The sequence below is a fragment of the Channa argus genome, chromosome 1 (assembly GCF_033026475.1).
Source record: "Channa argus isolate prfri chromosome 1, Channa argus male v1.0, whole genome shotgun sequence".
Taxonomy (NCBI): Eukaryota; Metazoa; Chordata; class Actinopteri; order Anabantiformes; family Channidae; genus Channa; species Channa argus.
In genome coordinates, this window is record NC_090197.1 from 720,740 (window position 1) to 859,363 (window position 138,624).

Sequence of the window (138,624 nt, forward strand, 5' to 3'; positions counted from 1 at the left end):
CCCAGTCAGTGGTGAACGGGGCTCCATTGGCCATCAGGTTCCTGACCTCATCGTCCTGACCTTTCCGAGCTGCCTCCAGCAGGCGCTTTCCCAGGTCCACCAACGACATCTGACACACACACACACACACACACACACACACACACACACACACACACACGAGTTACACAGGTGAGTCTATAATGAAACCATGGTAAGTCTATTTATTTCTAAACACATTTTAAACAGAAATACTGCACAACATTGAAAATTATAGTAGATATAAAGCACAATGCATCAAGCCAACAAACAACAAAGATGAAGGCTCAAATGTCTTTTGTACACAACTACAAATGTGTTCAGTTTACTATAACATTTGGTGTAACAGGCATGTTTCTCTACTTCCTTGTAGTAACTGCAGCTCTACATGTTCTTATAGCAAAAAAAAATCCTTCATTTGACATAAAGTTGTCAAACCATCATCAATGTAAAATAAGAGTTCATAGTATATAAATCACGCAGATCCAAATCACCCACAACATGACTCTATAGTAAACAGCAACCCCACAAACACACACATTAGAAATCGGTTAAACCACGTTGGACTGGGATGAGTGTAAAGTTGCATCTTGTACTGGAAACGATGGGGAAGGTTGTCGCAGCTGGTCAGATAGCGTATCACTCTGTCCGATAATGGAACCCAGAGCTTGTTATTGCGAAACCGCAAAGAAAGACGAGGATTTTCTAGCCGCGGCCGAGGAGCCATTTTACGCGCCTTCGCGGACAGTAAAGAATCCGCCATGTGCCACGTACCCCCCGGTCTGTCCTCTCGATGCTGTTATTTACCACCACCACACCCGTTATAAACATTCTGCACCAGCACATTTACAGTAACACCGACAGGAAACCGTTTGATATTAACTTGTCGGTTTTCCGGGGGAAGTCAGACAGAAATTTCCTATTTTACACACGGAGAAAAAACTACTTCCACATCCGGTTAACTAGCTTCTTGAAAGCGCGCACCGTCAGACTGTTATCGCAGATTAGTTCGGTGTAAGGTTTTACTTCTTCTGGGCTGTTTTTATCAGCCTTTAACGATTAAGGGAGAAGAATAGCGTTTTACCCACTCGGAGGACGACGGAGCGGCCACTTACCGTGTCCAGGTTAGTTAGGAGCGAGCCGGAGAGCTCTTCTCTGCTAAAGTTAGCACGCGAGCTCGGCTACACGCCACAAACCGCTCGGTGTGTGGACGGTCTGTGCGTTAAAAACCCGCCTGTGGTGAGTAAGGACAGCTTAATAATGACCACACTTTCATTCACAAGGCGTAAAACGTGAACATTAGGCTCCGCTGCAGCTTGCCGGGCTCCTTCGGCCTTGTTTACCGCAGCAAGTTAAGGAGAGGCGGTGGGGACCCGCCCGGATGTTATGACTCGAGCCTTCACAGTAACAGCACATGTCGATAAAATAGGTGGAGCAAACGGCTCTGAAAATTGAAATATTTGTTTCATCATTAACATACTGCGCAATACATTAATTATAATAATGACTCCAGTTTAATAGTGGATTTGTACTGAATATGGACCAATCGGTTCTAACGTATTAGGTCAGTGTGTATTTTAAGTTGAAAGTCCCGACAGGATGTGTGGTCTTCGTGGTGTGCAACTTGCCACTGGTGTTTACCAGCTAGCACAGTTAGCTGTTAGCCTGGCAGCATGCAGCCTGTCCCCGAGTCACAACAGAGCGGCTTTTACCTTCTTCTCCCGTAGGTTCCCGCCACTAAAGGCTCCTGATGTAACCACGGTTCTGACGGGTGTTCACCTGCCGGGAGAGGTCTTTAAAAATCTTATTTTTGTGTTTTATCAGGAACAAATATGGCTGCCTCGCGACACCGGAGGTGGAAGCCAGAGTGAGCGTTAACCTCCCTGTGGGCGGGCATTGTGAGAACCGCGGGTAGCCGATCTCAGGTCGGTGTGAGCAGTGGAGTCTCGGCCTATGGGAGTTGATAATGGAGAGAATAGCTGACATCAGATCAGCGGTCCATTCAACAGAGCCGTCACCTCACGACACTGAACACCAGGCCGAGGGTTTCATTAGGAACAGTCAGCACCGCAGGAGAAGACGGGGTCTAAGAGTAAAGCCACAGGACCACCTGTACCGGTGACTCCTCTGACGAAAGGAATTCGCTTGGATTTATCCTCCAATGCAGCACTTTTATAGGTGAGTCAGCATTAAATAAGTTTTTATTGTCTCAGAGCTAACTGACCTATGGGGGGAAAAAAGCTGCGGTCAGGACAGTTTCCAGAGTAAAGCTGTGATATTTAAACATCACATTACTCTGTCCTGTGAGGCCTGATCCATATTAGATAAAATATCACTAGATTATTCTTACAGATTAAGTCTGCACAGTTGATCTGTTTATGGTTTAACCTCCATGCGCCTGACATTTTCTGTGTCATTTACAACTTAAAAACTTAAACCGTTAATGTTTATTTCATGTTATAGCAGTTGAAGACACTGTCATAAGAAGTGTTCAGGTTCGAGTTAATAGTAGTGTTTGATGTCACAAATCTGTGAGCTAGAGACCATTTGAATCAAGTTGAACAGCAAACTAACTGGCTGCACTGTGGTTGATCAAGACTTGGAGATCGGACCGCAGTCCATCAGAACTGGTGGACTGGTGAAGACCTGAATGTGGTGTTCTTTATGACACAGCTTTAACATATTTTACCTTTACAGGTTGTGTCAGGAGACAGATCGATGTTCAGGTCTACAGACCCTGGCCAACAGGATCCTGTCGCCTGTGGTTCCAAATGTTGTGGAGAAAACCACACACTCACACAAACCCCCATGACATCTGGGCTGTAAGAGCCAGACACCTGCATGGTTCAGTTCTTCTGAAATTGGTGGTTTTTCATAGTTGTACTTTATGGTAAAGTTAGAAAATGTGATGTTTGTCCAGTTGTGAGACAGTTTTTATTTTATTTTTTTTCCCTCTTTTGGTACTTTTCCACACAAAAGTTGGCACCTGCATCTCATGAAATGTAAACGCTTTTCTCATAGGACTTTGTTTTGATGTTTTCTCTTTGACTTAGATTTGTATTGCCTTGTACCTCACTTGTAAGTCCCTTTTGGATAAAAGTGTCATCTAAATGTAAATGTGTTGGATCATTGATCAGCTTTAATAAATAAATTGATCTTTCAGAAACGGGAAACACTTTTCTCTTACGACAGAAACTTTATTCACAGACAATAAACAAAAAATGTGCTCACAGAAGATTCAGGAACCAAGTTTGATTGCTGAAATCTACAATCTTCATTCTCTACAACGGCTGAACTGCAGGTTCATTTGTCGATAAACACAAGTTTTGCATGTGACAGAATTTATATGATCAGCTCCTTTTCGTTGATACCAGGAAACCACAGAGCCAATAGAATAAAGTGCCATGTTTTTAATTCAGACTAGTCCAGTTTCATGTTAAATATTTCTATGTGATCAAGTTTGAGTGAAAACATGACGATTTTAGATCAGAAAGTACATTTTATTTGGTGGCAGGTCCACATGAGAAATAAATACTGTACATGAAATGTGTCCTGAACATGGTCTCACTAATTTTCCTCCTGTCACATGATCAGGTTAGCAGACGTTTGGCTTTTTTAAATGTATTTAATAAATACAGAAATAAGCAGGTTCTGTTTCTGAAGCAGCTCAGGAGAAAAACAAAGGCACAAACAATAAGTTATCACAGGAGTTTAAATCAATAATCTGACACAAAGGATCTGGTACCATCCAGCAGACTGGAAACCATTATAATAAAATCCTGCTCAGACCAGATTCTGAACAGTTAAATCTGAACCAGGATCAGTTTCTGGCTAATCATCCTATGGGACTGTTTTATTGTGAAAAGTACAGACTTTTATTTTGGTGACTTCTTGCAACAAAAACCTGTTACTGTGGAGACAAACGCCCCTGTGTCTGACAGGTTGAGCTTTGTTTAACTTCAGGATGAGTTTTAAATCGGTTTGGTTTCAGATGTAAAGATATGAATCTGATTTAACCAATAAACTTACTCTTCAGGAAGAGGAAAGAAAATGTTCATCAGTGTTGTGTCAGACGTCAAGGCTCAAAATGTTCAATAAATTTATAAAAGAGTGAAAACTCCCACCAATCGTTTCAAAATATTAAACCAAAATAAAAACCATTAAATGATCAAATAGATTTACCATAAAAACATTAGTCCTGATTAAATTTGATGATGTAAAAGGGTCAACAAAGACCTGCAGAGGCTGATCTGGGCTCAGGTGATGATGGATTCAAAGCAGCAGGTTGAGGTCAGCCAGCAGAGCGTCCACATCAGCTATTGGAGCTCTCCAGTAGTTAAAGGAGGAGAACTCAGAGAGCTCATCCTGTAGAAAGGGGACAGACAAGGTTACAGGAGTCCAACCTTACACTAACCAGTTAAGACACTGTTTCCAGAAAAGCTGGGATGCTGTGCAAAATGTAAATAATGCAGTGATTTACAAACAGATCAAATGTTGAAACTGAGAAAAATAGGTTATTTGCTCATCTTGAATTTGAAGTTGTTTTAAAACGGAGTTGGACAGGATATTTGATGGAGCGTTTAACAGTATTGAGGTCGACTAGCGACAGGCCAACATCACGATCGGGTATGAATAGGATACCAGAGAAGCCGAATGTCAGAGGAGAGAATCTGGGTGAGGTCCATCAGTCTTGGAAGCAGGGAATACATATAAATATATAAACTCAAACCTTCACTGAGAGTTGTTAAAAGAAGAGGCTCTGTCTCAATTTTTCTGAAAGTGTTTCTGGCCTCAAATTTAAAATGAGCAAAGGTTTTTCGCACAAGGATATTTCTCAGTCCGAGCATCTGAATCATCAAAACAGCTCTGACCTCCTTGTCCCGACTCCTCAGTTTGGGAGTCGTGTCTTTTCCTGACTGACTGTCCATCAAACCCAGGTCCACCAGCTCGGACAGGTCAAGGGCCGGGATCGGCTGCCTCCAGAACATAAAGGAGTCGTACTGGCTGCTGGATTTCTCCATCATTGTCAGTCTGAATCAAAAACAGACAGAGTTTAGTCCGAGCTGATCTGCTCCTCAGGAGAGTCTCTCCATGTGTCCTGGAGAGACATGCTGTTAAATTGGTCATTTTCTCTATGGAGTCAAGTTGTTTTTACATGATCTTGGTGACCCGACAGCACAGCGTCAGGTTATTTTTAACCTGGTTCTGATTTTATTATTAGTCTCTGCTGCTTCACTGACAGGTTTTCTTTGGCTCGGTCTGTTCTGTGTAAACATCCCGAGCCAAAGAAAACCTGTCAGATTTCAAAATAAAAGGACATTTTATGATGTCACAGTTTATGATGTTACTTTGTATTACAGTTTTCCCACAGAGCTGCTGTTAAAATCTGAAACCTAAATTCAGTTTTCACACAGTATTTAGTCGACACGGTGAGTGAGGTTCAGGGTCGGGCGTGGTCCTCCATCACATCACTATTATATTTCTGTCTGTGATGCGGAGTCTAAAACAGAAACTGGGTCATCTCGCCTCCACACTGAAATAAAACCTCCACCTCACTGACTAAGCACATTCAGACTCTGATGACTTGAACTGTCACCAAACCCCCTTCAGATTTTCCTTGATTCTACGTTTGGCTGCTTTTATTCTGATGTATTGACCCTGAGCCGGTGGACTGATTCTCAGCAGCTGATCGTAGAAAAATCCGCACATTTTAAGGACGACAAACGACAGTGATGTGGATTAAGACACGCCTCCGTTATCTTTGCTTCACCTCTTATTGATTAGAGCTTTGATCCAGACAATAATCAGCCTGGATTTGAGGCGTTGGCCCGGCGTTCAGCCTCAGAAGAAGGCGATGAAAAACTTAATAAAAACAGGTTTAGACGATATATTTCTGAATCTATCAGAGAAATTTACATGACATTTTCAGATTTTCGCGTTCAGTTTTGTTGACCATCATTTTTAAACATTGAATATGCAGCAGGCTCCACCACCACCAGCGTTTACACAGAAAACACACAAATGTCTGAGATTAAACAGAGAAATAATGAGCAAAAGGAGATTTCACCTGTTTGTTTCCGGTGTGAAAATAAAAGTCCTTTCTGGTATTTTTTCTGTCTTTCTCCACTCGGTTTTTGCCGAAGACGCTTCAGACGCTGGCTCTCTGCTGCTGCAGGTTAAATGAGCTCTGCGCCTGCGTCAAGCTCACCTGAATACACACGGACACTTCTGGTTGCTGATTTCAAAATAAAAACCGACCGGATGTTTGTTTTCTAAAAATTTAGTTCAGTGGGGGATTTTATTAAAAACACATAATTACAGAGGGAAGACACTAGCAATAACTTGTACAATTAAATGTTTATTCATTATTTTTATTATATTTAACAAACAGTAGAAATATTGATGATCAAAGTGATGAAATCAGATGAATAAATTTTATTGTGAGTTTAAAGATCGATTTAATTAATACAAGTATATATGGAAATCACCTGTCATGAGCACTTCACCATGTAAAGAACCTATATATAAACTCATCTAATAACAATAATATTATATGTATAAATCCGGATCTTTCTCTTTGAGAAAGGCGCCTATAAATAAAATCTATTATTGTTAATGATGTAGCACATTTAGAAAAATTATCAATGTGTCACAATTTTTCCCATCACTGTCACTATGTGAGGTGCAGATAATCTTATTATATAAAAAGTAAAAACAAGTATTAAATATTTAACATCACCATCAATTACCATTATCGTGTTTTGTCTTTTTAACCGGTGCATTATTTGGTCAAACTCCTTTTATCATCACATCATCAAAATCAGGTTTGTCCTTCCTTTTTGTTTGTCCTAGTTAATGAACATTTAGCTCCAGCTAATTACCATCCAGCTGCAGACTTTCTGTGAGGAGTTCGCATGTTCTCTCTGTGCTTGAGTGGGTTTCCTCCTATTTCCTTCCACAATCCAAAAACATGCATGTTAGGTTCATTTTGCCTGTGAGGGTAAATGTGATTGTGAATGTTTGTCTGTGTATGTCTCTCAGTGGCCCATAAACTCAAAACACAAAGTGTCCATAAACTCCTCAGGTTAATTATAACATTAGAATGACACATGGTCGCAGTGTCAGTGCAGAGTCCAGAGTTCAAAATGTTACGTTAAAAAGCTGAGAGCACACAGGTGAGGTCAATAAATTACACAGAGCCACTGAGGAAAGAGTAAAGATGAGAAACCCAGGATACAGAGGTTCAGTGAATGTGGTGTTGAAGTTGTCGAGGTGGATCAGTTTGTCAGAGGAAACTCTGTAGAAGGACAGAGAGCCAGGAGGACAGTTAACATACACTGCTACTCTGTTAGAGACAGAGGACGAGGAGGAGGGTATCAGTGTATGGTATTGTACCGCACATACTAACGACCACCATCAGAGCACCTCAGACACCACAACCGATCGTTCCATCCAAGTAAACAGCCTCTGTAACTCACTGATACAGAAACGTCTTCACCCCATTCAACCTCCCAGTAACAGCGACCAGTCAGAACATTTCTAAACAGCAGCTGGTAAAAACTGCTGAATCTGTCTGGATGATCAGGATATGGTTGATCCTCCTCCACATGTTTCACCTTCCTGTTGTTGTCAGACAGTTGTACGTGTTTGTTTACTGTGTTTGGGTCTAGTTCCAGTTCACAGGCATCTGATGGAGAGAACAAGACACAAACAGCTGCAGTTTATCATCTGCTGATTTATCAGCAACTTTACTGACAATGACTGAATACAAACCCCATTTCTACAACTACAATTCCGAAAATGTTGGGACGATGTCAGACACATAAAAACAGAATGCAATGATTTGCAAATCCCATCAACCCATAGTTTATTCACAATAGAACATAAACAACATATCAGATGGTAAAACTGAGACATTTTAACATTTCATGGAAGAAAATTTGCTAATTGTTAATTTGTCAGCAACACATCTCAAAAAAGTTGTAACAGGGGCGACAAAAGGCTGGAAAAGTAATTGCTGATAACTAAGTAGGGTAATTGCCAACAGGTCAGTAACATGACTGGGTATAAAAGGAGAATTTCTGAGCGGCAGAGCCTCTGACCACCCCGGCCACCCATCTGTATCTAAAAATTGTGGAACGATTTCAGAAAAATGTTCCTTAACGTAAAATGGCGAAGACTTTGAAGATCTCACCATCGATAGTATATAATATCAAAAGATTCAGAAAATCAGGAGGAATCTGTGTGCAAGGGATGAGGCCGAATGTCAAAACTGGATGTGTGTGATCTTCAGGACCTCAGGTAGCACTGCATTACAAACAGGCCTGATTCTCTACTGGACATCACTGCATGGGCTCAGGAACACTGTAGTACACATCTGGAGAGGAACCATCAATGGTGAAAAGTACATAGAGGTTTTAGAGCAACATATGCTCCTGTCCAGACAATGTCTCTTTCAGGGAAAGCCTTGCAAATTTCAGCAAGACAATGCTAAACCACATACTGCATCCATCACAACAGCAGAACTTCACAGGAGAAGGGTCCGGGTGCTGAACGGGCCTGACTGCAGTCCAGACCTTTCCCCAATAAAAACCATTTGGCGCATCATAAAATAAAAAATCTGGCAACAAAGTCTGAGGACCGTTGAGCAGTTAAAATCCTGCATCAGAAAAATATGGGACAACATTCAATTCTTTTCAATTCAACTTTATTTATATAGCATCAATTCAAAACAAAGTCATCTCAAGCCACTTTACAGAATAAAGTCAAGACTATAAAGATGTATAGAGAGAACCCAACAATTCCACCTTGAAGGCAACAGTGGAGTGGAACAACTCCATTTAACGGAAGAAACCTCCAGCAGAACCAGACTCAGGGTCTGCGACCATCTGCCTTGACCGTTTGGGGTGAGTGGAAAGTGGAGAGAGAAAAGAAAAGAGCAGCAAAAGCAACAACAAAACATTGGGCAGGTTGGTAGGACCAGTAGCTACACACTGGAAGACACACAGCTTCAAAGCTGGGGACACCTGCAGAAAGGGACAGAGAGAGGGAGACAGAGAAGGACAAAGAGAACTACGGGAGAAAACTCACAGAGTTAATGTCATACAGTGGTGACATTTGATTGGGGTGAGAGGAGAGGAGAGAGGGAGAAGAGCTCAGTGCATTGGGGGGTGGGTCCCCCAGCAGTCTAAGCCTATGGCAGCATAACTATAACTAAGTATAAGCTTTATTAAAGAGGAAGGTTTTGAGCCTAGACCTAAAAGTACAGAGGGTGTCTGCTTCCTGAATCTGAACTGGGAGCTGGTTCCACAGGAGAGGAGGTTGATAGCTAAAGGCTCTACCTCCCATTCTACCTTTAGACATTCTGGTAACCACAAGTAGGCCTGCATTGTGAGATCCAAGTGGTCTACTGGGATGATATGGTGCTATGAAGTCTTCTAAATATGATGGATCCTGACCGTTCAGAGCTTTATTTGTAGCAAACCATGATGGGAGCTAACTGTGGGAGGCGGCTAAGCTAAGGGTGAGCTAATGCTAACAAACTTAGCTAAACTAAGCAGCTAGCTTCGGTGCTAGTGGGCTAGCATGGCAACGAACTTTCCAAAATCGCAGGCGGAAGAGAGAGCACTTGTGTCCCGTACACCACAGGACCCCAAATGTCTCGAGCTGGTGTGTGTCTCGATGTCTCAAACTCGAGTTTTATTTTTCAAAAATACACAGAACAGGGGCTGGACACTTTCCCCCAGCCAACACATACACCATGTATAAGAGAACAAGCACAAAAATGTCGGAACACACCTAACAACATTGATCCTAACACAAATCATGCAAATTAAACACTTTAAACACACAGAACTATTTACATGGCTTTTACCCATAATTCCCGGGGCTCACTGTGCCAGCCCCTACACTAATGTACCAATGGAGAGAAGCTAGTGAAGGTGAAATATGATCTCTCTTGCTAGTTCCAGTCAGCACTCTTGCTGCAGCATTTTGGATTAATTGCAGGCTCTTTAGGGAGTTACTGGGGCATCCTGAAAGTAGGGAATTACAGTAGTCCAACCTAGAAGTAACAAATGCATGGACCAGTTTTTCGGCATCACTTTAAGACAGTATGCTCCTAATTTTGGCAATGTTCCGTAGGTGGAAGAAGGCTGTTCTAGAGATTTGTTTTATATGTGAGTTAAAGGACAGATCCTGATCAAAAATAACTCCAAGGTTCCTTGCAGTAGTACTGGAGGCCAGACTTATGCCATCTAGAGTAACAATATGGTTGGACATCATATCTCTGAGATTTTTGGGCCCAAATACTATGACTTCAGTTTTGTCTGAGTTTAAAAGTAAAAAATTGTGGGACATCCAGGCCTTTATGTCTTGTAGGCATGCTTGAAGCTTTATTAACTGATTATTTTCATCTGGTTCCATAGATAAATATAGCTGGGTATCATCAGCATAACAGTGGAAATTTATGGAGTGTTTTCTAATAATGTTGCCTAAAGGAGACATATATAAAGTAAAAAGTATTGGTCCTAACACAGAGCCTTGTGGAACTCCATAGCTAACCTTTGTGTGCATGGAGGATTCATCATTAACATGAATAAATTGAAATCTATCAAATAGATAAGATTTAAACCATCCTAGTGCAGTTCCTTTAATCCCAATTTGCCAATTATTAAACACTGTTGATTAATACAGATGACCATAAGTAAATAAATTTAACAACTGTTTAAAAATAACTTTGCATTCCAAATATAACAAATTACATTAAAATTAGATTGAGCAGAGAAAAGGTGTAACTTCACAGATGTGTCCACATAAAAGAAGAAGTACTGCTCGCAAACAAGCAGTAAGTACAAGTGAGAGCACCCACTCTGGAGCCACTGGAGGAGCACATTATGTCAGATAAGACCCCATTATCTGTCACTCTAAAAAATCTAAAATCTATCCCGCAAGAATATTGTTTAATTTAAAATGTTCTACAATCCTGTAGATTAAGATGTGTGGTTGAATTGTATTAAAAGCAGATTGTATCAGGTTTTCAAATATTTTAATAATAATGGAAGTCAGAGCAACCAGTCTAAAACCATACGAGGCTCTGAATGAATATGAATAGATTTAGTGACTGGGACAATAATAGTGGCCTTCCAAACCCTTGGGATGTGCTGAGCTTGTAGACATCTGGGCAGACTGTGGTGCAATGATGTAGAGCGGTTGTCCACCAATCTCGCAGTTGTTGGTCCAATCCCAAGCTCCTTCAGTCACCTGTTGAAGTGTCCTTGAGCAAGACACTGAACCCCAACTTAGTTGCTCCTGGTGAGCGTTAGCCAGCTGCATAGCAGCTCCCCCATTGGTGTGTGTGTGTGTGTGTGTGTGTGTGATTATGAGTGTGAATGGGTGAATAAGAAGTATAAGTGACAGTGATAAATATAAGTGCAGACAGTTTACCATTTAAAATATAGTAAAAAACTAGACTTAATTCTTTTGCTAAAGTCTATGACTTTTACTGAACTTTATGCAGTAAAAAGCTTTTTCAACATCCTTCTCTTTTACAAAGAAATGCTGATTGTCACACAATTTAATTTCTGTATTTCTTATATAAAACAATTACAAGCATTAGCGAAGTCAATGTTCGAGCTCAAGCCATTTAAAATGACATTATTGCAATCTTATTTGTGCTTGAGGCCAGCAATAGTTTTCAAGCTGGACCAAGCCGAACCAAGGCTGTTAGAAGCCATTTTGTTCTCTAGGACGGCTCTATAGTTCAGTTTTCCTTTTAAAATCTCAACTTTGAGCTCTTCGGTAGGTGCGTTTAATTCCAATATGTCTGCTTGTTGGAATGCTAATTTCTTTTTCAGAATAAAAAACTTAACAGATTTAGAGATCCATGGCTTATTGCTGGGATAAATCTTAACCCTCTTACTGGGTACAAGCATATCTTAGCAGAAATTTGCATAAGAACAAACTAAACCAGTTAATTCATCGAGGTCCTCACCGGAACTCTTAACCATTTTCCACGGCGTCATTTGTTCTGACTTTTACCTCCTTTGTGTGGAATTTCTTTCTCTTTAACACACTTTTATAAGTGGGCAGGAGATACACACAATTATGATCTGCAGAGCCCTGGACAAGGGGAGGAAGGGAGTTAAAAACATCTTCAATGGACCCATAACACCAGTCCAGAGTCTTGCCCTGTCTGGTTGGACATGACACATACTAGTAAAAGGTTGTTAGGGTCTTTTTTTAAAAAGAAACATGATTAAAATCACCTAGTATAAAATTATGACCCTCCAGTGATATGGAGTGAAGTTTCTGTATGATACAGAAGATACTAAGAAGACAAACTACAGATGATATCTTACAAGATATTATAAGATACAGATCTTGTGTTTATGACTTAGGGAGCTCATAAATATGAAAAATTCAGAACCCGTCTTAGGATAAACAGGTTTTTAAGATGTCTTCAGTATCACAGTAATTCAGTGACAGTTTTCAATACTTCCAAATATCTAGAGTAAAACAGAAATTTGTTAATAAATCACTAAGTGGCTAGTTAGCTTTCCACAAGTAAAGTCTTTTAAAGTTTAATGTGGCATTTCTAAAACACCGTTTAAAAAATAAAATAAAAAAACTGTAAATTCATATTTAAGATTTTACCAGTAAGTCTTTAAATCACCTAATCAATTTGTCAAATAGTGACAAATTAATAACCAAAAATAATTAATAACACAGATAACTCACTGATTTGCTTGTATCAATGAAGGAAACTTGAAAAGGGGTGTAGTAAAAGGAGGTCTCTTTTTTTCTTTAGTGAAAGCAGTGTGCCACCATAATACTGATCTGGCTACTAACCATCAGAAGTGACTTAGCTAAGGCTAAAAGCCCAAAGCAATCGTGCTCTGTAAGGTTAGCTGACCATAGTAACCGTGCACCACTACGCATTGACGTTCTCATGTACCCTCTGGCCTAAATGCAATGTCGCACTTCAGCTCGCACCGTGATGCAAACGCTGCCTCTGTCCTAAAAGAGGACCAATGTTGACCTACTTTCTGCTGTGATTCTAAAGTAGCCACGACGTTTGGTTCTGTCTGGGTAAAGATTCGCATGGAAAACAGCTCTGCAGCACAACAGGGACAATGTAAAAGTAAAAAGTGACTTCTGTAAACGGAAAGTAACACTGTTGTACTGGTTTATATTAACAAACAACCTGATGTTTTTCAGCACAGAAAAATCTCAAAGCTTGACTGACTTTATTGTTTTGGTGATAAGACAAAACATGGACATTTGTGCTCTGAACATTTTTCCTGTACAACACTTTGAATTAAATGGTGGATTTGGTTCAGTCAAGCTGGACTTTGAACATATTCCTGAAAGTCTTGGATGAAGTAGGATCAGTTTTTATTAATGTGTTTCCATATTTCACTCTGTCCTGCCGACGTCCAGCCGCTGTTGATGAGAGAATAAGTGTTGTAGTTCTCAGCACTAAAAGGGCAGATGTTGGACAATAACTCAAGGACATTTGAGCAGTAACACTGACACACTGTTTTGACACACTGATAATTAAGTGTTTTGGTTACTGGGTACAGTAACGTCTTTATTTCAGTATTTAGTGTTCAAGTATTGATAGGTACTACTACTACAACTACTGTGAGACTGTCCCAATATTTATGAGATGTTTAAGTCATAAATATAACATCAGAATCTCATAATAAGAAGAGAGAGAGCCTGGGACATAATTGAGAAAATAATTGAGATGAACGGGGATCAGAGGAAGAAGGGGAGCAACAGAAAATGAGTCCAGGACAGGGATCATGACACCCAGCCCGTTTTTCACCTTTCTTTATTGTGAAACCATGTAGTAACATTACTTCTTTTCAGTTTTGTTACAAATGTGCTTCATGCATCATTTCATGTTGCTGTTCATTTCCGATGCCTCATACGTAGGCAGCTTTCTGTCATTTAACCTCACTGATAGAAATGTAGTGAGCATAATTGCACGAAAACTGATCCTGTTCATAGAAGAGGACTGATTGCAGGTCTGTGTCCCTGATAAGCTGACAACTGGGACAGTGAACGGTCCCACCACATTCTGCGTGTTTTAACATACATCAAAAAAAATAAATTAATTAAAAAAAATATCCGATATGAAAAGAACCTGACCTCCTGTCAGTGCTGGACAACCCTATTGCTATTGCTTTTTTAAAGAAGTGTTAGCTAAAGATTTGCACTTTGTATTGAGTGTAGATTTTTATTCAATTTATTTATATCAAACATTTAATGAGTTTTAACATGAAACTAATTTTTTTTAAGCTTTTATTGGATTCCAGTGGGTTTTGAGCTTTTATTTTACTTCTACCTTTGCAAATATGACCAGTAAACTTTGTGGGTACTTGTCCATGTTTCTGTTTTTAATTGTTCCCGGTATTTGTCTGGTGCCTCAAATGTCTGTGTCCTATGGTTTGTCTTCTTCTACTGCAAAACAAATCTACCCATGGGTATGAATTAAGTAACCTAAGCAATAACCCCTCCCACCCACTGCACGCTGTGCTGGCTGGACAGGGAAGCAGGTTCAGTTAAGAGCAAGACTGTTATCATCATTTCTTACATCATCCTACCATCACTGCTCCTCCATTCACTGCAGACCTGCTCACTGTTAACCTATTATCTCACATTTTCTTTGTCCTAATTGACGGATGCTGTGGTTCTTTTCTTTCTTTTGAGCAGAGAGTAGCTGTAACAAGCCAAAACAACTTCTACTGGGGTTAATTAGGTACTTCACACACACAGGCAGGAAGATGCAGTAATTAGTTTTAATAAACATGATATTAGAAACTACAAATGATAAACCAGCATAAAGTACTTCACAATTTGGCATGGAATTGTGTATCACGCTGATTTAAGTCTATTAAAGCAGAATAATCAAAAATAAGAAAGGTAGCTTTAAGATATTGTGAGACCGCATCTTGAATTTGTCTGAGTAAGTTGAGCCACTAACTTAGCTTTGAGAGAACTACACCAAAGCATTGCTGTTATCAAGATGTCTGCTTTCGTAAGTGTTTCTATTGGTTTTATTCAAAATTTAGTGCGGGGTGAGAAGATCCAGCTGTGGTTCAGTTTTGTCTTCTGGCCGCTCTATTTTTTTTCGTTTTGTCTTTTCTTTTTCACATAGGATGTTTACTAAAGCTATGGCTTTGGACAGTCAATAGAAAAGAAGAAGGTCTTAGGTTGTCTGAGAGTTTTAATAATGAAATGGCACAGAGAACCAGCTGTAGTCCAAAATGAACACTAACAGGAAGCTAAGAATTCCTGGGCTTGGCAAATTAAAAGTGTTTTCAGAATTTTGAGCAGCACTGAATTAATAAGGGGGTATATGTGTCTGTTTGACCCTGGTGTCTGTCTCACACCTACACTCTACACAGAGACACTGAGGACCCAGACCCGATCCAGAACCCAGGGTACAGAGGTTCAGTAAATGTGATGTTGAAGGTGTGGAGGTGGATCAGTTTGTCAGAGGAGACTCTGTAGAAGGACAGAAAGCCAGCAGGACAGTCCACATACACTGCTACTCTGTGAGAGACAGAGGACGAGGAGATGGACATTATTTTCTTATTATGCCAGGCAGAATAACCACCATCAGAGCACTCCAAATTCCAGGACTGATCATTCCTCCCAAACAAAATGTCAGCACTGGGTTCTTTTCTGCTTATTCTTCTGCAACTCAGTGATAAGCGAACTCCTCCTCTCCACTCGACCTCCCAGTAACAGCGACCAATGAGCCCATTTCTACAGAACAGCTGAGGGCACACAAATCTGTCTGGATGATCAGGATATGACTGATCCTCTTTCACATGTGTCACCTTCCTGTTGTTGTCAGACAGTTGTAGTTTTCTGTTTACTGTGTTTGGGTCCAGTTCCAGTTCACAGGCATCTGATGGAGAAAACAAGACACAAACAGCTGCAGTTTATCAACTGTTGATTTATTAGCAACTTTACTGACAATGACTGAAAGTAAATCATTCCAACTTCCATTTCATCTTCAACTGTGAAGAATGTTTGACTCACTTTCAAATGAGCCTCATTTCCACTGCGACAGTGAGACACAAATGGATGGAGACACAGCCTTTAATCATCAGTTTGCACAACCTAATGCAATTGAGTTTGATTGATGTTTTTTCTAGTACATACATTTAGAAAAAACTGCATAGCAGTGGTAGAACATACATGTGAGTGGATAATGGAAACTAGGGATGTAGTATACATGGAAAAAAGAAAAAAAAACAAGAACTGAGCCCTGCAGCACACGAGTAGAGAGGCTATGCCTCTGCCAGGATACCTTGAAAATCATTTGTATATGAAAGACCAAAGCCAGGCCAGAGCTGATCCAGAGATGCCCGACTCAGAGAATGTGGACAAGAGGATCTGATGTTTCAGTGTCAAAGGCTGCAGATAGATTGAATAGGATAGATCTGTGACTTTTGCAGCCCGCAAGGATGCCACAATCATCAGGAGTTTCTGTTCATTTGCAGTTTCTGTGGAGTGACCCCTCTCAAAGCCAGTTGTTAAGGCAGTATGATTTTGGAGGCAGAACTCTACTTATTTACTATCCGTATCTATTTAGTGCCTAACCTTCCCTGATATTTTTGTTTTTAACGCTAACAGAACCAGTTATTGCCCTGGATATATATATATATATATATTTATATATTCTGGTCCTGAAACCCTTCATGAATTCCCTGGCTTTGATGTCTGACTGAAGTAATTTGCTCCGGTTAATCAACGATTATCAGGTATTAAAAGAGATAATCTGGTGCTCTTACAATAAGGACAAATTACTGATTGCATGTTTGCTGTTAACAGGCATAGTTCGATACCAGCTTCCCTTTTTGTTCAGTGGAACACCACGAGAATGTATTTATGTAGTTAATTTTGTAATCTGATTAATTTGTATTTGACTTCTTTGAGGTTACACTAACTTTGCTGCATTCCTATTTTTTATTATAATTGGTGAATATGTTGTAAATAAAATTGTTGTATCCAGTAGGAGTTTTTTTTTTTTTTTTAGAAAAAACAAATAAATCAAACACACTCACACTTCCTCAGTCCAGGTTTCAGTCTCTGTGGTCCACCATGATCCACCCTGGAGGAAGAGACAAAGTCAGAATCAGCTTCATCCACCTTCACTCATCTCCACCATTAAACATGAACCAGAGTTCCTTAGTTAGTCACAGACACAGATAAACAGTGTGAGATCTGCTGCTGTCTGTCCATCTGTCCATACCTGAGAGTGTCCAGTCTCCAGTGGGGATCCTCCAGTCCAGCAGCCAGCAGCTTCACTCCTGCGTCACCTGGATGATTGTAGCTCAGGTCCAGCTCTCTCAGATGGGAGGGGTTGGAGCTCAGAGCTGAGGCCAGAGAAGCACAGGCTTCCTCTGTGATCAGACAACCTGACAGACTAAACACACATGTTTCCATCACTTCAAAGGAAAATACACTGAATTACATTTATTTCGTGAAGACTCATCATAATCAGAAACCCGAATGAAAGACCCACATGTGAGCTAAACAAGAGGCAAAAGAATCATACCGGGACCATTGTACAGGAGATAAACTCAAACTAGACAAACTAGATTATCAGGTATCAGGATTTAGCTGGTTCATATATTAAAAGCTGGGGCTATATTGTTTAGGTAGTCATAAACTGATTGCAATAACTTGTACCCCTTTTTGGTGCTAGGTTCTGTATTAGGTGCTTGTGTTCGGTTGATGCTAGAGTGGGTTCAAGTTGTGAACCCTCCATGAACCATTTTCTTTTCCAGAGCCATTGTAGAGACACATCATTGTGTCATTGTACATGTTGCAGCTTCCCCAGCAATGCTAACTCTAAGTACAACAAGCCCTACAACATCTTTATGAATGTTCTTCCTGGGTTTGTGAGCCTACAGTGCCATTGAAACATGAGGGCCAAATGCATTTGTGTGGCATTAGCACTTGCACTAGTGGCTGGTGCAATGACATTACTGTCTGTGCAGCATTCTCCAGACCTGGAGGCCTTCATTATTAACTGCAAATCTTTTACTCGCCCCGTAAGTTCTCTTCATTCGTTCTCAGTGTTTGCATCCCGCTGCAGGGTAATGTGCATGAAGCACAGTGTGCACTGGCTGACGAGATACTGTGTGTGGAACAGGCAAACCCGGACGCCTTGGTTATTGTCCTAGGAAATTTTAACAAAGGTAATCTCTCCCACGAACTCCCCAAATGTACTAGACCACTGCTACACCAACATCGAGCATTAACATCAACACTGGGCCAGTCTGACCACATCTTGGTGCACTTGATTCCAACATAGCAGAAATTAAAACCTCTGCAAACCTGCTGTGAAGACGTCAAAGAAGCAGACCAGTGAGGCTGTGGGGGATCTTAAGGAGTGTTTGGACTGTACGATCTGGTATGTTTTTAGGTCTGTCACTAACAGTCTCAGTGAGTACACGGACACTGTGACGTTCACAGCTAATCTCAGATGGTTGAGGTCAGAGAAAGAGGCTGCGCTCAGAAGTGAGGACAAAGACAAATACAAAGAGGCTAAGTACAGTTTTAGCAAAAAGGTGAGTAAAGTTAAATCAGCGCATTGTCTAAGAATGGCACAGCAATTCTCAGCCAATGACTCTACCTCTGTCTAGAAAGGGCTTAAGCAATTACCAACTACAAGCCTAGAGCCCCCCACTCTGTGAACGACCTGCCAACAGCCTGAATGAGTTTTACTGCCCCTTTGAAAGACAATTGGACTGACCAATGGTGCTAAACAAGCAAAGAGTTGGTGCTACTCTGGAACCAGTTTTCCTGGCTGAGAGATGATTCTTTCTGTTAAACATTAATGAAGTGGTTTGAAAGTCAGCACTCAATCTGAACCAGCCTTGGAGAAACAAAAAGTGGTGCTGGATTCCCCCAAAGGTTTGATTCTTGGACTGCTGCTCTGTGACACTCTATGACAATCACCAAAATGCTATTGACTGAATGCCATTAAATTTCTTTCATTTAAAAATAGAGATGACAAAAAAATCATAGTTTTTAGCAAATAAAATAAAAGTATAAAAGTTACTGCTCAGCCCGATTACAGAACTATCAAGACAAAAACACAACTTATAGGTCCTGGTGATGTTAAAGAATGAGTCAGATCTACATTTTCCCAGCTACATCAAGACCATATCCAAATCAGGCTCCACATCCCTTTACATTCTTGACAGTCATGTCAATCTCATGACAGAGATGCACATGGAACTGCAACTTGACTGCTTCATTAATGGAACTGCAATACAGTAATTGTAGTTTATCACTTAAAACAATTACCCAGAGTGAGAGAGCTCATGAACAAGCATTAGATAAATTAATTTATGCCTTCATCTTGAGGAATGTGGAATCTTGTAACAGACTCCTAATCCCAAAAAGAACATTAGAACATTCAGAACCCTGCTGCCAGAGTTCTAACAAGAACCCGAGAAAATGACATCACTTCACTTCTGATCTTTACCCTGGCTACCTGTTACATACAGAATAGATTTTAAAGTAATACTCATAGTTTACAAATCACTCAGGGATCAAAGTACATTTCTGATCTCCTTAAAGAATACAAACTTACCAGGGCTTTAAGCTTTTTAAAAAGCAGTCAGCTGGTAGAACCTCGACTCCAAGCAGAGTTAATCTGCTTTAACTATTATGCTGCTCACAGATGGAACCAACTTCCTGTTGATGTTAAATGTGCCCCAGTTCTAGTCATTTTCAAAGCTGCATTGAAAGCTCAGTAGTTTTCCTTTGCCTAAAGCTGCTTTATCAAGAAAGTAATGCAACCATTACAGTGGAGTCTTGTGAAGTAGATCCCTAAAGTATAAATGTATTCCTCAGTTGATGTATTTCAACCATACAATTAATTTCAACTATACTAATTTTAATTGTGTCTGTTACAACACAATTTTTAGTCTAGCTGAATTTCTAGCTGAAGAGCTACATTCAACCTATGTTTGACACAAACATTCAAATATTTAAAACCTAAAATATACTGATGATCTCATGAGTGTGGTTAGAAAGAGTCTATCCCTTACCTGAGAGTTTCCAGTCTACAGTGTATTTGCTTCAGTCCAGCAGACAGCAGCTTCACTCCGGAATCCTGCAGGTTGTTGTTGCTCAAGTCCAACTTTCTCAGACTAGAGGACTGGGAGTTGAGAACTGAGCACAGAACTTCAATGCTTCTCCCTGATAGTTTACAACCACTCAGCCTAAATATGAATTAAAGTAAGTCAGTTTACAGTTCAATAAAAACATGTTTAGACAAAAGAACCAAAAAAACTTGGGCAAACATTTACAGATATTTGGAAACTGACCTGAGGGTTTCCAATTTACAATGTGAAGTGGCCATTCCAGCAGAAAGCAGCTTTACTCCTGAATCCTGCAGGTCATTGTTACTCAGATCCAAATCATTCAAATTACAGGATTGAAGGCTGAGAACTGAAGACAGAGCTTCACAGCTTCTCTCTAAGAGATTACAGCCAAACAACCTGAAAAATAAACAAACAAAACAAAATAAACTAATTACTATTATTACTAAGTACATCTCAGTCAGGGTCTTGGGCAGCTCTTTAAAACCCAAACTTAATTTGGGTTGTTACTTGTGCACATACAGAGCTTTGTTGGAGGCTTTGACCACTGGCAGCAGCCTCAAAAGAGCCTCCTCTGAAGCTGAATATTTCTTCAGATCAAACACGTCCAGATCTTTTTCTGATGACAGTAAGATGAAGACCAGAGCTGACCACTGAGCAGGAGACAGTTCATTTGTGGAGAGACTTCCTGATCCCAGGGACTGTTGGATCTCCTCCACTAGAGAACCATCATTCAGTTCATTCAGACAGTGGAACAGGTTGATGCTTTTCTCTGCAGACAGATTCTTACTGATCTTCTTCTTGATGTACTGGACTGTTTCCTGATTGGTCTGTGATCTATTTCCTGTCTGCGTCAGCAGGCCTCGTAAGAGAGTCTGATTTGTCTTTAGTGAAAGACCAAGGAGGAAGCGGAGTAACAAGTCCAGGTGTCCATTTGGACTTTGTAAGGCCTTGTCCACAGCAGTCTGGTAGAGAAGGTTTAGATCAGGTCCAAATACTTCAAACCAACAGGTTGTTGATTGTTGTTCTGACAGCAGATTGACTCCAGAGTTTATAAATGCCTGATGGACATGAAGAGCAGCCAGAAACTCCTGAACACTCAGATGGACAAAGCAGAACACCTTGTCCTGGTACAGTCCTCTATCTTCTTTAAAGATCTGTGTGAACACTCCTGAGTACACTGAGGCTGCTCTGATATCGATGCCACACTCTGTCAGGTCTGATTCATAGAAGATCAGGTTTCCTTTCTGCAGCTGCTCAAAAGCCAGTTTTCCCAGAGACTTAATCATCTTCCTGCTCTTTTTATTCCAGTGTGGATCTGTCTCAGCTCCTCCATCATACTTGATGTTTTTCAGTTTGGAATGAACCACCAAATTGATGTACATTTCAGTCAGGGTCTTGGGCAGCTCTTCTCCCTCTCTGGTTTTCAACACATCCTCCAGAACTGTAGCAGTGATCCAGCAGAAGACTGGGATGTGGCACATGATGTGGAGGCTTCGTGAGGTCTTGATGTGGGAGATGATTCTGCTGGCCTGCTCCTCATCTCTGAATCTCTTCCTGAAGTACTCCTCCTTCTGTGGGTCAGTGAACCCTCTGACCTCTGTCACCATGTCAACACACTCAGGAGGGATCTGATTGGCTGCTGCAGGTCGTGTGGTTATCCAGAGGCGAGCAGAGGGAAGCAGGTTCCCCCTGATGAGGTTTGTCAGCAGCACATCCACTGAGGTGGACTCTGTAACATCAGTCAGGATCTCATTGTTGTAAAAGTCCAGAGGAAGTCGACACTCATCCAGACCATCAAAGATGAACACAACCTGGACCTCTTCAAACCTGCAGATTCCCTCTTCTTTGGTTTCAGGAAAGAAGTGATGAACAAGTTCCACCAAGCTGAACTTTTTCTCTTTCAGCACATTCAGCTCTCTGAAAGTCAAAGGAAATGTGAACTGTATGTCCTGGTTGGCTTTGTCTTCGGCCCAGTCCAGAGTGAACTTCTGTGTTAAGACTGTTTTCCCAATGCCAGCCACTCCCTTTGTCATCACTCTTCTGTTTGGTTCATCTCTTCCAGGTGAGGCTTTAAAGATGTTTTCATGTCTGATTGTTGTTTCTGGTCTGACTGGTTTCCTGGATGCTGTTTCAATCTGTCTGACCTCATGTTCATCATTGACCTCTCCAGTCCCTCCCTCTGTGATGTAGAGCTCTGTGTAGATCTGATTCAGAAGGGTTGGGTTTCCTGCTTTAGCGATCCCCTCAAACACACACTGGAACTTCTTCTTCAGGTTAGACTTGAGTTCACTTCCACACACTGCAGCATCAATTCCTGAATGAACAAAGAAGAAATGAAATCAGCGATTGGATCCTTCAGAAAATCAGAGAATCTAAACATTTAAGTGTCTGTAGAGTTTTTCTTCCTCCATCAGTTTTATCATCAGTGGAGGACAAACAGCCTCTGATCTGATACAGATGTGTGCATCATATTTACAGCAGAGTTTGGAAATGGAAACCTCTCTCCTGCTGTTTCCATTTCCTCTTTCCATCATGTTAAATCTGTTCAAATCCTCTTACTGCTCTGCAGACAGTCAGCCAGCTCCTCCTGCTTCATTCTCCTCAGGAAGTTCACTGTGATCTTCACAAATGACTCTCTGCTGCTCCTCCTCTGCTCTTCATCCTCCTCATCCTCCCTCTGACTCTCTGAGCATTTTGGGTAATCTGGTCTCAGGACCCTCTGGATCTCCTTCAGCTGGTTCTTCACAAAAGTGACAATGTTGTCCTCCAGCAGCTGGAACAGAATGAGAAGTGAAAATTTCATTGAAACTGGTAGAAGACAACATGTGATTCATCTGTGAGTCTGAAGACCTGCTGGTCTGAACACAGCAGCATGGACTCTGTTAGGACCTGAATGGTTGTTGAACATACAGTCTGGGTTTTATGTAGTTCATAGTCAAAGTGTGATTGGACATGTACAGACCGTAAATATGGAGTCCAGGTCTGGTTGATGCTGCTGGGCAAACTGATCACTGTGAACCTCTGAGCTCTGCTTCTCAACTCTGGGGATAAATAAAGTTCATATTTCATCAGTGAAGAAATTTGGTCTGTCCTATTAGTACCAGAAAGGAATCTTCTTGCATTTTGGAGTAGCTGAAAGCAGGAGAGAGATGACTAGTCCTAGAGAAAGAGAATTGCAGTACTCATGACATGAGGTATCAAATGCATGCAGGACTGTCTCTAGCTCTCTTGGAAGAAGAATAGTTTAATTTTTGCAACAGATTTAATGTGTTTAAGCCCAGAGACACAAAATCTAAACTTAGAAGGAACATGTCAGGACTGAACCTTTGCCTGACTATTGTTTGTGTGTGTTTTAGGAGGAAATATAGCGGTGTATCATCTGCATACTATAGCAATAGAAAGAGATGTGGCTTTTGAAAAGCAGAGCGCTGTAGGATCATGCAGTAACAAAAGCATGGGACCCAAGGTGGAGCATTTTGGTTTACCACAGGGACAAAAGCAGAGGAAGCTGAAACATCTACTATTTAACATATACAAATCTGTTTCAAATATGACACAAACCAGCCTTGTCAAAAATGTAAGGGGCATTCAGTTGAATCAGAAACATCATGGAAAGAGGATGATGCATGAGATTTTATCTTACTACAAATTGTAAAACATTTTAGAGGTTTCAAGGGTCTGGAAAAAAAATAATTCAGTACAGTGAATACCGCATGCATTATTCATTAGGTTATGTTTACTTTGACTGACACAAAATGTGGGGACTAGTCCACTATAGCTTTAATATAGAGTCACACAGAATTTGTGCTTCTTTTTTGTGTTTGACAAAAAAATTGTACTCGTAATAAAAATATTTTTGGTTCTTTAAAAGGACATGCATTTACAGTAACAACTAAAACTGTGTACAGATAATATGCAGAAAATTAGACGCAAAATCAGTGCTCACATTTCCCATGACACTGAAGTTATAAGTATGAATTTTCACCCTTTCTTTACGTATAAATCTGATTGGACAATGACACCTATTAATGACACAGAACCAAACCATGTAATCAGAGGGCAAATAGTCTCATTTCAGGTCCTGAAATGTGTGGTTCATTTTATAAAATTTCAGCAAAATATTTTTTATATGGTTTTTAGTTTTCCATTTCATTTTGTAGTTTTTTGGTGAATTTGTCTGTTTGTGGAGGTCTGTGGAGGACAACCTATGTATTTACCCGGTGAAGACGTACACAGTGTTCAGCAACAAAACAAGCTTTGCTTTCAATCATTGTTGCTTTATTTGTTGTTGAAAAGATAGGACTTAACTGCTGTTAAGTGCAGTTTTCACCAACACATTCTCATCCCACACAGCAGATATTGATGCTTCCTAAGGCGTCAAATTCCACAACGCTTTAAAATGCCACAGGTGCCCTTTGGTGTCAGTATGGGACCCTCCAGGAGCATCCGCATTTGACGCCATTTGAGCAACATTATATACACACAAAACCTGCATTAGGGTCAGGGAAAACTATTTAGGGTAGGGTAAAGTTCATTTACAAGATAAATTACATAAAAACAAAAGCTACTAACAGTAACAACATCACACATGGACTATTATAGTAACCACGTGTGATGTGTTGTTACGATCCTCATTAGCCCACAATGCTTTGCACGCTAAGCCTACCTGAGCCAACCTACCGACATCAGAATTTAACGCACAGGGACTGGAGAAAGCAGTACTTTTTGACACCTTGGGAATGAGAAGAGGCTGGTATCACTGTAGACAGAACATCTCTATTAGCTTAATTGGCAGCAGCAGCAGCAGCAGCAGCAGCTCTTTGTAGCTGGATGTTAAACGTTATCAGAAATTCAGCTCAAGGAAAAGGTGAAACATTGAGTGCTTTTATATAGTTTGTATACAGTGTTATGCAGCTGCAAGTCATGATTCCTGGTTTAAAATGCTGAACATTTTCAGCATGACATTTGTTTATGTTCACATTGTTTGACATTTTAATTAATGATACAAAAAAAAAACAAAATTTAGGATCGTGATATAAACAGAAATACGTGTGCTGCCAAACATTAGTCTGACAGTAGACCTTATATTGGCAGTTCAGTGCACAAATTTTCAACTTAGTTTTATTCATGTTGTGCTACATCCCAACAATTTCCTCTCAAGGCATTTTATGAATTAAGGCCAACAGCTTACAGACTTATAGACTACAGAGCTGCATCACACAGTGTCTGTGTATCAAACTGCAGACATTAAGTGAGACAAACCGGAAACATTTCAAGGCTTTAGTTCACTGAAGGTTACCAACCAACTGTCATGTTCATGGTGACAAAAAAGCTCAGTTTGAAATTCTTACCTTTCATCAGCAGGTTGTTCATCTTTTAGACTTGAAGGAATATTTGTAGACTCATCACTCTCCATGGAAACACAGCTGGGTTCAGGAGAATCTGGTCTAAAATCAAACAACTGCTAAATGAAAAGTAGTTCTAAGTTGAAAACAGATGAATTCAGTTAGAGATCTTCATCTCACCTCTGGTCTTTGGTCTGGCCCTCATGTTCCCCACACAGAGCGGGTTTAGAAGGAAGGACTACCTCCTCTCTGTCCTCACACCTTATATTGACAGTTCAGTGCACAAATTTTCAACTTAGTTTTATTCATGTTGTGCTACATCCCAACAATTTCCTCTCAAGGCATTTTATGAATTAAGGCCAACAGCTTACAGACTTATAGACTACAGAGCTGCATCACACAGTGTCTGTGTATCAAACTGCAGACATTAAGTGAGACAAACCGGAAACATTTCAAGGCTTTAGTTCACTGAAGGTTACCAACCAACTGTCATGTTCATGGTGACAAAAAAGCTCAGTTTGAAATTCTTACCTTTCATCAGCAGGTTGTTCATCTTTTAGACTTGAAGGAATATTTGTAGACTCATCACTCTCCATGGAAACACAGCTGGGTTCAGGAGAATCTGGTCTAAAATCAAACAACTGCTAAATGAAAAGTAGTTCTAAGTTGAAAACAGATGAATTCAGTTAGAGATCTTCATCTCACCTCTGGTCTTTGGTCTGGCCCTCATGTTCCCCACACAGAGCGGGTTTAGAAGGAAGGACTACCTCCTCTCTGTCCTCAAACTGATCCATAGCATTCCACACCTGCTGGGAGTCTATGTCTGAAAATCTCTCTGTGGTTCTGTTCGATCCCCTCTGCTGATATGATCACAGAGTTTAAACTGGACAAACTGTTGGATGTATCAAATAATCAACAGATAGATCAGTAATAAAACTGTTCAAATCTGATTGTACAGACGCCAAGAAAAAAACTTCCTTTCTGCTCTTTCTCAAATTAGGTTTTTACTGCCTTCTTCCTCCCTTGTAAGTTGCTTTAGATAAAAGCATCTGTCAATTGACTAAATGTAAATATTTGAGCAACTCATAGCAACACGAGCCACAGAATCTGTATCTGTGAAGAAATCAAATATTCACAGAGTTGCTATGCAGAAAGGCACCCGTGTCACATTGTGAGTAACTAAATGCTCCACTGATCTCTACACTGGGAACTACATACATCCATGCACTGGTCATCAGAGTAAATCAGCATCAAGCTCTAGTTTAAAATAACGTTACATGTACCAAAATAAGAATCAAAGAAGACTGAATAAATAAAGTGCGTACCGTCAGAGAAGACAGGAAACCTACACAAACAGGAAGCGAACGTGGTGAAGTTAACACTTCCTGTTTTAACTTTAATGGTTCTAAACTACATGCAGGCAAAATGACTCATTCAGATATGTTTACAGCACTTTAGCAGCATCATTAGGAAGACAGAAAAAATGTAAGATATGAATCAACAATTAACTCCAAAATTATAGCATGAATAGTCTCAGAAAAAAAATGGTTTTTCGATGATTCAAATTTGCAATTTATGGGTTTCCTGCATAAAATATTCATGAAATGTGACCTGAGACTTCTGATGTCACTACAACAGGAGTCAGGGTTGTCAAACCTAGAGTCCAATAAAAGAAATAAGAAAGGACGTCTGGACTGATAAAACCATTCAAACAGTGACTGTGTGGTGTCCACAAGCATGATCAGCTGATAGAAGTCATGCTTCACAAAAAAGACCTCAGAAAACCTATGATGTCAGGGTGGGTTTGTAAGCTGCAGTTCAGAAGAAGCTGGTGCAGCAGGACAAAAAAAAAACTAAAGTTACTACAGAACGAGACACAAAATTCACATTTTAGAGTGGACCAGTCAGAGCCCAGACCTCAATCCAACCCAGATGCTGTTAAATGACTTCAGGAGACACGTTAACACCAGATGTCCAACGAATATGACTGAGCTGAGGCAGTTTGAGGACTCAGGGTCCAAAATTTGTCCTGAATGCCGTACAGGTTTAATCCACGGCTGCAAGAAGTTTTTGTGGTTAGTGCTGCCAATAGTAATTTAACCAGGTATTAAAACACTCGTCATTTTCCACTGTCACATGTTTAATGACTGTGTTCAATAAAGCCCCGTCATCCCCCTGACATTTATTCTCGTTTTCTTTTTGATTGGTGTGTTTGTGTATCTTCAGTTATTTCCTGTTTCCACTGTTGGAACTCAGTGTGCTTTAACTCGTATCTATAGCTAAACATGACACACCATGACTGAGGCCGTGACGGTGGTTTCTGTGGCTTCATTAACATTATTTTGCCTGGTGAGGGGGGGCAGGAGAAAATGGTGGGGGTGCACCGACCACACTAGCACCACTGTAGTTCTGGACCTGAAGTGAGCAGGTTAGATTCACGATATAAGTTACTGTTCTTACTGATTTAAAGTCAAAAATATATTAGTTTTCTTCATCTCTAAACCTTGTTTCTGGAGGATTCCATTTTTAATATTTTTGTGTGAGCTAACTCTCAGCTTTGGGGTATTAAAAGTGACTGGAGAAGAATTAAGAATTTTAGTAAAACCGGACTTAACAAATAATCACTTCTAAAATGAGGATAGAAAAGGGTTGATACAGGAATTAAACAGACTGATAAAACATTAATAAGGAGTCCAACATGAACAGAAAAACATGAATGAGGGGAATCTCGATAAACCAGGACCATTGAGAAATAAGGAAACTGTAGCTAGGGTCAGGAGCTAATGGGAGAAGAGTTAGAGAACAAATCCGGACAGGGAAAAATGGGAACGACGAATTATCATCAAGATACATCGAGTATCGGGAAAACAAAATAAGTGAGTGCACACAAAACACAAGAATAAACCACACATCAGAATAAAACGCTGACAGAATCCATGGATCAGGAACAGAGCAGATAAACTAACTGGTGATGAACAGTAAAGTAAAATACTGTGGAGCAGGAATTAGGCTACAAAATTATAGCTGGGAACAGGGAGTAAAATGGACAAAACAGAGTGGACGTTTGTACAGATCAGGGGCAGAGAACAAGTTATTTTGAAAATGAAGCCCCACTAGTGGCCATGACACACACTGCCTATAAACTAATGAACTAGTGCAGCTGCACCTGTATCATCTCTGCTTCAGCAGCACTTCCAGTCTCACAGTCCTGGTCTTACAGCACTTCATTTATTTTATCTACACTTGTTTGTTCATGAGAAAGGAGGAAAACTGAGCGTCACACTTTCTCTTTCGTGTGTTACTTTAATTTTGCTAGGACCCAAAAAGGAGGAGACGGCAAGGGAAGGGGTTATAGTAAATTGAAGTTTATTTTAAAAAAAGGCAACAACAGAAAATCACTCCTAGAGGAGGGCGGAAAAACACATGAAGGCAAGACTGGAGTAAAATAAAATGGAACAAACAGGGAAATTAACTAAGAAACTTAGGGAACGTTAACAGGGGCCAACTAAACCTAAGGCACTGCCAGACTAAAGGGAGAGACAACCACTCAAACATTTAACAAGGGTAAAACATGCAGGGAGAACTAGGAACAACACTAAGCACGGAAGTAAACAGGAAACCAAAACTCAAGGAACAGGTGGGAACAAGAGGGCAAAGTCCAAAGGGGTTGTTCACAAGGTCTGTACTCTAGGGAAGCAGGGGAGACGATCTGGCCATCAGCAGTGGGGAAAGCTGGGTACAAATAAACTGGGGAACAGGTGAAACCAATTAGAACAAAACGAGGAAGGTAAAGATACTAAACAGACTCAAAGGAAGGGGCACGGGAGGAACAACAAAATAAAAGCCCAAAACAGGAAATCAATTTAAAAAAAACTAGTCCAAAACCAGGGACTGTGACAGTGAGTCCTCCACAACAATTCATCACAAATGTATACTATTTATTACTTTGTCTTGGGTATTTGAAAATTAAGAATGAATTCTGTGATCATATCAATAAGCCATTGAAAACCACTTCTTCTGTGTATAAAAAAGTCTTCTCACAGTGGACAACTTCACAGTTTCCTTCATTCTGAGACTAGTGATGTCCAAATTAAGCATTAAACCAGTGTTGAATCATTTCAACTGTCTGGAAAATGAGTTGTTCATTCAAAGCTTTGTTTCAGTAACATCTAGTGGTGAAATAGGAGACAACAAAACAGTGTCTTATTAATTATGTGATAAGTGTAACTTTTGGTGAATGATGTAAAGTTATTTTTGTAAAGATTATTTGGTAGGTTGATTCTATAAATGGATGTAGTGCAGCATTTAAGAGAAAGCGTGGGATGGAGATTCAAAGACTTTTACTGAGAAACAATATTTTTTCAACTGCTTTTGGACTAAGACGGTTTCTTCTTGCTGACAACTTCTCCAGGTTTTGAAAACACACATGGCACTAATTCATTTAGGGGACATTCACTGGTTGCACATTTTACTGTTTACTTTCACATTTTGGCCCATGAACAGACTAATACAGTCTGTACAGACTTATAAGTGACAGGCAGTCGACTCTTTAAAGCCGACGGTCGACACTTTAAACTCACATTGACTGTTTCATTTCATGTTGATTCTGCTGGAGCACAGATCCAACAATGAAACACTGTCACTGTCCAAATATATATGAACCCGACTGTGGAAGAAAGCTAAATAAATATAAATGAAGCAAAGATGGTTCCACAGTCCTGCTCACTGCTCTGCTTTAATGTAGCAGAGGTGATGAGCTGCTGGAGTCAGCAGGAGGAGCTGCTGGACTGATGAACTACCCCAGAGCAGGAGGAAGAGGAGGAGGAGGAGACAGAAAAGGAGGAAGGACTTCCTGGTTGGAGCCACACCTCAGACATTTCCAGAGGACTGGAGCTGGTTAATGAGCTCAGTGTGCAGTTTTCTGCCTCTCAGTCGCTGCTGTCTGATCGTCTCCGGTGAGTCTGCTGCTGCTTTTTCTCTGGAATTAACAAAAACCTGAGTTTAGCTTCTGTCACACTCTTTAACAGAAATGATTTCACTGATTTTATGCAGTTTAGTGGAAGCTGCTGTGGATTCATGGGGTTTTGAATAATGGACAGGATTCACCATGCACATGTTTGCGGACGTGTTATTTTCATTGTTCATCTGCTCATTATGACTCTGTTCCTGATGAACTGATCAAAGTGGACAAATGTAACTTGTGTGTTTTATCTGACAAATTATCCAAAATATTCAGGTTGTTATGTGAGAAAGAGACAAGAATCTAAACTGTTAAAGATTCATGTGCTGATCAATGAATCGATTGATCCTTTAAGCGACACTTTGATATGTCACATGCCAGCAGCAGTTACAGTGATACTAAAACTTTACTGAGTAAATCAAGTTACATGAAAAGGTTTGAAACAGTCCTTTAGGTGTCTTGTTAGCTTAGCTTAGCACAAAGACTGAAAGCAGAGGGCAACTGTCAGCTTAGCTTAGCTAACACTTTAGTCAGATTCAGTTTTAATGCAACAAAAACTGTAGAGTGGTGTTTGTCTTTTCTAGCCTACGGAGCAGGTTTTCTTGTCCACAGTCTTTGTTTTGTGTGGAGGTTAAAGGTCAGAGGTCACAAGGTTATGGTAAATTCTGCAAGAAAGTCTGGTCTGCTTTCTGGGTTTTGACAGGAGAGGACACAAGCAGAGATCTGTTCTCTGATGGAGCAGCTGTTTGACCGTTATGCTGCATTCAGGTGCTGAGGGAAAACTCAGCTCTGCCCTAATGTCTCTACGAGCTGGACTTTAAACAGAAACATCACTGCAGATGTCCTGGAACTTTAGTGGGTCTGACCCAGATGTGCGGGAATTCAGGTTTAATTCAGCTCCTCACACTTTACTAAGTACTGTATTGACCAGAACCATAATTTCTTCTGTTGACGGGGAAGACATAGAGGAAGTGGCTCACAGTCACTGCTGGACTCTGACCTCAGTGTTTTTATTGAGGATTCATTCATCAAAGAAGAAAATCAAATTTCAAATCATAAGACGTGAACAAAAACTGTAAAGTTAATTTAAACTTTTTACCTAAAAACAATATTAAACACGGTAAGTTTCAGAGATTTGAGTTGTGAATGTTGGATGTTCACAGGAGGAAACAGACAAAGTTTAACTACATAAAACATGTTCTTAACCTAAACATGTTCCTAAGCAGTGGGACTTTGGCTTTCATAGCTGAAGTAATAAAGCAGTTTTTCAGCTTATCCTATAAAACAGGGACTTTATAATCACGTCTCTGAGGTGCTGAAGCTCCTCGGACGTCCTTCTGACTTGTGTCCACTTTAAGTTGTGCGGCTGTGACTAACCTTTTCCATGAGCGCAGAAGAACTGACTGTTGGAGAAAGTGAGTTTTTCCTCCGCATGTCCGAATGAAAGGAGCTCATTGTGGAGCAGCCTGAGCCACATTCAGTGAGCAGAGATGCAGAGAAGGACACTGATCAGATGCCGTCACACTAAGGTGGACGTTCTGCTGTACGATGACATTAGTGTTAATGATCAACATAACACACATCTCAGGGAGGATTTAAGACAGAAAATGTCAGAACTCCACATCTCAGGGGACTCTGTCCTCAGGTGAGGAGACACAGGAGACGTTTCTTTACAGCCATGACTGCTAGTTATTATTGTAACCATGGAGACAAAAGTTCAGTAAACTCAGACTCTGTGGGTTCAGACCTGCAGTTTGACTCTCTGTGTTTTCAGAAAACCTGCTCCTGGACCTTTTGTTGGACCCTGGGTCCCTGTCTGCAGATACAGATGGACCGTGACAGTAAAAACCACTGGTTGAGGTGAGAAGCCTCAGAAACTGGTCCTACAGAGTGAGCATGTGTTAGGGGGCTGACTGATTACTCAGGGAATCATACAAACTCCCAGAATTGTCTCAGTGTGAGGAGAAGGCACAAACTGTCCCTCAGTGCTAGTTTGGAGGTTAGGGTGGAGCGACATGGAGACCATGACCCTGCTGTGAGGCCCCTGGTCCATTCTTTAGCTGCTTGTTTTCCAACTCCCCCTGAACTCTCCACTGCTAAAGCTCTGGATCAGGTGTGTTCAGTCAGTCAGAAGCTGGATGATGAGGTTTGTGTAGCTGGACAACAAGCAGGACTCCCAGACTTCACCACCCTGGTTTAGAGGAAGTGTTCTCCGGCTGTTTCTTATCAGAGGCGACTGAGTGCTGGACTGTGATCATCTGCAGCAGGATGTAAGCGTCTGGTTCAGAAAGAGGAAGTGAACTGGTCCAAACAGTTTATGTGAAGGTTTTAACAGCACTTCTCTGTTCATGGTCTGATTTTTAACAAGAATCTGTCCAAGCAGCTTCCGAATAGGGACTGAAATCCTGCCTTTTTAATTTACTTCCACGCGTCACATTTAAAAAAATAAGCAGTTATAGATTTATTTGTGTCGATGCTTGTTTTTTTTTGATTATTTACGGATTTATTATTTATTTTGAAGTGATCATGTGACTGTTTGACCTCCATCCAGCCTCTAACCATCTGTGTTGCGTTCACTGACACAAACAGTGGGGTTGTTGTTATCAGCTGATCTCAGATCAGGAGGATGATCGTCAATAACTCTTTTATTTACCACCTTCACTCCTTTCTGTGTCTTTACTGGTTTCTGTTCATCTGCTCTCGGTTTTACTTCCTGAAATTCAAACTGTCAACGGGAAGAGACCAGATTTACACCGTAAATATCACGGTGTAAACTTGATGTCTGTTTTTTAATATTTAGATAAATTAATTCTGGAATTAACTGGGTAAAAAAACAGCAGAATTAACAACCAAACACACTCACATTCACACAATTCAAACACTTCACGTTTACGTTCGTGCTTATTTAAATTTACACTAATGAAAACACAGTGAACCGTGACGATGATGGAGTTTATTCCCCGTGCACGTTTCTGTACAAATACTCACTATGTTCAGTAAATAAATGAATAAATTAAAGGTCTGAGGCTTAAACACAAACATAAACATTTTTTTTTTTACCTGACCTGACATAAAACTTTAAGCAAAAGTTGGACTGCTATTTTTAGTAGGAACAACTTCTATTTTACAGTGCCCAGTTTCCCTGTTCATCCTCCTCAAGCTGACATCATGGGACAAATATTATGCTCTCTCACATGCACACACACGCACACACACACACACACAGACACACACACACTCTGTGTGCTAGTCATGAGGTCTAAATAGAGTCAGGAAGCTGAGGTACTGATAGTGTTGGTATGTTCCATGTTTGTTTCCCTTGGTTTTTACTGGATGTCTGAAGGTATCAGACACTGAGTGATGTCCTGTTCTCAGGACTTTTATACTCAGCAGATTTCTTTATGCAAACTCTCAGCAGCTCCTGATGTTGAAGTGAGAGGCCGCAGCAAACAAACAAAAGCACTGACATCAGAGACGAGAAACATCCATGTAGTGAAGGAATTTTCATTTAGGCTGATGAACGAAGGCTAAAACATCACAGGGTGTTTGAGCCAAACTCTCCTGTCTGGGAACAGATTCATGTTTTTTCAGACACTAAAAAACAGCTCAGAGGTTTGACATGTCTTCATCAGGATCCTGAGTCAAACCCAGAGAAAACAAGTTGTCCTGACACAAATGGATAATGTAAATCTGGCTTTAGTGTAGCTCCTCGTCCCACACTCTGCCTCCATGTCTCATACAGTTCTTAATTATGAGTGTCCCAGTCTGGACCAGGCTCAGTTTGGACTTTTGCTCTGACAGAAGAACAGGAACCGGGTTATTTGTTTGTTTCATTATCAGACGCTCTTATTAAACTGTTGTTCTGTCCTCGCCCAGCTGACATGTCCATGCAGTGAGTGTGTAGAGGATTCTGTCCTCAGGCTGCCTTGAATTCCTCTGCTCTGTGCTGCATGTAAAGCATGAAGCTACATGTTTCTCTCACATTCCTGCTTTATCATCTGCTGAAATGTGCTGGACAGACTCCAGAGGGACCAGGTCCTGAGAATAGAGACAGGCACAGTTTAACCCTTCGGGTGATCAGCAAATGCTCTGAGTCAAGCTGAACCTTCACTTTCTCTGATCAGGGAAGAAGCGAGCAGCTGGAGAAGGCTGGAAGAGACAATCAGATCAGACTGAGGTAAGACTGAGACAGAATGTACAGTCCAAGCTCAAAGATCAGTTTGGACATGTAGCGCTGGAGGAGCTTCTCCACCTCTGGTTCAGGGTCAGGGTTTTGATCTACTTGTGTCTTAGTTTGTCGTCCATCTCACTTAGACCAAACAAAACAAACTAGGAGGGATTCCGTTTTATTGCAGTTCTCAGTTTGAGTCCGTGTTAGTCGTCGTCCTCCCACTGCACACATCTCCCCCGAGGCTCAGAGATCAGGTTTTGTTGTTGTTTTCAGGGACTTTTTGTGTGGATGTCAAAAATCAAAGTTTTAGAGCATCAGGATCATCTGGAAACAACATGAACAAAACATCCAGAAACTCTTTAATTTAAACTTTACGTGTGTGTGTGTGTGTGTGTGTGTGTGTGTGTGTGTGTGTGTGTGTCTGTGTGTGTGTGTGTGTGTGTGTGTGTGTGTGTTTTGGACCACACCCAGTGTTTAGTCAGGCTTAATGTGTTCACTGTGTTGATGTCTCAGAGGTTTGCTTCCCATGCTGCTCAATGAGAGAGAGACTGTTCCTGTCCTTCTGTCTTTGTGCTGATTACAGTCAGTTTTAGAACCTTTTTATGGACATTTTTAGAATCTCAGAACATTTGAAAAAGTCAGGCTGAATGTCGTCTCTTCTGAAAACAAAGTGGAGACATTTTGTTAAGATTCATTTGGACGAGATACTTCTGAATGTTTTTGACATGGGACATTTTTAGTAAACATGTTTTAAAAAGTGACAGGTATAAAGACATTTTGGAAACCAAGAGTTTTTATAAAATTGGGAACTTTTAAAAACATTTCCATTTAGTCCTTTACCAGACACTTTTATCCAAAGCAAGTCACACGTGAGCTACAAGGCAGAAAAAATCTAAGTCAAGGAGAAAAACCTCACAGCAAAGTAAAAACATGTAGGCCATTTTGGAAAATGCTGATGTTTTTACACAGTGGGGACAGTTTTGGACCATTTTTAAAGTGAAAACTCATTTGCTAAATATGGTACATACTAAATATTGACAAAGAACATTTTGGACTTGGTTTCAGCTAAAGGTGAAGAATGATTTTGATAAGATGTGGTAAGTCCGCTGGTCTTGTTGTTTGACAAACTAAAATGTTCCTTTGTCTGTCAACACCCAGCCTGATTACAAACGTCAAACTTTCACAACCATTAGCAGGTTTCTCAAGACGATAAATCATGTCTGAACTTCCTTTATTCAGAAACAGACGAGATGATGAAATGATTTGACCCTGTGTCTGCTGGGAAAGGGACAAAAACTCAGAAGTCATAAAAACACAATGTTTGATTAAATGGGAAGATAGTTTGTAAGTTTGTAACTTGTCCGGGTTTTGTCTCCACAGATCTAAAGCCGCACAGGAGTCATCTTAATTTAAATTTTGACTTTTTGTTGTCCGTCCAGCTGCAGAGACGTCATCAGAGTTTGGATTTGTCTCGTCTTTATTGGAACTTTTTTCTGTGAGAACGTGTGGATATTTTTACTTGAACTCTTTTTTGGGAGTCGATCATCAGACAGTTGTCAGTCTGAGGTGGGGGTTGTTAAGGGTTTTCATCCTTCGAGAGTCGGTGCAGTTTTTTTTGTCTGGATGCCCCAGGATTACCCACGAGCTGTAGTTCCTCTTCCAGCCTGCAGGGCGTCAGCAGAGAGCAGTGGCCTGCAGCTGGAAAGGCGGCACGTTATCATGAGTGAATTTTGGCACAAAATGGGCTGCTGCGTGGTGGCTAAGCCCCCGCCGGTACGGCGCACACACACACACACACACACACACACACACACACACACACACACACACACACACACACACACACACACACACACACACACACACACACACACACACACACACAGCAAAAGCCCAAAACATTAATATCAAAATCCAGATATGCAGATATGCTCGAGTACTTACAATACATAACTGTGTACCCATCAGGAATCCAGAAGCAGGTGCAGTTGATTTTTTCACTATATATTCTGAAACCACTGGTTATTAGTTCATTAGATTCTGTTTAACCGTTTGTACTTAGTTACTTTGCACCATTTGAATGATCAGGTTTTGATCAGGTTTTAACTGTTCAAATTACTGGGTCTTATTTTCATGCATATGTAACTATTTTGTCCCCAAAGGGATGTCCGTCCACACGATATCAGACTTTTGTTACCACACCAAAAGTCAAACAGGTGGCAGTAGTTCCTGTTTCTGAGTTACTTCTGACCTCGTGCAGGCCCACACCCTCTCCTTTATCTGGCTTCTGTTCCTTTTTTTTACACATCACTTCACAAAAACAAACCCTCCCAGTTCCTGCAGGTTGCTGGTCCACGTCCTCCAGAACCAAACCAGCATACCCTCATTTATTTTGAACAAGTGTGACACGCTGCTATTGAACAATTAGGTGATGATTGGCTGTGTTAACAAACTAACTTAGTCAGTGGAGGTTCCTGTCCAGCAGGTGATGAACTGGTTAATTATTTCTCAGGACAAAGAGCAAAAGTAACCAGTGGTTTCAGCTTCAAATGTACGAATGTGTTTGTTTTAAGAGGAACTGAGAAGACACAGATTAGGGGGAATAACAGACAAACGGTGTGTCCACGTTCAGTCTAACTGGTTTTTCCTCGAATGTGCAGGTCTGGTGCTGTCTCTGGGTGTGGTGACGATGCAGCCTGAGAGCAGGTCCACAGTAAAGCTTTGGTTATTGTGTGCAGACACTCCCGTACGCACCTGTGTGAACTTACACTAACACCTGTGTTCAGTTGTTCCCTGGGTTTTTAGTGCACACGTTTGGTTGGGGACGCTGAGGACGTCATTGTGTCCAAACAAGAGAAAAGTCAAACAGTGAAGGTGATTGGCTGTGTCTGTCACCACCTCACACACTCCCAGCTCTCATTTATTGTCCTCTGACCCTGAGTCCATGAGGAGCTGCCTTCACAGGTTCATAATGTTTAACTACTCTGATGGGAGGACGTCCTGGACTCCCTCCTCCTCCTTCCTCTCCTTCCTCCTCCTGTATATTTAGACTTTTCTGTTTGTTCCATTGTGACTCTGCAACAATAGACTTTTAATAAACACACAGAGCAATGACTTCACTCTGAGGGAAGTTCAGCTCAGCTTCCTGTGTGAAGCTCTGCTGTGAAACTCTTTGTGTAACTGGGCTGTAGGTGGAGGTGATGTAACACCACCCTTCTCGTCCTCTCTGAGTCCGTCCTCAGATCTGGGATTATCTGTGTTATATTCACCTATATAATAATTTAATTAATCCCAGAACAATGTGAGAGCTGCTGTCTCCTGACAGAAACAAGCATTGAAAACAATCTGAGCTGCAATTCGCCTTTGAGCTCCTCCCTGAATCGGGTTTTCCATTGTTTCCTAATCAGGGAAGCAGGAATGATTCATTTAGTGCAGAACTCATCAGGGGAGTTTTTAGAAAGAAGACTTTATGTGTGGTTCTTGAGATAAAACTTAGTGAATTGGCTTAGTCTTTCCTAGTCTTTATTTTCTTTTAATTAGCTTTTCTACTGGCCCTGGGTCCTAATATTCTAAAATGCTGCTGCAGAGATCTCGGGTGTAGCTGAGCCTGAAGAAGCAGTTCCCAACGTGTACAGTCCTGTTCATAGTGTTCTTATGACTCTCTGGTCCTGGTTCAGTCTTTCCTCTCTTTTGAAATTCCAGGCTGTTCCCCCACTGTGAGGCTGTGACTCAAGACTGAATGATGATGGTGATAATGATGATGATGAGGCAGATCTGTTGTCCTCGCCTGGAGAGTTTTACTATGTTTGTTCTGTCGATTAGCAGCAGGCTGTCGCTACGTAATGAAACTGTTCCCAGATCAGTTTGGGCTCAGGTTACAGATTAGAGCTGCTGGGAAAACCAGGTGTCACTGTGTGTCCTGATCAGTCCTGGAAATCCTGGGATATCCTGGGACTTTTTTGACAGGAGAAAGTGAGTGAGAGGTTTGTTTGAGCAAAAACCATGTGATTCATTAGGAGTTTCCATCAATAAGTCATTGTCATATCTCAACCCTTAACTGAGGATTAGCAGGTTTCCACACTACGCTGATCGGCCACATCATTAAGACCGCTGACAGGGGAATAAAGCTGATTATCTCGTTACAGTTGAACATGGATGTGGAGGAAAATCATTAGGCAGCAAGGGCCCATTTTTTTCCCTGAGAGAGTTAGTGCGAGTTAGTAATCTGAAGAACAATGTTCTTTTGGACAGTGGACATGTTTACAGCTGTGTGAGGAGCTTCTGCAGGTTCACTCTGTCCTTTAACATGATACAAACTGAGGGAGACAGTCCACTGAGATCAGAAGCTGGTGGACAATAAAGTCTTGATTATTGCACATTGATTTTTTATTTTTTTTTAAGTTCTAGTGTGGGATCATCCATGTTGTTTTCTCACAGCTCAGACACAGGCAGACACTGATGGTTCAGAGACATTAATGATGAAAACGAGACAACTGAACAGACCTCCTGCTGTAGTTTCTGTAGAGTGAACCCTGGTTCAGATCCAAACTGAGATTTTATTCACTAAGGCTCAGATCAGCTCATTCCAGGAATTTCTGCTTTGTTTTGATCAAACACTGTTTCATCAAAATGTCTCAGCCCTGCTGTCCTTACGTAAGAGATTTGAATTATCCTTTGGACATTAATCCTCTTTCTCCGATGGAAATGTGACTGGGGATGTGATCTGGATCAGAACACGTTTCCACACAGGAAGATTAACAGGACTCTGGGAGCAGAACCAGGTCATAATGAGGCGTTTAGTGGCTGTTTGCCAGAGCTCGGTGTGTCCCTGAATGCAGCAACGATGTTGTGAAGGAAGTTTAGTAAATCCTGAAGCTCAGTTGTGTTTTCGGAGGGTTTGAGCCCTGAACACATCGTCTGCACAGCTGTGTGTTTGACACACACTGCTGATCCTGTTCTGATCTTCCTCAGTGTAACTGAGGGGAACCTGGCCTGCACCAACACAAAACATGGACACAGTCCGTCCTAAAACAGAGACCAGCAAGTCGGCACCTCGAACACCACAGGTCTGAGAGACCTCCTGATCTGAACGATAGATTTGAGTAAACACAGGGGGACATGGACAAACAGAGATTATGTCCTGTTGTAAAATCAGAGCAATAAATTAGGATCTTTTCTAACGTCCTTCAGCCAAAAGCTCAGACTGTACAGGATACTTTTGTCTTTGTGGTATGTGAATTCTTCTATTAAGCTGTCAATTTTTCTGTGTGTGTGTGTGTGTGTGTGTGTGTGTGTGTGTGTGTGTCTGTCTGTGCAGAAGAAGAAGAGGAGGAAGATCGACCGCAGTATGATTGGAGAGCCCACAAACTTCATCCACCTAACACACATCGGCTCTGGAGAGATGGCAGAGGGTCTGCAGCCGGTGAGGCACCTGTGTGTCTGTCCATTTTCCTGTCTGTTTACCTGTATTACTGTCTTCTTCACACTTCTTTCTGTCTCTGAAGAAATGCCTGTCAGAACTGAACCAGGATTATTGTTTGTAGCTCCTGCAGACCAGCAGGACTCCTCTGTTTTCATTAAAACTGTTTAGATCTGCAGAAATTCAATATAATAGAAAGTCAAATATCAGAGACAGACAGAGACACAGAAGACTCACGGCTGTAAAAACATTTAGCTCAAAATACAAACGGGGAATTTTAGGAGCAGATCTGACAGAAAGTAAAGGAGATTCAGACTTTAGACCATGAAGACAGAGACCACTTTGTGTGTGTGTGTGTGTGTGTGTGTGTGTGTGTGTGTGTGTGTGTGTGTGTGTGTGAGACAGGAAGTGTCTCACAGTGCTGCATCCTTCTTGTTTCTATTTTAGCTTCAGTGTCTCACATGTTGTGTGTTAACGTCTGAACTGACTGAGCTCAGCTGCTGCTCTGACCACACACACTGATACACGCAACATAGAACAAACTGAAATTGTAATTTCCGGAATAAAATGTAAAAATCAAACAATCCAAAAAAGGAAAATACTAACTGTGTAAAATATTGAAAAAGAGAGATTTTAACTAAGTATATACAAAACACAATGGAAACTTAAAAAACATACATTAGGTAAAACATAAAAAGATTAAATTAATAAGAAACTGAAAAGTAAAAAAAACTACATTTTAATAAAGCAAATTATAAAATAGCTAAAAAAAACTTCATGTAGAAATTCATGTAAAAACAAAAAGTTTGAAAAAGTGAAAGTAAAATATAAAAAAGTAAAAAGTAGGTAACAAAAAATTGTTAAAAATTGAAATAAGAAAAAGTAGAACAAAATAAAATTATGTGATGATGTCAGAGGTCAGAAACCTGTTTCCTCACTGACTTCCTGTGTTTCCTTATATCATGACGTTGTTTATATTGAACATAAACTCAACCTGGGTGAAGGAGTGAAGTACTGTGTACATTTACAGTATATTTAGTGTTTATACAGTGTAACAACAGTAACAGGTCAGTGTGATGTGATGATCTGTAGGTTACATTTACAGTTTTTAAAGCTTAAAATCTGAATAAATTAAACTTATTTGACTATTTTACTGTGATGCGTTCTCATCAGTTCTGATCATTTCCTGTCTGTTTCCTGGTTTCCAGTCGGGCTCGGTTCAGGAGCAGATGAGGTCTAAAGGGCCCATCATGAACGGCAGAAACAGCTTGTTATAGCTGGTAAACTCTCACACAAACTACATTTGTCACTTTGTTGAGTTTCTGTGATATTTTAACCTCATTGTGTGTTTTTATTTTACAGGACTGAATAAACCTGACCCACAGTCCTCTGTCCTCTGAGGACCCCCTGGAGGATCCTCACTGCCATTTCACCTCTGTGTCATTTCAAAATCCATAGATCAGCTCAGACGTAAATGTTGAAAACAAGTTGGACCAAAGATCTCAGGTCCGGTTCATCAGCAGCTCAGCTCCTAGCTTGTTGTTGTTTAATGTTCAGCAGCAGAGGGGGGGCGTCAGTATTACCTTACCCCCACAGTCACTGAACTCCATTTCCCCTCTGCTCAGGGGATCTGCTCTATGACAGAATGTCTGTATTTAAGAGGAAAACTGGCTCCAGAGGAGTTTAAACAGAGAAGACTACATTTCCCAGGATTCACTTTGGCGTTCCCTCATCATCCAGGAGGCCCCGAGTGTGACTAAACCCCCCACAATCCCTAATTTCATCCCATGAATCGGTGGAAAGTTCCTCCCATAGAGCAGCTCAGCAGTGGACTTAATTTCCCAGGATGTTTCACTGCTCAGCTTGTAAAGGATTTTAACACCGTTGTGTTTTTGTTTGTTGTAACCCCCCTCCCCCCTTGTTCACTGGCCTCAGTGGTGACATCATTAGACTCCCAGGGTGCTTTGCTGTGCGCAGCCTCACAACCGGTGCTGAATGACCACAGACCTTTATTTCAGGAGACGGGAAAGTCCCATGAATCCCTGCTGCACAGACCAGACTGTGTGTGTGAAGTCATATGGTTTTAATAAGCCACCAGTTTAAACGTAAACGTCCCTCAGATAACGTGACGTTCCTCTGATCATTTCAGAACTTTAATTTGTCTGGAAGGAAAACAAAGTTTTACTGTTTTAAATTTGTAGTTTTTTAAGTTTCACATTTTCTGCTGTTTTTAGTCGTTTGCTGTGTGATGTCAGGGTTCAGAAGGACGTTTAGTTCATATCTGGACAGAGTTGATTTGTAAGATTCTGATGTAGAAGATTTTAATATATTTTGAATAAAAAATCTGAGGCAAAGGGAGTTTCAGGAGCTAAACACACACATTTGAAAAGGAAATATTTTCTGTATAGACTGCTGCTAAAACCGAACTTCCAGTCCATCTTGATGGTTACAGCGCAGTCCCCACAGTCCAACCAAACTCTGTATCCCGTTCAAATCCTGACAAACACATCACTGCTTCTTAAAGCAGCTCCCACAGTCAGTGACGACACTGGTGAGGACTCTGAACTCTGAGGGGGGAAATTCCTCTGAATGTTCCCAGACCATAATTTTAGCCTTCAGCTGTTGTCTGTGATGCCTTTGGTTGTTGCCATAGCAACAGCTGAGTCACAGTGTTCCCCCTTGCCATGGCAACCGTCCGCTTCCTGTGGTAAAGACAGAAAAGTCCAAAACGTCTATTTAAGGACAATATGAGCGGTGTGTTCATGAACTCCTCAGAGTGGGGGAGGTTTCCCTCCGTCATCAACAAACCTGACGTGTCACAGCTGAAATGAACAACAGCTGACCAGCTTCTCCTGAGCCAGAACCTGAAATCCCTGGGCCTGAGCTGGGCTTTGCACCACAGGAGTCTGTTTGGGAGGAAAACCTGGACCCCACAGCTCACTGAGGTGTTTACATGTGCAGTGGTTTCCTAGTACACTTCACAGCCGATAATGGCAGTGTCCAAGATCCTCTGCAGGTGTTCTCAGAAATGGGTCAGAAACCTGGATCAGGTGTTTACAGTGTCCTTGTCTCTGCTGCTGCTCTGAATCCATGGATGTCTGTGTAGACTCTGTCTCCTCTGTGTTCCGGGAAACTCTGACCAGCTCCTCTTCCTTTTATGTCCTCCTCCTGACCTGCAGTCCAACTACACTGGGGAGCGCTTTCCCCACAGTGTTGTCTTCAGGCAGAAGGACTCAACATTTATTCGCATCTGATGAATTTTTGCTTTCTGTTCTTTATCAAAGATGTTTTTATTGAACTGTGTTTGTAAAACGTGTTTCTGAGGAAATGTGGAAAATTCAGAACTTTGAGTTTCTCCGGCTGTTCAATAAGTTAATGAGTTAATATTTGTCTTATAGCAGTAGCTGTTTCATGCTCATTAATCTTAACCATTTTCAGCGTCCACAGCTGCAGCTGTTCTCATGTTCATCTCAGCACATTATTCATCGTCTTTTTATATAAAAACAATTAAGGTTTCTGTTTGTGGACATGTTTGATTGATTGACAGGTGTCTTAGCCAATCACAGCTGTGGAGCTTATCTGTGGGCTGTGTGTAACATGCTGTTGTTTCAATGAGAGTGTGCAACCAACAGGCAGACTGGAGGAACTGCATGGATCTTATTTAGTGTTCGAGCTTCTTTAAATATTGGGCAAAATCAAGGGTTAAATTTGTAGATTAAAGTCTTTTTCACAGTGCTCTGAGTTCTGAACATCTTAAGACAAATAGTTCTAAATCCTGCACCAAAATGTCATCAACAGACAGGGTTTACAAAGAGGCTGAGTGTCCTGTGTAAAACATGAGACCATTGACAAGATTGTAACTCATAGAAACAAGAAGAAAAGTCAGGTTTCTACAGAAATTTGAGAAGATCATGATGTTAACACGTTAAATGACGTTGGTGTAAAAACCGTGAATATGGATTAATTTTATCAGAGTTTGTTCAGATTAAAAAAACTCTTCTTCCCCTCAGTGATGTTTGTGGTGAAGTGTGATTTCTCATGAGGATGTTTGCTATGTTCTGGCTCTGGTCCTTTGTGGGTTTTTATTATGTAACCTCCACACAAACACAGCAACTTTATTTCTTCCTGCTTATGTAACGTGTCATGACGTCTGAATAAATCTGCTGCTTTCTCTCCTCATGTGTCTGTATGAACACATCACTTTAAAGAAGAGTGTGGATGTTCACACATTTATCAGCAAGAAGAAACTGGTGAAGTTTTACTACAAATAATCAAATGTATTAAGAAAATGTCATTTTTCACAAAGGGTTAAACGTCAGGGTTCCAGGAGTAAAGTCGTGATGTTTTAGGGACGAAGTTCCTGTCTTTGAGGTCTGCTTCAGGAGTTGGACATTCAGTTATGTCAGCAATTGTCCTCACAGCTCCAGAAACTCAAGCGTGTGTGTGTTGCCATGGAAATGACAGTGGAGCACTGAGGAGGAGGAAACATCACAAGTGGAAAAATGAGAGGTGGTCGCTTGAGCTCAGACGAGTGTGTTTGACTAAAACAAAGAAAATATGTGAATATTCAATGTTACTGGTAATTCCCTGACACGATACTGAGCACAGCAGTGAAATGTTAAACAATTAAAATGTTTAGACTCTCGCTGCATTTGGTTCAAGTTAGAGAATGACGAGAACACTGGTTTTTGGTTTGTGGAGGAGATATCAGCTGAGCAGCAGCAGCAGCATCACATGTGATGTGTTTTTGGTCCTGAGGACATGACGTGAATTTCAGTTTCTGTCTGGGGACAGAGACCCAGGTGTTAAAGGGAAGGACCGAGGTTTTAATGAAACTGTCTGGTGGACTGTGTGCTCACAGTCTCTCTCTCTCACACACACACACCTCTGTGTTCCTGTTTGTTGAGGTTCCTCAGCAGTGACCAAACTTCCTTCCTGTCAAACTCCATTTCCTGTACAGCCACTGGCTTCATACAGAGCAGTCACACACACACACACACACACACTTGTGTTTTCCTGTTCTCTGTAAAGGAACACAGTGTTCCCTCTAACGCATAATAAATATCTTTGACGGTACCTCAGGCAGAACCTGAGCAGGACGAGACGTTTAATGACAAAGCAGCTGTTTCATGTCTGTACAGTCACAAACAGTCAAGTAGCTGCATCAGGTGTTGGACACGGCCTCAGAGAAATGACCCTCATAGCTGCACATCAGGTTTCTACAGTTTACTGACTGAGTCTGTTCACAGAGCACAAAATTAAACTGTTTAAAAAGATGAAAATATCTGTTCAATCAGTTCACATCTGTGCTGTAAAGTGCAAGAAAATCAGAACAACTGTGAACTTTATTGTTTTTTATGGATCTTCATCACTGGGGTCAACTGATTTAGACATGTAGGGTTAAAACAGCAAAGACTGAGGGGAGTGGGGGAGTTACGGTCAGAGCTGGTTTTCTAATCACGGGTTAAGAGAAAAAGCTTTGGGCTGCAGAAAGTTTTAATTGCAGTACAACAATCACTCAATGGATAGAACGAGCTGCTGCTGTGTTTGCAAATCCAGCTGTGTAACACACACACACACACACACACACACACACACACACACACACACACACACACACACACACACAGTGAGTTTCCTGTGTAAACATGTACCTGGCACTGCAGGAACATTTCAGCAGCTCCATCTCAGTTTGTCTTCCTGTTCAGTTAAACTCTGAGAGGTCAGAGAGTCTGATCAGCTGCAGCAGCTCCACTGTCATCAGGGAGTGAACGGGTGGATGGGAGGCAACAACAAAAAGACCTCTGTCAGCTTTGTCGTCAGTTTGTTTTAAATAGATTGAAGATGAAGATCAATATAATAAATGATTTTATTCAGCACCAAAAACGTTTCACCTGATAAAACCAGTGATCTTTAAACTAATTACAAAATACTCAAAGTGCAGTGTGAGGAAAAGTGGCCTTCACCTGGTTTCTAAAATCTTTAGGATACTTGATCTGTTGGACTGGAAACAATTTTTTTGTCATTTTGGCTTATCCCATGAGTTTAGGGTCACCACAGCAGATCATTTGTCTGCATGTTGATTTGGCACAGTTTCTACGCCGAGTGCGTTTTCTGACACAACCCTCCCCAATTTCTACCCAATTCTTGGGGCCAGCACTGCACGACACTGCCCAGAGACAATTCGACATGTGGTCAGGAAGAATGGGAAGAACTTTAATAGCTGAAAATATGTTCTTCACTAGTGTTGAATTTGGTGTAAAATGTGTCAATATAAAAGAAAAAAGTGTTACATGTCTACAGGATAAACCAGAACTTTGTGTTTAAAAGTTTGGTTTAGTTTGACAGTTTTAATGATGTGCTATGAAGCTGTTTCAGAAAGATGAAATCAGTCTAAATAAAAATCAGAAATGGTCATTGAGAGATTGTCTGTATGAGACTATATCATCTGAATGAGATTCTAAATGATCTGAACACTGTAACCCCTCTAAACAAGTAAGAACTTGGACAAAAGAAACGCAGTAATACATTTCACGACATGACAAAACATCTTTAAAGACTGATGCACAATGTCTGTTCTGACAACTAATCCAAGTTTTAATTGGTTTCTTGCACTTAATTATAATCATTACACACTAAGTTTTGTTGTGCTGCCTCAGTTTCTAAAATGTTACTTTATTAGAAAATATGATGTAGAAAAAAGACTGTGTGAAATGTGTCTCATACATGTTCACTACAGCAGGGGACATGATTTGTCCAAATCATCATTAAGCAGCGTTACCATCACAACCTGCTGCTCTGCAGAGATGTGTTTGCTAACACAGCAGGCTCAGTCCATCGATTGTCCACAGGCTGGGTGAGGAAAATAGCAGGAGGACACGTGTGATGTGTCAAACATGAGGCAAAACATCCAGACTTTAGGGTGTTAAAATCCTCCAGCACAGTTTCACCTCAACAGCTTCTGGTCGTGCCTGCAGGGAGACAAGAACAAACTTTTCTACTTTTTACACACTTTACCGTGTCCACAGATTTATGGACAGTTACAGTTTTCTCAGCATGTCCCAGCTCTCCATGACAACATCCCTATCTGTTGCTAAATTCCTATCAACACATAAAGAAATCAAAAATATTTCCTCACTGTCTGACACAGTCTGGGATCTGCACATGCTCAGTGGAGATGAAGTGGGAGAGGTCCTGCAGGCTGTCGACGAACTGCAGCTTCCTGCTAAACTTAGAACTGAGGAAGAAAAAGAAGATGAGAAGAAGGAGGAGGCCACTTGAGTTAAGTTAAAAACCACGATCAGGCTACTGCTTTAGTTTAGTGTCAAAGTGAGTCAGTGATGAGGAGACAGACCTGATGAAGGGTTTGATGATGGTGATCAGAGCCTTGATGTACCAGGTGGGATGAACCACGTAGAACCCCTTCAGGTTCTTCCTCAGTCTGCAGACACACAGACAAGATCAGCTGAGACATGTCTGGAAAAGGAGGCAACAGACAAACTGAATCTGATCCTCAGCACAGAGAGAGACAAGTCCAGACTCGAGGATTCTCAGCAATTAGAATCCAAACCCAGAGAATGGAAACTCACCTGTGACATAACCAAGGAACAAACCTGAAACTGAGCTGCAGTGACAACATATGTCTGTTATCAGATTATCATTTATAGGTCAAAGTAGTAGAGCAGCAGAGTAACATGTGTTCAGATGAAGATCAGTGTTTTAACTTTGAGGATCTGACACCATACTGTGGACAAAGACTGAAACTACACAGAAATCTGACAATACAGTGTCAATATTGTGATTTGACTTTTTCTGTCTAATACAAGAGATTTTGATTTGTTACAGCATTTAACAGTCGTATGGTTTTCCTATTGTCAAGTTGTGAAAACTATCAGTTCTCTGCAGAAACTTTACTTTTTCATCATCACCACGTCATTTACAGAGCAGGTGATGATGATAAGGAGGAGGATGAGCACTCCCTTATTTTATTCCTGCAGTTTTATTCTCAGTAAAAAAAATCTCGTCTTGAACGTTTTTACATGTGAATGAATGAACACGAGGTTTACTATGAAACAGGGAGACGTAAATTGAAAAGTTATTTTTAAATGGTGTCTTAATGAACATCCACTTGTGCTGCCTATCCACAAAAAATCTATGAAAACTAAAGGTAACAGAGAAGAACTCTGTGAGAAACACAGACTGAACCTCCAGAGAACAGACCGATCTCACATGAAACAGTGTTGTTCTCTGACCTCCTGTCGATGGTGGTGTAACACTCTCTGAGCCACCCAATCCCCGGGACTCTGTCCTTCTGACCTCCAGCACAGAGATACACGATCACATAGTTTTCTGTCACCATCAGCTCCAGAGTCCCGACTACGTACCTGTAGGACAGACGGCATCAGCAGCACATGGTTACAGAGTGTGGTGAGAAGCATTTATAAAACCCTTCAAGCCTTCAAAAGCACGAATGTTCTCAGCACAGTAACAAACAACTTTAAACTGTTTTTGGAACAGAAGATAAAAGACCACAGAGGACAAACTGGGAAACTGTCTGAGGACTGCTTGATCAGGTGTTGGTAATCGACCCCGACCGGGACTCTCATGGGGTCCTTAGAGAGACACAAGCTCACTGCCTGGTCTCAGAAATAACATGCCATCAAAACATCACAGCCCTTCACCCACAGTCCACCTCCCTCCATCTACACAGTGAAGCAGCAGTATGTTTCCACTGTCAGAATAATCCCCCCCCCCAAAATCTTGGTTCAGGGTCCTGACATGATTTACCTGAACAGGTTTTCCATCACATACTGATAATTCTCTAGGCTGTTTGGAGGCAGGTAACAGGAGGAGAACACGATGATGTCATTCATACCATCTCCATAGTAACCTGAAAAAAAGAGGGAGGGGTTAGCCAGGTGTTTAACACGACAGAGGGGCCACACCAGAACACAGATAAGTCCACCTGCAGTTCATACCTCCGTGTGACAGCACCTTGAGGAACGGTTCCAGGATGCTCATATTGACCCGGCTCTCCTGGGGGGGGTCACCTGTAGAAAAACAGCGCCACCTGGTGCCCTCATTGTCCACCACGTCCTCCCTTTCCAGGTCCATCCCTGGCACAGAACTGGTCTGAGAGCCAGAACCGGGCCTTGGGCCAAATGGTCTGCGACGGTGGGATGCCACACCGAGACGCCGCAGGTCGTCTGGACAAAGAAACATTGTGAATCTCACACAGACAGTCCCCCCACCCCCCAAGTCTGTGTGAGCTCTCAACATTCACCTTCCAGGTCTGGGTCGTACAGAGGGAAGGGCAGTGATTCGGTGTCAGATGGTGTCTCCATGGCCTCCAGGTCGAAGTCGAGCCCTGTATCATCGTCTTCAGGGGACGGGGACAAGAACGCTGGGGGGAAATCCTCTGAGACTGTGGACTCACTGCGACCTGAAGATCAGCAACAGGAAGCATCAGGGCTGCTGAAAACCTTTTACTTTCTGTGTGTGTGTATAGAAGAATAAATCTGTTACCCAGAGACAGACTGAGAGCTGGAGCCACCAGCACTTTTTTCTTTGTCGGTCGTGATAAGAACAGACTGCTGGGAGGACCTGCAGACACATTCAGCTCTTAGATCTATTTCATATTTACTATCAGAGCAAACTGATCAGCACACATTAACAAACACTAATTCCAGCGGTTTTCAGGTGTGGACTCGCCTGGTCTGTCTCCTGTCTGTATGGATGATTTGTGCTCCGACTCATCCTCGGCTCCTGGTGACAAATAAACAGGAAGTCAGACTAAAAACGAAGGCCAGAGTAAGAAGACAGATCACAGAAGAGCTCACCTGGCTGGAAATGCTGCTCAGCTGTTGGGAGACAAACACAAGACATGAGGACAGCAAACAGAATTTAATCTGAAGAAGAAGGACAAGTTTTTCTCACCTGGCTCGTCTCCTACAGAAGAGTCTTCCTCCGTCTCGTCCTCATCTTGAAAACAAAACAAAACATGAAAACACATGAAAGTGATGTTGGACAGAGACGGAAACACATTTCTGTTCCTCTTACCTGCTGAGTCAGCACCTGTTGCTGCCATGGCAACATGGTTTTCTTTCACTAGTTCACCTGTTTCCTCCTCTTCCTCCTCTGGGAGAGAAATATACAGTCATACATGCAGAAAGTGCATATTTAAATAGAAAAAGTGAACATTAATTGGTGCTGTTGTCGTATTGCTCTTTATCTTCTATATGTTCCCATAATGCTTTGAGATGCTGTCATGGACTCAGTAGGTCCACTCTAAGACCTGCCCCATTCTGTGAACTCTTACTCTGAGAATCAGTTCAGCATTTAAACAAAATCCCCGCAAAATAATCAATTATGATACATTCACATGTGAGCTCAAACCTATGACCACACAGAGGTTTTGATTAAAAACAAGGCCTCCAATTAATCACAGAACAGTTTAGACATCATTTCTGAATTCACTCATTTCCAGTGTCCTGCACCTGTGTCATCATCAGATGACGCAGCAGTTGCAGTAGTGCTTTTAATGCTGCTGTTGACGTCCTCTGTGTCTTCATCTTCCAGTAGTGACCTGCACACACAGACACTTTCTCTGTTCACTTCACATTTGATTCTGGAATAAAATCTCATCTGACAGAAAACAAACAAAACAACTCACTGTGACCTGGGTGTGTCCTCCTCCTCTTCCTCTCTGGACTCCATGTTGTTTCTGCTACTGCTGCAGATGAATTAAATCCTCAGAATTTTATGGTCGTGATTTGGAACAGGTTTTATCGTATAGTTAAACCCAGCTGGAGGGTTTAGCTAAGGGGCACTGCAGCACCTCTGCATGTAGTGATTTAACATTTTCAGAATACTAGGACACAAAACTTCACTCTTGGACAGTCAGATCATCGCGGTTTTTATTATAATCTAACAATCTAATGATATCTCATTTATGTCTGAGCACATGATGTGTTTCACAATCAGAGTCTATCTGTAACTATGTGACACAAACAGCTGAGAAACACAGTGGTTATAGAAAAGAAGGTTTCCCAACACTGAATCATGCTGGATTTATTGTTTTCTACACCCACAGAACAATAAGCCCTTAAACACAGTAAACTGTGGAACTGTCCACATCGTTTTGGCTACAAACCTTATTTAAACAGCTCTTATCGGTCAAGATCACAGAGAAGGACAAAGCCTGTAGACACAGAAAGGACAGAATAAAAGTAAAAACTTACAGCAGATCAGTCCGTGGACACAAAGGCAGCAATTTCCTCTGGGACTTGGCAGGAAGTGACTCTGCAGTAGCAGCCAGGTAAAGTGAGACGGGCCGGGTCAGTGAGAGACCTGCTGCACGCCTGGAGACTCACCTGATGACGTCACTGGTACTTTTATAAGTTTATGTTGGACTCTGACACCCCCCCTCTCTGTAGAGGAATACAGCTCCCCCTGGTGTCCACGAAGACAAACAGATCACACACTTCTGTCCTTTAAGGTGCCTCCTCATACAACAAACACAATAAAATGGCTCAGTCTTTGTGTCCAGCGTCCATGTTTGTCATTTGCTGATTGTCCCACATGTAGCAGGTACGTGTCCCTCAAACACACTGACTCCACAGCTGCTGCCACCTCACCTGTCTCTCTCTCTCTCTGTTTGTGTACTTTAACAGCAGAGGTGTGGTGCGTTGTAGCGGTGAGGGCCCGCCCTGTTACCATGGCAACTGTGCCTGTAAAACCAGAGGTGCAGGGTTTAAACTGTAGGCTGCATGCTGCTACCTGCTGAGCAGATTGCACAATGACACGAGTCAATGGTTTCTGGGCATGAGGGTGGTGGGTGTGACAAGGTTAAAAACTCTTCTTCAGGGGTTTTTCTGGTTCTGCAGTTTGTGTTTTTCACGGCCTCATGGATGGCAGACTGACAACTAAAAGGTGGCACAAGCAGAGACATTAAAATTCCTTCTTTCACCTCAAGTCAACACATAAACTGCCAGAGAAAATGATCAGAGTCAAACAAAGTCCTTCAGGCTCAGGTTTCACAAACAGAAGATCTGGATCAATGTTTGAATGAATGTGATGATCTTCCTTCATCAGCAACGGTGATGAACACATAATGAAGACTTTTAACAAACTCTAGCAGCAGCGGGTTTAAGTTGTTGATGACGGAGGTGAACAAGTGTCTTTGTCTTTTATTCCTGTTTGTTATAAACTTAATAAAATCAAACTTGTTGTCACATTGTGCTGATATGTGACACAACAAAAGCCTTAAAAAGACTGAATCTTACAGTGAACAGTGGCTGTAACATCTTGAAGTTCTAGTGAGAACACAGCATAATGTATCATTATTATTATCATTGTCCTCATAATTCACTGTATCATAGATTTAAAAGTCCTCTAATGTGCACCAGGTCATGGTGTCCATGTCCATGAAACCTTCCCCTAATATTTCATACAAAGCTGATTAAACACTTTCTGTCCCTGTTAACAGAACCTGGAGGACCCAGGACCTGAATTTGAAAGTTCACTGTCCCACATGGTTCCAGTGCACACTAAAGCTCACAGGGAGTCAGCTTGTTCAATAAGAGGTCTCGGTCATTTCCAGTGTGGGTCTGGACGCGGATGTTGGGCATGCATCTGAACCTGAACCGGAGCTGGCATAGGGAGCACTGATACTGTTCTCCCCTGGTGTGGATACCAGTTCCGTTTGTCCCTCCTGCTGACGCGTTTCCTGCATTTGGAAGCTGTGCCTCTGCAGGTGATCGTTGGACGCCAAGCAGGCCACAGACGGCACAGCTGGGCCGTTTACGGTCACCTGTGTGCGAACCCCAGATGCAGCCACAGGGGACTTTCACTTTGTAGCAGTGGCTGCAGCTGAACAGATGTTTGTCGCTGTGCACATGCATGTGGTTCCTCAGGTGCTGTTTCCTGCTGGACCACTCAATGACAAATAAAAATTACAATTAGTCATTTAGCAGATGTTTTTATGTGATGAAACTCACAAGTAAGTAGTAGATAACTTGGGGGTTCAGTGTCTTATCCAGAGACCTGGGACACACATTGGTGGCAGCATTCACCTGTGTGGCTCAGCATGTGGTGCTGCAGCCTCTCTCCCATGTGCATCTTCACGTTGGATCATCACTGTCTCTCCTCCCCACTCTGATTTCCCTCTGTCTCTCGCCTGGCTGCTGGACCCTGAGAACTTCTTCTTGGACATCGCATTAAGTGACTTTTAGTTGAACATTACCTCAAGCTCGAAGATTGAAGAAAAGTTATGTATTTAAGTTGTTACTTTATCTTTTTTCCCCCTAGTTCACCACATCATTATCAGTTCTACCTGCTACCTCTGCAGCGCACACAATCTCATTCTGACACTGCGTCTGTCTTAATAATCAATGAACTAGTTACTGCCTTCCTACTCCTTCGCTTGCTCCTTTCTGGGTCCCATAAAACTGTTAATCCTGACGAGACAGCAACTCATACACCAAAATACTTTAATCGTTTATTGGTGAGTTATTATACAGGTTACAGATTAATAATGACAATTATGAGACGAGGAGCTTTGTCGCAACAACAGTAACTGGAGAAACATAAATGCATCAGTAATTATATAAAACATTTTGGCCCTTTAACTTTATTTTGCGCATCACTTTTAGTTGTAACATATGACATGATACTTTTAGAAATGATACTTCTCACTCTTCAGAGCATGATGATCTAAATTATTTCTGCTAATAAGGTTAACTCAGATCACCTAATTTGGGACATTTACAACATATCTTTATTATCTTCTGGAGGTCTCCAACTGAGATTATACGAGTTGAATTTCAATTATAAATATCTTTAGAGTTTTAACTATTCAAAAACTGTATTGAAGATATATCTTAAATGTATGTTCTGCCTAAACAAAATTCGAGATATCTATAGTTGCATTCTGACTAGAAAAAATTACCTTTAAAGATATCTAAATTCACATTTTAACTATTCACACTTTCTTTGCAGATACCAGAAATGACATCAGCGATGTTAGTCCCATGATTTTGGACCTCTGAAAGGAGCTGGCTGACGTTCATGACGTGCTTGTCATCACGTGCAATTGATTATTCATAGGTAACATGGATATTGGGGAACTCCTTTTCATGCCGTGTTTAGCTGAGTCGGTCCAACATCTAACCGGCCAACTTACCTTTAGCATCACCAAAGGTTCTACTCCTGTTTTAGTAGTACAGTGGTGTCTGTGGACATCCAGTGATTTGTAATATCTGAATCTGCACAGATACTGTGTGAACTGAACAGCAGGTAACCAGGTGAATCAGGAGAGTTTAAGTAGCTGACTGGAAGTCTACCCAGTCCCTCTGAAGATTTATCAGCACAGAGAATTAATGAGCTTCACTTAAAACTATTTATCAAAAGTCCGGTGACTGGTCCTGTCTCATGGTTTTGTTTTGTTTTTTGTTTAGCATATATTAGATTTCTGCAATATATTTCCGACTTCTCAAAACTGAAATGTAAGATATTAGATATCTGTAATTTAGTTTTGACTCGTGTACCTGTCTCATGTTTTGTTAATCAATTCTGATTTTTTTCACCTGTTCCCTGGTTCATTTATACTCAGCTCTCCCCACAGTCCCCTGCCAGATCCTCTGTCTAACTCCTGAACAGTGCACCTTGCTCCCTGGTTTACCTGACATGCGTTTGTGGATTCCTGATTCTTGTTTTTGAACTCTGTTCTCGGCCTGAGAACAGAGTTTGTTATCGCAGCCTTATTTTCTTGAGTTTAATGTTTAGGTACCTGTTGTGTTTTATCGTTTCCTCCTCTCAGGAGCGATCTATTGTTGTAGAGTTTTTTGCCCAAAATAAAACCTGGTTATCAGTTTACTCCCACTCACTGTCTCTTCACTTGGGTCCGTCCTTATACAAAATTGTTATATTTTGACTAGTCAGAATGTTCTATTGACTTGAATGCGAAAGCTAATTTAGGATATCTTCAATTCAATTCTGACAATCTGGAATGTGAATTCCAGCAGGAACTCTGTGTAGACAAAATTCCGGTGACAGATATCAAAAATGACATTTTGACTAGTCATAATTCCAACGCAAGATTAAACATTGTTAGATTCACTGTGAAACACATTTTCCAATGAGCTCACATTTCCGATGCCAGTCTAGAATAAAATAAACTTTAGAAGCTGCATGAGAATCTTCCCCTTTTTGCATTTCTTCATTGTCTTAGTGATTGAGTGAACATATTAGATTTAACAGTTGATTTATGTTTGTGTTTGTTCTCCCAGTTTCCCAGCATGCCTGTGCTGTGCAGGTGGAGGTGCATGAGGCGACGTAGTCTTTCCTGCTGCCCTCTCAAGTCTCTTTTCCACTCGAGAATACCAATTTAATTCCATTCAACTTTTTACAGAATAAGGTCAAAACTATAAAGATGTATGAAGAGAACCCATCAAATTCCCCTTGAACAAGCCATAGGCAACAGTAGAGAGGAAAAACTCCCTTTAACGGAAGAAACCTCCACTTGAACCAGGCTCAGGGTGGACGGCCATCTGCCTTGACCGGTTGGGGTGAGTGAAAAGTGAAGAGAGAAAAGAAAAGAACAACAAAAGCAACAACAAAACATTGGGCAGATTGGTAGGACCGGTAGCTGCACACTGGAAGACACACAGCTTCAAAGCCGGGGACACCTGCAGAAAGGGACAGAGAAGGACAAAGACGACTACAGGAGAGAACACAGAGTTAATGACATACAGTGGTGACAATTGTGGAGAGAGGAGAGAGGGTCAAGAGAAGGAAAGGAGCTCAGTGCATTGGGGGGTGGGTCCCCCAGCAGTCTGAGCCTATGGCAGCATAACTATAACTAAGTATATGCTTTATTAAAGAGGAAGGTTTTAAGCCTAGACTTATAAGTAGAGAGGGTGTCTGCTTCCCGAATCTGAACTGGAAGCTGGTTCCACAGGAGAGGAGCTTGATAGTGTGGCAGGTAGACACTAGGACTCAGGTAGGGGTGGTGGCAAGAGAGGAGCAGCAGCCAATGAGAGAAAGAGCAAACTGCTTAAGATAGAAATGTGAAGCAGGTGCTGCTCATACTGCTGGTACTGTTTAGATGCCTCTGCTTGTGGTTTTAGTAAGTTACATTTTATGTTTTTGTGTTTTGTATTTTAATGTAATGTAATAGTAAATTACCATTCATACAGTATAAATACTGTGTATCTCTGTGTGGCTCAGTGGACACAACCACAATTATGGGGAAAACTGGTGACATGACAGTTGTCCAGAATATGTTCATGGACATCATCCACAAGGTGGGTGAAATTGTGGATGTTTGACTTTCATGTCTTCAGCTGCTGAGCTGAGTGGTTAAAAGACCCATAACCTATAAAACCTTGTCAATGTGACTGACCTACTCTGAATTCAATTCAATTCAATTCAACTTTATTTATATAGCGCCAATTTACAACAAAGTCATCTCAAGGCACTTTACAGAATAAAGTCCAGACTACACAAGTATGTAGAAGTAACCCAACAAATCCCCCTTGAGCAATCCCTAGGCAACAGTGGAGAGGAAAAACTCCCTTTAATGGGAGAAACCTCCAGCAGAACCAGACTCAGGGTGGGAAGTGTAGTTTATTCTGCTCTGCATGTTTCTCTGTCTTGCTGATCAAACTCACCATAACCAAGATTGTGAGCTGCCTTTTGCCTCCTAAACTTGCCTTACAGTTTTTGCCACAACATCCAGTTTTCAGCATTTCAAAGACGCAGACAAGAGTTTCCGGGTGTTTCTGCTGGAAAGGTTCTCATAGGACTGAGGAGAATGTAGAGAATATAGAACTATGTTTGTACAGTGAGCATAGAGATGGAAAAAAGGTCTGTTATGAATTCAGAAATTCTCTTTTTTCCATCAAACCTCTTCCAAGACTTTTTCCGAGTTAAGTGAGATTATTGACGCAAAGAAGCTGGAGGAAAAAACAAAAGCCAGAAAATGAGTCCGTTAGACAATGAAACATGTTTAATTACGATCAACAAAAAACTGCTTCCCTTTAATGACAGACTGATGTGTGACAGATGTGAAAACCCAGAGGAAGTTTTGAGTGTTGCTGCCTGTAGTTGAACAAGGATCAACAGAACAGCAGAGAGGACACGACTGGAGTTAATGTGATTATAACGTGACTGTGGTGTTGTACTGATGAATGATGGAAATGTTCTACTGAATTAACCATGTGATCTGTTGGAGTTTGGACTGTAAGGAGATTTAGCTCAGTGAGTTCAGGGTATTAACGTTCAGTCTGAACATGATATGTAATGAAAGTGAAACCTACAGGTGAAACTGTTCACAGATGATCTCACTGACACAATTCTGTACAAAACAATCTGACCCCACATCTGTCATGGCCACCAGCTTCACTTCCTGTTCCAGACTTTTATTTTGTCGTCTTTCAGTCCCACTTCTTGTTTCTTAGTCATTTCTGTCTCTTCACTACACTTAGTCCTGATCACTTTCACCTGTGCCTCCTCCCTGTGTAAGCACATTGTCGTCTTATCTACAGAGACCTTCCAGTCATTCCTGATCTTACAGCCTGAGGTTTTTGACCCCATCCACCTCCTGAACTGCCTTCTTTGCTTTAGACCCTGGTCAAATCAACGGGTTTTGGCTTGTCACTTCAGGGGTTGCCATGATTTAACATGTGGTTTTACGCAGGATGCCTTTCATTCCACAACCCTCCCATTATTTTATTTTTAATTCTTATTTTGTCCAAGTTCGGGACTGGCACAAAGGTTGCCCTTGGCCACACCTGGTGGGGTGGGATTCGAACAAGCTGGCTTTTGCATCCCAACTCAATGCTCTACCCTTGAGCCACCCCTTTGCTTTAGGGGGCCTGGTGGTAAGAAATGTGATAGGACACGCAAGTAGGGGAAGAGAGTTATTAAAAATGTGATGTTAAGGACACACTGGTAATTTCTTCAGTCCTTCTGGTGAATGTTCGCTCTCTGGTGATTGATGACATCTGTTTGTGGACATCGCTGCAGCATGGAGTAAGGGGCTGTGGTCTACTTTTTCATGGAGACGTGGTTGACTGACAGAATACCTGGCTCTGGAATCGAGTTACCGGGGTTAACACTCCACAGAGCTGACACAATGACGTCATAAAGTAAACACCACGGCAGTGGTGATTGTTTACACAAAGGTTCATGTTGCTCTGATGATAGGATGATTTCCAAATCATGTTCTCCTGATGCTTATTGTTCTCAGATGCAGACTCTTTTATCAAGCATGCAAACTAACAACAATCATCATTTCTGCAGTGTATGTTCCCCCAGTGCAGCAGGCCATGAGAGAACTTTCTAATACTTTCAGTCAGCTACAGACTTTCATGAGGCTAATGTCAAGTGTGTTTTACCTCATTCCATGTAACATCTATGTACACAAGTAAGGAAAACACACTGGACCCTGTGTACATGAATGCCCAAAAATGCAAAAACTGCAGCCCCAATACCCCATATTGGCAGCTCTGACCACCTAAGTGTTTCACTGAAGTCTACGACAAAAACCACCAACAGTGAAGGAAGACAGGTTGTGGCCACAGAATGCTACTTTAGCTTTAAAGGGCTGCTTTGAATGCACTCAGTGGAGCATCTTTAAAGGTGCTGCAACATCTGGGGACTGCACAGACTTGCAGGAATATACAAAGGCTGTGCTGGAGTTCATAAATAAATGCATGTGAATTTAAAAGACTGTCATGGTGCACGGCAACGACAAGCCCTTGCTGACTGGACAGGTTTGTTGCCTGCTTAGGTGGCATGATGCTGCATTTAGATGAGGAAACACTGAAGCATACAACAGAGCAAAGAACAACATCGAGAGGAATCAGAAAGAGCTGTCCTGCCAGTTTACTGACATCAGGGACACAAGGTGCTTATGGCAGTGATAAGCTATAAGCCAATGGTACAGGCAAATAAAAATGACCTCTTCTTTCCAGAAAACCTCAACACATTGTTCCCAAGGTTCAATGTCAGAGGTTGCAGAGCAGCAGCAAAACAGGCACAGCCTCTTACCTCAGATGATATCTCCGGCTGTGTCTGAAAGACTGTGCCAAGCAGCTGAAGAATGTCTTTAGTGACATATTTAACAGGTACCTTAGCCAAACCAGAATGACCTGTTTAAAAAGTGCAATTATCAGTCCCTTGCCAAAAAAGCAAAATCAATCCTCTATGAATGACTACTGTCCAGTAGCCCTAACCCAATGGCCACGAAATGTTTTGAGCAGCTTGTTTTAAATCACATCAGGTCCTGGCCCTCACCTAAACTGGCCAAAGGTACAGGAGTGTGAAATGCAGGATTTCCAGATTAAGGATCACCTTCTTTCCCTCAGCTATTAGACTCTTAAACATGTAGCCAGAGGACACAGACTGGCCTCATTCATCGTACAGAGCTTAGTGCCACTGTGCCAACCTTCATCAAAGGTAGAATGGGAGGCAGAGCCTTTAGCTATCAAGCTCCTCGCCACAGGAGAGGAGCTCTCTACTTTTAAGTCTAGGCTCAAAACCTTCCTCCTCTTGACCCTCTCTCCTTTCCTCTCACCCCACAAATGTCCACTGTATGATATTAACTCTGTGTGTTTTCTCCTGTAGTTGTCTTTCTCCTTCTCTGTCCCTTTCTGGCGGTGTCCTTGGCTTTGGAGCTGTTTGTTTCCAGTGTGTAGCTACTTGTCCTAACAGCCTGTATAATGTTTTTGTTGTTTCTTTTTGGTTGCTCTTCATTTCGTTTCTCTCTTCACTTTCCACTCACTCCAACCGGTCAAGGTAGATGGCCACCCACCCTGAGCCTGTTTCAGGTTTCTTCTGTTAAAGTTTTTGGGAATGCATCTAAAAGATGAGCTGAACTCCTTCTCGCAGCAATTAAACTGCTATATCAGACAATGTGAACTTCACAGAGTAGTTTGAAATTGTAAAGCTGGATTCTTACTTATTTTAATGTTGCCTGAGCATTTTGTATGTGTATATACATTTATTAGCTTCCTGTGCACTGAATTCTAAATGATTGATGTGTAAAACATAATTTTATTTTCGTGTTTCATAACTATAACAAAGATTCAAGACTTCCCGCGTGCACTTTGTTTTTTCCTTTCATTTTGTCGTCGTGGTTCTACAGCTCTTTATTTCTATGTAACATTTTGGTAAGTGACAATTTTCAGTGTGAATGAATCTCAGCTGCCTCCTGATTTCAGCTTCACTTTGATTGGACTGTAAAAAGTACAAGTCACAGGTGTTGGAACTTATCTTTGACACTGGAGACAGATTTCAGTTGAGAGATGGCAGAGGGGATCAAACAGAAACAGAGATTTTCGGTAGTGAGCAGCTCATGTGACAGACTCCACATGATTCATGTCCAGTTCAAGTGTGGAGCAGCATCAGTGGTGGATCTCCACTATTTTTCCATTTCAGAAGAGAGGATGTTACTGTCCTGGAGTTTCTCTGGTCAGTCAGCACCATCTAGTGGACAGGTTGTAGAACTCCATCATCTGACTGGGTTTCTATAACAGGTTTGATGTCATCTAGGTGTTTTTTTGAGACTTGGACTCTGAAGTTATGAGGATGTGACAGCATCCTCAGATCAAATACTCAGACACCAGGATTGAGCAGGGACAATGAGCAGCTTCTTCTCTACACATGAAGATGGAAAGTTTCTGGAAGTGGACCTGAAGTGAGTTCAGCCGGTGAGAATCCTACCAGAGAAATATGTAAATGTGTGATGAACAGGATCACTGGGATCACATTGGGTTGTATCAATGTTTGACTGGACAGTAGAAATGTTTCTGGATGATTGTCTGTTTCCCAAGATCTGTTGAATCCCTCAGATTTAGATTCTTCAGAGTTTCTCTCGGAGTTAAAGGAGACTGGATTGAGACCGATTTGCAGGTTTTACTGTCAGTGGTTCTCAGGTAGAACTAACAGCAGTTTGATTGTAATCTGAGCTCAGAGTGTCAAAACTCATCGGACAGCTTGGATCAAACTGGCTGAGCTGCATTTTATCCAAAACACAACCATCTTCCAACACTGAGACAGACTTCGATAAGGATCTCTAACTGTCGATGACTCTTGTCCATGTCAAATCAGTCCACCATCATTATTCCCACTCAATGTCACATCTGCTACTCAGCTCCTCAATAACAGCTTAGAAGAACTAATCATCAACTACTAACTGTCTTAGTTAAAGAGCCAACCACTGATTAGTCAACTAACCAACTAAGATGAGACAGCATCTTTCATCAGATTCCATGTTGATGAACAGGAGAACGTTCCTCATCCACTGTCTTCTTACTGACTTTCTATCTGCTTCTAACATTTCAGCTGCTGACAGTCTGCTCACAATTCATCTGCTTTCAGCTTCAAACTACTTTTCATTTGTCTCCTGTTTGTTTGGATCAGGATGAAGAAGCAGAGACCAGACTCTGCTAAACCCAGCTGGGTCTCTATGAAGACTGACTGGTCTATGATTGAACCTGTTCACTTTAACGATGAACAACCAGCTGATAAAAGGTAATAATTTAAAACAGTATCTTGATGCTCAGAAGTCCATGCAACTGACCTGTACGACAAACATGGCTGATGTTTTGTCCTTGAATTCCCACTGCCAGCAGAGAGTTAATAAAGATGATCACTTGATATCTGAAGGGTCATTAATCTACAATCTGTCCACATTCAGCGACTGTACTGCAACCTTTACTCAGTGTTTCCCATTTGTCCTGAAGTGGAGTTGTTCACCAGGTGTCCACATGAACACTTACTTACTTTTTACTCACTTTGTTTATGAGTCATTACATTTCCTTAAAGTTTCTATCTTCTCTGTATCAGATCAGAGGCTGTTTGTCCTCCACTGATGATAAAACTGATGGAGGAAGAAAAAGACACTTAAATGTTTAGATTCTCTGATTTTCTGAAGGATCCACTCACTGATTTCATTTCTTCTTTGTTCATTCAGGATTTCATGCTGCAGTGTGTCGACGTAAACTCAAGTCTAACCTGAAGAAGAAGTTCCAGTTTGTGTTTGAGGGGATCGCTAAAGCAGGAAACCCAACCTTTCTGAATCAGATCTACACAGAGCTTTACATCACAGAGGGAGGGACTGGAGAGGTCACTGATGAACATGAGGTCAGACAGATTGAAACAGCATCCAGGAAACCAGACAGACCAGAAACAACCATCAGACAAGAAGACATCTTTAAAGCCTCACCTGGAAGAGATGGACCAATCAGAAGAGTGATGACAAAGGGAGTGGCTGGCATTGGGAAAACAGTCTTAACAGAGAAGTTCACTCTGGACTGGGCTGAAGACAAAGCCAACCAGGACATACAGTTCACATTTCCATTGACTTTCAGAGAGCTGAATGTGCTGAAAGAGAAAAAGTTCAGCTTGGTGGAACTTGTTCATCACTTCTTTCCTGAAACCAAAGAAGCAGGAATCTGCAGGTTTGAAGAGTTCCAGGTTGTGCTCATCTTTGACGGTCTGGATGAGTGTCGACTTCCTCTGGACTTCCACAACAATGAGATCCTGACGCTCCTGAGATCCTGAGTCCACCTCAGTGGATGCGCTGCTGACAAACCTCATCAGGGGGAACCTGCTTCCCTCTGCTCGCCTCTGGATAACCACATGACCTGCAGCAGCCAATCAGATCCCTCCTGAGTGTGTTGACATGGTGACAGAGGTCAGAGGGTTCACTGACCCACAGAAGGAGGAGTACTTCAGGAAGAGATTCAGAGATGAGGAGCAGGCCAGCAGAATCATCTCCCACATCAAGACATCACGAAGCCTCCACATCATGTGCCACATCCCAGTGTTCTGCTGGATCACTGCTACAGTTCTGGAGGATGTGTTGAAAACCACAGAGGGAGGAGAGCTGCCCAAGACCCTGACTGAGATGTACATCCACTTCCTGGTGGTTCTGTCCAAACTGAAGAACATCAAGTATGATGGAGGAGCTGAGACAGATCCACACTGGAGTCCAGAGAGCAGGAAGATGATTGAGTCTCTGGGAAAACTGGCTTTTGAGCAGCTGCAGAAAGGAAACCTGATCTTCTATGAATCAGACTTGACGGAGTGTGGCATCGATATCAGAGCAGCCTCAGTGTACTCAGGAGTGTTCACACAGATCTTTAAAGAGGAGAGAGGACTGTACCAGGACAAGGTGTTCTGCTTCGTCCATCTGAGTGTTCAGGAGTTTCTGGCTGCTCTTCATGTCCATCTGACATTCATCAACTCTGGAGTCAATCTGCTGTTAGAATCAACATCCAAGTTATTTAAAATATTTACAGACAAAGCTAAACTAAAGTGTCTCTACCAGAGTGCTGTGGACAAGGCCTTACAGAGTCTAAATGGACACCTGGACTTATTAATCCGTTTCCTCCTTGGTCTTTCTCTGCAGACCAATCAGACTCTCCTACGAGGCCTGCTTACCCAGACAGGAAGTGGATCACAGGCCAATCAGGAAACAGTCCAGTACATCAAGAAGAAGATCAGTGAGAATCTATCTGCAGAGAAAAGCATCAACCTGTTCCACTGTCTGAATGAACTGAATGATGGTTCTCTAGTGGGGGAGATCCAACAGTCCCTGAGATCAGGACGTCTCTCCACAGATAAACTGTCTCCTGATCAGTGGTCAGCTCTGGTCTTCATCTTACTGTCATCAGAAAAAGATCTGGACGTGTTTGACCTGAAGAAATACTCTGCTTCAGAGGAGGCTCTTCTGAGGCTGCTGCCAGTGGTCAAAGCCTCTAACAAAGCTCTGTATGTGCACATAGACTATTTCAGATTAAGTGGATTGTTGTTGGCATGACAGAAAACTAATGTTTGTATCTGGTTTCTTTGGTTTTACTGGATTATTTTTAGACTTAGTGGCTGTAACTTCTCAGAGAGAAGCTGTGAAGCTCTGTCCTCAGTTCTCAGCTCCCAGTCCTCTAGTCTGAGAGAACTGGACCTAAGTAACAATGATCTGCAGGATTCAGGAGTGAAGCTACTATCTGCTGGATTGAAGCAGCAACACTGCAGACTGGAAACTCTCAGGTCAGGATTCAGCTTTGTAGTCAGTCATTAGACACGTTAAATACTGAGGAGTTTTGTTGTCTCTAGAGATTGGGTTTTTGTTGGACCACAAAATTAAAAAACACATTGATTACAGTTCTTTAGTCATATTCATCTCAACTCATGAGTGTTTTCTATTGAGAATAATCCCCACAACTAATGAAATAGATCATTGATAAGTGTTGACACATAGGTGAACTAATAAATAGTTTTTACTTCAGGCTAATCTCTAGACTCCAGTGTAAATGTTGCTTTATGACCAGATTTGAAAGTATCAAATTACATGTACATTGGTTATTAAAACAGTTTTACATATGCATCAGCATCAAAAAACAGTCAGGATGTAGGCTTGTTTAAGATTATATTGAGTTTCCAAGAAATAAATTTAAGTCAGTGTATTGTCCTCTGAAGTGATGGAAACATGACTGTGTGTGTTTAGTCTGTCAGGTTGTCTGATCACAGAGGAAGGCTGTGCTTCTCTGGCCTCAGCTCTGAGCTCCAACCCCTCCCATCTGAGAGAGCTGGACCTGAGCTACAATCATCCAGATGATGCAGGAGTGAAGCTGCTGTCTGCTGGATTGGAGGATCCACACTGGAGACTGGACACTCTCAGGTATGGACAGATGGTAAGACACAAGCACACTTCTTCTCTGTGTCTCTGACTAACTGAGGAACTTTGGTTCATGTTTAATGGTGGAGATGAGTGAAGGTGGATGAAGCTGATTCTGACTTTGTCTCTTCCTTTAGGGTGGACCATGGTGGACCACAGAGACTGAAAGCTGTTGTGAGATGTATGTGTGTTTTTAAGTTTGATTCCTGAGAACACAGCTGCACATGTTCCACTAGATTTGAAGCTTTTCTTGACTGAAGAACAAAGATGAATTTCTCCAGAGTTTCATTCAGGATTTAGCTTCTGTTTTTTGTCAGTGTGGCTGGAAAGATGTTAGAATTCAATCAATCAATTTCAAATCCACAAACACAACAAAGTGAACAGTGATCCAACAAAACTAAGAAATACATTTTATTAACAGTGAAACCAACAGAAAGTACAGGAGTAAGATGGCTGAATCAGAGGAGCCGACCTCCATGGTACAATTCACAAATGCACAGCTTAAAGCAGGCGTCACGAAAATTAGAGAGGAAGTGGCGTTCCACTAATTTAGAAGAATCCCGGTTAGCCTGGAAAAACAGTTTAAAAATTTACAAAAAAGCTCTCCGTGATGCCAGAACAGCATATTATTCCGCACTAATAGAGGAAAACAAGAACAACCCCCGGTTTCTGTTCAGCACTGTAGCCAGGCTGACTAAGAGCCATAGTTCTGTTGAGCCTAGTATACCCTTAGATTTGAGCAGCAATGACTTTATGACTTTCTTTACTGATAAAATTGCAGCCATTAGGGAAAAGATTCACCAGATCCTCCCTACAAATATTACAGATAGATCTTCATGTACAACAGCTCTAGAATCCTCAATAAGACCCCACTCCATCTTAGACTGTTTTTCACCCATAGATCTCACTGAGCTAAGTTCAACTATCGCCTCCTCAAAACTAACAACATGTCTTTTAGACCCTGTCAGGACCAACTGCCTTTCCGCTCTTCATCCTCTTCAACGCCCTCCTCACTTCACTCTTACTAATCTTTGCTACTTCCTGCTCCACACCAGTCACCTCTTCTACTCTTCGTTCCCTTTCATTTTCCTCGTTCATCAACTCTTCAAAGTACTCCTTCCATCTTCCCATCACACTCCTGGCACCTGTCAATACATTTCCATCCTTATCTTTAATCACCCTAACCTGCTGCACATCCTTTCCATCTCTATCTCTTTGTCTGGCCAACCTGTACAAATCCACCTCTCCCTCTTTAGTGTCCAACCTAGCATACAAGTCCTCATATGCTCTTTGTTTGGCCTATCTCCCTGTACTCCTGTCTACTCTCTTCAGTCCTCTCAGTGTCCCACTTCTTCTTAGCTAACCTCTTTCTCTGTATACACTCCTGAACTTCCTCGTTCCACCACCAAGTCTCCTTGTCCGCTTTCCTCTTTCCAGATGACACACCGAGTACCCTCCTACCTGTCTCCCTGATCAAATTAGCTGTAGTAGTCCAGTCATCTGGAAGCACCTCCAAACCACCCAGAGTCTGTCTCAGCTCCTCCCTGAAAACTAAACGACATTCTTCCTTTTTCAACTTCCACCACTTCGTCCTCTGCTCTGCCTTAGTCCTCCTTATCTTCCTCACCACCAGCATCATTTTACACACCACCATCCTGTGTTGTCTGGCTACACTCTCCCCTACCAATGCTTTACAGTCACTGATCAATTTCAGATTACAACGTCTACACAAGATGTAGTCTACCTGAGTGCTTCTCCCTCCGCTCTTGTACGTCACACTATGTTCCTGCCTCTTCTGAAAGAAAGTGTTTACTACAGCCATTTCCATCCTCTTTGCAAAGTCAACCACCATCTGACCTTCTGCGTTCCTGTCCTGAACACCAAACCTGCCTGTCGATCAACTCCCTAGCCTTCCCTGTCATAGTACCAACATTCAAAGTCCCTACTGTCAGTCCTACATTCTTAGCTTTCCTCTTCTCTCTCTGCCTACGAACACACCTTCCTCCTCTTCTTCTTCATCTTTGACCAACAGTAGTCCAATTTCCACCGGTACCCTGTAGGTCAACAGCACCGGTGGCGGTCGTTGTTAACCCGGGCCCCGACCGATCCGGTATGGAAGTCTTTGTCACGATTCGCATGTTTGATTTGGCATGTGTTTTACGTCGGATGCCCTTCCTGCCACAACCCTCTGCATTTATCCAGACTTGGGACTGGCACAAGAAGACACTGGCTTGTGCCCCCTTGCGGTTGCATTTTACTTTCAACTAAGTAAAGGGTCTAAAAAGTTTGTAGCATTCAACCCCCCTCATACCCTGAACTTTCTGGTTCAGTTTGTATTTAGCACATTTTTTCTTGGGTTGTTTAAACCTCCAAATCGTGTGATTGTGTTGTTCAGATTGTTAACTTCAGTTGGTTTCTACCTATTTATAAAAGTCGACTGTCACAGTGAATGAGGACTAACATGCAATCATTCATTTGCAATAAACCACATAGGTTTAACATTAAAAACATATTATATATTATTAATATTCTTCAGCCTTTACAGCATATTTCATTGATTATTGATTTTTTTTATGATGATTCTATTTTTTTAATGATTTTAGTCAGGTTCAGCACCACCCACCAATGTTATACTGGTAAACAAATATAACACACCGCGCTGAGCCGAAGGTACAAAGAGTTAAAAGGTAAATGTTTCTACAACTTTTTCACTATATGTCTTATATTTCTGACTCGAAACGTCTTTCTACGTGTTATGTTAATCATCCTAAAATGATAATCGGACGGATGTGGAATAGAAAGATACATTTAACATTTCAAACGTAGCGAAATAAGGTGCTTCGTCCTGTAAAGTTAGTTACACCAAACGCCATTCAGATTCCGGCTGCGTCACGTTTCCTCTGGGATTAGTGTTAGTGCCCGGATCACTTTCTTCTTAAATTACTTAAAACTCGGGTTATTTGTTTCAACCCAGTTCGGTTGTCTGTAATATTCATTCTGTATCTTTTCCTAATCTTAGTTATCCGGCAGCAGCAAGTCAAAGTGAGCGGAACTAACTGACGTTAAACGTTTAAAAAAATTGTATTTTATTTTAAGTACATGTGTCTAAAGCAAAACACTTAAGCTTATTCGTAATTGCTCTGGTAAGTAAACTTGTTAAATTGCCATATTTATAATGGAGTACGGAAAAACAACGTTAGCTGTTTGCTTGCTAACGTGTTTATCAAACGTCAATCAAAGTTAGGAGTAAATATGTCAGTAGTCACACTGTCGGATATAGTTTGTAAATTAAATTCTAAATATTACTGAAGTATATCGGCTGTACCGCTTTATCAGCAAATCGTTTGCTGTAAAAACAAAACAATGTTTGGATGTAGCTAGCTGGCTAACAGATAAGTTGAGCGGATATGACATCACTGACTTGATGGGTGGGGCTTGTGAGCGGAGAGGAGTGTAAACAGCTAGCATGCTCCTTCACTCGCCACCGTCCACACAGATCACACACAAACTCTGTGGGTGTCGGAGTCTTAACAAACTGAGCGTTTATTGTGATGTGGATGCGGAGCTCGGTGCCGGAGCTCGGACGGACTCGGTGTGTTGGGGAAACTGCAGCTAACTTGTCGGAGTTCTCCCGGACGGAGAGCTAGCTTCAGGTTTAGGCTAGCTTCAGGGAGAAGTGGTGTTGGAGCAGAAAGCTGCTTAAAGCTGAGGCGTCAGCCCCGTGAACGGGTTTCTGTCAGCTTCCTGCCGAGGTGAGTGTTGTCGTGAAGGGCTAAAGTCAGGTTAACACTGTCAGCGGCCGGTAGAGACAGAGTTTTACCGTGAAACCATCGGGGGTTTGTTCTCTGACTCAGCAGCGTTATGGGAAACTTAGGCAGTTGTTTGTCTGACTAATGTCCTCAGTGACTGATCTCTGAGCTGTTCACTGAAACACGTTCCTCCTCCTCAGTCTGACTGTCAGGTGAACTTGCACCGACATTTTCACACTTTCCTGTGTTAACAGTTAAACTTGGATCCAGTAGTGGAGTCAGTACAGTTTTGGCAGCAGATGATAGCAGCATGTATCCGTCACTGAACAGGCCCAGGGCCCAGGTGTCGGGTTGGCTCCTAGGGCAGAGCCTCTGTATAAAGTGTTACTGGAAAGAGATTAGGAAGATACTACATTTCGACAACTGTAGTTTCCACTTGAATAAATTACTGAAATTAAAGTTTTAGTAATCAAATGTATGTGTTTTTAGTTGTGAAAGAATCACCTTGTGGTTGTTTGTGGTCATTATGTGTTTCTGTAAATCTTGCAACCTGACTACATAATAACAGTCTTTATAATTATGACATTGACACTATGTAGTTGTATTACCAGGAATAATATTCACATGTACTGAATGTTCTGAAATTTAAATGTGTACTTTATGTGTATTTATCTCTTTTTAAATGCTTTGCAATGTTGTTAATAACACTAAGCTGAACAACAAAACAACAAATTGATTATTCAAGAAAATAATGTTTAACTTATTATGAATGCAATTGATTATGAAGATCATTTTTAGTTGCGGCCGTACTTACAGTATGGCCTTGTCATTTAAACAGCGGCTTTAATCATTTTTTCTCTCTGATTTCATTTTCCTCAGGTCTGACAGTACGTCTGCTGGTAAAAGACAAACCACACTAATCCTCCTTCCCTGTGGGACAGTGAAGACTTTATCTGACATTGATTTTATTTATTTTTTAAAGTCTGTTTAATTTATCAAGAGGTGTTTGACCAGTGCTGAAAACTATGCGTTATGTTAAGTCTCAGATCAAGGAAGTGCGTTTGTTTTGTGGAACCCTGACCCGGTGGCAGGGACACTGACAGAGACAAGGTCAACCAGGTGTCCTCATGTTGGAGCTTCTGTTGCTGTTTTGACCAAAGCAAACTTTGAGAGTGAGGCTGCATTTCTCTGATGACAGCCTCTGTCTCTTGAGTTTGTCTTTCCTACACTTGTTGTTTGTGTGTATAAGAATCAAGTGTTTGTTGTCTGCTTTATCTACGCCGACTGATCGTCTAATGATGGCAGAGTCCAGCTCGCAGATGGCAGCAGAAGAAAGTCTGATCAAACACAGAAATGACAAACCCACTTTCAGCACAGAATCCATCTCTAGAGAACCTATTGTAACCTTGGTAACAGAGGGGCTTAGCCAGACGCTGGGGTCAGAAGCCAATGTCCAGAGGAGCAATGGGGACGATCCTCTTCTTGACAGAGTTCCAAAAAAAGAGGAAGTCGAGTCGCTGGAGTCATCGCCGTCACATAAAAATGCGCTGATACGCGCTGTCTCCTCAGAAGAAGAATCCGTGTCACCTCTGCCCAGTCATGTTAAGACTGAAGGAGGAAAAGATGGAGACCCAGGTAAGAGCCTAGACTAGATTTCTTTCATGAAGTTTGAATGCAGGCAATGTAGCAAAACAATCATGCATGGACGATAGTGAACGTGATTGAAAGATTTCATTTAATTACTTGTGCCAAGCAAATGAAACATTAAATATCCACTCTGAGGAAAAGTTGCGGTGCAGACAGAGGTTTTCCCCACCTATAGAAAAAATATAGATGTCCTCATAGACAAAATGATATGATGTGTTTTGTATTTAATAAGGTTTTTATGTGTTAAACAGAAATAGTATCTTAGTCAGATAAAAGGAGTAAAAGGTAAAATAAATAACATTGCATTATTTTTAGGCTGTCAGCCATAACATTATGATCACCCATCTAATATTGAGTTGTTCTCTTGACACATCGTGGTACGGACTCCCCTCGACCTTTGAAGGTATGCTGTGGTATCTGGCATCAAGCCATCAGTAGCAGATCCTTCAAGTCCTGTAGGCTGATTTACAATTCTACATACAGATGCTCTGTTGGATTGAAGAAGTTTGAAGCAAAATCAACAGCTCAAACATTTTTATTGTAAACAACTGTTAAGAACCTTCTTTGCTTTAATCATAAGAGATGAGTTTTACTGCTCTGGAGTTTCTGCAAAACCTAATGACAGAACCCTCTGGTCTCTAAACTGTGTCTGTGCTGCAGGTCTGGATGCGGAAATGGAGGACAGCTCGTCTATTGCTGGCGGTTCAGAGGATCAGCAGGAGTCCACAGATTCGGCATCCATCTCCATACCCAGTCTGGAGCTTTCAGATGGGGTCACAGCCACAGGAAACTCTCTGGAAGTGGACGACGGCTTATCCTCGTCCTACTCTGCTCTCGGGGCAGAGGGCCGCTCTCCGTCCACAGAGGTCCCCAGTCTGAAGGATGATGACAAGCTGGAGGCTGCAGGTGAGATGTTCTTACAGTTTTTAGTCTCTCAGCTCAGTGAGGAGTGTAAAGATTTAAATAAATTCTAAATAAAGTAAATGTTAAATTACGAATTTTGACTTAAGCTTAGCATTTGAACTGGTCTTGATGTTACAGTTCAGATTTATGCTATAGACGTCATAATAAAAGTTATTATTTCCTGATGGTGGTAGATGATTATAGTTTAATCATTTAATGGACATCAGGGATTGTCCCTAATGGTGCATTCAAGGTCATGGATACTTAAACCACGGAAAATAATTGTTTTGCTGGGACATTTAACAAAGAAAAAAAACCCATCTGAACACTGTCAACTTGAGCAGATCAGTCCAAAAATGCTGAAAATATTCAGGTTGCAGTTTTCTTTGTTCCAGCAGATGAAACTATGTGTTGACTGCAGACACAGTGTGTTTGTGTTAGTACAGTTTAGAGGAGAAGTGACCGTGGTGTGTTTTTATGTGCTGGTTCAGTTTATCTTCAGGAAGTTTGATCAAACATGAGGAAGTGGGTGAGGAGTGAAGATGTAAAATAAAAGTGCTGATTTGTAACAGAGCCACATCTGTGACATCAACAGAGAAACTTGAGAGCAGCTTTTTTTCTGCATCTACAAAGATGATTCTGTTGATTTGTTTCTTAACACGGCTTCAACAGCTTCTTTTCTATTCTCCAACGCAATTTCCCTATGGGATCAGTAAAGTTGTTTGAATGTTGAATCTATTGACTTCAACCTCTGCTCAACTGCTCTGTTTGTGTCCTCCTGTGCTCAGGGGCTGCTGCTCCTGTAGCAGCAGCAGCTGCTCCTTCTGCTGCCTCCACCTCCTCAGCTGCTCTGGAGCCTGCCCCCTCCATGCCGGCATATTACCTGGTGAAGTGGATCACCTGGAAGGAGAAGAAGACCCCCATCATCACTCAGAGTGAGAATGGACCCTGCCCCCTGCTGGCTATCATGAACACACTCTTCCTGCGTTGGAAGGTAAAACACAGATGATACATTAAGAAAACATCATCTGGTTGTGTAATGAGATGTGCAAGTGAAGCAATTTAAAAAAATGAGAAACATCCTCACAGCATGGAAAACTTCAAACCAAACGTATGTGGTCCTTTAAAAACAGCCTTATGAAAAACATTTGTAGCAGCTGAGTTTGCTTTATTACATGTTAGGTTTAGGGTGATGTTTCATCGCCTTACACTAAAATGGCTTATGAGAGGATGCAACTCTTACATAAGAATAATGCACATTCAACAAGGATAAATCCACGATTTTTTTATCGTGAGAAGTAAACATTTTATGTAATTCTTTTAAGATGATGGAACATTTGTGCTATATCCATGTTCATTAAATGTGATGCTGATGTAAAAAAGTCTTTGTTTTACTCTGACATTTAAAAATGTGAGTATCCCTCTGTACAGTGAACAAAGCAGTGGGGACTTAACATTTTCACCACGGGCTGTTTAAAACCTCTAATCCACAGTATATCTACGAATTGTACTCTGTGGGTGATACAGCAGTCAGTGTGTAAGAAAGGGTCAGAGACTTTATCTGAATCTGTTGTGGTAATTAATCAAAACAGTCACTCAGTCCATCCGTCAATGATGTCCATCTGTGACATCATTGGGATGCTTGCTGATAGATTGTCCTAATTATGTTAAACGTTTTCCCAGTTTCTGTTTAAAACGTTATTTATTCTGCCTCACAGCCAAGAGACAACACACAGAAGGGCGTTAAATTCTAGTCTCACCTGCTGTTTTTCCCTTTGTCGGATCATGTTTTGGTTACCACACTGGGTTTTTTAATCCTACTTGTGCAAAACAGTTGCTCAACAATTTTTTTTATATATAAGTGTGTAGTGTATAAATTTAGGATAGGATGATGACAGAAACACACAAAGACCAAGACTGCACAATACTAACCGTTTCATTATTTGTCAGTAATACAAATCTACACATTTATTATATGCTGTGTATGTACAGTATTTACAGTGTAAATGTTAGCAAGTTATTTTCAGAATAAACCAAGTTTAGGTTGACAAGAATCTGGTGGAACAACTCAGCGTGTGTGACTGTGTCTGTGTGTAAACTCTGATTAATCCTCACTATTCCTTTAGAAAACATCTCCCAAGGTGAATTAAAGTTTTTGTTTTTTTTCCATGAAACTTTTGAATTAGCTGTGTGTATTTGTGTGTTTTCAGGCTAAACTTCCTGCTCAGACTGAAGTTGTCACCACTGAGGACCTGATGGCTCACCTAGGTAAGATTACAGCTTACTGCCAATCAGCTGCTCCATTTGTGTTGGAGTAATGTGGTGGATGGTGCTGTTTATTATTTACCGCTGCATGTCAGCGCAGATATGATTAGAACTCAGCTGTAAAAGTAAAAACCAGTAGAAGCAAAGTGAAGCAGTGATACTGATCTGTGTGTGTGTGTGTAGGTGAGTGTGTGTTGTCGGTCACACCCAGAGAAAAGGCTGACGGGATGGAGCTGAATTTCCAGCAGGTAAACACACAAAGACCTCCCACATACACTGATGCTGCCTTACCGTGACTGTCAGTTTCAGAATTCAGACAGGAAATACGAGGTCAGAGTCAGAAGCCTTTTTCACATATGATCTGTGGACAATGTCTGCAGCTGATTCTGCATTTTCTTTTGTCTTTTGTAATATTTTTTTAGCCTGTTCATTGTGATGAGGAGTGAACAACGAAAGTTGTGTGGAAGCAATGGGCACAAATATGTTTTGCATAAACAACCTCACAAAATGCAGAAAATGTGGTTCCACTAACAACATTGACCCAGAATTTGTCTCAGTCTTGTTGCAGATTTTAAGTTGAACATCAACACAGACTTCCCTAATGTCCTCAAACAAACCTTGTTATCCTGCGTTTTCAGAACATGAGTGATGCCATGGCCGTCTTATCCAAGCTGTCCACAGGTCTGGATGTTAACGTCCGTTTTACTGGAGTCACAGACTTTGAATACACACCAGAGTGTATTGTGTTTGACCTGCTGGACATCCCACTGTACCACGGCTGGCTGGTCGACCCGCAGGTAAACAGGCACCTGTCGTTCTGTCAGTGTTGGATTAATCCTGCCATGTTAGTGCTGTGGCTCCTGTGAAGACAAAATGCTGTTCTGAGGCAAAGGATGTGGAAATGTTATTTTTATTCTTTATTTTTCTGCTCTTCAACAAACCTCGTGTACAAACACAAATGAACAATCAAGTGCATTATTTTCTACCAAATACTCAAATCTTGTGTGTGATCAGAGTCCAGAGATGGTGACTGCTGTGGGGAAGCTGAGCTACAACCAGCTGGTGGAGAAAATCATCGACTACAAACACTCAGCTGATAGCGGCCGAGTCAGTGAAGGTAACACAGACACACAAAGACGTGTTTGTACTGCAGATACATGGTGATTCCCAAACAGCCTGTTTATCTGCACTGTTCTTTACATGGATTTACAGGAAGCCGTATGCATGCAGCAGATCAGTAGTCACATTACTCCTCTACACTTAGTTTTGAAGTATTGTCTCACAGATTCTAGCTGTATGCTTTCTTTTAGCTGAGCAGACTGACAGACCACTCACATAATGACAGACACAGTGTGAACTTAGGTCCAATACAAAGTCAGAATTTCACAATTTGTTTTTAATTTGTGGACAACTCCTACTAGTCCTCCCTCACAAAGGGGTCATTGTTGAATTGTGTTCTCTGTGCACCTTGACATAACAGCAACGCTCAGTCTCTGTGTGTGTCCAGGTCTGGTGGCGGAGCAGTTCTTGGAGTCCACAGCGACCCAGTTGTCCTATCACGGTCTGTGTGAACTCAACACGACGGCCAAAGAAGGAGAAATCTCCGTGTTCTTCAGGAACAACCACTTCAGCACCATGATCAAACACAAGGTGAAAACTCTCACGTTTTGGACACACACTGACCCCTCACTCTCCTCGCCAACCTCCTGTCTAACCCTTCCACTGCCCCCCCTCAGGGTCACCTGTACCTGTTGGTGACAGATCAGGGCTTCCTGCAGGAGGAGGGTCTGGTCTGGGAGTCTCTTCACAACGTCGAGGGTGATGGAAACTTCTGTGACTCAGACTTCAGACTGTGTCACCCTCCTCAGAGAGCTGCCCCCGCCTCCACCCTACCCCCCTCCACCCAGGACCAGCAGAGACAGATCGACCAGGTGAGACAGACTAAATCACAGCACTTGTTACCTGATCAGCTCGTCGCTAACTGATCTTGTTGTTGCTGTCAGGACTACCTGGTGGCGGTTTCCCTGCAGCAACAGCAGGGGGGGACCCCGGGACCCCTCAGTGACCTGGAGTTGGCCCGACAGCTACAGCAGGAGGAGTACCAGCAACAGCAGCAACTGGAGCAACAGCAGCAACAGCAGCAACAGGGATCATCGCAGGCAACACAGCAGGTAACAGTTTCAGCATTTAATCAGATGTCAGACTGCAGGTGTTACTCCAGCTCCAGACTACCTGACATTTGTTTCTGTTTCGTTCATCACTGTGTCAGACTGGACAGTTAAAGCGTCATAAGAGCTGAGAGATGTGACAAATGACCTCAGTGATGATGATGATGATGATGATGATGGGTTTTTGTTTTTGCAGGTCAGAGGTCAGGGATCACAACCAGCCAGGAGACGTGATAAGGACTCAGACTGTGTCCTCCTATAGACTCTTCTTCTTCACTAAGGGCCTGTAATGGCACCAAACACGTCAAAAAGGGAAGTCGACCCCTGATGTTCAGCTCGATGCCAAACTCCAGTTGACGGGGTGTAATTCCAGGTTCAGGAATGACTATGGTGTTTGGTACAACACATAGTTACCATGGTGTAGTTAAGTGGAGGGGTAATTGTTATTTGTAACTAACTGCTTTATTAAATGTCAAGAAAAATCATTTACTGATGCCTTATATATCAGTATTAAACTTAAATTTCATCAGTTGTTTTTCACGCCAGGTTGTGAAAAATAGCTGAGTTGAGAGCTGAAATGATTTGTTGCAAACCGAAGGAAAAATCTGAAACACTCTCATTATTTAAAAGTAAAAAAACTTGTTAAAACATGCCAAATATCCTCTGGTTCCAGTCCATAAATGTCTAAATTATTTGTTTTATTCTTTTAGAAACAAGATATATTGGACTTTTAGATTCCAGTTCGGGTAAAACAAGGTAAAATATATAATAAAATAAAAAAATAATAATAAAATTATAATGTTCTAAATGAATAAGTTCTGAATTTGGGAGTTTTAATGGTTAATGTTATTAACATGCCACCAAATGCTTCTCACTTCTTAAATCATCCGCAGTTATAAATGTTAATCAGCTTTTGATTGAACCAAAATGAATCAATCCAACATGTTCTGTTGGATTATGTACTGCAAGTCATTATTAATGGTTCATAACTGATGTGTGAAACGTAAATAGGGGATTTATTAATTATTAATAAAGTCATTAGTTACAACCGTTAACATGGAAAAAGTGGCAGCAAGAGATGGTGAAAGAAAACTTGGAGAATACGTTATTTATTTTGTATTTTATTGACTTGAATGACATGGAAACTCTTGTGATGGACTAGATTCACCAGAACCGATCACATTATTGGAGTTATTTCACTTTGTCCTCGTCCCTTTAACACAGTTGGACATTGAAAGTATTTTAATCAATTTACACATATTGGGATTTTGCCTAAAATCATTTAGTGTTTTTCGTGTTAAATAAGGGTCAATGTTAACATTGGTCTTTCTGTCCTGTCTGAATGTTTTCTTTGACCTGCTCTGGTGAAACTGATCCTTTACCAATAAAAAGCTTTAGATAAACTGTAAACCAGGACATCAGCAGAAGTTAATGCCAAACTCAGATTTCCACTGAAATTTGTTTCTCAGCAGTTTGATTTAATGGAGAAAATAAAGTCTTGTATAATGAAGATCTCAGCCCTGAAGGGGTTGAAGCTTTTAAAAAGAAGCAGTTTGACAAGAAAAAAATATTGGACAATATTTCACAGAATACTGCAAATAAGCAAACAATTTTAATTCATATGTTCTCACAAACACAGGAAGTCCTAAGAAACAAGCTCCATTTTAAACTCCTGCAAGTGGTCTTTTATGATGGGCAGTGTCTACAGGGCTTCAGCCAATAGCCCATAGGGATCAACAAGTTAGTTCAATATTAAAAAAAAAAAAAAAATTATAAGAAAATAAAAGGGGGAAAAAAAACAATTGTAATCAGAGTTTTGATCAAACAGGAAGTTGGAAAGGGTCTGAAATTCAATGAATAATTTTCATTATATATGTGGTTTTTCAATTCTGGTCTTCAGACACCTCTGAACATGCCTGATCCAGGTAATCAGTGGGTAGGACATGGCTAGTTGTGCTTGAGGACCACCGTTGACGACACTCGCCTTGATTGAATAGTGTTCATATTTGCATATTTCAAACTTGGGTTAACTTTCTTTACTTGAAAATAGATGCGTTCACTGAAAAAAAGGTGAGCTGCTCTTCAGAAGGAGAAACAAAGGAGTTTAGTGCATTTGTTTGCTCGTCATTAAAGTACCGTCGACAAAGTAACTGTTTTTGGTTAATGTCGTCCTTTTTGTTTCGGAAATATTTACGTACAGCGTCATTAATTTGTCTCATTTGAAATCGCACGGCCAGCGTTGTGAATACTGCACATGTGCACATGCAATGACTATACTTAAAACCATTTATCATGCAGCCCAAGTTCAAACACGTTTCCTTTTGATTGGAGAACTTTTCTTTAATCGGCAGTTAGAGCAGGATTTGTGAAGAGCTCAAACCTCCCAGGAAAACAAAAAAGTACTTGGAGAACTTGTACTTTTTGAGTCAAATTTTGCGGTTTAGATATGAACTAAGCTAATTTTATTTAGTTTTATTCTTGATTTATGTCATTTATGACTTTGTCTAAATTTTATTTTGTATTTAAAATGTCTTTAAAAAATATTTAAAATCTGCCTTTTGAGATAATTGATTTACATGTCTATAATTTGACTGTAACATTTTTATTTGGGTAGAAATGATGTCAGAGTAGTGCGGCTGAACATTTATGTGTCCAAATTTTGATTTATTTGATTTATATATTTTATGTCGCAGCCTTTTTTTAAAAGTTATGAAGCTTCTGTCCACATAAAATCTGCTGCAGAAACAAACTCAGATAAATGTTTTTAGCTTCACTAAAAAAGACAATTTGGAAAAACACATTTGGAATAAATTCAGGGTATTGCTGCTGCTGATTGATAGATTTTGTTTAGTCCTGGCATTTAAGTTATTTAAAAAAAAATATATTTTTTTTTTTACCTTTTCAGCACAAACCAGGAAGAGTTTTTAGTCTAAAGCTACTGGATTTTAAGCAGCTTATTTAAAGCTAAATTTAATGTCTTGCTCAGAGTAATCGAAGTGTTCTTTAATGAGATGTTGCTGCTGACCGGTTTCTGAGACATGTGACAGACATTTAGCACTTGGCTTTGCCGGCATTTCTGTTGTTTTCTTCTGTGGTTGAACAGCTGACAGCTAAGCTTCAGTCTGTCTGATCACCGCCATGCTCTGTTGAAGCTTTGTATTTTTTTTGTCATGATGTCAAATTGTCAATAAACACTAATAATTAACCAAAGTCTCTGCTGTCGAATTATTTTTTTTATTACTGACTTCAGTTATTTCATTTCAGGACACATCACACCGTTTCAGGACACACCTTGGTTTCGCATAATTTATACTTGCCTGCGATTATGCTGTAATTTCTAAAATGCTAAGTATTGTAATAATTCTTTTGTGTTTAGAGTAATTAGTCTCTTTATTTTAGAGTCTGTATTGGATTATAATTTTGAGTTAAATGGATGGAAACTTACTGTCTTAAAATGGGATCAGCAGTTCCAGCTGACGGTGGAATTAAATCTACCAAAGGTAAATATGCACTTAATTTAAAATGTTTTAGTGTAACAACAAACTAATATTTCAATGGTATGTTTCCAGACAGAAAGAGGAAAGAGATGTGGACTTTTGCAGACAATAAAACCCAAATCAGCTTTACCAAGCAAATGGCACTAGATTACTAGATCTTTGGATTTGAGAAACTAAAACCAGTACAGTAACTAAATAAATGACACACAATTCTACAATAGTTATAAAACAAGTTTCAGGTTTATTGAATGAGTTGCCATGCAGTTTAGTAAGGACGTGACATGTTTTGATGGGTTTGGATCTGTACGCGATAAAGATTTGCAGCCGACATTACAAACAGTTCAGCTTTGTGTCTGTAAATTCAGCCTGAGGAACAAACTGAGAGGAACTTAACCAGACAAATGGGGGGGAAAAAAAGTTCAGAGATTTACATTCGGAGTCTGCAACATGAGGCAAAGAGGAAGAGGAGGGTGGAGCTGAAGGAGAGTCAGTGCAAATTAAACATTTTAGTTGTGTTACATGGATGGAAAATTCCATCGCTGAACTTGCAAAACATAAAAATATAATTCACCTTTAAATTTGTATGAAATTAGTCCAATCACTATTATTTAATGTTATAGCTTTTTTGTTTGTAGACAAGATGTTATAATTACAAAAGTACTGTATTTGGAATTAGCAGTATATGAAGGCTTGTGATATTTATGAAATGAGACTCGTATCTTGTATAAATAATTCTATCAGTATTTTTACAGTAATTAACACTTTAAATATAGAAAATAACCCTTTGGCGACACAAGTCTATTAATGTTGAGACTGATAAGACCTAAAATATGTATGATTTCTTGTGTCTTTTGTAGGATACAAATCTCAGATTAGAAATAAAGCTTTTCTTAGGTGAATGCAGCGAGACTGGTTTAACTCAGCTATGTAATGTGGATTTATTTCTTTAATCATATTTAATACTGCTCTAATCAGTTTTTCTCCCATTATTGTGGCTCCATCTTGTTTAAAAAATGTTTGAAAAAAAACCAGCTTTTGCAACATAAAGCAGAACAAAACTGTTTGCTTCTAGTCTTATCATCTAATCAACGAAATTTCTGAGTCGACATAAACGTTTTGCTCCAGTTTCTTTCCTTTTACTCTCTGCCTCATTATGAGATGATGCATTTGTAAAAAGACATTACACTGAAATCCAAAGTGTTCTCATGTCTGTTGTTTGTCTTCACACAGTGAACGATCAAGTTTTTCATGTAGCCATCGGTCTGTTACACCTGACGTTAGCACTGTCAGCATTTCCCTTTGAAATCAAAGCAACCGACGTTTAGCTGGACTTCAACAGAAAGTAGAGATGCCCCCAAACACAGGAGCCCGATAGTGTTAAATGTTTAGTACCAACTAAAATTCAAACCAAGACAACTTGTACAGGTCACAGACTTTTTTTCCCCAATCAGGATAAATGCACTTGTTTTCACATTAAAATCCATGAATGTGTTCAGAGCTGATGGAAGGAAGAAGGCAATGAAAGGTTTGTAGTTACCGGGACGAGTTTCCTCACTCTGCAACGTGGTCCTCTCCACATTTAGCAGACCACACTCAGAAGACCAACCATTCAATAATGATCATCATCTATTAAAATGTGATTACATGAGTGTGTTTGCTCACGATGTAGAAAGGAAGATGTTGAAGGGAAACTCGTCGCCCAAGCAGTAAAACATAATATCTGATATAAAAGCACTTCTCATTGAACACCTTCGTCTCTCTATTTGCATTGATAAGTTTGTACCTTCTGTACATCTCAAGGCATCTGTTTTTCTCACAGGGAAACTGACAGTTCATTTACATACATACATATTCACAAAAAGAAAATCTTTGCTATTGAAGTTGCTTATTAGGTAAACGTTAGTCGCAGCTGCAGCTTATTTAAGTAGCAGAAGGTAACACGATGTGGCCTTTACATAACGGATCTGTGCTTCTTCAATAGTGGTCAAAATATAAAAAAAAAAAAATTAAAATGCTGAGAAAAAATTGACAGCAAGACAAACATTTGGCTTTATTCTAGTGAGGCTTTTCTAGTCTCCACAAAGAGAGAAGCTTTGTTACAACAAAGTGATTTTAAAACGAGAACTAAATATAAAACATTAAAAAGGTGTTGATAAATAATTGTAAGCTGGTGAGTTGTACTGCATTACTCTGCACTGCCTTCATTTCTAACTGTTACAGGTTTGTTTGCCCATAGGTGGACAAAAAGGTAAATTCAAGAGTTTAATTGGAAAAACTGGGGATGCAGGAGAAAAATCGAAGCCTGACAGGATTTTGCCGGAGTCATAGACGACGTAATCAGTCTGGCAAAATCCTATTATAGAAAAGCTTTGACTGTGGAAAACTGGGTTTTAGAAAACATTTCACAGTTTCATTATTTTAACAGATGAGTTTGATCATTGAAATGAGCTCAGGCCAACGTCTGTATTTAACTATGGGATCAGCTCTGCAGCCATTTCACTTGAAACTCAGTTAGTGGCCACTACCATTAAAAACAAACCAAATCAGGCATTTTAATAATAATCTGTTTAATCCAAAGCTGAAACAATGAGTGAATTTACCACTTAGCCAGTAAAGAATTGCAACTATTTATTTAAAGTTATTTCAGCATCAGTCTGTCAGATTGCAATTTTTTTTTTTTTTTTTTTTTAAAGGTTTTAAATTGCAAAGTAGCAATTTTCTTGAGGTTCTGAGATTAAAACTGATGGTAACATGGGCTTTTTTTTTGTGTTTTGGACAAACGGATCAACTGGAAAAGTAATGAAGATAATTTAGTTGCAGCTCTTTAGGCAGAATGCAACAGCCTTTCAGCAAACGGGACTCGGATAAAGTGCTTTCTACCAAGTAGGTTTGTGTTGTAGCCGTTAGCAGGAGAATTTTAACTCCAGGCTTTCACAGCTCAGGGTTCAACACATGGTTTTACCCTGTTGGAAATAAAGGCTGAAGTTAGTTTTAGAGGATTAGGATTAAGTGAACCAATGGTTTTAGAGTGATAAATATTTTACTGAAAAAAAAAAAAAATGCAGTTTTATGTACACTGGAATAAAGCCAAGTGTTACCAGCATTAGTTACAACATCAAAGTGTTAAAGTACAGACAAGCTTCTGGAAACACCTCAATCTGTCAATACTGACAACCCATAACCGTAGTTTCAGTGCTGGGTTTAAACAAAGTTCACGTATCCAGGAAGCCGAAACATCTCAAGATAATCACAGGAATGTATCTGTCGAGCAGTCGTTAAATATGTAAGTGTACCATTAAACACACATAACTGTAGCACAAGTTCAGAGTTCATTAACACGTCAAACACATTTTCGGCAGCAGCCATGTTGGTGCTAATTGGACTGACATGATGAATCTTAATTGGATATTTTTTTTCAGCACTGGTGGTCGAAAAGTTTCAGTCAACATTTACAAATGTAAAAATGTAGCAATGCAGCAGCAAGCACGGCCCAACAAGTGATCTCAGCCATACGTGAATCCTTACGTTACGTTCAAGCTTTTTTTAAGCAGCTACTCATCAGCGACAGCGAACCATATTTAGCCATTTAGACTGGAATTATATTTGTGTGAAGAGGAGGAGCTACATTCAAAATTCAATCCCAGAAGTTTTTAATCCATCTACACGATCAGATGCAGTTAGAATGTGCTTGTACTTGTCAGGCATTCGCTGTATCTGAATAGGGATTCAGTTAGGTTAAGAAGTTTCTAATCTAATTTCATAGCAGTAATGTGATGCTAAATAACTCAATTTCAGTACATGTCAACAAAAACACTTTGGAAAGAGTTCAAAGAATTCTGTTGGAACTAGTGTTAGACACAACTTTAAAGTTAAAACTCAGATTTTCAATTTCTTTCCTTAAAAACCACGTTGTATTTTCTCTGAACATCCAGAGAACATGAAACTGATACGTTCATGTTGTGCTTTCTTCGGTTTTTCACACAATTTTGTTCTTTGACAACTAAACATATGGACGAGAAAACCGACTGGTGCAGTGAAGCCACAGGTAAAAGTCCTGCTGGTGTTTGTTTTCTTAGAGGGTAGAACTGAAATTTAGTTTAAACCTATAAGGTCTACATTTGTGTCCAATTAACATCACAAATGTTTTTGTCCTTTCAGCTTATCCTGTGAGTTCAGGGTCGCCACAGCGGATCATTTGTCCGCATGTGAATTTGGCACAGTTTTTACACCAGATGCTTTTCCTGACGCAACCCTCCCCAGTTTCTAACAGGTTTGGGACCGGTGCTGCATGGCTGGGGATGAGCTGTTGGGGGTTCAGTGTCTTGAGACACTTCGACATGTAGCCAAAAGAGCGAGACACGATCCTCCGACCCCACTCTACCAACTGAGCCACTGCCGCCCTCTCACAAATAATTATACAATTTACAGCTTTTCCAAACCAAGGGCCACAGAATTTTCCCGCAGAAATGATGACACATTTGTCTAATCAGCTGATCACCAGCTGATCAGCTGAAATCAGCTGAAAACCCAAATAAAAAGGGTTTGAGAGTGTGAGCTCCTTTCAAGCCATCGTTCCAGCAGCAAAAACGGTGAAACCCTACATCAAACTGCTTCATGCGTGAATGCTGGTTCAGAGTAAAATCCAATAAAACCCAACACAGAGTAGAAGGTCCTTCTCTGCAGCTTGTCATGGTTTTGTTTCTGTCGGACCTGGAAAGGTTCCAGATGCTGCTCATTAACGCAGCAGGGGCTAAAAAAAAAAAAAAAAAAAATACAAAAATACAAAAACAAAATAAAAACCCATCAACAATTTTGGAGTTTGATCGGGTGCAAGAACTGCAATGTGTTGTCCACTGATTCGCGTCCGCCCAGAAAAAAATGTTAGTAACTTCTAATAACAGGCATGAATAAAAACGTAGAGGGTCTACACGATAAATCCTGGTGTCGCCATGTTCAGCGTTTTCAGCAGATGAGAGGAAATTCTGATTCCACTGAACGTTTTGAAAAGTTCAAAGAAGCTTCTGCAGGACAGAAATGGCTGGTAGAGGAGTCAGTGTTTTCCCTTTGTGACGTCTCTCACATGATGCCATTGGTCACGTACTGGAAGGAATCGTACAGCTTGGTGGTGAGGGAACGCATGGATCCGTCCACCAGCTGCTCCACCAGCAGCTGCAGCTGCTCCTCAGTCAGAGTCATGTGGAAACGCTCCTTTAGGCCGCGGATGGTGCTGGAGCCGTGGAAACAGGGAAGATGGGAACCTGGAAGAAACCAAAACATCGTTTTATTGAAACTGGTTAACTGGTGATAGATTGGGACGTCTGCAGCCAAACAAGTCCCTTCTTTAATGTTCTACATTCAGTCTCTGTTTCAGACAGTGGTTTCTCTTTAGTCCGATAGGAAATGGAACCTAAACAACAGAACATTAATGAAAGGCTGAAAAAGGGATTTGTTCCTGTGTGTGTGTGTGTGTTACCTTGCTGCATGATCTCGACAATCGGCAGAACTTTCTCCATGTGTTTTCTGGCTGCAATCAAACCCTGAAGCATCAACATCTTATAATAGATGAACATGTCTCCGTCCAGACCCCCCATAACCTGAAAAGACACATTCAGTTGCCCTATAAAAAATGTTTTCTAAGAAACAAAACCTTTAAACAAGAGACTCAATTCACCGCCACTTTTTCGAAAAATGGATTAATGCCCGTCAGGTTTGAGTTTCAGATGGGATGTAAATGTTTAGTCCTTGAAGACACTAGGCTCACAGCATATTTGCATGAAGTTGAGTTTTCCTTGACCGCTTCATTGCAGCAGTTGTGATCACAAGCCCACCTCTCTAACGCTCACCTTGGTGTCTACACACAGCTGAAAACCCAATCCCCTGATCTTTTCTCCTCCAGAAGAAAGCAAAGGTAATTCAAGCGAACTCTGTGCAGTTTACTCACATCCACAAACTCTGACGTCAGTTTAAAGGCAGACGTCTCGAAGCCGAGGTTTCGAGGGGAGCTGGAGAGGATGAAACCAAAGTCTATGTGGATGATGTGACCTTCAGAGTCCAGCAGGATGTTCCCATTGTGTCTGCAGAGAGAGGTACATGACACAGTTAGTCTGGACTAGAGGTGGAGGAAGGTGTAAAGTCAACAGAGCTAAATTATAGCTCCAAATTCAGACTGCTACCAATTCTAGGTTTTAGTCTGGTGTTTTTACACTGGATGACTTAACTCAAAGAGAATTCATATCAAATACTAAAGTTCAGTTTGCTCTGCAGGAAAATGAATCTTTTTCAGGCCTTTTAAAGTGCTGATGCTAACCTGACCTTGATACATACTGATTTAAGCAAGACTGAGCTCAGTCTTTCTTATTTTCAATTTATTTCCCTCTGCTGCATGAACAAAACATCACATCTGGTCCACTTCCATATGTGGTCCTGGATCAGAACATACCACCTGTCGTCACAGTGTCGGCTCCTCGCAATCGGTAAAACATGCAGAGGAGCAACAACAGGGACAGGCTGAATGTAGACAGCAGGACGTCTATAAAGAGAAGCCTGTGAGGGGACATAGCTGTGAGTGTGTGGCAGTTTAGGAACTCGTGTCTCACCTGTCTTTGACCTGCAGCAGGTAACAGATGAGGCTGTATCCAGCACAGCTCTGTACAAAGTTCCTCTGAGCGGTGAGGAAGGCCTCGGTGGTGAAGCTGCCGTGTTCCTGCAGGAAGTAGTCGAGCAGAGACAGCTGACTCTGTTTACGCACCTGAAGGACAAAGATTAATCAACTGAGTGGAATCTGAGAAAATATATATGTATATGATAAAAAACATTTTTACACATTTAAACTTAGTTTGACACAGAAGAGATAATAAGTGTTTACATCATACAGTCCCTATTTATTCATAATATGGCTCAAACTCTAATTAAGTTAATTTTTCTACAAATCAGTCAGGATGTTTTAATGTGAAGTAACCATGGGACGAATAAAAGGTTTCTCTCATCTTATTTGGTTTATTGTTCAGCTCACTGAGACTTAAATACTGTTCAGGTGTTTTCCTTTACAATTGTAGTCGATTCTGTCCCATCACACCATATTTAAATTTACTCTCTTACGCCTTACACCCTGAGACTATAGCCTGAGTTTCCCACGATTCCTTGCTTACCTGGTGCAGGGAGACGGCGTTGAGGACGGGTTCAATCATCCCGCTGTCTGAAGACATCACCAGGATCTTATAAGGTTTGATCCACAGAGGAACTCGCTCCTGCTGCCAGATGGACTGGAGACACAATGAACGTCCTGTTACTGACGATCAGTCGTAATAAAAATACTCTAACTCACGTGTATAAATACACGTCTAAATCTAAACTAAAGCAGCAAACTTCATAAATCCCTCAAACAGAAACTAAAACCAAAGCTGTTGAAATAAAAACTTAACAGAAGTTCAGACTGCACTGTTCTAATCCAGTGTGTGTTGGTACCTGCAGCTGTGTGAGGACCTGATATGCCAGCAGCTCCTGTCTCAGGTCGTCTCCACACTTAACAATGACTGACAGCAACCTCCAGTTTGGGAGGTGTCCATACGGAGACGCTTCTCTGATCCTCCTGCAGGGGGGAAACAAAAAGATCAAACACAACCCAGTCAGGAATGAGGAACAGAGCCTTTCTACATCATCAGTGTTTCTCCCGTTTGTCGTTTACCTGACTTTCTCCTCCCACGGTTCTTTGAGGGCAACGGCTGACGGGTCCTCGGGGTCCCTCCTGAATGAGGTCGGAGTGTGAGCGAGGTTTTCCGACAGACGACGTCTGAAGAGAGAAACCAACTGTTTGACACATGCAGCAGCACAGTGACGTCTGAAAGAGGCTGGTTTCACTCTTTAGTGTCATGAATGTGAAAGAAAAGTCTGATAAAACTGTGTTAAACATGTTCACTCTTCAGGTCCTTTGCGTCACTTTGCATCAACAACAGCTGGAGCTGACAGAGGGTTCTGCACATTTAAAGTGACGGGTCTGGGTCCACAGTCACTGTGGACTGTGTTTTCCCTTCAAGGTTAATGTATCACATTAGTCACACTGATTATGGTTTAAAGTATTACTTTAGTCCATCTCGTCACTTATTCTCCTGTCTTATGAGGACACAGTGTAGCAGCTGATCTGAATCTTTGAAGCAGATTAAGACAAACTGAGTTAACTTAATGAAAGTGTGAGATTCATTGTTTCACTTTCTGCTTCCTCACCGTCAGTTAAAGCTCTGAAACTGTGTTTAAGTGCTACCAAACAAACCTGCTGTCTGTGTCTGCATCTTTAACTCCATGTTTCAGGCTGCAGAATAAATCAGATCTTTGAAGATCATTTTTGAACATTTATCAGCTGGTTGTGAGCTTGTTAGTTGTTAGTTTTACTGTTACACAGGACCAGTGGTTAGTTTTAGTGGGCTGTGTACCTGATGTCTCCAGCAGCGATGAACACTGGCTCTTTACTCTCCAGACTGGTGATGCTGTCGACTGAAAACTGACTGATGTTGTCGCTGCTGCTCGTCTGAGCCTCAGCCTGAAACACAAATGGAGAAACGTGTTGTTTCTGAACAGTACAAATAATTACAGCAGATGGAGGGAACATGTGTGGAGTTGTTACAGGTTAAAAATGCTTCCAAATGTGATTTTGTTGCAGTTTCCTGCACGTGGACTATAGAGGGCGTCGTTACAGTCATCTGCACATTTACCTGTGTGTTCTCTACATATGGAGTTTAACAGGTGTTAAAACAAACTAGATGTCTCAGATAAATATGGAATCCAGTGAATACAGGAAGTCAACGCTGCCTATTCACACTAATGATATTTACGGTTTCATATATAAACAGTAATGAGGCAGCTCAGTGGCATGTGATTTAAATATTAATACATTAAATGGAGCCAAAAGTATTAAACTAATCAACATTTTTGAACAGTACTTTAACCATCTTAACAGTTACAATGTGGTTTAACATTTTTAACAGTCAAACTGTGAATGAACTTATATCACCAATAAACAAAGTTTAGCAAACGTTATTCTCTAAACCTCCGTCTCTCACCTCCACCTGCAGCTGTCCAATGTCGTCGGTGGCCCACGCCTCGTCATCATTGTCGTAGTTTGGGACGGTGGAGAAACTTCCCGCTCTGTGCTCCGACGTCATTCCATTAGCGTTCGCCACGCTGACACAGTCCAGGTTCTCTGCAGAACGCGCCGTGCGGATCCTGGTCTCTGGGATCCTGACGGGAACAGGAGAGGTCTCGAAGCTCTCGCACTCCAGAACCTCCACGTAGATGATGTATGGCGCCTGAGAAAGGAGGAGGAGGATCGACATTTGTAATTTAACTCCTGTGAAACCACGTGGTCCTCCAAACCAGCAGGTCTCAGCCTCACCTTGTCTTTGGAGTTAAGGACCACAGCCTGGGTGTGGGGGACCCTACACACGTGGTGCTGGTGCTCGGCCGTGGGCAGCCACACTCGGGCCGGGAGCTTGTGGTTGAGCAGGGACAGTTCCGAGATCAACCGCTGGGTCTTCTGCTCTTTGGTCGGCAAGGTGGCCAGACGCTTCCCGATGCAGAGCAGAGACTTGACGAACTCCCGCTGAGGACGGAGACGCTCCGGCTGAAGATGTGCAAGGATACAGAGACATATTTGAGTTCAAGTTAAAAACCTAAATAGCTCAGAATACAGCAGGAACAAATGTACATTCAGTGTCTTCTGGATCAGGGAGCAGAAGATTAACTCACACTGCCACAGTTTCTGCTGCAGCTCAGGAAAAACATGTTCTGCTGAACTTCTGTCGTCACATGACTAAGCTGCTTTTTACACAATTCAGCATCATGTTCCTTCTCCACAGATTCTTCCTCACTACACACTCCGCACAAAAGGAGACTTCTGAGACAGTCTCCCATTGGACTGAAGATCTGTGGGCAGCTTAAAACCCAGGTTTCGGATGATATGTTAAAGAGGTTTTTACGTTTTTTGATTAATTGAAGCTCGAAGGGCCGAGTGTGTCACTGCACAAAAGGAGAGATGTGTGAGCTGTAAGAGCTTGTAAAACAGTAAGAATGTGTCTCTGAACGCATCAATGCAGAGCTGCCGCTGACAGACACTACACTTCGATGAAGACACTGTGTTACTGTCTTAACTTAAGCACAAAGAACTGACAGGCCCTGTCACTAGGAGCAGACAGGAAATGCCTAGTTTCTGGGATCTGCAGATGTTAGGGAGCTCATGGAATTTCAGGGAGAGGAGGGATTTATTCATTCAGTTTGACAAACGTTCTGTGGTACGAGAAAATCTTCAGTACGGATAAAACCTGTTAGAAATAACATTCAAAAAGGTTAATGATTACAGTCAGATTCTGTGTTGTTGTGGACTGCAGTTTGGCTGTAAACCAACACTCATCCGCCTCCTCCTCCTCCTCCTCCACGAAGAGGAGTCAGACATCAGTCTGTTTTCTCTCTGCAGCAGGTTTACATTTCACTGTCTCTTATCTCGTTACACTTTTGATGTTAACAATTAAAATATCTGTGACTGAGTGTTTGGAAGAAATTTAAATGTAAAAGAAAAAAATTGAGCCAAACAATTTAAATATAATATGCATATGGAACTTCAGTATCACAGTATCTGCATTTTATTTTAGTGAGCACTTCCTGTTCTGCTTTACTGAAGGACAAGAAGCTAAGCAGACAGAAGTTGTTGCTGGTGGAGAGTAACTTATTTACAGGCCTAGTGGGATGCAGGGGCCTGGAAAAGTCAGGAAAACAAAACTGCTAGAAAGAGAGAAAACAAAGCTGCCACAGCCACCAAGAGAAAGAAAACCACTGCAAGACAGAAGACGTTCATCTGCAGACAGAACAGGACAAACAGGAAGTTTGTCAAACAAATATTTCCACTTCTTTACCGAGTTTATAAAGATGTAATCATGGACAGGATACACTACCAAACTCGCAGCTTATTTACTTTGCACCATCTCCAGTTTGTTTATTAAAGGATGTGAATAAACGTTTCTCTATCGTCTCTGAACTGAATCCTCCAGATGTTCAGTTTGTAAAAACCTGATAAAAGTCCCCAAAGAAAAAGCACAAATGCTTCTGTTGCCTTCAAACACTGAATAAATCTTATATTGTTCAAACCTTTTCTGAGCTTCGTATTGGCTGTTATCAGTGTTGATCTTTTTCTTTTATTCTGCTGAGTTTCTCTGGATCAAACAAAAACTGCAGCTTTTATTTTTCATGCTACAGACTTTTTTAAACTCAGGTCAGTTGAGCTACGTCAGCTACAGTTTTATTACTGCGGTTTCTCGTCAGTCTGTGTTTTTCCTCTGGAGGAATTCTCTTCTTTAAAATATGAAAATCAGATCAGAGATCAGCAGAGTGTTTGTAATCGTTTGTAATCCGTTTTCTTCTTTTCTCCATCCACAAAAAGAAGAAAACAGAGACTGGATCGTGGCCAGTGGAGCTTCAGTCTGCATGTGACCAAACCTCTGGCCAAGAATGTGATGACCGAGTTCAACAACACACACATAAAAATGCACTCCGCTCTGATTCAAATCTCTCTTCTCACTAAATAAATATTTTCCAAGTTGTCTTCTAGAATCACAGACTGGAAACCAGTTCTGTGTCATGTTACAGCTGCTGACACAACAGAAAACCAACCTACCAATGACGGCAGGGTTTGCAGTTTTCAGCCTCGACAACAGACAGACCTGATCAGTCAGAGGCTAGAAAGTGACCAGTCATTTTAAATCCTTAACATTTTGGAACAGCAGATGTGTGTCAAACAAATTATTGGTACTTCTTGTTTGAAGGGAATCCATGGATTTACACACAACTGTGACTGGATCACTACGATACTAAAAAAAACTGCACTGTGGTTGGGAAGTGTGTCCTGGATGAAGTGGCATTTTTAAAAATGTGCTAAATTCACCACTTGCAGTGTGTCACAGGTGTTAGGGGAAACCTAACCATTCATGGACAATCCTAACTTCCTGCTCTGCTCACTCTAAAAGGAAGAAGAAGAATGATGGCTCAGGAGGTCAAACCTGCTCTGGAACAGGTGTTTGTGTTTTTATCAGCTAATGAATTCAGCCGGATCATGTTTCTCTCACGTGTAACTACTAAGACAGAGAAGTTACGTAATGCACAAAAGCACTCAAACACAATGGCAGACAAAGCATTGAAGGAAAAACCTTTGATGGAAGAAACCTCCACCCTCGAACATGTCTGTCAGGGTTAGTTTGTTCTCAGAGTCAGTGCGGGTCAGGTAATAAAATATAGCAATTTTCTGAATATACATGTTTCCGTCTGGTACCGAGGTTTTGCTTTAATTAAAATGTCCTCGGTCATTAAGCTCTTTACTCACTGGCTGATTGACATTTAACAGATTAAAACTAATTTCACTTGTGACATTTAGGAAATCGCATGGGAACTGCACATTTCATGCCTCTTTCAGACTCCTTTACACATCCACTTGACTGTGTTGTAAATTACATGTTTAATGGATGAAAATCCCCATTTCATGTGAGAGCAACAGAAGTTTTTTAGACTTAAATCAGAAACCAGCATCAGTCAGACCAAAAAGTTTTTAACCCACACTTCCATTTCTGATTTCTTATAAAATAAGGGAACAAAGTCAAACAGATGGACTCTGGTCCTCACCTCCTCATTAACAGCCTCCACCTTCGGGTTACTTCCTGTCCGTCTGAGGCAGGAACTGGGCCCACTGTTCACTATGGTTGCATCCGACTTGGACCTCTGGTGGGTCTTTCTGGTGGGGGACGCAAACACCTCGGCCTCCTCGGCTACTGGGCTGTCGGGGGACGGAGCGGTGGATGGGGATGAAGACGAGGTCTCCACATTGCTGCTGTTGTGCCTGCGGTGACAGCGACGTCGGGATGGGGACGAAATCGGGTTTTCGGAAAGTGAACCTGCTTCCGGAGTATCGGACAAAGTAGGCGAAGGTTTGAGTTCATCAGACAGGATGAGTTTTCTGAGTTTGGTTCCTCTGGAGTGACGCTGGGTGGAGATGTGCATGTCAGAGGAGTAGGCGCCCAACAACCAGGCGGAGAGTAAAGAGAAGGTGATGCTGCCTTTGCAGCGATGGATCTGAGAGAAGGATTTAGGAAAAAATTCTTACTTATACAACTAAAGTCAGTTAAAAGAACAAAACACTTATTCTTCAGTTGCCTCGTGTGGCTTCAGTTTTCTAATCTAAATGATACTTGGTCCTGTGCAAACCAAGAGCAGAGACATTAGTTGGGTTCAGGAGTTCCTCAAAGTGTTCCTTCCACCATCTTACACTACCAAAAGTAAAGGGCAGAAGTTCTGCCTAGATAAATTCCTACTGCTACTCCTACTTCTGATGATCTTTGCCAAATCTGGTTTCCCAATTATAAAAAACGAGTTTTAAGTCATCCAGGTCATGGTTATTGCAAAGGTTCTGTTCAGCGACAACTGTACTATCTTTAACTTCTTAAGACCTTTCACTTCTGATCCAAAAGGCTTCTTCAGTTCTTCCCAACAGGAATTAAGAACTTGTGAATTCACTGGGATGCGGGGTGAAGGGTCTTTGAGAACTCCTGCAAATCAAGGTACCACTGAACAGCACCTTTGGGATACTGGTACATGGATAAAGACCAAATTGCCTATATGTCACTTATACAATGATCTTTTTTTGGTCAGAATAGTTTTGATCCAAGAACTCACCAGGTATGGTCTGATGGCGTCTCCCACCTCTGTGTCCATGTGTACATACATGTTGAGCAGCTGTGGCAGGTAGAAGTCCATCTCACTGTCTGGAAAGCTGAAGAGGCGGTTCCCTATGTAGGCCTGCACCCCTGGCTCTTTAGAATTGTATAGGTAGGTAATCGCCATGGAAACATCAAACAGCTTGGACTCAAAAAGGCGCAGTAGCCACGATTGTTTAGACGATGTTGACGCATATGTTGGTGAAGAAGAGTCACACTGGGATGATTGATGTGTATCCTGCTGGGAAGTACCACCTTGTTTGTGTACATCCTTTCTAGAGATCCCCTCATCCTCCTCATCATCTTCCTCTTGGATGGACTTTGAGTCCGGGCTAACCTGCCACTGTGGACTGGAGTGCTCTGTGATGCCTGTGTAATATTGTTGTTCAAGTGGTTGCTGTTCAGGCACTTCCCTGTTCTGCAGCTGGACCTTCAGAAGAACCTCCTGGCAGGCCTTTAGAGCCACTTCAGGGTCGATCATCACTGGAAGCAGAAAACAGGAAGGTCAGACTTACAGAAACCTAGAAACTGAGTGTGTTTCTGTAATCATGCCGTGCTGCCCGAGACAAAAGCTGGTAGTCTGCCAAGATAAACTGGTCCCACTTCAGGGGACTGACTAAAGGTACAGTCATATTACACTTTAACCAAGGAATTGTACTCCATCAACCAAAACAAACACTGAGGCTGGGAACAGAGGTAATACTATCATGTTTCTCTACATTGTGTCCATAAACTGTATACAGTTTGTGATTGTTGGAATCAGCATTTCATCTCTCACAGAAACATCGTGTTTGGACTAACACACCTGAAAAGGAACGACTGGGATGTTAAATGTACCTGGTAGTTGCCAAAAATTCTCACAATTATACCTACAGACAGGTCCTGAAGACTGATGATCATTTGTACAGTAAAAAATTCCAAACCAACAAATGTCTTGAAACCGTTAGGCCAAAACCCGGAATAGTATGTGTGTTATTTTCCCTTTTTATAGTTAGAAGTCTTTAGCTCTACTCAGAAATAATTCCGTTACTTGTTAAGCTTGAGTTTGTGGTTGAAATCTTTTTTTAACAATCTTCCTGGTAACTGAAACCAATTTAGCCTTGTTGCAGTGGCCCTGTCCCTTTTACCTTTGTCAACCCCCAAGTCCATCTCCATGGCATCCTCTGAGATAACGTCTAGTGGGGGACTTGGTCCCCGCAGGTCTCCGCTGCTCGACATGCCGCTGCCGATGCCCTCGCTGGCACTGCTGCTGCCGAGGCTTCCAGTGCTGCCAATGCTCCCGCTGGGGCTAGAGCTGCGGGGGCTGGCACTGGGGGAGGAAGGCTGCTCACTGTTGGAGGGTGGGGGAAGCTGCAGCTGGGGGCGGGGGTGATTGTGATGATGATGATGGTGATGGTGGTGGTGGTTCTTCGGGCAGTCTGATGAGCTCTCAGAACAGGAGGATGAGGTGGAGGAAGAGGAGGAAGAGGAGGCACTGGAAGGGGAGGAGGGGCAGGAGAAAGTGGTGGGGGAGGAGGACACTGGAGGTGGGGCCGGGACAGAGTGAGAGGGGCTGTGTTGGAGCGGATGTAGAGCCGGGGAGAGGGAGACCTCGGCGTCAGCCATTGTGAAGCAGGACTGAAAATGAGAGAGAACAAAATTTTAAAATCCTCCACCCTCTGCTCCACCCAGGCCGGGTTTTAGTTATAGATGCTTCAAAAGGTGATAAAAAAATAAAGTGTTTCCATCAGTGACTGTGGTTGTGTGTTTAATAGGGAAATGGCTAAAATTAAAGGTTTGAAGATGTGCGTTTAAAAAAAATTAATAAAGTGGGGTTTAATATGGGGTGACGTGCAGTGCTGCAAGCCTCACAACTTTTCTGTTGTGCAGAGAGAAGTGCCCTTGAATAGAAGAAATCCAGTCTTTTCACAGTGATTCTTCAGGTGTAAGAGTGTGGACACTGTTCATCTTCAGCTGGAGACAAACAACCAAACATGTAGAATCTGTGTGTGTGCAGAAACTGAGCAGATACAGGTTGTGTATGCATGTCCATGTGACTTGTTTTTGTCTCCCACCCATGCCTGTGTGTGTGTGTGAGTGTGAGTGTGTGTGTGTGTGTGTGTGTGTTACATAACATCCTCCTGCCTGCACAACAACGTGTCACCACAGCTGAATCTGACCTCCACACTTCCCTAACACACACACACATTTATCATTTCTAACCAGAAATATCAGCGGTTTGTTGTTCCTTTATTACCTCCAGAGTCTGTGGATAAAACATATTAAAACAGTTTAAGTAGTTTTATGGCAAATTGAGATTTGGATGATTCAGTGTTTGAGTTTCGACTGAGGGGGAAGTGAAAATGATTATTCTGAAGCTCTGAAGCTTATTCTGAAACTAATGGAGTCATGTTAAAAAGAGCAGGGACAAACTGCTGGAACGAGCTTTATAAAAATTATTATTTTAACACTATAAAAGTTATACATTTTTCTTCTGTATGACTGATTAAAGTCTGCAACTCTACAAACAGACATGTAGTATGGATCCTCATTTCTTGTAGCCTCGTCAGACATTTTTTTTTAACACTAATCACTTCAGCTGTACTGCAGAGTTTCTGCTGATTCAGTAAATGCAGAGCAGACAGAGCAAAACACACAAAGAAGAAGTTACATTTGTGCAGCAGAGGACACAACAGCAGAGTTACAATGATCATTTTCAGTATCTAGTCTCGTGGTTAAGAATAGTTTCTGATTAAATGCTGTGTGACTCATAATTACAACTGTAAATAACATCAAGACTTTAAAGCCAAATTCGATGGAAATGGTAAAAAGCTCCACATATGAGGAAGGCAGATAGTTTTCTTTCAAAACTGTCAACATCCTGAAGTTGAAGCAGCAGCTGTGGGGACACAATGGAAACCTCGGAGGAAATCACGACAACACTTGGTGTGTTTGTGTGACGCAGATGATGATGTCTGCAGGAGGAGGAAGAGGAGGAGGTTTCTATTCTGATCTGTCAAAATCAGTCTCAGCTCCAACATTTCCTCTGGATTCTCTCCGATCCAGCAGCTGAACCTGTTCCTGTCATACCGCCTCCGCACGACTGTGGTGTTAAATTTAGGTCTTTAATATCACACTGAGTCTGATTTAATACCTTAATAACTTGATTAATCAATACATTTTGTGACATCTCCTCCCCACAACTTCACTGCACTTTGTTCCTGTTGAATAAAAACTGAATGTCACGCAGGAAACATCAGCAACATGTGATCAGGCGACTGCTTGCTTCACACCATTTAAAACCAGTGTGTGTTACTGTTTGTGTGTGATGGTTTCCAGATGCGAGTCTTCAGGATTGTAGAGTTGTGGGCAGCGCCGCTCAGCTCCACAAACACAGTTATAGCAAACTTGTCATGTTTTACTGCTGTTGTGTTCAGGTCTGAGTCTGTGTGGTCATTTAAACAAGTTAAATCATCACATATGCACTTTTTCCTATGATCTGAACGTCTGTAGACTAGAATCTGAAATGCTGCCTCATGACTGTTTGACCTTTGACTTTCTAATGACGTCATCAGAGTGATGTCGCTAATCACAGTCCTGAAGCCTTCAGTCATTAATTTGAATCTGACAGCAGTTGCAGAGCCACAGATCAGACACAAAGCTGATCCAGGACCACATATGGAAGTGGTCTCAATAGAAACAAATCTGATCAGACAGGGCATCTGAATAAATTGAATTATCAACCTCTGCAGGGAAAAAAAAATAAAAAATATCACTACACCTCTGAGATTAATACCCAGTGTGGTCAGGATGAAAGTCAAAATAAAACTTAGTTTGAAACATTTGAGAAAAATTAAAGAAACGTAAGCACAGCAGCTCATTAAATAATTTCTTTCACTAATGTCTGTACAGCACAAGCATCTGTTTTTCTTTATTTCTTCATCATAACTCAATGTTTCCAACTTGAGAATTAACAGAGAACAAATGTTTGTTCGTACAAACAGTTGAATCAACATTCTGAAGTTAAGTCATTTAACGAGTTTCTGCTGTGCTTTTAACTGTCAGGTATCGATTCTCTAAACCTCTGCCTCCAAAAACAAATCAAACTGTTTATTTACATTTGTTGAGCATTTATAACCTGATGTCTGAGGTCCTTTTAAGCTTTGCTGTGCACAACAGAACCCGTGCAGATAGAAAATCCTGAGATCAAACTGTGTGTGTCTGGGCTGTGGTTCAGCTCTCAGCGTGATATCACCATCACCTCACATGCAGAACGTGTGAATCTTTGACGAGAAATAAACACAAACAGCAGAGGTTTGAGAGAAGATGACACAGTTTCACTCTGTCAAAAGCATTTTTACTTGTTTGTTTTAACCAAACAAGCAGACACAGTTACTCTGCTTTGTTCAAATGATCAGGTCTCTGGTTCAATAACAGCACAGTAGCCTTTGTGATTTCAGACATTTTTCCACCTGTAGGAAGTTCTGCTGAACATGATACACAGTGATTAAAGAAAACATAAAATCGTCCTGATTCACTGCAGTTATTATTTGGCTGGAAAAGTCACTACAGTCAGGACTCTTCTATGTTATTCCATTGGGACATAAAGAAAACTGATCTTCAGAAGGATTCAGACCTGGAGTCATGGGAGGTGCCAGAACATTTGGTCAATAAATCGCATAGTTCAAATCTTCTTAAAGCTGCAGCATGAGACTCAATCACGCAGGGTGTCAGCTTCAAAGCCATAAAACTTGGATTTATTGTAACTGCAGCTGACAGTTGTTACAGACCCAAATTATGCAAAATGAAATTTTTCAATAGACACAAAATGTGTTTTTATTCTTGACAGAGCTGCTGCATACAGAATAAGATGTCAGAAAACTCTTTGATGAGCTTCGAGTTATTACATGTTAGAGTCTGCACGTCTGCGTTTGAACGGCATCTCCTGACAGATTCTCCTCCAGAGCTCTGCTACATGTTGGTGGAGACAGGAGACTGCTACGCTTAGAAGTCCAAAAGCTTTCAGCCTGTTAGAGGAGAGTTCCTCCTGGGAGCTTTGCAGTGGTTCATTTGGTAGAGTGGCCTCCCGCCAACCACAGGGTTGGAGGTTCACGTCCCTAACCACATGTCAAAGTGTCCCTGGGCAAGACCCTGAACCCCAAATCGCCCATCCCAGAAGTGCAGTGCAGCCTGATAAAATTAGGGAGGATTGTGTCAGGAAGGGCAACTGGCATTAAAAAAAAGATCAAGATGCTGTGGCAACCCTGAACTTACAGATGGATGGATGGATGGATGGATACATACATTTATCTAAATGCATTCTCACGTCACCAAAGCTAAATAGTCGCTTAAATAGTCACTTATATAGCGCTTTTATCCAAAGTGCTTTACAATGTTGCTTCCCATTCACCCATTCACACACACACTCACACACCGATGGCGATGGCTGCCATGCAAGGTGCTCACCTGACCCACCTGGAGCAACTTGGGGTTCAGTGTCTTGCCCAAGGACACTTCGACTTGTAGCCAGGAGCGGGGATTGAACCACTGACCCTGTGGTTCATGGTCAATTGCCTTACCAATCTGCATTAAAACAGGTAAATAGCCAAACACACGTCCAACTAATAGGAATTAAATCCTATTACCACTTACCAACTGAGCTACAGCCGCCCAAAGCTGAACCCTGCAGTGATTTAACAGCATTAAATGCTGATGTAACCAACGTGTTATTATATAAATAATATATAGAAAAGATAAAGCCAAAAAAATAAATTAACACCAATCGATTGTGTTCTGTGGTGAGGGGGCAGCAGTGGCCCAGTAGAGTGACTGCCTATCGAGTGTGGGGTCAGCGGTTTGTGGCCCAACTCCCCATGTCTCTCTCTCTCTCTCTTTTTCTCTCTAGACACAAGACACTAAGCCCTCAAACTGCCCAATTCAATGAGGCTGCACAAGCGTTATTCACTGATTCACTCAGCTGCGTGATTAATGTGATTCATTTAAATTAACTAATCACAGAGCATGTGATTAAATTAAATCCTATTAGTTGGACGTGTGTTTGACTATTTACCTGTTTTAATGCAGAACAATGTTACTGAGCTATGACAAAGCACAGACACCGAGTCCGCTCAGGTTTCAGTCTTCAGTTTTCAGAGAGACTAGTTCCTGTCACATCAGTTCCTGATGCGTCTCACTGTCGTCACTAAGATCCTGATTAAAAACTCCGTTCCTGCTGTTTGATTCAAGTTTTAACAGTTTAAAGGTCAGCTGAAGCTGATTTGCACCGACTGACAGTGAACACAGCGTCAGTACTAACTGATGGAGGGTGTGATGCGTGCAGTTCAGAGCAAAGTGTGAAGTCTATAACCACAGAGTCACACTGAAAGCTGATAATAGTATTTTAACTTCCTTAATAATGTTAAACCTTCTTTCTTGAATCCTTTCTCCTCCACTGATTAAAGCAGGAAAACAGAAAAGAGCAGCAACATCCCTGAGAATCTGAAGGAGCAATTAGAGCTGCAACAATTTATATAGATAGATAGAATAACCCCCCCCAAAAAAACAAACCGCGTCCCTGACGCTTGACCCTCGAGGGGTTGAGGGGACTTACTTCTTTGTGCACCGGGACCCATTTTCCCACACTCCGTCTTTGGAAGGACTACAAAAAATCTAAAAACAAAGCCAAACCGGTGTAAAGTCTGTTGTTTAGGTCAGACGTGTCCTACAGGCTGCCTGAACAGGCCGCGCTCACACGCCGGGGTTTAAGGGGATTATATACGGGGTTTTTTTTTTGGGGGGGGGGGAATCTGTGGGCTTTTTATGGGGTATCTGAGGCAGCCGCAGGAGGAGCAGAGCCGCTCCCTCCTGATGAAAACAAACCGGAGAAGGAGGAGGAGAGCCGGTTGCAACAGGCCCACGGCCCCTGGATTCTACACACGAACAGAGGAGCCGGTAAACGGCTTCTTTGACCCGCTCGAACTGAACCAAACCAACGAAAACAGGAGTAAAACGGGGAAAAGCAGTCGGAGGGGAAGGAGACCTACCCGCTTACTGAAGCCTCTGCACTCCGCCCGAAACGCTCCGAAACTCGGCCTTTACTCCGCTTTTCGTCACGGCAGATTGCTTGATGAAGTCAGGTAAGTCAGGTACTTCAGGTCTCGGTCTCAGTCCCAGTCCCAGTCCTGGTCCCGGTCTTGGTCTTGGTGCTGGTTTTCAGGCTTTTTAACAGTCCATTTGGTCCAATTTTTTTTTTTTTTTGGCCTGGCCCAGCTCGGCTCTGCCTGCTTTAAGGCAACGGTGACGCAACATCCGTCAAGCAGCCGCTGTGCGGAACGTCTGATGCTTCCGGTGAGTGTCTACAAAATAAAAGCAGACGTTTACTTATTTTGTTTTTAATTTAATTCAAACCGGGCGATTTTGAAAAATAAGCAACGAATTCAACAGTTTCTTGAGTTTTAACTGAGTTCCGGCTTACTTCCCTTTACTTGACTAATGTTCTGGATTTGGTTCTGTTTCCGTCTGGACAAAAATATTCAGTCGGTCCACCCACACTGTAGTTCTTTATCTGAATCCTTCCATCATCAAAAACCTACTTTGGCTTTTCCTTTCAGTTTCCTTAAATAAACATGAGGTTGACCTTATCTGGAATATATCATGTTTGTTACTTTCATTAATGGAATCTGTGAGAAGAAAAACATTGGGGAAAAGAAGAAGCTGGAAATGAAACAAACTGGAAAGCACAAAAATAAAAATATCAAATAAAAGGAAAAGAGGAGTGGACTCTAGTTTTCTGCCAGCGAACATCACATCCTTTATTCCAGTCAGTCATCGTAGGAAAGATTCACATTAATGATATGAGTCTGTCATCTGTCACTTTTTCTGTTTCTCTTCAAAACAAAGAAACAAACAAACAAACAAAAATGGGCTGGAGCAAAAATCCACACAGGTGAAGATTTCATGGAGTATTTTCCAAGGCAAGGGACAAATGAGGGAAAATTCATTTTTACCAGGTTTGAGTGAATGTTGACATTGTCAACAAGTAATTTTATGAGTAAAGTGGCAAACAAATTGTCTCAAAACGTTTAAAGTTAATATATAAAAACAGACAAAGAATCACAAGGAAACCACACAGGAAGCCGACAGCGTCTTCCATAAAGCAACAATATATTCGTAAAGATTTTCATCCCAACAGTACAAATAACAGAATCTGCACATCAACAAGCTGTACAACTGTATGATAAAGCACAAGCAGCAACAAGACACAACAAAAAACACAAATTAACAAGAAGAAAAACTCATTGGATTTAGTAAAAAACATTGGTGGCCAAAACAAGCAGGCTGTAACTGGTTATTTGCACAGAGTGAACAGAAAATGGCAGCATGAAGCTCTGAATGGGGCTGTTTGGTATCAGAATCCCACTTGTTGATGAATCTGTTTACATAAACTGGACCAAAGCTTCCAGACTGTGATTCATAGGACTGTAGAGGACTACGCTACCTAGAGCCCCTGAGCCGAGGTGTAGCAGAACCCAAAAGGCTTTACAGTGGGCTAATAGACTATCTTTACACTGACATAAATTATCCTTGACAGGCTTTAAAACATCTAAAAAAAAAAAGAGCTGGACAAACCTGCTCCGTTATAAAATCTCTGTGTGGGTCTCTGACAGGCAAACAGTGCTACTTTCAGTTTAAACTGGGAATAAACCACCACCATCATCCTCATCATCATCTTGAACGGCAGCGTTTGACCAGGATCGGCTCAGTAACACAAACATTTCTTCATCTCATCAAAAAAATTGTTCATTCAACTTAAGTTCAATCATCAGCCTCCACCTGGCTCACAACAGGTTAAACAAAGACATGTTTTACAATTTCAAGTAGCTCTAGATTCTTGATAACTAGTAACTCTTTGACAAGTTATCTCATGTACCTGTTGAACTAAAACATAATTTTACTTTAAATAAACCACTATTATTAAAAAAAATCTTAATAACATTAATTCACATGAAGTTGTGACAAATTTACTTCAAAATTAAACACGCTGAGGTTTAAAATGATGCATCACTAACAGACCTACAACAGAAAGTGACATCAGAAGAGGTCGTGTCATTGAGTCCGATCCTTTGAGCTCAACGCGCTGCTACCCGAATCCCGATCCTGTTATCTTTGATTACCTGACCCGTTTCTAGTTTTGTTTGAGCGACATGGCTCCACAGTGAAAGAACCACCTCCACCTTTAAACCTGAGCTCCCAGTGCAGGGCCAAACCGGGCCAAACTTGAGTTCTCCTGCCTTTTCTGTATTGTTCTGAACTATTTAATAAAGTCCTTTTAGAGCCTGCTGATTGTCCAAACATTTGAGAACTTCTTAAACTCTACAATTCCAGACTTTCAAGCTCCTTGCGTTTATTCAAACAGAAATTAAAAGAAAGCTTTTATGTCCGGATAACCAAATTGAGGTTTTGTGAAATTTCAAACTAATGTTTCCTTCCTCACTGACTTGCACTGAACCCCTTTGACCTCCCATTTGATCCGTTTCACATCATTTTATGCCCAAACTCTTTGATATCCAGTTTGACCAGTTTAGCCCAGCAGATCCTGCAGAGGGAACCTAGCTGCTGTGCCATCCTCAGGTTTCTCTCTGAGCCTTTTAAATTGATGGCAGGAGTGAGGATGAGGATGACACGAGTTGATAACAGAGCAACTTGCTGGACAACAAGGCAAACAACTTTATCTAAAAGTTTCTCTTAGTTCTTGGACTCTGTGTATTTAAGTATAATTAGACTGTGTATGCCTCAAAGTTCTAGTCTGATCTCCTTTCTGAATCTCACAATCAAAAATAATTCAAGACAATCAAGTCCCAAATTCAGTCTTACATCAACGCAAACTAGTTGAGAATCAAGACATCAAAATTCAAAAAAAAAAGTCAAAACCACTAAATCCTGGGTCTGCTCCGACAAGTTCGTAATCAGGACCATTTAGTTCCAATTCAAAAACACTTCCTTCCAAGGTCCGCAAATCTCAAGTCAAGGCTAACACTTCCACAGTCAAAAACAAATCTCAAGTCAAGACAAATAAGTTCAAAATCTCAATGCAGGGGTTTATTATATCGTCCAACAGCATCCAAAACCACCACTGACACAACTGATGAAATCCTAAGATAGACCCTCAAATCTTGCGTCTAGGACTTGGAACATTATGTAAAATGAATGGCCTATTCTTGCCACTGGATTCAGAACTTGGTACACAGGACTTGGGACTTGACAAGTTCTGAATCCAGTGCTAAGGCCATTCATTTTACATAATGTTCCAAGTTCTAATTAACAAATCCAAAGTCCAAGTCCTAAACTTTTGTTCAGTCTTAAATAAGTCGTTACTGATCTGACAAACACACCTTAAGTCACAAGTCAAGGCCAAGCTGTAATCAGACAAGTCATTCAGTCTAGTTCATTTGAATCAACATGTCTCAAAGTGAAATGTTGCTTTATACAATTTTTCTTTCTCTCCACATACGTCCAGGTACTGCAGCATAATTTATTTTCCCTCTTTATGCAAATTTGTAAATTCTCTACCAAACAGTTTCATAAAGGATTATTATTCTGACCAAATTATTGTAATAAAAAATAAAGCCGGCATTGCTTGGTCGTTCTCTAGCTGAGTGAAAGCATAAAGCAGAACATTACGTCACTCAAATACTTGATGTACAATCACTGGTCACTTTATTAGGTACACCTTTTTATTCTAAAGCAATTCAATACAGTTACTCTCACATGAATTCTGTATTTGCAAGGCTAGAATATCTCTGTTTTGTAATTGAAATAGTCAGAAAGGTGATAATTCCAGGTCACAGTGGTTTTGTTGTACTAGAGAGCATTATTTTAAGAGGTGGTTCTGTTTTGGCCCCCCTCATTCCTTTTAAAGTAGGTGGCTAAAACATTAGAACCACCTCTTAATGTAATGCACCCAATAGGACTCCACCACCCACTATGACCTCAATAATAAACAGTAGAAAGTAAAATTATCACCTTTCTGACAGTTTCAATATAAAAGCTTAGGAATTACAACCTTGTAAAATGAGAATTCCTGTCATAGGCGCTGTATTGGATTGTATTAGATTGTACAGGTGTACCTAATAAAGTGGCCAGTGAGTGTACATTCTCAATGCATAATAACAATTAACTCATAACACACAAGTTTCTCGTTTAAACATTGTAACAGCAACAGTGCAACTCTTCATTTCTTTCAGTTCTTTTAGAGAAGGGCTGAGGCCTGGCGGTTAAAGAGAGCCCGACACTATTTAGTCAACAGTAAGAAAAACTGGATATATTGGCACTTGGTTTTAGTGATAGAAAATTAACATTAGTGCTCCTTTTACGTATAAACTATGGGTAGTGTCGTAGCACAAAGCATGTAAGCCAGACTGCTCTCACTTCGTGGTAAAGGACAAGTCCTAAAACTCGGTTTCCCATCAAGCAACAAGTACAATTTTAACAGTCGGAACTTCTTCAGAGTCCATTTCACTGACCTGAAGCACTCCTTGCCAAGGACGGAGGGGGAACACGGACACACACTCAGAACAAACACACAACTGTATTCACAACTCGGTATGCGAGTCAACACAAAGTTCTTCTGTAGAAATCAGTGACTACAGGATGGAAAACAGCAAGAAGCCGACAGTGACACGGAACCCTGCAGTTTGTAGCACCAACGATGAGAAGAGGAGGCCCTCACCCAGAAGGAGAGGGAGTTTGGCAGAAGTGAAAAACAAACATCAGCAATGTGAAATTTTCTTATCATGGGTGATAGTAAATTAAAATCTTTAGCTTGTGAACTGCTGGTGAAAAATGCAATCAAACTGATCACTGAACACAATTTAAAGATTTAGCAGAATCTATGATTAATCAGCTCAACCAGTCACTGGTCCAGTGGTCACGTCACATTGCTGATGCAGACAGTGTTTCAGTGGTGATCAGGAAGAGTTAGTGCAAAGGCGCATGGCAACATACAACAGCTAAGCTGGCTCAAACTTCAGTGCTACAGAGGCAAATGTTTAAGCAGATATTCTAAATTAATACATAATTTACTGCATTTTTAAAAAACATTTTAGTGCTACGTGGCAGGCAACTTTGTGCTTTGCTCTTTGAGCCAAAAAACATCGGATTTGTACTGTTTTCTTCAGATTTGTCGAGCACATCATGGTGAACTTCTTAACCTTTTATGTGTTAGAGAGCTGCGCTGGGGGGTTGAATTAAACAGAAAGGGGGTGGACAATGTGTGGTAGGTAAAGTTGTAATATCTCTGCAGCTGAGGGATACTTACACAGAAACTATATCAATTGAAAAATATAATGTAATAATCAGAATGTTGGTACTTGCTGTGGTTTTTAGGGCAGGGTATCAGACTTGACTAGTGAAGGTGTCCATGACTGAACCTATATATAAAGTAAGTCTTGTTTTCTAGTTTTTTAATTCATTGGTAATTATTTTGACTTACAGTGAATCATCATTTCTCCAGTTTTAGACAATTCTATCTATTTAAGATCCCACACAGCTGCTTGTTTTCTGACTATACTTTGCGGTTTTCTGAGTGCTTTTAAATGCGAAATAAAAATGTTGAAGTATTTTAATATGTGATTAATCTTTGGGGGATTTTTAGGCAAACAGTATTAAAAATGTAGTATTTGTCATTCACTCACTTTAATAATAGGGGGTTTTTAGACAGTAAAGCAGTAGACTTTCTAATGAAGTCCACGAACAAAATAATTAGCAGATTAATCTAACTGATAACTTGTTAGTTGTACCTCAGAATGGCATCATTTAAAGAAAACTGAAGAGGTTAATTGGTGACCTTTAGAGGAGTTGGTGTTTTCACGTCAGAAAACAGCAGTGTCCTAGAACAAAAAAGCTTAAACCAGGAAAAACAGCCAATTCTTACAATGTGAAACCATAAAATATTCAAAATTTAGGCTTGAACATTACATCCATATAAAGAAAGTAGATTTTATGACGATTATGCAATCAACAAAAATTTGCAGCTCTAATTGCAATAATTAAAATGATACCCAGCCCTAAAGATCATGAGCAGATGGTGAAAAATAAATTTAATGTTGTCAATCTTACACCTCTGAACTGATATGAGACGTTTTTGTGTTTTTTTTCTTTAAAATACACGGTTATACAAATTTATGAAATGAGACCAAATGATGAAACCAGATGGTGTTTCTAATAAAGAACTTAGAAAATGATATATAAAACATTTTTAATGCATCTAATTTGTCTGAAATGGCTAATTTTAAACACATTTTGGTGATGGATAATTTACAAACTTTTTCTCTTACTCTCACACGAACGATCAGAAATGTCAGAAAAATGAAAGCAACACTAACAGAAACACACCAAACCAAAGCTTTTAAAACACAGGGGCTCTTAATTGGAGAACAAAGCTGAGCTTCGATTCACATTTAAACTCAAACTGCTTTCTTCTAAGCTGTTTTTCGTTATTAGCGTTTTCAGCCCTTTCATCATCTACTTCACAAAACAGCTTTTCTGCACAAAATGTGCAGCTAAGAGAAATTTGTGAATTCCACATCCTCAAGTCTAAAGTGAAGGTGAATCGAGGTTAAGCTCTGTTAAAGAGGCCTTTTTTTTTTTCATATTTAGCACAAAGAGCCTTTATAAGGCTCTGACCCGTAGTACCTACTGTGTTTATCGACTTCAGGATGAAGTCGACCTGGTTTAATACTGACAACATGTCCTCCTCTTCTCTTTCAGCTTCCTGCCTTTGTTTACATTTACCTTTATTTTATGTGTTTTTATAAATTGGCTGATCTGAAGCAGTGGACGCGGTGCAGCAGACGACCAAACCTCAGCACAGAAAATGGGAAGTTTAGAGCGAGAGGATACAAGGAGGAAGGGAAGCAAGGAAGGAAGAAGGAAATAGAGGATGATATTGTTTTTCTGGTTTCAGCCACAGGTGACACACAGAAGGACAAACGTGCAGCAAAAATCACAGTTTCTAACAGCATCCGGTTCGTTTAGTGCAACAGGAGCTGATGGAAGGAAGCGTGTCGGGTTCTGGCTTCATTTATCCTCACTGATTGACCCACTGCTTCTGCCAATCTGGGATTTCCACCAATCAGGGAAAGGGAGATGAGGTAAAGCTCAGTGAGACAGGGGAGAGCTGATAAAAAGCAAAGAGGAAGAAGAGTGATCAGAGCCAGTGTTTCTTCAGAAGGTGCTCCTGCTCTCTCCTCCCTCTTCCTCCTTCACCACTGAGGTAGAGGGGATGAAGGAAGAGGAGGCGACAGCAGCAGCAGAAGAGGAAGAAGAGGTAGAAGGAGGCACCGGCAGCTCCACTGGCGTCAGCGTTATCTCCACCTCCTCCTGATCATCATGTAGCGTAGGCAGAAGGGGAGGATGAGGAGGAGGGGGAGGAGGAGGAGAATGGAGGCGTGCAGGTGGAGGAGCGGTGTTGTTGTTGTTATTGCTCGGTCTCGGAGCTTTCTGGATAACCTCCACCATTGGGGTCCGTCCCGATGGCGTCAGCTCCCAGCTGGGGTTCTGGAGCAGCAGCAGTGGTTGGGTGTGGTGGTCTGGCTCAACCACCCCACCTGGCTGACACTGCACCACCACCCCACGGTGCTCCAACACCGCCGGTGGCTGACTCAGAACCAGCTCTAGCACCGGCTGTGAGGAGGCGGACGAGGAGGAGGCTTTCTGGATGACACCACCTGTCACAGAGGTGATAATCGAAGGGTGGGGAGGAGGTGCAGGAGGTGGGGGCTGAGGGGGAAGAGCAGCAGGAGGAGCGGGAAGGTTGTCCTCTGGCCGAGGTTTTCTTGGTCGTCCACGTTTCCGTTTCACTGGAGGAGTGCTGACTCCAGAACCTCCAGACATGCTTGTTGCACAACCAACCCCCTCCAGGGTGCGCTTGTTGCCATTCCCTCGTGCCTTCTGCACCACAGACGTGGGGGCTGCTGGGGCATGATGCTGCTGAGGAGCGGGAGGAGGTGGTTGTGGTGGAGGCGGTGCAACATCCCTCTCATAGGAAAGACAACTCTGAGGTAGGATCATCACCGGGACAGGCCCGCCCTGCTGCTGGGGCAGCGTTGCCATGGCAATGACCTTCACCCCACCCCCACTGGCAGCAGCAGCAGCAGCAGCAGCAGCTGGACCTCCAGGTCCAGATGCGCCCCCTACACCTGAGGGGTCTTTGGGAGCCAGTGAGGATGGAGAAGAGGTCTTATCAGGGATGGAGCTGCGAGGGAGGATTCTGGGTAACTGTTTCATGAAGGCCTCCACCTGCAGACAGGAATGTACCATTATTCTCTGAAGAAGACCCACACCGACTGTGGACATTACAAAAATGACTGATTTGGGACTGGTGAAAGAAATAAACTGAATAATTTCAACAAACAGAGTAAAAATATTAACTGACAAAATGACTTTTGGATGTTGAGATAAAACATGTGGAGGTGTCAACCCACCGCAGGGCGCAGAGAGGAGGAGGAAGAAGAAGAGGCAGGAGGAGGTGGAGCGTCCAGGCTGGAAGGTTTTGCTGCTGCTGCCGATTTTTCTCCAGACGATGGCTTCAACAAAGACGCGGAGTTCGAGTCTCCGAGTTCCTTCTGGGGACAGACAGGGAGCTATGAACAGCTGTGACCAACAAATTTGTTCGGTAATAATGCCAGGGTTCATACATATTTTGATTTAAAACCAGTTACCATGACCACAGACATGATTGTCTCTATGAAATTTTTATGCATAAAATATACAACTAATATTTTTCTACACAATCCACATTTTGTCTGGTCGTATCGCAGATATTGTCAATCTGTCCTGCAACCTGACCCAAGTTACTCCAGGCATGAGCAGCTGGGCAGACACTGCATGGATTCAGCCCGATTTTATCTCCAGTCCGGTCGCATCTGACCATTTGTAGTGATTAAAAAAAGAAAATCACACATCCTGTTAAAATCTATCTAGAAACTAACTATTAACTGAACAGAAATAATATTTTTTTTTTTTTTTCATGACCGTATGAACTCTTTCATACAGAACATGTGTGACCACCTTCTGGTCTGCCATTCCTTCACTGTCAGCTTTAGAGATCACTGGGGTCTTCTTGATCACCTTGTGGGTTTTAGCTGGACCCCCTACAGAAACCAGAAAGACAGCAGAATGTAATGAAGAAAGACAATAAAAAAATAATATGATGAAAACTAACAAACTTCAAGACAGACCTGCAAGTGCTGCAGATGTGACCAGTTCAGCCTGGCTGCAGCGAGGGTTGACGATGTGCTCCTGGATCAGGTAGCGAGCAATCTCCACAACTGTGTCGAATGAACGCTTCAGGATCTTCTGTGCCCAATCACAGATCAGCTCGCATGCTGCCTCTGTCACTTCCTGTTTGTAGGTCTGCACCAGCTCTGTTAGCTCTGCCTGCGGATCAGGTAGAGACAAAGCATTCAGCCAAAGGCTGTAGGCTGCCATGAAAACGTGGCTAGAAAATACTTAAGACATCTGAGACACAGGCAAACTGTCTACAAATATCTGAACAACCAGCCACAAAATAGCAGCAACACCAGATGCAGCTTTAAAAACGATCAATTGCTATAGCAGAAAGAACCAGAACACGTCTATAAGGGAAACAGAAAGGAAGAGGGTTTAATTTTTTTATCCATCTTTGAAAGAGAATTAAACTGAGATTAAACTGAGATTCCTTATAACTCGATACAGTTATAGTCTCCTTTTATTGTGTACAGACTGCACTGAGGTTTGACACCATGAGTTTTCTTCTTGTACTTTTTGATGAACATCAAATGCAAATAGTACTGTATGCAGTAATAATACAGCAATACTGTTTGTGGTAGGATTTCTTTAACACCTGTAATGGCAGACGCAGGTGTGTGTAGCAATGTATACAGCAATAATGCTGCAGTGTGTCTGTACCGGGTCATTCTTTAGGTCCAGGTTGGGCAGCAGAGGCATGTTTAGAACTGTCTTCCGCCTAATGCCACTGTAACAGTACGTATCAGCAGGGTAGGTTAGGGAATTTAACCAGCAATGCCAAGTGACCATACAGCATATTAACATCTACAACCTAAAAATCAAACCACTATATCGCAGTAACATGCAAACTTAAAATTACTCAGTTACAAATTTTAATACATTCAGGTCTTGAAACAGTGTCTGTGCGGCAGTTAAAAGGATATTTTGACTGTCCTCTCCCGCCTAGCCTTCGGGCCTTGATGTTGGGGAAAATGTCTCTGATGATCTTCCCAAAGTTTGCGGCACTCAGTGGACGATGCTGCAGGTTGTCACAGTATCTCCTGGAAGACAATGAGGACAGAGATGGGGGGGCAGTCAAGAATGCCGTGACCCAAACAGTAACTTCACAAAGTTTACTGCATTTTCTCACTTGTATGTCTCGTAGACATCCTGTTTGGGCAGGCACGTGTCTGAATGCTCCTCCAGGTGACTGCGAATCCAGTTACAGGTGTGAAGCTGGTCGGCTGTGTTGAATGAGCTGGAGTCACCACCACTACACACACATATAAAAGAAATCAGTAGAAAACACACTCCAGGGGTCCTGTCAAACTGCATATAATTAAAAATACCAGCAGGTCTGACCTCTTGTCTCCAGAGCTGGGTCCAGACGGGAGCTGCAGGTACAGGTACAGCTTGTCATTGTCTGAGAAACGCTGAACATCTTGCTGTGAAAGCAGGACAAATCACACCGGAGAACTGAGCTGAAGCTGCACACATTGATAATCATTTGTGTTTGATTAACAGAAGTATCGTATGTCTGTGCACAAAACCTGTTCTTACCAGGATCTGATCCACTTTGGTTTGAACATTCTTCCTGCAAAACAGAGAACATACCAATCAGGACCAATCTATTTATACAGCTGATTCTTCCAAGAGCCCTTTGACATCCAAAATGTATACGGCAAAAACTCTTAGTAATATCTTTGAACACAAGCAGCAGAAACGACATATGTTGTTTAACTAATAAAAAATACATTTAAGGCTGTGTTTTACATAAGATCAGAAGACTAACACCCTGTTATACCCTGTAAATGTTTCTGCTCAAATAACACACATTTTTTATGAGTATCATTACTGCTTTAAGACTTTTAAGACTTCTTCCAATAATTATTAAGAACAGTGAAGTTGCAGCTTGTTGGGACTTTAAGATCTGCAGGAACCCTGGTCTTTCACAGAGAAGTCGACTTACGAGATGTTGCTTTTAAGTTTCTGCAGCAGCATGCTGGGCTCAGTGTCGCCCTCCCCCGCCTCCAGACCACCCTCCCCCCGCCGGTGCCGCTGGTCCTCTGACATCTGGACCAACTAAACGGTACTGTGCATCACCATCTGAGAGGACAAACACATACACTCATATACATATATACACACATACTCAATCATTCAGGCATAGTTAAAAACAGTGAGTGACATGAGTAACGTCCTAGTATAAGACAAGCATAATTAAGTAAATACGTCAAATGACAGAACTTTTATTATTACAGCAAAGTGAAAATGGTTGGATTCTGAGAACTTGTGTTGGACCCCTTTCACTTTTTTCTTACATGTAATAAAAAAGCAAGTAAAAATCAGCATATGACCAGTTACTACCAATTGTTGTTCATGTGCTGATTCATGTTCCACTGATCTGATTAAACATTTAAGCTAAAATAAATATGTACTTTTGTGAACCCTGGTCTACACACAGTAAAATAAAATGAACGTTATTGCAAATTTCAGCATTTTCAGCACTTATTAGCACGTAAATGAAAACATAAAAACTTCTAAGGCCTTTATTAAGCGCTATTAAATGAGCGCTGTAGGAGATTTTTGGAGGCTTGTCTCTGTAAGATGCCCGCACACAGACAGCCGGGTCACCGCTCTGCAGCATCGGAGCGGCGCAAACAATTTTAAGATAACGCAACACTGTTGAGCTCCGATTTCAGCCCGGTTCCCTGCTGCAAACAGGCCCGCTGGCTGCCAGATATAGTGACACATGCCGGCTGTCACCATGCCGTTAAACGTTACTCCCACTGTCGGAGCGGGAGGCATGTTTCTGTGCAGAAAAAAAAAACAGCCAGCCGCCAGCCGTTCTCCCTCCACACACAGGCTAACGGTAACTGGAAGTGTAAACGTGCCAGCCGTGCTGCCCTTGTCATGTCTGGCTGCCGTAGCGCCGGTGGTCATGTGCCTGCCATTTACTACAGCACACACACCGACCCAGCTCAACATGTTAACGCCGAGCTAACAGGCTAGCGGACAACCGTCTGCATTAGCTGACTGAAACTGCCACACTCCAACGCGATAGCTGGCTTCGTGAAAGGCAGATTGTACGAATATTTCAAGACCTCTGAAAGTGAGAACCCCGGCTCCCGTGGAGGAGCACACATTAGTTTGGCTAACGTAGACATTTAGCTACAGAGCGCTACTAACAGTCAACATGTTAGCTAGCTAGCTTAGCTAACTGCTAACAGAAAGCATTAGCTACCAAGCCTTGAACACCCCTTAAACATGTTTTAGACGCTGATTCTTAGTTTCAACACAGTCCCTACTAAAAGTTAATTTATTCTGTTATTAAAGTATGATCTGTTCAGGGAGTCCCATTTGAGTAATTATTTTAAAAAAGAAAAAGAAAGTACCTGAGCCAAGATACAGCAAAAATCCCCTTTCAGATTTTTTTGTGATTGGACGACTTTGTTATGTCTGCCTGACTACAAAGCCAACGTCTATTCTGATTGGTGCGCTGTCACAAAGCTACCTGGATACCAAAAGCGGCTGCAAGTCTATTGGTCGAGCAGAATTATATTTATGAAAGAGATTATTTGTATTGGACAAGATTTCCTGGTCTGCCCAGTTACAAAACAGATGAATTTATCTCGCGAAATCTGCATAGCAACAGCTGCTTTTTTAGTCAGTAAAAGTATTTAAACATTTGATAAACATATATGCAGCCTAATTATTACTTAAATTAAGCAGACACATGTACGATCCTACCAACATCTACAGCATTGAATGCATATATTAATCCAATTTATAATTTAAGATTCAAAGAACTTTACTGATCCCATGGGGAAATTGTAGTACCTTCTTACAGATGCTCTCCACATGAAAAGTAGAAAAGAAAGGAAAAAACATCCACCAAACCAAAGCAAACAAGTACAAACTACTTATATGCACATGTTAATTGTGCCCATTTAACACTTATATGCACAAAAACAGAGGAGTAAACGAAATAAAACCCAATACTACTTGTCCATTCAGTCCCCCTCCTTTTTACAGAAGGGGGATGAGTTGAACAGTTTGGACAATTGCCACTGGGAGAAATGATTTCTTGTGTTGTTCTGTGGAGAACTTAACTGTGATCAGTCTCTGGCTGAAAGTGCTCCTCTGTGCAGCCGGCACAGAGTGGAGTGGAAGGGAGAGATTGTCCAGGATTGAGAGCAGTTTGGACAACATTCTCCTCTCAGCCACAACTTGCAGAGGGTCCAGCTTCTCCCCAGAACAGAAGCAGCCCTCCTTATTAGTTTGTCCAGTCTGTTACTTTCTGCCTCCTTCATATTGCTGCCCCAGCAAACCACAGCATAGAAGATTGAGCTGGCTACCACGAACTCATAAGACGTCCTCAGCATGGTGCTGCTGATGTTAAAGGACCTTAGTCTCCTTATAAAATACACCCTGTTGTGTTTTCCTGTATATTGATGCTGCATATGTACAGTTTAAATCCTTTAAGAAAACTTAAAATAACCAGAACTCCACACAAAAACTCATACGTAAGTCACTAGATCTCAAAGTTCAAAGCAGATATTTCATCCACCTGTACAAAATACACAGTCAGAAGAACTTTTGTTTTTTAGTTTTTAGCACATTTATTTTTAATTATACAAAAAGTGACAATGAACATGAGAAAAAACTAAACTGGGAGAGATAAACTTGATGTGAGCAGTTGTAGTTGATGCTGCAAAGAAAGAGTGAGGCTCCATCAGTCACAGATCATCTTCATTCAAACCCACTGCAGAGAAACAGAACAAAAAGTAAGAAGTCAAACCAGAGAAATAATTCAGACTAGCATTCACAGTAAGAAGCTGCTTGTTATTTGAAGCTGTGTAAAATGATCCAATCTTGTTTAAAAATAAAATCTTTAAAAATCTGACATTTCAACCTCATAAAAGCCACCTTGCTGCCCTATGGCAAATTTCGTGTACAAACCTGCAGATGAAACATTTTTAAAACTTTGTTTTATATTAGCATTATGTTTGCAGAATATAAACTATATTACCGTGCAGACTAAGTTATATGAGTATTCATTGTGCACATTTAAAAAAATGAAAAAAAATAAATAAAAAAAACTTTGTTTCTCTTGTGACTTTGATCCTACCTGACCATGTGGGCGATGTCCCAGTTGGTTTCAGAAGACAGAGGACCAATAATCTCCACACCTTCCTCTGTTACGATGGCAATTTCATGCTAAAATAAAAAGATTACTAATGAGCAAATAAATCAAGACAAGAAAAGTTACTTTTTGAATTGTAATTTGGTGTTAAAAATGAGTAAAAATAATCATGAGTAATAGGAATTATTTTTACATACAGTACATTTCCTTTAGGAAACTACTTTAATACTCCAGATTTGAAATGGGAATTTAGAACTGGATTAATATTCTATAAATTGCCATTGACTGTCACTAATAATTGTGTCCTGCACTGCAGCAATTTCAAACCTTAAACCTCTACAGGACAGCAAAAATACTATTTTAAGGCAGTGTTGACTTGAGTTTCTCTAACATTTGGATGCTAAAGCTTATTATCAAACTATGTTAAAAACAGGAGACAGTTTAGGAGGTGTGGTTGGGATCAGTGAAACTCACCCTGTTGTAGGAGCGAGCATCTCTGTAGTAGAGCACTTTTAAGCATCGCTCCACCAGTTCCCGAGCCTCCTGCTTGGTGATCTCAGTCTTCTTCTCCAACACCTCCCTCATCAGTGGCTACACAAACACACATTTAAATACCCATAAATATATCCAGTTACAGTTGATCATCGGTTTCAAATGATCAACTGAAAAAAACGTTGATTTAAATCCTTTTACAAACTAAGTCAACAGCCCAGCTGTGAAACATCATCAGAATCCATTCCGACAATAAACCACTCACCTGAGCCAGGTATGCTCCAAAGCCCGTGGCCACTGTGGGAGCCTCGTAGGCTACGCCCAGCTTGTCCACGTAACCAAGGAAACTAGAAGGAGAAAAGATGATTGACTGGTTAATTCCAACTAACTGTACAAAACCATGTAACTGAACAGCAGAGTAGAAGAAGAAACCTCACCTTTCTCCATTGTAGAACCCGCCAATAACAACAGTGTTCCACAGAGGATTCATCTTGCTGCGACGGTTGTACATGACTCTGGTCAACCAGGAGTGGACAGCCTTTGGACTGTAGCTGTGGCCGTCGCCCAGCAGCTCCTCGTCAATACTGTTAGGAGAGACAGATGGACAAAATAAATAAAACAATGCTCACCAAAATACATAAATACACTTTTCAACAGCAATAGAACAACGTATGTAGTGTAATTATCAGTTAACTTGAATCTTAAAACCAAGTCGCCGGGGCACAAGGGTCAGTGCTATTCAATGCTATAGAGACTTTTCCTGTAGATACACAGAACCAGAGAGAAACAAAGTTCATGTTAAGCTGTGCAGGTGTTTGTGTTTAGATCAGTAGCTTACACCATCTGTTCGATGACCTGTTTCAGATGCTGGTAGTCAGCGTAGTCTCCAGAAGCTCCGAGGATGGTGCTGTTGTTCACCTGAAACACAAACATACACACTTCACATCAGCTCAGGACCTCTCAGCACCACATTTACAGCTGGTCTTAAGTCAGCAGCGAGCTTCACCTTCATGAGGCGGGAGATGTTCCTGAATCGAGCCAGAGACCCATAGGAGCCCAACATGTCCGCTGCAATGATTACACCACCATTGAACTTAACGCCGAGCACTGACGTCCCAGTTACCATTGGGTTTCTGGGAATAAAGAGAGAGAGAGGGGAGGTTGTAGGAAGACCTTTTGATTTCTTCAGAGAGAAAAAAAAAAGTCCCATTCTTAAATATGATCTATAAGTAACATGCATCTAATAAGCAAGCAGGTGAAACCACTTAAAGTCAACCAACACACATTGGAAGATCAGTCTTATTCATGATCAGAAGTGATAGCACTGATTAAAGCCTGGCTAAAAGTTTGAAAACTGACAGGCTTTACTGATGAGTGAATGTTCATGGTAAAATGTTTGTAACAGCAAAGTGGGAGTAACACATGCAGACATTTAATAAAGAAATGCTTCTGAGCTGAAGTCATGCACTGGTGGGGAAATCTCAAATCTCTCTGTGCTTAATAACTTTTAAAGTAACATAACACCTGACACCTCAGGACAAGTTTAGGAAGAGAAACTGATTGTGAGCTGATGCAGAGTTTGGGAGGCAGTAGCTGCTCCAACATTGGAAAAGTAATTCAACCCTCTCTGCTACTTGTTCTTCAGACTGTAAAACCTTGATATCCAGGCGTATAGTAATATTGTTATTCATTTACTGTTACGTGTAGACTTTAATCGTGAAAAAGTGAATGAAATTAAATAAACCTAATATTTTTCTGGGTTGCAATTAATTCAGTCAATTATGATTAACTCACAATTTATTTAAAATCACAAAGCCAGTTATGTTATCTTATGTTTAGAAAAATCACTCAGAGGAGAATGTACTCAGTACGGTTTTAGGCAACTACTTACACTTTTACCTGTGTGCTTGAGTTTGTCCTACCACCCTTTACTGTATTAAACGTAGTTTGGTTTTGTGATGCTACTCCACTATATAAAGAGAGTTTCTAATATTCATTTAGCGAGTACAATCAATACTCTACGTGCAGTAACAGGGCGATCACTGTCTAACCAGTAAAAAAGTAATAAAATCTGATTTCTACATACAATAACTCACTGAATGAATCCTCGGGTCCAGTAAAACAAGAATTCAAACTATAATAAAGGAACTGAGGCATTTTTCCTGTATGGAGACTAAAGGAAATATGTTGACTTGACGGTCACTAGCTAACACCGCTAATAGCTAGTGAATAGTTAGCAAACGGACATGAAAATACAAACCCAGATGTTTACAGCATCAACCAATCTGGGTAATTTTCCCATTTATCTGATTTGTCCATGTTACAGTCCGGTGTGTGTGTGTGCTGAGCTGTAAAAACGTTAAACTCGCGGTGAACTGACTGTTAGCTTAGCACCAGTTAGCTGTTTCTCCATGATGATACAGCACCGCGGCTGGGAGCAAACCGAAACCGATCTTTGAGTCACATTAACAGGGAAAAAGCTCCAGTGGCGCCGGAGCAGATCACTCACAGTGTGTGTCTGACCGGTCCGCATGCTGTGCCCGGTCCGCTGCTGCCTCCGGGAAAAGAATAAAACTGTCCGGGCTTCGGTCCGTTGTCCCAGAAATTCAGCTTCAAGCCGGACGACTCCATGTTGAAAATATGTGTGAGGAAGTGACGACACCGCGTCTTCTTGTAGAGGTTTGGGATGACGTCACGGAGCGCCGCTTTACCGCCAATTGCGGTTTGGAGGAACAGCTGCTATTATCTTGTAGAGCACAAAACGATTACAAACAGTAAATAAAAACTACACTGACATAAAATAAGTAGATGATCTTATTGCCACATTTTATTTAATTCATTCATTTTTATTTTTAGTCTTTTATCAACATTTTACCGCATAGGAGACACCAAGCAAAACTGTTCAGCGCAATGATCCCACGATGGTGGAACGAGCTACCAAATGCTGAAAGCTCAGCTGACTCTCTCCCAATATTCAAAAAACTGCTGAAAACTGAACTCTTCCGCATCTTCCTATGCACTTAAAGCTCTTTAAAAAAAAAAAAAAAAACCTTTCTGCTCTCTTGCACTTGTATCTCGTGAACTGTGAACATTTTTCTGATAGGACTTTGCTTTGATGATTTCTCCTTGACTTAGATTTTTGCTGCCTTGTTTTTATATTGTCTGCAGAGCAAGGGGGTAAAGATTTTACAGGTTTATTGGATCATGAGGATGATAATGTTTGGATAATAAATAAAGCTTTGGATCAAAGTTCTATATAAGCAAATTATTGACAGTTTCTATCTGTACTCATAGCATCACAGTGTCTGCAGTAGTACACATTTCTAAAATTCAAAGCTTCCATAATTTGCAGAAATATTTTTTTCAAAAATCTTATTATTTCTGTAACTGTGCATGATGTCTGACTAAAACAGATGTGTTTCTTTATTTAAAGCCACTTAAAAAAAGAAAAACTGCTTTTCATATTGCTTTTATTTTATTTGATTGGTGAAACATTTCTCTGACACGCTGATTCTCTGATGTTTGTTCCAGCCTCTTCACTCAGGACTGTTTGTGCTTTACTGGAGAAGATTTCTTATGACAGAAGTCTGAGAAGAAAGGAGACAAAGAGGAGAGGACATTATAATCTATTTTTTTAATATGGGCTGAATGGGTCTACAAGGCCCAGCGTCAGAGGTCAGAGGTCAGGGGGTTGACCAAGAAGAGACTATAAAGAGACAAAAAATAACCTCATAAGTCTGTTTAGAGGTAAAAGTGTTTAGTTCCAGTTTGATCTGTAGGAAGTGCTGCTACGTCCTCTCCTGTCATTACAAAAATAAATTTGTTATACCAATAAAACAAGCTCTTAGTGTCTCCTGACTCGGAGCGGGTTGACAGATTGTGTCTCAGAACATAGGAGGACTCGCTGACCTGCAACTCCGTCGTAGCTGAACGGTTTCTCGGGTCCGAATCCAAGACACTCGGACTGTTTCCTGTGATCATCATGAGCTGCTTTCAACTGGTGGATGTCCGAATGATGTCCTTCTCTTCCTGTGGGAAAAATATATACACAACACCCACGTTCAGTGAGATCAAACGCTCTGAACAAACTGTTTGAGTTTAACTGTTGTTTAATCACTGTTTAAACACATCTTTATTTTTAAGATGAGTGTGTGTGTGTGTGTGTATGTGTGTCTGTTTACTGTAGCTCAGCAGGTATCGGCCATGGATGTTCTTGTAGACTAGCAGAAGACAGTCGGGGCAGGTCTCATAGAACTCCAGAGCAGCTGAGTCGTTGTATGGCTGAACGTGTCCGTGTGTTTCCACAGCTGACACACAAATAACACACATCAGTCCTGTCAGCTACAGTAACACAATAACACCAACAACAGAAAGAAGCTGCTTAACACAACTGTGAACTATAAATACTATAAATACATGTGCTACTACTTCTTCAGGTTCTGTTTGTCGCTCAGTCCAATTCTGCCATAAAAAATCTCTGGTTGTATTATATCGACCCCAACCCACTGCAGGCTGTTCTGGATCTGACTGACCAGAGAAACAGTTCTTCTGTGTGGTCTTCTGGACCTCCTGGTGTCCCTGAGGTCCCAACTGCATTGTTTTACATAAAGAAGTAGAAAGTTCTGCGGTTGGTAAAATGCAGGTAAAAATGCAGTTCTGCATTTTACTTGCTGAAGGCAAAACTGAAGGAAAACAGCCCAAGAACAAACAGGAAGTGAAGACAGCTGCAGTGAAGGTCTGATAGACCATCACCCGAGGAAAAAACCCAATGTACACTTATGTTCCACTGTGCTGTGTGTTTATGTGAATGTGACTCACTGGCAGACAAGGCGTGCAGTGTGTGATGTTCAGCGTCAGAGCGGTCAGAGGGCATCGACAAATTGATGACGTAGTTAGAGCACGACTTATCGCTGCAAATAACACAATACACACACATGAACACACAGTGTGTCTCCATACCTGTACTGCAGTTTTGAAATACGTTCAACCAAACTACTTCTGCATCTTAACTGCTTGTCTCTAACAAGGGACTAGAGTAAGGAAACGACACATGTTCCAACGTGCACTAAACATTCAGACTTTCCTGTATCTTTAGTTTATTTCTCATCAACACTGATTTAAATGTCATCACTCACATGTACAAGTTCCTCTCGTTAAACACAACAGTTGTTTTGTCGGGGAGCAGCTGGACCTCGACGTGGGAGCTGGAGACATTTGGAAACAGGTCCCAGGCTTGCTGGTGGTCACCGACAGACCAGACAAGAACCCAGTCCCCGAAAATCTACAGGAGGATGGAAACGGTCAGAGACAAAGTGGAGTCCTGCCACAACAGAGGACGAGTCTTTTTTTTTTTCAGGAGAAATCTGTTAACAAGTTCACAGCATACAAAAAGCAGATTTCTGTGATGGACAACTGTCTGTGAACTTCACTAAGAGACAGTGAAACAAATATGTCCTGAGCTGAGTCCTCACGTGTTCATCAGGTTGAATCTATGTAATAAGCAGAGTTGCAGTTCTGACCGACCACACTACATACGTACACAAGTTCAGAACCTAAAGAACAGAACTAACTGACAGACCGGCCTGACATAAATGCCGTGATGGATCTGGTCTAAAGCAACACACCGAGCAGAGTCACACTCACCTTGTGCAGGTCTTTTGTTGGCAGCCTTGTGTTCAGACCCTGGCATTTCCTGCAGTTCGGCACTGCGCTGACGCCGACCGCTGTCACCAATGGGACAACAAAGACAGTGTCAAAGTAAAAAATGGCAAAACCTCACTACTACCAGCTGTTTAATGCTTTAGAAGCTTCTAGGAAAGTTAACATCCCCATGTTTCTAACTGTTGATCAGAGAAAACAAACAGACTTAATCATGATACATACAAATACCAGGAGATGCCAGTCACTACTAATTACAGAGAGATGCAAAACAGAGACATAAAAATACAGAGAGATGCAAAATAGCAACAAAGAAAGAAAATAACCACAAAAAGTCATTTTATCTTTCATGGGGGACATTAATTCTGTTTCTCCCAGCACATATTTATGTCTGACAGTCGGAGGAGCCACTGACCTGAAACTCCATCATAGACGAACACTTTGTCATGAGGAATTCCCAGACACTCGGCCTGTTTCCTGTGATCTTCATGAGACGCCTTCAGCTGCTCAGTGTCTGAATGATGTCCTTCTCTCCCTGATGGACATAAATACACATGTTCAGCACACTTTAAACACACTTTATCTGAGTTACACTGTTGAAAATAAACACATTAAAAAGCTTATTTTTTAAATATATTTTAAAGACATAAAATGAATGTGTGTGTGCTGAGTTTACTGTAGCTCAGCAGGAATCGGCCGTGTATGAACTTGTACACCATCAGCAGGCAGTCGGGACAGGTCTCATAAAACTCCACAGCACCTGAGTCATTGTACGGTCGAACAACTCCATCCATCTCCTCAGCTGACACACAAATAACACACATCAGCACTGTCAGCAACAACAGTGGCTGTTTTTTTACAGCTCACATTTTTGTAATGATGATTTTTATTGCTGTTACCAAAGCTAATTATTGTTATGTTTGTTTGACTGAATGGGCCTCACTGGCAGACACAGTGTGCAGGGTGTGGTGTTCAGTTTCCGAGGGGTCAGATGGCATCGCCAGGTTGATGATGTAGTTGGAACATGTGTTGTTACTGAGAACAACACAACACACATTAGTTATACAACACAACCATCTTTAATGATCCAGAACGTCTCTACTCACCCGTACACATTCCTCTCATTTAATACAGCCGTTTTTTTGTCGGCGAGGAGGTTGATCTCAATGTGGGAGCTGGAGATGTTTGGGAACAGGTCCCAGGCTTCGTCAAAGTCAGTGACGGACCAGACCGCAACCCAGTTCCCGAAAATCTGCAGAAGGAGGTGAAGATGTCAGAGACAAACAGGAATGAAGTCGACAGTGGTGGCGAATAGACTTAAAACTACAGTAAAGCATGTTTGACAATATTTTTGCAGTATGGATAAAAAGATTAAACCAGAAACATTATTATTAGGAATGTGGTGTCTGGATGGTAGATGTAGGGCAGCACAGCGGTGGAGTGGTTAGGACTGCTGCTCGACAGCTAGAAGGTCCCTGGTTCGAATCCTGCATGGAGTTTGTGTGTTCTTCCTGTGCTCGTGGGGGCTTCCTCTGGTTTCCGCCCACAATCCAAAGACATGCATGTTAGGTTCATTGGTGACTCTAAGATGTCTGTCTGTGTATCTAACATCTGATTTATTGCAGAAACGTTTCCCAGCAGTTTAGCTCTTGCAAACACAGCAACCATGCTTGCTGTGTTTGTAGATGCAACTGCACTACACCATGTAATTTAAATCAAGCTGGATAAAGTTGAACAAACCTGAGAAAAGCTGTGCAGGAATGTCACATGTGTTCTAAGACCGCACACAATCACACTCACCTTGTGCAGGTCTTTTGTTTTCAGCCTGGTGCTCAGACCCTCACAGTGTTTGCAGAGTGGTTCTACGTTGGAGTTGATCAACACCACAAGCAGCAACACGACAACAAAAACACCAACAGTGTGATTTAAGGTGAAGGCTCACAGACAAACAATAACTGTGGTTTGATTTATTTCATTCACAAAAGCTTTGAAACAAAAGACAAACAAATACAGACTAAATTCTGGCAACTATTCGTGATTCATGACTCACTGACCTGCAGCTCCGTCGTAGATGTATGGTTTGTCATGAGAGAATCCCAGACACTCGGCTTGTTTCCTGTGATCGTCATGAGCTGCTTTCAGCTGCTCAACATCTGAATGATGCCCTTCTCTTCCTGATACACCAGATATACACATAGCACTGAGATCTGTGCACAGCTACAATCACTGAGCAAGAAAATCATTATAACACAATGTGTGTGTGTGTGTGTGTGTGTGTGTGTGTGTGTGTGTGTGTGTGTGTGTGTGTGTGTGTGTGTGTGTGTGTGTGTGTGTGTGTGTGTGTGTGTGTGTGTGTGTGTGTGCTCCGACTTACTGTAGCTCAACAGGTATTGGTCAGATGTACCTTTGTAGACCAGCAGGAGGCAGTTGGGGCAGGGCTCATAGAAAGTCACTGTACCTGAGTCGGTGTACTGCTGAAATACTCCATTCTTCATCACCGCTACACACACACACACACATATATCAGCACTATCATAAACAACAGCTAATAACATTAAACCACATTTCTATTCATTCTATTACTAAAATCAACAGTACCACGTCTACAACTGCGACTAATGCTGTTACTAAAATACACTTATAATAAATCACACTGCACCACTATCTTTTACAATACTGCTTTTGACTTAATATATATTTGATTATATGTTTTTATTATTATCGTTTATGCTACAGTATATACTATTTATACACTTTACTATATTAATGCTATACTATATTTTTACATACTATATTTTGCTTATATTTCACATTATGTCTATTATAATGTCATTCAATAGTTCTAGGGTGTGTTTTAATTCAATTATACATTATTACCGTCATAATATACTGATTTTTACAGGTTTGATTACATTACTATAATCATAATCATCATGTTTTAATTGTCATAATTACATACATACATACTTTACTCATACTATATTAGACTATATTTAAACAATTCTACAGGCTCCTGTATTCTGAAACTATGCCTCAGTTATACTGAGCATTAGAAATACTCAAAATAAGAGTGCGTGTGTTTTACTGTGACTCACTGCCACTCTTGGCGAGCAGTGTGTGGTGTCCAGAGTCTGTGTGCTCAGTTGGGATCTTCAAGTTGATTAAGTACACAGTACACGAGTTGTCACTGAAAACAACACAACTCAGACAGTTTGACTTAACAGCATAAAAACAACAATCTGCAGATTGATGTTGATAAAAATGTGAGTGCATTATCAAAAAATGAACAAATATGTTTTTTTATTGAAAGCTTGGATATTTTTAAAACCTCACTTTTATTTTCCAATGCTGATTTTCCAGCACTAATATTTTTATTTTAATATTTTTAAAAAATGACCAATAGTGACCACACGTGGAGTTCCTCAGGGTTCAGTTCTTGGGACTCAGTAAATCAACATATGTCTGTCTCAGGTCCATCAGATTTTTACTTCTGTAATTCTTCTTTTTTCTCTTTAGGTGATAACAATGTTCTACATTTGTGGAGTTGTTCCCATTAACAGTAGTTGAATTAGCTAGGAGCACTTCCTGTTTCCCATGTGCCAATTGGTTTACTGTGATACTGAGGGAGCTGATTGTCTGAGTCATTGAAAATGTTCTAGTTAGGACTCAAAGTGTGAAAAGCAACAACGGAAGAGACATGATAAAAGTCTGTAAGTGATTTCCTTCAGTTAAATGAAAACTAGACAAATACAAACTTACTTGAACACGTTCTTCTCACTGTACACAAGGATTTTGCTGTTGGGAACGAGGAGGTGGAAGTTGACATGGGAGCTGGTGAGGTTTGCCAGCAGGTTCGAGCCGTGCTCATTGCCAGAGACAGACCAGACCAAAACCCAGTCCCCATAAACCTGAAGGTAAAGAGGTAAGTCAGACAGGACTGAGGACACTGAACACATGCTCATGGTTTTCTCTAGGCATTTAGCACTTTACACTTTACACCTAAAACCATGAAACGGCGGGTTGTTCAGGAGAGAGGTGCATGAAACTGTAAAACTCCCAGTGACACTGGCAGCTTTGATCAGTCATTACAAGTACGAGTTGATAAGATCACAACGGTTAACACTGACCCACCGTTAGGACAGCTGTGCCTGTTTGTACTAAACTCCATCAAACCCTGTCAGCACTGTGCAGAAGACGTGCTCTGACTCTTTATTAATGTTTAACCTGATATCTGTGGTAAAAGCAGGTGTTGCTCTCCCCATTGACAGCTTTACTGAAAACATGCTGCTGTTAAAAGACTGAACTGGTAACAGGTGAATCCACAAAGGCACAGGCTGCATGATGTCAATAAATTAAAATGAAGCTATAAAAAGCTCCTCAGAAGAGACCGATCTAGTTTGGGGGACCACTCTCACCTTGTGCAGGTCTTTTACTTGTAGCCTGTTGGTCAGAATGTCACACTCCTCGGCGGCTGGAGCCACACTGGAACCAACCATATCCACCAGCACCACCAGCAGCAGCAGCTTCACTACACAATGCATCCTGCTGCTGTAAAAAGCTGACACACACTGTGCTCTGTCAGGATGGCAGAGTGGGGGCAGGAAGCTGCTCATTTTATAATCTCATGACAGACCCAAACTGGGCCCTAGCTTGTCCAAAGTGCGCGTGTCCACTTTGTTATTGATCTGGATGCTTGATTCAGATGTTTTACATAAGGAAAAATACCAGTACAACCTCAAAAACCAAAGCATTTGTGCACAGTGTCAAATGAATGTGGAACCTTTGCACGAAGCCTGGTGGTTCAGGGAGGATCAGGGTTAAAAAAGCAAAAACTAACCAACATTTACCCACAAAGACAAACTTTAACACAGTCAGATAAGGAACTGGAGGCATTTCAGGATGGGGCCCTGAATAAAAGTTGCTCAGCAGGAAAGAAACAGTGTCTATCTGTTATCGCTCTGTGATTTCGTGTTTTTGCATCTTTTTGTGGTTGTTTTCGATCCGTTTTTAGTTTTTCAGTCAATGGTGGTCTGTGGCGAGAGTTTCTCACATTATGGAAAACATTAAGCCTCAGAAACAGGAGGCTCAGATTAGGAAAGCGTCCTACAATCCTATGGACACATGAGACCAACTTGTAACTGACTGCTGGGATGAATAATGGAACAATACATGCCCCTGATGAAGCTACGGCCTGTTGTGTGGACGTATGTCTGTCAGAGGAGCCGGTTGTCTTACATTTTCTGATGATGTGAATGTTGCTAAAAGCAGCAGGAGGGATTCTGCAGAGAGAGCCACAACTGTGTCACTGTCCAAATATTTATGGAACAGACTTTAAGTTACAGCCCCAGTCAAAACTAAATCAATGTATGTATGTATGTATGTATACAGTAGAACAGAGACTTTTCTTTCCCCATTCAGAATGAAATCATTGAATCCACTTTGATGAATCTGCAGGCTTTAACATCAGAATCTTGGACCTCCAGTGTGTGCAGTGGCAGTCCAACTTACACAAGCTTTTTCCAATGTTCTGTAGTTACAGCATCTCCTTAGAAAGACTTGGCAGTAAACTGTCTTAATAACTACAAATGTTCTGAATAAAAAGCAAAAAACGTCAGTTTGAGTGAGTTTATTTATTCAGTGTCAGTTACAAATACTTGTTTCTGAAGACAGTTGTGTTTTTACTTCAGGTGAACTGTATCCTGGTGCTGTCGCCTTCATGACAGAAATCTGCAGAGGGAAAGGAAAGAGATGAGGTTCTGTCTGATGTCACACATCTCAAGTTCACCATTTGATCAGAGGTTTACAGGTGAAGCACCTTTATTTGGGTCATAGTGGAAGTCTGGTTCTCCGGAGAAGCCGAGGCAGCTCGCCTGCTGCTTGAATTGTTCCAGGTCTAAATCCTTCACGGTCGTTTCTCTTGCTGGAAACCAGACAACAAAAAACTCACAAGTGTTTCACAGTTGTTGACTTTTTCCTTTTTTTTCTGATTGGTTCCTTCTTACCCAACAGATAAAGAGCATGAGCACTGATCTCCTTCTCTGTGGTGATAAAATTCATTAATCTAAGCATTTTGTCAGCATCTCTGGCAGTGCTGTTAATGCTTAAGAGCACACAGCCTTCACAGCTTGGCAGCAAGTGGAACGCAGAGGTGATGTTGGCGTCTGAGGACAGAGGTCAAAGAAGTCAAACAAACAGTATTCTGCAGATCTAAAATGATTCTCTGAAAATTAAGCAGTTGCTGTTGTTATCAGTACTGTTTTATGTCGCAGTACATTGAACATCTTTTAGTTCTGGAGTGTAGTTTGACCGGGGATTGAACCACTGATCCTGTGGTCCGTGGACAACTGCCTTCTTTAATTAAACCTCCAGTAGCGGGCAGGGTCTTAAATCTGCAGCTTTTAATTGTATACTTCAGAAATTTGGGTCTGCAAAGTTGTTCAAAGTCAGTTCAGGGAACTCACATGTCACTTTTGCAGTGTTGCCATCAAGAGTTACGGTGCTTGTTGAGGCAAGGCAGCTACCATTTCTGGGTAAAACGACAGAGGAACAAGTGAGTTAGCATCAAAAATCTCAAAATAAAATTGAGTCAGATCAGCAGATCATCAGCGTATAAGTAAAACTTAATAATAAGACATGTTAATAAGTGAAATAAGTGAGCCAAGGGCAGCTTATACACTACTAATCAGTGGGCTGTTTGAACAAATATTACATAATATTATGATAAAATGATACTTTACTGTTGTATATTTATACTGTTAATGTAGTAATGTAGAGTTGAATGTATCAACTCACATTCTGTTCTCTTGAGACATAACAATCTCATTGGTACTAGATGGTGATGCTGTGATGTTCAACCAGCTGCTGTCCGTCACCTTCAGGATGTCCTTATAGATTTCATGGTCACTGTAACCCACAATGAAGTTGGTTCTGCCGAACATCTGCACACAAACGTGTTTCATTAGGAAGAGCTGGACATGTTCTTCTTAATGAAACCTTTATGAAAAACAGAGAATCGGATGCTGTCAGGTCTGGTCCTCATCGTATTGATTTGTTTGTTCGTGATGTTCAAACCCTAAGAGTGACGGGGCAAAAAGTGATTTCCTGTGCTAACTGCACTTCACCTAACCCTAAGAAAAACATATGAGCTTGAACACGATAACACTCACACTACACACTGGCCTACACTAGCCTAGTCACCATTTAGAGAAGACAAGTTCCTTTTCATTTCTGAAAGAATCCAGTTCTTTCTCTTCCTCTGATTCCTCCTCTGTCACCACTTCCTGCTGACCTCCACCATCCTCTGAGTAGTAGGCTACAAGTCTCCACAGAACAACCCACAGAAATGTTCTGTTTCACAACTTCCAGTCTCCACAGTTTTAAGAAACAATGAACTGATCCATGATACAGCTGCCACAGCTCTAATCTAAACTCAGGTTCTTTACCTTCTGCCAGCACACATAACAATAAAAATATTAATAAATAGAATGAAAGAGTTTTGAGTAAATTTGCTTTAACTTGAATCAAAAATTTCCATGAAAGAAAATAAATTAATGAAATTGTGAATTATATAAATAAGATAAATTCCTTCATTTTTGTAAATGAAGTGGCCTTTGTCGGGGGGGAGCTTCAGCACCACCAACACAAAACCTTCCAGACAAGATCCAAATTTTACATGATGGTGTTAAGTTCACCACAGCTGCAAGATGTCACCAAACAGTATGTCAGTATGTATGTTAGGCAGGAGGTACAACAAACTTACTCTGTCATTATTCACAGTAAGACCGTCTCTCAACATGAATCTTCATTTTACCTTCAAACTAAAAAAACTGACCGTGCACTGAAATCAAGCTGATTTTAACACAAGGATGTTTCTCACTCGGATGATCTCCTGCTGTGTGTTACATCTGTGAAACGCAAGTCAAGACAATGCTGATTTGTCCTGACATTGTCCAGAGTTCATATATGTTATCAGCATTCCGTCAGTGTAAAAGATTAACGTGAGAAGAAGTTTGAAAAACCCAGTAGGTCATTTAACAACACATTTAACAAAGAATCAGTGTTTAACACCTGCTCTGACTAAAGCACAGGAGGCACAAACTGAGGCTAATAATTTCACCAAAGGAAGAATGCTGCTTTAATGCATCACTCCTAACATCAGTAACACCTGACGACCCAGGAGGAATCAGAGGAGGGTTTACCATGGAGGGGTCAGCCAGAGACAGGGGAGTAACCAAAGGTCGGCATTCTTCAGGCGTCAGAGCCGAGCTGCTCAGAAACAGCCCCACAACCAGGAAAAGACTGCTGAGACACAGATTCATGATGCTGCAGGACGAACTAGTGAAAACTGACTGGAGCTCTTCAGCCTTTATAGGAGCTGATGGGGACAGAGGTTCAAATTGCTGGGTTTTCCGGGATTTACTTAAAATGGGTTCGTGTCCAACATCTGCCCAGTGTTGTTTAGCTGGTGTATCTGTCCACTGGGATAAAGGGGATTTTAGTGTTTGCTGTGGTTTTAGGGTTTCGTAATGGCAAGATGTAATCAATCATTTACCAATTTGTTGACTTAACCACAGACACACACAGGAGAGCAGAGGACTGCTTCAATTGGGCTCCAACACAGGTGGAGACACCAGAACAGGGCTGGGGTTACAGATATACCAGCTGCATTCAAGACATAATTTATAATGAATGCAGAAATCTGAGCAATTTTAACATGTGCTCAAATCCAACACCACCTGGTGTTTGTCAAACAGTGAGATTTGGACTGGCAACAACTTGTAGAAATATGTCCTCTTAACCTGACATGGTAAACCTCTCCCCCAGTGCTCCAAAATCAACAGTTTGATAACCTCAGCATTAAAATTAATGAATAAAAATGTCCTCAACAAAAAGGAAACACATCACTTTGACTTTAAGCAATTTATTTCTTCAGTGTCAGTTACAATTTCCTTCTGAACACAGTTTCTACTTCAGCTGAACTGTATCCTGGTGCTCTCGCCTTCACGACAGAAATCTGCAGAGGGAAAGGAAAGAGATGAGGTTCTGTCTGATGTCACACATCTCAAGTTCTACATTTGATCAGAGGTTTACAGGTGAAGGACCTTTCTTTGGGTCATAGTAGAAGTCTGGTTCTCCGGAGAAGCCGAGGCAGCTCGCCTGCTGCTTGAAGTGTTCCAGGTCTAAGTCCTTCACGGTCGTTTCTCTTGCTGGAAACCAGACAACAAAAAACTCACAAGTGTTTCACAGTTGTTGTTTTTTTCCTTTTTTTCTGATTGGTTCCTTCTTACCCAACAAATAAAGAGCATGAGCACTGATCTCCTTCTCTGTGCTGATGAAATTCATTAATTTAAGCATGTTGTCAGCATCTCTGGCAGTGCTGTTAATGCTTAAGAGCACACAGCCTTCGCAGCTCGGCAGCAAGTGGAACGCAGAGGTGACATTGGCATCTGAGGACAAAAGTTACATTATTAAACAATTTGATAAAAATTAGCTTTAGATCTGAGGAACCTAGTTAAAAAGTGTATTTTATAAAACATGAGTGATGTGATCTAAACAAATTTTGCACAAATTTGAAAACATTTTAAAAAGCCTTTAGATGAGCTTGAATCGGAGCCATCAGAACTTTTAACTATCAGGAAACTTACATGATGATTTTGCAGAGTTGCCATCGATAGTTATATTGAATTTTGATGCATAGCAGGATCCATTTCTGGGGTAAAAGTAAGGTGAAAAGAAAAAAGAAAATCATTCTTATACCACGCTGAAATCTCCACCCAAAGTCATGAAATACAGTGGCTGCAAACTTCAAACTCGTCATTTCAGGGAGTAAAAGCCTGCACTGACACCTTCAGTGCTCTGGCTTTGTTAATCACAGGCAAACTCAGCTGTTCCAGTGCTGAGGTTGATGCTTTCTATTCAACTTAATGTTATGAGGAAAAAAAAGAGAGGTTCACAAAAGTAACCGTGATGAGCAATAATTCACAGAAGTGACTCTGTTTTATATTTGTGCTAATTATGTAGTTGATCAACTCACATTCTGTTCTCATGATACATAACAAGCTCATTAGGACTGGATGGTGATGCTGTCATGTTCAGCCAGCTGCTGTCCGTCACCTTCAGGATGTTCTTATACACTTCATGGTCAGTGTAACCCACAATGAAGTTGGTCCTGCCGAACATCTGCAAACTCAGAGACATTTCTTTAAGCAAGGCTGAATATCAAACATCAAAGAACATTATCGTTTGATTATTGGTCATCAGTTATTATTGATTGTTTCTCATTACTTGGTTATGATTTGTTTGATTCACATGAATCCAGGTGAATGAAAAGTAAAAAGTGTTAATTATTATTAAGCTTTATTGAAATAGGTCATTGGACTTTGGTCATGTCCCTGAAGCATCTCTGTTGTCCAGTAAAAACATGAAGGTTCACTTTTACCTTCAGACAAAATAAATCTGACATTTATCTTCTGAGAGCAAAATGTACCTTCTAATCAGATTTATATCCTGTATTAAAATCCTATGTTTCAGCTAAAGGACCAACTGTTATTTAGCTTAGTAAAAACCTCATAGCACCATATCATCCCAGTAGACCACTTCGTTCTCAGAATGCAGGCCTACTTGTGGTTCCCAGAATTTCCAAAGGTAGATGGGAGCTAGAGCCTTTAGCTCTCAAGCTCCTCTCCTGTGGAACCAGCTCCCAGTTCAGATTCAGGAAGCAGAACCCGCTCTACTTTAAAGTCTGGGCTCAAAACCTTCCTCTTTGATAAAGTTTATAGTTAGTTATAGTCATGCTGCTATAAGCTTAGACTGCTGGGGGACCCACCCCCCGATGCACTGAGCTCCTTTTCTTCCTCTTGTCCCTCTCTCCTCTCCTCTCACCACACAATTGTCACCACTGTATGACATTAACTCTGTGTGTTTTCTCCCGTAGTTGTCTTTGTCCTTCTCTGTCTCCCTCTCTCTGTCCCTTTCTGCACTGCATTGTGCACTGCTCTGACCTGAGTCTAAAGCACGAGAGATGTAAACAAATTTCCTTAAAACTGATTTCTGCATCAATCCTAATCAGAGGAGGATTTACCATGGAGGGGTCGGCCAGAGACAGGGGAGTAACCAAAGGTCGGCATTCTTCAGGCGTCAGAGCCAAGCTGCTCCGAAATAGCCCCACAACCAGGAAAAGACTGCTGAGACACAGATTCATGATGCTGCAGGACAAACCAGAAAAAACTGACTGGAGCTCTTCAGCCTTTGTAGGAGCTGATGGGGACAGAGGTTCAAACTGCTGGGTTTTCCGTGATTTACTTAAAATAGGTTCGTGTCCAACATCTGCCCAGTGTTGTTTAGCTGGTGTATCTGTCCACTGGGATAAAGGGGATTTCAGTGTTTGCTGTGGTTTTAGGGTTTCGTAATGGCAACATGTAATCAATCATTTACTAATTTGTTGACTTAACCACAGACACACACAAGAGAGCAGAGGACTGCTTCAACTGGGCTCCAACACAGGTGGAGACACCAGAACAGGGCTGGGGTTACAGAGATACCAGATGCATTCAAGACGTAATTTATAATGAATGCAGAAATCTGAGCAATTTTACCAAGTGCTCAAATTCAAGCACCTTCTGGTGTTTGTAAAACAGTGAGATTTGGACTGGCAGCTTCTCTGGACTGGTTCTCTGTGTCACCACATATTTTATATGGCACAATATTCTGGTAAAGCACTGATTGAAAGCTGGCTCGAATTGAAGTTACAGAGGACAGTGATTGATGTTTGTGTGACAGCAGGAATGACAAACGTTAACATAAGTACAAGCAGAACTTGTAGCACTGAAATGATCATCAGGCAAGTTCTAACTCCTGCATGGACCTGTCTTCTTCGCCTTACACAGTAAACCTACATCTTCTCCCTTGATGCTTCAACTTCAACAGTTTGAAAACCTCAGTGTTAAAATGAATGAATGAAAATGTTCTGAATAAAAAGCAAACACGTCAGTTTGAGTGAGTTTATTTCTTCAGTGTCAGTTACAATTTCCTTCTGAACACAGTTTCTACTTCAGCTGAACTGTATCCTGGTGCTCTCGCCTTCACGACAGAAATCTGCAGAGGGAAAGGAAAGGGATGATGTTCTGTCTGATGTCACACATCTCAAGTTCACCATTTGATCAGAGGTTTACAGGTGAAGCACCTTTCTTTGGGTCATAGTAGAAGTCTGGTTCTCCGGAGAAGCCGAGGCAGCTCGCCTGCTGCTTGAAGTGTTCCAGGTCTAAGTCCTTCACGGTCGTTTCTCTTGCTGGAAACCAGAAAACGAAAAACTCACAAGTGTTTCACAAAATGAAGTCATTTTTTTACTCTCTCTCTGATTTGTTCCTTCTTACCCAACAGATAAACAGAGTAAGCTGTGATTTCCTTCTCTGTGCTGGTGAAGTTAATTAATTTAAGCATTTTGTCTATGTTTCCGGCCGTGCTGTTGATGCTTAAGACCAGACAACCATCACAGCTCGGCAGCAAGTGGAACGCTATGGTTATGTTGGCATCTGAGGACAGACACAAAGTTAGAAAAATCAGCTATTCATCAGCTATAAAATAGCTACATGATTTGAACGAGCCCCCAAATCATGTTATGCCCCTGGTCCAGGGAAACCTACACATAGCAAGATGTGCTCCACCACTGTTTCCATTCCCAAGCAAAAACCAGAGGAAGTGTTCTAAACTGTAGCAGTTTTATTTGCTTCGGACGTGAGCAGTGTCCAAAACAACAAATACAAACTCTAACACCATTGCTGTCTGACCTAAGCAAACCAAACAAAGACAAAAATAAAGGACAGGATGTCTAACTGAACTCCTCACCCAAAACAGGAGAAAAATTTGTAAAACAAAAGGGCTTCTCACTCCTAGTGTGGCTACCTGGTGCTCAATATGTACAGTGAGTTATATTTATAATTATCTACATAAATGTCAAAAAAACTAAATTCACAGAGCTCTCTAATCGAGTCCAAACAGAATGCTGGGTTGGTTGGGAGTGTCAGAGGTGGACCGCTGGGGCTGCTGACATCCTGGTGTATATGGAGGATGCTCCATCGCTCCATCCTTTCCAATCAGGTGGTGACAATCAGTTCAAATGGCCAAATCCGTGACGACCACCTGTGGCTCAACCCCCCCCCCTCAGACACACCGACACAAAACACATGAAGAGGAGGAGAAAAAAACAACATAACAATAATAACACACGTAATGACTCAGGTCATAACATCTCTTTTCCCAAAGTAAATGTTTTATTCTGCTAACGAGACAGACTATCAGCCATTATATTATCTGGACCCTTTTTATAAGGGATTTCAACGTTAAAATCCTGGAGCAACGAACACCAGCGCACGAGACGGTTGTTGTTGTTCTACATCTGAGTCAGAAACACGAGAGGGTTGTGGTCAGAGTAAACAACCATCCCGAGAAAGCGAAGGAGCTCACGGAGCATCCTGGGCTGGGAAGTCAAGGATGGCCTGAACTTTAGCAGCAACAGGGGACACTTGGCCCTGTCCTACTTGTTTGCCCAAATAGGTAACGACCACTTTCCCAAACTCACATTTGGCCAAGTTAAGAGTGAGGGAAGCAGCACGCAAGCGACTAAAAATTTCACTAAGGGTTTTCAGGTGCTCAGACCAGGTTGCCGAATAGGCCACTATGTCATCTAAGTATACTTCACATGTGTTCACACCTGAAAGCACTGTATTCATCAGCTGCTGGAAAGTGTCTGGGGCATTTCTCAATCCAAATGGCACTGGAGGAAATGGTCTGGGGTGACAAAGGCACTAATTTCAGAGGCACTTGGTGTTAACGGGACCTGCCAGTACCCTTTCGCTTTCGTGATAGCGTTTACTTTGCGGTAATCATTACAGAACCGTGGTGTCTGGTCACCCTGTCTGGGAACAAGAAGAGAAGGTGAACTCCATGGACTATTACTGGAGACAGCAAAACCATGGTCAAGGAGGTATTTAACTTCTTGCAGCAACACTGTTCGTTTTGTAGGATGGACACGATACGCATGCTGTTTAATGGGTTTGTGGTCACCTACATCAATGTCATGGCTGATCACATGACTTTGACTTTTCTAATGTCAGATCTGGCCGGTTCGGGTCGGTGTGCCAAATATAACTTTAAGTTATTTAGGATTTCTGTGTTTGGAAGGCGTGTACAGGGAGCTGAGCCATGTCTGTCATTTAAGCCATCATCTCTAGGATTGTATGGTGCTTGTGGGACAGACAAAGCGGAGACAGAGACAACAGGAACTATGGCAGAAGAAAATACACCCTATGTGTTCAACATACTTTTTAATCATGTTAATATGGCACACTCCAGTTTTCTTCTTGCATCAGGGGTTTGAATTATTCTGTTTCACTAAGTTTACGGTCAACCACATAGGGACCAGAAAACTTAGCTTGAAAGCCAGAACCAGCAATGGGCAGTAGAACTAACACACGGTCACCTGGGTGAAAAATCCGCGCAACGAACTTTCTGTCATAATTTGCCTTCATCTTGGTCTGAACAGCTGAAAGCGATTAACCAGCTACATCACAGGCCTGATGTAGTCTCTCTCTAAATAAACTAACATAATCCAGAATGTTCGTTTCTGGACTTGGCTTCTCTGAGAGTCATTTCTCACGGAGCAAACGCAATGGGCCGCGCACAGTATGGCCAAAAACTAAATCGGATGGGCTAAAACCCAAAGACTCCTGACGAGTTTCCCGCACAGCAAATAGCAGCAGTGGTAACCCTCATCCCACTCACGGTTAGACTCAGTGCAGAACTTCCGAATCACGCTTTTCAACGTTTGGTGAAATCTTTCTAATGCGCCCTGACTCTCTGGATGATACGCGCTGGATTTGCGGTGCTTAATACCGAGCTCGGTCATAACTTGTGCAAATATTTTAGACATGAAGTTTGATCCTTGGTGAACTCTGAATATGCTCTGGAGGCCGAATGTTGAGAAAAACTTGACCAGAGCTCTCACGATGGCACGAGCCTTCAACGAGCGTAGTGGCCCAGCCTCAGGAAAACGCGTCGCCGCACACATTATTGTCAGGATGTATTGATTGCCGGATTTAGTTTTTGTTAATGGACCAACACAATCTACAATTACATGTTTAAATTGTTCTCCAAGAACAGGGATCGGTCGTAGCGGAGCGGCAGGGATTAACTGATTGGGTTTTTGTACCAGACATTTGGCAGGTGTGGCAAGAACGGCAGAACTTCACAACATCGGATTTAAGTCCAGGCCAGAAGAAATAACGAAGGACACGATTGTAAGTTTTTCTTATACCTAAGTGGCCGGACGTGTTGTGATCATGTGCTAGACTCAGAACTTAAAAGGCTGAGGGACAAAAATTTTTAGCCACATCACCTTTCTACAATCTACACTACAGCCGAGCTTTTCCATCTCGGCAGGCCCAGAAACCGAGCCCACGGGAGCGGGTTCTGCGTCCTGTGTCTCTGTGTGGGGGAAGTTACGGCGCGGAACCTCTGGATCATACTCTCCAGTCAGCTGGAGTTGGCGCAAACCTGATTCAGTTCTGCTAAACGCTTTTATACTGAATGATGTTTTTATCAAGGAACGTTTAGACTTTATGTGATTCGGAATACATCCATCTGAATGAACTCCGTCCTCCCGACTGCTCCGTGTTTGGTACAGGTCGTGGAAGAGGATTTGCCATTGTACACCTTGACTATTTCTCCTGCAGGCAGTTGAGTCAGGACACCTTCAGCTCGTTTGAACACCAAATGTCTAAGGTTGGAACTACAAAGTCTTTTTGTTGTGTTTGAATCTACAGACCTCCTGGTCCTGCACGTGTGTTTTTATATGAGTTTGCAGAGTTTTTATCAAATTGAAGTCTGTGTTAATAGCTGGTGATTTTAACATCCACACTGATGAAGCTTCCTGCAACACGGCATTAGAATTAATATCTTTGACCGAGTCCTTTAACTTCACACAGCAGGTCTCTGGTCCCACACCAACAAAGGGTCATACATTGGACTTGGTTTTCAGTTTGGGCCTTTGTGTGGATCAAATATCTATCAACGATATTCAAGTGAGTGATCACAGTTGTATTTTCTTTAATTTGTCCTTTTATATGGAGTCCCAGGACAGATGGTCAAAAACTGTTTTTATCAATTAATATATCATTTAGAATATTTCTAACATGAGGAAAATGTTGTCCAATGAAGATTTAGAGATGATCATATTGTAACTCATGCTTCACTTGTCTTAACTAACATGTTATAAATCGTCTTCAGATTGTTCAGAACTCAGCAGCGAGGCTTTTAACTGGAACCAGTAGAAGATCCCACATCACACCGGTTTTATAGTCTCTTCACTGGTTTCCAATCAAATTTAGAATTGAGTTTAATATTTTGGTGCTCACTTACAGAGCCCTTCATGGCAACACTCCTGAGTACATTTCTGTCCTGTTGACCCGTTATGGCTCCTCGAGAGAATGGAGGTCATCAGGTCAAATTCTGTTCGTGGTCCCTAAAACCCATTTTAAAACTCGGGGGATCTTTCTTTTCAGTCTCTGGCTCCCAGACTATGGATCTGCTGGTTATGCTGATTCTTTTAAAAAGCAACTGAAGACCCTCTTCTTCAGACAAGCTTTTAGCTGACTGGGCTCTTATGATTGCATCTTTTTTGTAGTTGTGTTTTAATTTATATTTGAAGTTTTATTGTCTCTAATATTTTCTATTTTTTACATTTTGTAAAGCACTTTGTGATTTTATCTGTGAAAGGTGCTATATAAATTAATTTTACTTTCTATTTTTATAAGACACGAGTGACATGATCCAAACTACATGTTGCACAAATTTTAAAAACACTGAAGAGAGTTTTATTTTGATACCCATCACAGTCTGTGATGTCCAGAGGTCAGAAAACTTACATGATGATCTTCCCGTGTTGCCATCGATAGTTATGTTGCTTGTTGATGCAAAGCAGACTCCATTCCTGAGGAAAAAGGAAGACAAAAATCTAAATTTAAGAAATGAGACTCATTCTGATATCACACTGAAATCTCCACCCAAAGTCATGAAAATACAGTATCTGCAAAAAAACTTAAATTCTCATCATTTCAGGATGTAAAAGCCTGCGCTGACACCTTCAGTTCTCTGGCCTTGTTACCAGCTGTACCAGTGCTATGGCGAATGCTTTCAATTCAAGTTAATGTCAATTGGAAAAAAAGAGAGGTCCACAAAAGTAACAGTTATGGCAAAATTTCCAATAGCAGTTAACCTGAAGCAGCAACTGCACCAATTCTAGACCTTCACACAGCATTAGCACTGAATCATAAATCTGCCAGTGTTATACAAACTGTGTCTTAGAGGAATAAACAATGGTTTTCTTCTAATGAAAGAATAATTTTCACAATTTTAGTGTTGATAATGTAGTTGATCGACTCACATTCTGCTCTCCTCCAATATAACAAGCTCGTTAGGACTGGATGGTGATGTTGTGATGTTGAACCAGGTGCTGTCCGTCACCTTCATGATGTTCTTATACACTTCATGGTCAGTGTAACTCACGATGAAGTTGGTCCTGCCAAACATCTGCACACAAACACAAAGTCATTGAACAACAGCAAACACAGACTCATTTCTTTAGACAGGGCTGAATATCAAACTTCAAAGAAAGACAGAGACAGACTTCAAGTCTGGTCCATATGACCTTTTCTGATCAGACTGTTCATCTTTTACATCAATTTGACTTTGAACAACTTTTCTTCTTAAACAACTTTTTGTTTGATTTGGTTTTCTGACATGTGATGTTTGCTTTGATTATTGGTCATCAGTTATTATTGATTGTTTTTTTATTACTTTGTTCTAATTTGTTTAACTCACATAAATCCAGGTGTTTTTGATATCTAGTAAAAGTTTCCACGATTATTACGTTTTATTAAAATACTTTGTCCAGTAAAAACATGAAGCTTCACTTTTGCCTTCAGACAAAATAAAATGATATTTATACTCTGAGACCAAAAAGTGCCTTCTAATCAGATTTATATCCACTATTAAAATGATATGTTTCAAAGGACCAACTGTTGATTTAGCTGAGTCAAAAGTGTCATTTAACAACACTATTTCTAAAATCCTAAAAACTAAATTTCAGTCTGCTGCATCTGTTTCCCAAGTTTTGTCTGTTGCTAATCCAACATTGTATTTTCATTGTGCACTGCTCTGACCTGAGTCTAAAGCACAAATTTCCTTAAAACTGATTTCTGCATCAATTCTTATCAGAGGAGGATTTACCATGGAGGGGTCTGCCAGAGACAGGGGAGTAACCAAAGGTCGGCATTCTTCAGGCGTCAGAGCCGAGCTGCTCCGAAATAGCCCC

The 138,624-nt window shown here is 41.3% G+C and overlaps 12 protein-coding genes and 2 long non-coding RNA genes across 32 annotated transcripts in view; 4 read left to right on the forward strand and 10 right to left on the reverse strand.

Annotated features, from left to right (window-relative positions):
- The window catches only part of gabpb2a (GA binding protein transcription factor subunit beta 2a), a 7,790-nt gene extending 5,917 nt beyond the window's left edge, over nucleotides 1–1,873 (reverse strand). Inside the window, exons 1-2 of one of the 4 annotated variants that reach the window (XM_067500663.1) lie at nucleotides 1,731–1,873; nucleotides 2–109 (exon numbers count right to left, since the gene is read on the reverse strand). In XM_067500663.1, the coding sequence (XP_067356764.1) occupies nucleotides 2–109 (108 nt within the window). In that variant the 5' untranslated portion in view covers nucleotides 1,731–1,873. The other 3 variants (XM_067500574.1, XM_067500482.1, XM_067500760.1) reach the window with 3 other exon arrangements.
- Nucleotides 1,003–3,787, forward strand: LOC137125550 (uncharacterized). Of its 2 annotated transcripts, none has more exons than XR_010914164.1 (3): nucleotides 1,003–1,142; nucleotides 1,843–2,196; nucleotides 2,716–3,787. It is a non-coding gene; the product is annotated as an uncharacterized lncRNA (long non-coding RNA). The 2 variants fall into 2 exon arrangements; XR_010914174.1 differs by having other exon boundaries at nucleotides 1,118–1,257.
- Nucleotides 3,195–6,243, reverse strand: mllt11 (MLLT11 transcription factor 7 cofactor). Its single transcript, XM_067501115.1, has 3 exons — nucleotides 6,086–6,243; nucleotides 4,890–5,049; nucleotides 3,195–4,383 (listed from the first exon to the last, which is right to left on the reverse strand). Exons 2-3 carry the CDS (start codon nucleotides 5,040–5,042, stop codon nucleotides 4,291–4,293), a joined length of 246 nt encoding a protein of 81 aa, XP_067357216.1. The 5' UTR covers nucleotides 5,043–5,049; nucleotides 6,086–6,243; the 3' UTR covers nucleotides 3,195–4,290.
- Nucleotides 6,244–14,811: 8,568 nt separating this feature from the next.
- LOC137125930 (NLR family CARD domain-containing protein 3-like) lies at nucleotides 14,812–26,828 on the reverse strand. The gene is made up of 12 exons (XM_067502232.1): nucleotides 26,216–26,828; nucleotides 26,042–26,137; nucleotides 25,691–25,771; nucleotides 25,517–25,612; nucleotides 23,128–23,206; nucleotides 22,725–22,938; nucleotides 20,685–22,479; nucleotides 20,388–20,561; nucleotides 20,109–20,282; nucleotides 17,294–17,467; nucleotides 17,106–17,152; nucleotides 14,812–15,943 (listed from the first exon to the last, which is right to left on the reverse strand). The coding sequence occupies exons 1-12, from the start codon at nucleotides 26,302–26,304 to the stop codon at nucleotides 15,420–15,422; spliced, it is 3,543 nt and encodes a 1,180-aa protein (XP_067358333.1). The 5' UTR covers nucleotides 26,305–26,828; the 3' UTR covers nucleotides 14,812–15,419.
- Nucleotides 26,829–30,341: 3,513 nt separating this feature from the next.
- cdc42se1 (CDC42 small effector 1) lies at nucleotides 30,342–44,235 on the forward strand. Of its 2 annotated transcripts, none has more exons than XM_067505062.1 (5): nucleotides 30,342–30,465; nucleotides 36,022–36,414; nucleotides 39,959–40,063; nucleotides 41,269–41,340; nucleotides 41,423–44,235. In XM_067505062.1, exons 2-4 carry the CDS (start codon nucleotides 36,265–36,267, stop codon nucleotides 41,335–41,337), a joined length of 324 nt encoding a protein of 107 aa, XP_067361163.1. In that variant the 5' UTR covers nucleotides 30,342–30,465; nucleotides 36,022–36,264; the 3' UTR covers nucleotides 41,338–41,340; nucleotides 41,423–44,235. The 2 variants fall into 2 exon arrangements, with proteins under 2 accessions (XP_067361163.1, XP_067361249.1); XM_067505148.1 differs by lacking the exon at nucleotides 30,342–30,465 and adding an exon at nucleotides 34,023–34,647.
- Nucleotides 43,505–45,854, reverse strand: LOC137127903 (uncharacterized). The gene is made up of 2 exons (XR_010914481.1): nucleotides 45,715–45,854; nucleotides 43,505–44,531 (listed from the first exon to the last, which is right to left on the reverse strand). It is a non-coding gene; the product is annotated as an uncharacterized lncRNA (long non-coding RNA).
- Nucleotides 45,855–45,911: 57 nt separating this feature from the next.
- Nucleotides 45,912–51,727, reverse strand: LOC137127080 (bcl-2/adenovirus E1B 19 kDa-interacting protein 2-like protein). Of its 5 annotated transcripts, XM_067503733.1 has the most exons (16): nucleotides 51,433–51,726; nucleotides 51,213–51,260; nucleotides 50,733–50,792; nucleotides 50,557–50,645; nucleotides 50,120–50,197; nucleotides 49,997–50,041; nucleotides 49,900–49,920; nucleotides 49,772–49,825; nucleotides 49,586–49,663; nucleotides 49,344–49,502; nucleotides 49,039–49,266; nucleotides 48,848–48,950; nucleotides 48,313–48,444; nucleotides 47,415–47,501; nucleotides 47,199–47,297; nucleotides 45,912–47,031 (listed from the first exon to the last, which is right to left on the reverse strand). In XM_067503733.1, exons 3-16 carry the CDS (start codon nucleotides 50,774–50,776, stop codon nucleotides 47,007–47,009), a joined length of 1,242 nt encoding a protein of 413 aa, XP_067359834.1. In that variant the 5' UTR covers nucleotides 50,777–50,792; nucleotides 51,213–51,260; nucleotides 51,433–51,726; the 3' UTR covers nucleotides 45,912–47,006. The 5 variants fall into 5 exon arrangements, with proteins under 5 accessions (XP_067359834.1, XP_067359740.1, XP_067359650.1 ...); XM_067503639.1 differs by lacking the exon at nucleotides 51,213–51,260 and having other exon boundaries at nucleotides 50,733–50,789; nucleotides 51,301–51,726; XM_067503549.1 differs by lacking the exon at nucleotides 51,213–51,260 and having other exon boundaries at nucleotides 51,301–51,726.
- Nucleotides 51,728–62,309: 10,582 nt separating this feature from the next.
- LOC137102069 (protein NLRC3-like) lies at nucleotides 62,310–64,955 on the forward strand. Its single transcript, XM_067481158.1, has 4 exons — nucleotides 62,310–63,736; nucleotides 63,944–64,117; nucleotides 64,575–64,748; nucleotides 64,883–64,955. The coding sequence occupies exons 1-4, from the start codon at nucleotides 62,751–62,753 to the stop codon at nucleotides 64,953–64,955; spliced, it is 1,407 nt and encodes a 468-aa protein (XP_067337259.1). The 5' UTR covers nucleotides 62,310–62,750.
- Nucleotides 64,956–67,366: 2,411 nt separating this feature from the next.
- Nucleotides 67,367–78,687, forward strand: mindy1 (MINDY lysine 48 deubiquitinase 1). Of its 3 annotated transcripts, none has more exons than XM_067503135.1 (12): nucleotides 67,367–67,432; nucleotides 69,374–70,129; nucleotides 70,802–71,047; nucleotides 71,833–72,038; nucleotides 73,255–73,312; nucleotides 73,493–73,557; nucleotides 73,948–74,106; nucleotides 74,324–74,426; nucleotides 74,817–74,959; nucleotides 75,046–75,240; nucleotides 75,313–75,480; nucleotides 75,674–78,687. In XM_067503135.1, exons 2-12 carry the CDS (start codon nucleotides 69,790–69,792, stop codon nucleotides 75,737–75,739), a joined length of 1,749 nt encoding a protein of 582 aa, XP_067359236.1. In that variant the 5' UTR covers nucleotides 67,367–67,432; nucleotides 69,374–69,789; the 3' UTR covers nucleotides 75,740–78,687. The 3 variants fall into 3 exon arrangements, with proteins under 3 accessions (XP_067359236.1, XP_067359246.1, XP_067359226.1); XM_067503145.1 differs by lacking the exon at nucleotides 67,367–67,432 and adding an exon at nucleotides 67,636–67,888; XM_067503125.1 differs by lacking the exon at nucleotides 67,367–67,432 and adding an exon at nucleotides 68,000–68,497.
- Nucleotides 78,688–79,195: 508 nt separating this feature from the next.
- LOC137125988 (phosphatidylinositol 4-kinase beta-like) lies at nucleotides 79,196–99,878 on the reverse strand. Of its 2 annotated transcripts, none has more exons than XM_067502362.1 (14): nucleotides 99,739–99,878; nucleotides 93,844–94,333; nucleotides 92,676–93,199; nucleotides 91,629–92,075; nucleotides 88,360–88,587; nucleotides 88,028–88,273; nucleotides 87,401–87,507; nucleotides 86,659–86,763; nucleotides 86,439–86,562; nucleotides 86,123–86,236; nucleotides 85,571–85,722; nucleotides 84,916–85,048; nucleotides 84,448–84,568; nucleotides 79,196–84,232 (listed from the first exon to the last, which is right to left on the reverse strand). In XM_067502362.1, the coding sequence occupies exons 2-14, from the start codon at nucleotides 94,319–94,321 to the stop codon at nucleotides 84,051–84,053; spliced, it is 2,961 nt and encodes a 986-aa protein (XP_067358463.1). In that variant the 5' UTR covers nucleotides 94,322–94,333; nucleotides 99,739–99,878; the 3' UTR covers nucleotides 79,196–84,050. The 2 variants fall into 2 exon arrangements, with proteins under 2 accessions (XP_067358463.1, XP_067358548.1); XM_067502447.1 differs by lacking the exon at nucleotides 99,739–99,878 and adding an exon at nucleotides 99,306–99,436.
- Nucleotides 99,879–100,836: 958 nt separating this feature from the next.
- Nucleotides 100,837–112,399, reverse strand: rfx5 (regulatory factor X, 5). Its single transcript, XM_067503001.1, has 11 exons — nucleotides 112,357–112,399; nucleotides 110,931–111,067; nucleotides 110,522–110,555; nucleotides 110,324–110,406; nucleotides 110,112–110,234; nucleotides 109,906–110,022; nucleotides 109,643–109,721; nucleotides 108,934–109,132; nucleotides 108,764–108,846; nucleotides 108,178–108,318; nucleotides 100,837–107,992 (listed from the first exon to the last, which is right to left on the reverse strand). Exons 2-11 carry the CDS (start codon nucleotides 111,032–111,034, stop codon nucleotides 106,919–106,921), a joined length of 2,037 nt encoding a protein of 678 aa, XP_067359102.1. The 5' UTR covers nucleotides 111,035–111,067; nucleotides 112,357–112,399; the 3' UTR covers nucleotides 100,837–106,918.
- Nucleotides 112,400–113,558: 1,159 nt separating this feature from the next.
- psmb4 (proteasome 20S subunit beta 4) lies at nucleotides 113,559–117,268 on the reverse strand. Its single transcript, XM_067504528.1, has 8 exons — nucleotides 117,109–117,268; nucleotides 115,606–115,732; nucleotides 115,438–115,517; nucleotides 115,037–115,183; nucleotides 114,865–114,946; nucleotides 114,582–114,698; nucleotides 114,093–114,181; nucleotides 113,559–113,726 (listed from the first exon to the last, which is right to left on the reverse strand). Exons 1-8 carry the CDS (start codon nucleotides 117,228–117,230, stop codon nucleotides 113,714–113,716), a joined length of 777 nt encoding a protein of 258 aa, XP_067360629.1. The 5' UTR covers nucleotides 117,231–117,268; the 3' UTR covers nucleotides 113,559–113,713.
- Nucleotides 117,269–118,052: 784 nt separating this feature from the next.
- Nucleotides 118,053–124,885, reverse strand: LOC137126383 (saxitoxin and tetrodotoxin-binding protein 1-like). 3 transcript variants are annotated; one of them, XM_067503099.1, is made up of 16 exons: nucleotides 124,673–124,885; nucleotides 124,017–124,165; nucleotides 123,353–123,444; nucleotides 122,632–122,757; nucleotides 122,312–122,431; nucleotides 122,058–122,119; nucleotides 121,364–121,509; nucleotides 121,201–121,292; nucleotides 120,934–121,059; nucleotides 120,673–120,792; nucleotides 120,243–120,322; nucleotides 119,735–119,880; nucleotides 119,418–119,509; nucleotides 118,781–118,906; nucleotides 118,509–118,628; nucleotides 118,053–118,186 (listed from the first exon to the last, which is right to left on the reverse strand). In XM_067503099.1, exons 1-16 carry the CDS (start codon nucleotides 124,868–124,870, stop codon nucleotides 118,140–118,142), a joined length of 1,842 nt encoding a protein of 613 aa, XP_067359200.1. In that variant the 5' UTR covers nucleotides 124,871–124,885; the 3' UTR covers nucleotides 118,053–118,139. The 3 variants fall into 3 exon arrangements, 2 of the variants coding, with proteins under 2 accessions (XP_067359200.1, XP_067359213.1); XR_010914361.1 differs by lacking the exon at nucleotides 118,053–118,186 and adding an exon at nucleotides 119,132–119,189; XM_067503112.1 differs by lacking the exons at nucleotides 118,053–118,186; nucleotides 118,509–118,628 and adding an exon at nucleotides 119,132–119,189 and having other exon boundaries at nucleotides 118,780–118,906.
- A 983-nt stretch (nucleotides 124,886–125,868) lies between these two features.
- LOC137127274 (uncharacterized) overlaps nucleotides 125,869–138,624 on the reverse strand; it is a 13,807-nt gene continuing 1,051 nt past the window's right edge. The window contains exons 1-6 of one of the 5 annotated variants that reach the window (XM_067504231.1): nucleotides 138,540–138,624; nucleotides 130,291–130,436; nucleotides 129,902–129,966; nucleotides 129,545–129,703; nucleotides 129,359–129,463; nucleotides 125,869–125,984 (exon numbers count right to left, since the gene is read on the reverse strand). The exon at nucleotides 138,540–138,624 is cut by the window's right edge and continues 1,051 nt beyond it. In XM_067504231.1, the coding sequence (XP_067360332.1) occupies nucleotides 125,941–125,984; nucleotides 129,359–129,463; nucleotides 129,545–129,703; nucleotides 129,902–129,966; nucleotides 130,291–130,436; nucleotides 138,540–138,624 (604 nt within the window). In that variant the 3' untranslated portion in view covers nucleotides 125,869–125,940. Of the gene's footprint in view, nucleotides 125,985–126,072; nucleotides 126,178–126,259; nucleotides 126,419–126,718; nucleotides 126,784–127,049; nucleotides 127,196–128,455; nucleotides 128,653–129,161; nucleotides 129,271–129,358; nucleotides 129,464–129,544; nucleotides 129,704–129,901; nucleotides 129,967–130,290; nucleotides 130,437–131,337; nucleotides 131,742–132,242; nucleotides 132,351–132,438; nucleotides 132,544–132,628; nucleotides 132,788–137,176; nucleotides 137,242–137,694; nucleotides 137,841–138,539 lie in introns of those variants that run through there. The other 4 variants (XM_067504314.1, XM_067504149.1, XM_067504399.1 and 1 more) reach the window with 4 other exon arrangements.

Coding starts and splice junctions, on each gene's coding strand:
- rfx5 (XM_067503001.1), bottom strand. CDS start 111,034: ATGTCAGAGGACCAGCGGCACCGGCGGGGGGAGGGTGGTCTGGAGGCG. Junction 110,023..110,111: donor GATGTCTACGAGACATACAA/GTGAGAAAATGC, acceptor ATTGTCTTCCAG/GAGATACTGTGACAACCTGC. Junction 109,133..109,642: donor TGGACCTAAAGAATGACCCG/GTACAGACACAC, acceptor CCTGATCCGCAG/GCAGAGCTAACAGAGCTGGT.
- LOC137127080 (XM_067503733.1), bottom strand. CDS start 50,776: ATGGAGTCCAGAGAGGAAGAGGAGGAGGACACACCCAGGTCACA. Junction 50,042..50,119: donor AACAGGTGCTGACTCAGCAG/GTAAGAGGAACA, acceptor TTTGTTTTCAAG/ATGAGGACGAGACGGAGGAA. Junction 47,298..47,414: donor ATCATCAAACCCTTCATCAG/GTCTGTCTCCTC, acceptor TTTCTTCCTCAG/TTCTAAGTTTAGCAGGAAGC.
- cdc42se1 (XM_067505062.1), top strand. CDS start 36,265: ATGCCCCAGGATTACCCACGAGCTGTAGTTCCTCTTCCAGCCTGCAGG. Junction 36,415..39,958: donor TGGTGGCTAAGCCCCCGCCG/GTACGGCGCACA, acceptor CTGTCTGTGCAG/AAGAAGAAGAGGAGGAAGAT. Junction 40,064..41,268: donor TGGCAGAGGGTCTGCAGCCG/GTGAGGCACCTG, acceptor CCTGGTTTCCAG/TCGGGCTCGGTTCAGGAGCA.
- mindy1 (XM_067503135.1), top strand. CDS start 69,790: ATGATGGCAGAGTCCAGCTCGCAGATGGCAGCAGAAGAAAGTCTGATC. Junction 71,048..71,832: donor TGACAAGCTGGAGGCTGCAG/GTGAGATGTTCT, acceptor TCCTGTGCTCAG/GGGCTGCTGCTCCTGTAGCA. Junction 75,481..75,673: donor CATCGCAGGCAACACAGCAG/GTAACAGTTTCA, acceptor TTGTTTTTGCAG/GTCAGAGGTCAGGGATCACA.
- LOC137125988 (XM_067502362.1), bottom strand. CDS start 94,321: ATGGCTGACGCCGAGGTCTCCCTCTCCCCGGCTCTACATCCGCTCCAA. Junction 92,076..92,675: donor ACGCCATCAGACCATACCTG/GTGAGTTCTTGG, acceptor TCCTTCTCTCAG/ATCCATCGCTGCAAAGGCAG. Junction 86,237..86,438: donor AGGTCCTCACACAGCTGCAG/GTACCAACACAC, acceptor TTGTGTCTCCAG/TCCATCTGGCAGCAGGAGCG.
- mllt11 (XM_067501115.1), bottom strand. CDS start 5,042: ATGATGGAGAAATCCAGCAGCCAGTACGACTCCTTTATGTTCTGGAGG. Junction 4,384..4,889: donor TGAGGAGTCGGGACAAGGAG/GTCAGAGCTGTT, acceptor CCCTTTCTACAG/GATGAGCTCTCTGAGTTCTC.
- LOC137125930 (XM_067502232.1), bottom strand. CDS start 26,304: ATGGATCAGTTTGAGGACAGAGAGGAGGTAGTCCTTCCTTCTAAACCC. Junction 22,939..23,127: donor ACCTGGACTCCATATTTACG/GTCTGTACATGT, acceptor ATTCTGTTCCAG/CTGCTGGAGGACAACATTGT. Junction 20,283..20,387: donor TGTAAATTGGAAACCCTCAG/GTCAGTTTCCAA, acceptor ATTCATATTTAG/GCTGAGTGGTTGTAAACTAT.
- LOC137102069 (XM_067481158.1), top strand. CDS start 62,751: ATGGTGACAGAGGTCAGAGGGTTCACTGACCCACAGAAGGAGGAGTAC. Junction 63,737..63,943: donor GCTCTGGTCTTCATCTTACT/GTCATCAGAAAA, acceptor GATTATTTTTAG/ACTTAGTGGCTGTAACTTCT. Junction 64,118..64,574: donor TGCAGACTGGAAACTCTCAG/GTCAGGATTCAG, acceptor GTGTGTGTTTAG/TCTGTCAGGTTGTCTGATCA.
- psmb4 (XM_067504528.1), bottom strand. CDS start 117,230: ATGGAGTCGTCCGGCTTGAAGCTGAATTTCTGGGACAACGGACCGAAG. Junction 115,733..117,108: donor GGACCGGTCAGACACACACT/GTGAGTGATCTG, acceptor CTTTATTCCCAG/AAACCCAATGGTAACTGGGA. Junction 115,184..115,437: donor CAGGTCATCGAACAGATGGT/GTAAGCTACTGA, acceptor CTCTCCTAACAG/TATTGACGAGGAGCTGCTGG.
- LOC137126383 (XM_067503099.1), bottom strand. CDS start 124,870: ATGAGCAGCTTCCTGCCCCCACTCTGCCATCCTGACAGAGCACAGTGT. Junction 124,166..124,672: donor AAGTAAAAGACCTGCACAAG/GTGAGAGTGGTC, acceptor CTTTACCTTCAG/GTTTATGGGGACTGGGTTTT. Junction 118,629..118,780: donor CCGATACCTGCTGAGCTACA/GTAAACAGACAC, acceptor TTTTTCCCACAG/GAAGAGAAGGACATCATTCG.